General features: G+C 33.5%; 14 protein-coding genes, 1 long non-coding RNA gene and 2 pseudogenes across 25 annotated transcripts; 9 read left to right on the forward strand and 8 right to left on the reverse strand.

Moving 5' to 3' along the window:
- Positions 1-1,400: 1,400 nt before the first annotated feature.
- On the forward strand, positions 1,401-5,397 carry LOC129903018 (lysine histidine transporter-like 8). Its single transcript, XM_055978494.1, has 5 exons — positions 1,401-1,738; positions 3,231-3,364; positions 3,499-3,926; positions 4,015-4,146; positions 4,785-5,397. Exons 1-5 carry the CDS (start codon positions 1,410-1,412, stop codon positions 5,268-5,270), a joined length of 1,509 nt encoding a protein of 502 aa, XP_055834469.1. The 5' UTR covers positions 1,401-1,409; the 3' UTR covers positions 5,271-5,397.
- Positions 5,398-5,490: 93 nt separating this feature from the next.
- LOC129903019 (uncharacterized) lies at positions 5,491-7,617 on the reverse strand. The gene is made up of 2 exons (XM_055978495.1): positions 7,230-7,617; positions 5,491-6,100 (listed from the first exon to the last, which is right to left on the reverse strand). Exons 1-2 carry the CDS (start codon positions 7,346-7,348, stop codon positions 5,893-5,895), a joined length of 327 nt encoding a protein of 108 aa, XP_055834470.1. The 5' UTR covers positions 7,349-7,617; the 3' UTR covers positions 5,491-5,892.
- Positions 7,618-12,404: 4,787 nt separating this feature from the next.
- LOC129902264 (phosphoprotein ECPP44) lies at positions 12,405-14,123 on the forward strand. The gene is made up of 2 exons (XM_055977417.1): positions 12,405-12,822; positions 13,474-14,123. The coding sequence occupies exons 1-2, from the start codon at positions 12,571-12,573 to the stop codon at positions 13,870-13,872; spliced, it is 651 nt and encodes a 216-aa protein (XP_055833392.1). The 5' UTR covers positions 12,405-12,570; the 3' UTR covers positions 13,873-14,123.
- A 685-nt stretch (positions 14,124-14,808) lies between these two features.
- LOC129902265 (neutral ceramidase 2-like) lies at positions 14,809-20,591 on the forward strand (annotated as a pseudogene).
- LOC129902266 (alcohol dehydrogenase-like 7) lies at positions 20,530-23,601 on the reverse strand (annotated as a pseudogene).
- A 2,167-nt stretch (positions 23,602-25,768) lies between these two features.
- Positions 25,769-37,760, reverse strand: LOC129902262 (ubiquitin-like domain-containing protein CIP73). Of its 3 annotated transcripts, none has more exons than XM_055977414.1 (18): positions 37,656-37,760; positions 34,433-34,584; positions 34,000-34,117; positions 32,859-32,963; positions 32,633-32,760; positions 32,478-32,546; positions 32,086-32,235; positions 31,926-31,995; positions 31,694-31,848; positions 29,056-29,220; positions 28,902-28,973; positions 28,667-28,790; positions 28,368-28,541; positions 28,071-28,225; positions 27,837-27,986; positions 26,399-26,983; positions 26,147-26,302; positions 25,769-26,070 (listed from the first exon to the last, which is right to left on the reverse strand). In XM_055977414.1, the coding sequence occupies exons 2-18, from the start codon at positions 34,559-34,561 to the stop codon at positions 26,008-26,010; spliced, it is 2,568 nt and encodes an 855-aa protein (XP_055833389.1). In that variant the 5' UTR covers positions 34,562-34,584; positions 37,656-37,760; the 3' UTR covers positions 25,769-26,007. The 3 variants fall into 3 exon arrangements, with proteins under 3 accessions (XP_055833389.1, XP_055833391.1, XP_055833390.1); XM_055977416.1 differs by having other exon boundaries at positions 28,368-28,523; positions 37,656-37,759; XM_055977415.1 differs by having other exon boundaries at positions 34,433-34,598; positions 37,656-37,749.
- A 2,721-nt stretch (positions 37,761-40,481) lies between these two features.
- Positions 40,482-45,571, forward strand: LOC129904155 (uncharacterized). Of its 4 annotated transcripts, none has more exons than XM_055979700.1 (2): positions 40,482-40,933; positions 45,265-45,571. In XM_055979700.1, the coding sequence occupies exon 1, from the start codon at positions 40,594-40,596 to the stop codon at positions 40,927-40,929; it is 336 nt and encodes a 111-aa protein (XP_055835675.1). In that variant the 5' UTR covers positions 40,482-40,593; the 3' UTR covers positions 40,930-40,933; positions 45,265-45,571. The 4 variants fall into 4 exon arrangements, with proteins under 4 accessions (XP_055835675.1, XP_055835673.1, XP_055835674.1 ...); XM_055979698.1 differs by lacking the exon at positions 45,265-45,571 and adding an exon at positions 42,119-43,345; XM_055979699.1 differs by lacking the exon at positions 45,265-45,571 and adding an exon at positions 42,137-43,345.
- Positions 45,572-50,466: 4,895 nt separating this feature from the next.
- Positions 50,467-55,696, forward strand: LOC129902610 (L-ascorbate oxidase homolog). Its single transcript, XM_055977940.1, has 8 exons — positions 50,467-50,708; positions 50,801-50,910; positions 53,192-53,462; positions 54,014-54,116; positions 54,216-54,561; positions 54,645-55,007; positions 55,107-55,185; positions 55,263-55,696. Exons 1-8 carry the CDS (start codon positions 50,574-50,576, stop codon positions 55,473-55,475), a joined length of 1,620 nt encoding a protein of 539 aa, XP_055833915.1. The 5' UTR covers positions 50,467-50,573; the 3' UTR covers positions 55,476-55,696.
- A 1,226-nt stretch (positions 55,697-56,922) lies between these two features.
- On the forward strand, positions 56,923-67,558 carry LOC129903040 (uncharacterized). The gene is made up of 15 exons (XM_055978518.1): positions 56,923-57,181; positions 57,890-58,248; positions 58,448-58,568; positions 58,827-58,941; positions 59,676-59,830; positions 59,965-60,036; positions 61,144-61,212; positions 61,302-61,382; positions 61,463-61,582; positions 61,693-61,767; positions 61,883-61,963; positions 62,818-62,891; positions 62,974-63,034; positions 64,814-64,869; positions 67,284-67,558. The coding sequence occupies exons 1-15, from the start codon at positions 57,023-57,025 to the stop codon at positions 67,369-67,371; spliced, it is 1,686 nt and encodes a 561-aa protein (XP_055834493.1). The 5' UTR covers positions 56,923-57,022; the 3' UTR covers positions 67,372-67,558.
- An 819-nt stretch (positions 67,559-68,377) lies between these two features.
- On the reverse strand, positions 68,378-75,053 carry LOC129904226 (uncharacterized). Of its 2 annotated transcripts, none has more exons than XM_055979767.1 (12): positions 74,800-75,053; positions 74,102-74,321; positions 73,380-73,580; positions 73,206-73,276; positions 72,828-72,987; positions 71,182-71,778; positions 70,209-70,589; positions 69,528-69,603; positions 69,392-69,455; positions 69,127-69,265; positions 68,923-69,036; positions 68,378-68,769 (listed from the first exon to the last, which is right to left on the reverse strand). In XM_055979767.1, the coding sequence occupies exons 1-12, from the start codon at positions 74,910-74,912 to the stop codon at positions 68,704-68,706; spliced, it is 2,202 nt and encodes a 733-aa protein (XP_055835742.1). In that variant the 5' UTR covers positions 74,913-75,053; the 3' UTR covers positions 68,378-68,703. The 2 variants fall into 2 exon arrangements, with proteins under 2 accessions (XP_055835742.1, XP_055835741.1); XM_055979766.1 differs by having other exon boundaries at positions 72,828-72,990; positions 74,800-75,051.
- A 4,342-nt stretch (positions 75,054-79,395) lies between these two features.
- LOC129902822 (rop guanine nucleotide exchange factor 1-like) lies at positions 79,396-83,904 on the forward strand. Its single transcript, XM_055978235.1, has 5 exons — positions 79,396-79,890; positions 80,540-80,656; positions 80,744-81,282; positions 82,272-82,625; positions 83,283-83,904. The coding sequence occupies exons 1-5, from the start codon at positions 79,599-79,601 to the stop codon at positions 83,631-83,633; spliced, it is 1,653 nt and encodes a 550-aa protein (XP_055834210.1). The 5' UTR covers positions 79,396-79,598; the 3' UTR covers positions 83,634-83,904.
- A 6,517-nt stretch (positions 83,905-90,421) lies between these two features.
- On the reverse strand, positions 90,422-93,143 carry LOC129902824 (uncharacterized). Its single transcript, XR_008770159.1, has 2 exons — positions 92,567-93,143; positions 90,422-90,765 (listed from the first exon to the last, which is right to left on the reverse strand). It is a non-coding gene; the product is annotated as an uncharacterized LOC129902824 (long non-coding RNA).
- Positions 93,144-99,403: 6,260 nt separating this feature from the next.
- Positions 99,404-104,801, reverse strand: LOC129903838 (probable alpha-amylase 2). Of its 5 annotated transcripts, none has more exons than XM_055979354.1 (12): positions 104,671-104,801; positions 103,827-103,893; positions 103,498-103,535; positions 103,158-103,284; positions 102,828-103,054; positions 101,898-102,043; positions 101,659-101,771; positions 100,892-100,980; positions 100,497-100,619; positions 100,214-100,249; positions 99,903-100,001; positions 99,404-99,818 (listed from the first exon to the last, which is right to left on the reverse strand). In XM_055979354.1, the coding sequence occupies exons 2-12, from the start codon at positions 103,858-103,860 to the stop codon at positions 99,627-99,629; spliced, it is 1,224 nt and encodes a 407-aa protein (XP_055835329.1). In that variant the 5' UTR covers positions 103,861-103,893; positions 104,671-104,801; the 3' UTR covers positions 99,404-99,626. The 5 variants fall into 5 exon arrangements, with proteins under 5 accessions (XP_055835329.1, XP_055835327.1, XP_055835326.1 ...); XM_055979352.1 differs by having other exon boundaries at positions 104,625-104,801; XM_055979351.1 differs by lacking the exon at positions 104,671-104,801 and adding an exon at positions 104,586-104,664.
- Positions 104,802-113,476: 8,675 nt separating this feature from the next.
- Positions 113,477-115,851, forward strand: LOC129903959 (uncharacterized). The gene is made up of 2 exons (XM_055979481.1): positions 113,477-114,757; positions 114,834-115,851. The coding sequence occupies exons 1-2, from the start codon at positions 113,622-113,624 to the stop codon at positions 115,501-115,503; spliced, it is 1,806 nt and encodes a 601-aa protein (XP_055835456.1). The 5' UTR covers positions 113,477-113,621; the 3' UTR covers positions 115,504-115,851.
- Positions 115,852-116,552: 701 nt separating this feature from the next.
- Positions 116,553-119,128, forward strand: LOC129902567 (F-box protein SKIP23-like). Its single transcript, XM_055977884.1, has 2 exons — positions 116,553-117,807; positions 118,782-119,128. The coding sequence occupies exon 1, from the start codon at positions 116,619-116,621 to the stop codon at positions 117,801-117,803; it is 1,185 nt and encodes a 394-aa protein (XP_055833859.1). The 5' UTR covers positions 116,553-116,618; the 3' UTR covers positions 117,804-117,807; positions 118,782-119,128.
- Positions 119,129-119,906: 778 nt separating this feature from the next.
- Positions 119,907-121,511, reverse strand: LOC129902568 (uncharacterized). The gene is made up of 3 exons (XM_055977885.1): positions 121,244-121,511; positions 120,764-121,028; positions 119,907-120,339 (listed from the first exon to the last, which is right to left on the reverse strand). Exons 1-3 carry the CDS (start codon positions 121,380-121,382, stop codon positions 120,117-120,119), a joined length of 627 nt encoding a protein of 208 aa, XP_055833860.1. The 5' UTR covers positions 121,383-121,511; the 3' UTR covers positions 119,907-120,116.
- A 2,934-nt stretch (positions 121,512-124,445) lies between these two features.
- LOC129903101 (mechanosensitive ion channel protein 8-like) lies at positions 124,446-129,666 on the reverse strand. Its single transcript, XM_055978589.1, has 5 exons — positions 127,563-129,666; positions 126,566-126,689; positions 125,821-126,114; positions 125,531-125,733; positions 124,446-124,992 (listed from the first exon to the last, which is right to left on the reverse strand). The coding sequence occupies exons 1-5, from the start codon at positions 129,287-129,289 to the stop codon at positions 124,707-124,709; spliced, it is 2,634 nt and encodes an 877-aa protein (XP_055834564.1). The 5' UTR covers positions 129,290-129,666; the 3' UTR covers positions 124,446-124,706.
- Positions 129,667-130,086: the final 420 nt, after the last annotated feature.

A 130,086-nucleotide genomic window follows, 5' to 3' on the forward strand; every position in this document is an offset into this window, starting at 1 on the left:
TCTTCAAATTTGGATTTGAATTATTCGTCACGAACACTTGTACGGTTATGAAGAATAATAAATATGAACAAGTAACTTGATTTCGAACTTTTTGATATTTGCCTTCGTTCTTGAACTTGAATTTGATTACTTGAACTTTGTAGCTTTGTAAAGAATTTGTGGCCTTTAATCCACGAGCTCTCTTTTTGTTTCTTATTCTTCAAAAACTCCTCCTCTGAGAATAACAAGGACCTCTATTTATAGTTGTAGGGAGTGGTATGCTTGTGTGATTTGATTGGTCCGTTTGAACTGACTAATCAGTTGTCTTGAGTGAAAAGCTTCAATTTGATTGGTCATAACATGTCACATATACACGTGGTATTATTCTAGTAGCTCATTTAATTTGACTTGGGTTGCCGCATAACTTTGACATGTAGCATGATTTTAGTGGTTTATTTAATTTGACTTGGATTACCACATAACTTTGACATGTGGCTTATTTAATTTGACTTGGATTGTCACCTAACTTTGGTACATGGCATGATTCTAGTGGCTTATTTAATTTGACTTGAATTACCAAATAACTTTGACATGTGGCTTATTTAATTTGACTTGAATTGCCACCTAACTTTGGCACATATCATGATTCTAGTGGCTTATTTAATTTGACTTGGATTGACACATAACTTTGACACGTGGCACGATTTTAGTGGCTTATTTAATTTCACTTGGATTGTCACATAACTTCGACACGTGACGTGATTTTAGTGGCTCATTTATTTGACTTGAATTGCCACATTATTTGGACTATTTTCTTAAATTTAATATAGTCCAAATTAATTTATGAATTTAAATCCAATATAATTTTAATGTTTACACATATATGTGCTGAGTTTTTTTATTTCGTTTATTCAATGTAAGACAATATTATATGATAATATAACTCAACAATATAATAACCATCAAGATTGTGTGGTGTGATGAATAACTAGTATTTCTTTATTTTTAATTAGATAATTTGAGTTAAGGTCCTACATATAAAAAACTTAAACTCTCGGTGGAAAATGCGATGTGAATTCTAATAAACGAGGACTTGAGTGTAGATACGAACACCGGGTGAAACAACAACAACAACCCAATAAAATCTCACGCCGTGGGGTCTGGGGAGGATAAAATGTACGCAGACCTGACTCCTACCAATGTAGGACCGGGTGAAACAACAACCAAAAAATAATAATACTAACAAGTGTGTGAATCAAACAAATCTTGAATGTACTCATCACCAAAGATTGGCTTACTCCTTGTAAATTACTAGGTATGAGACAAAATGTGGGGTATGGTCAAATTTCAAAAATGCCACTTTATTTCTCTTTATAAAAAAGAAACATAGTGTAGAAGAAAATCATCCAGTTACTACAAGAAAATATATCATGGAAAGGGAATTAGTAGTAGAAGAAATGAAAAATATTAGTACTTCAAATTCTTTAACACAATCTCCTCATGATTCTAATAGAACACCAAAAAGTCCATTTTCTACAAAAATATTAACGAGTCCTTTAGCAAGTCCAATGAAGAAAGCTTTAACATATATGGAAGAAATTGGTCATCTCACAAAGCTTCATGATCCTGATCAAGATGATTGGCTTCCAATTACTGAATCAAGAAGTGGGAATGTATATTATGCTGCATTTCATACACTTTCTTCTGGGATTGGTGTCCAAGCTCTACTTCTTCCTCTTGCTTTTATTACACTTGGATGGTATGTCTAATAACCATCAAAACTTGTTTATTAATTTACTCTTGTATGAAAAATGGTTTTTCTTGAGTCGAAGGGGAAAACGAACTTCTCTACCCCGTAAGGTAGGGGTAAGGTATGTCTCCAAACCTCTCTAGATATGTTATTGTTGTTGTTTTCATAAAACTCGTATGTTTCTTTCATTCCTCGCTAAAGGGAAAAGAAATAAGGCCCCGTTTGGCTCCAAGTTCCCAAATATTCTTGACAAGTTATTTTTTAGAGAAATTTTAGTGAAATTGCACCATGCGTTTGGTCCCAAGTTTTGGTGAAATTTCAAAAAATATTATTTTATAACTGTAAGATCTAAAAATTATTTAAAATACTCATAAGTTTGTGTTATCATTTTATAATGAACATGTTCCGTTAAAAAAAAAACTTTATAACATAATTGATAACAATCAACAACAACAAAATAGCATCATATACAATACATTAATCGTTTCATTTAACATATACTTAATGATCAAGAATTAAGAGGGTCGATGGATATTTTTATGGATAAGTTTTATTTAAGAGGGATAAATGGTATTGGTTGATCATATTAATTGAGTAAATTGATAGATAAATATTTAGTTGGAATTAATAAATAATTGGCATTTTTATAAAATATAAAAGTTTGAGGTTATTTTTAAATTTTAAAACTTTCCAAGTTCCCAAGTTCTACTTATTTTTAGAACTTGAGGATTTTGCCAAAAATATTTGCCAAGTAATGAAAAATTATATGGACAAACACAAATTCTCAAATATTTTTTAAGTTTTTCCCAAAAACTACTTGGGGCCAAACGCAACCAAAGAGTGTATTTGTTTGGTATGCTAGATGTTGTTTTTCGAAAAAGAAGACTTATTTTTTAAGATTTTCTTTTGGTTTTGGTGAAGAGAATGGAAAGTCAGTTGTTAACTGATAATAGATTCGAATATCATTCGGGGAGATTAGATTGATTTTGAATAATCATAATGATATTAGTAAACGGGAAATGTTTTTTTATGAAAATTTTCCATACTAAAAAGTGATATAATAGTATCTATATAAGTGTTTGTCAAAGCAGCGATATGAAGTTAAAAGAAAATCCCTGAAATACTCTGATGCTGGGATTCTGTCTAAAAACTGCGTATACGACAATGAAACAAGCGATAATCTTATGCAATACAAAAGACAACTTTCGAGATAATTAGGACGGAAAATGACATCCTCCCAATAGTTAGGAAGTTATTTCTCCTTTTTGGAAAATGACTTATTATTTTCTGAAAAAACATTTTTTATTATAGCTGTTTACTCTTGTATTTTTTTCAAATCTGTTCTGAAAAAATAATTTTCCTGAGTCGAAAGTATCAGAAATAATCACTAATCTACCCCTTAAAGGTAGAGTAAAGTTTGCTTACACCTTATCCTCCCTCGACTCCACTTGTGAAATTATATTGATTATATTATGCTAAGATTTTGTTACATTATTTGTAGGATATTGGGGATAATAAGTCTATCACTAGTATTTATGTGGCAATTATACACACTTTGGTTACTCATCCAACTTCATGAATCTGCCCCTGGCATGCGCTATAGCCGCTATCTTCGTCTCTCAATAGCTGCCTTTGGTAAGCATAATAATTATTCCATCTTTCATTAATCACAGATTTGTTCCTCTGGCTACAGTATAGATCGAATCCAAAAACACACGTAGCATGTGAACTCGTACTATGCCTTAAAGAGTTTGTTAAATGTTGTGTAGGTGAAAAACTGGGGAAGATTTTGGCCCTATTTCCAACAATGTACCTATCAGGTGGTACTTGTGTTACACTTATTATGATTGGAGGAAGCACTATGAAGATTTTCTTCCAAACTGTTTGTGCTTCTAATAGACATATTACCACTCTAAGTACCATAGAGTGGTACATTGTGTTCACTGTTTCAGCCATAGTTCTTGCTCAGCTCCCTAATTTGAATTCCATTGCTGGAATTTCTTTCATTGGTTCGATCTCCGCTGTGACCTATTGTACCTTGACATGGGTTATTTCTGTCATCAAAGAAAGGCCACAAGGTGTTTCATTTGAACCTGTTGAGAATAAATCTGATGTTGCAAGAATTTGTAGCATCTTGAATGCTCTTGGAATGATAGCTTTTGCATTCAGGGGCCATAATCTTGTTCTTGAGATTCAGGTTTGTTAATTAACTAGCCAATTTTACAGTTTCAAATTGTTATATGTTATAAAAGTGTTGTTTTTTAAACACTGGTTGGTTGTCACAGGGTACAATGCCTTCTAGCTTAAAGAATCCATCTCATGTGCCAATGTGGAAAGGAGTCAAGTTCTCATATTCTATCATTGCTTTGTGTTTGTTTCCACTGGCAATTGGAGGTTACTGGGCCTATGGAAACCTGGTAAGATATTTCACAATTTGGATTGTTTACACAATATAGCCAATTTTGTAGCCTTGTATTTACAATTTGGCCACTTTTTCAAACTCAAAACCCAAGGTCTGAATACTAGTTTTGATCTGTGATTACCTTGATGGTTTCCTCTCTTTAAATATACATAGAGTCCAATAGGAATATCATGGGATCGATGGTACAAAAATGAGATCCCAATAGTTCCAATTTTCTGGTCTAATTTTGAAAGGGCAACCAACTTCTAAACACAAGGCTACAAAAGTGGTTATTTGTGTAAATCAGCCTTAAAATTTTACTGTTTTAGACATTTCATCAACCTTAGAAAGAAGGAAGAAAAGTTGAACACTAAGAGCTTGTTTAGACTTATTTTAAGTAACTTATAAGTTGAAAACTACTTATAAGTTAAAAAAAAAAAATAGGTGCAGCCCAACTTATTTTTTTTGACTTATAAGTTGTTCTCAACTAATAAGCTGCTTAAAATAAGTCCATCCAAACAAAACCAATTATTTATTGGGGCTTATTTTAAGCACAAGATGACTTTAAATTATTCAGTAAAAAAGTTGAAAACAACTTATAAGTAACTTATAAGTCAATCCAAACAGGCTCTAACAACTTTTATTTCATGGCAGATGCCAAATGGAGGGATATTGACTGCATTGGACAAGTACCATGGTGAAGACACTTCAAAAGCAATTCTAGGGATAACAGGTTTACTAGTGGTAGTCCATTGCCTTACCTCATTCCAAATCTATGCAATGCCAGTTTTTGACAATTGGGAGTCTAGGTACACCAGCAACAAGAAGAAACCATGTCCATGGTGGCTTAGAACAGGATTGAGGGTATTCTTTGGATGCCTAGCATTTTTCATATCAGTGGCACTCCCCTTTTTGCCAAGTTTGGCGGGGCTCATTGGTGGCATTGCGCTGCCTGTTACCTTGGCATATCCTTGTCTAATGTGGATAATGATCAAGAAACCTAAGAGATATAGTCCAAGTTGGTTTGTTAACTGGTCACTTGGACTTTTGAGCTTGGTTCTAAGTGTTCTTTTGGTATTTGGTGCAATATGGACAATAGCAACTCAAGGTATGGAAGTCCATTTTTTCAAGACTCAGTGAAGACCAAAAAGGTTCAGGCAATCGATAAAATCTAACTAGGAATTTTATTGGTCAAAACTGAGGAGAAAAAGAACCTTAACAGCAGCCAGCCAACAAGATGTCCAAGTTGAAGCCTCTTCATGCGCTCTGTAAATATAAAAGCACACAAGCACTTATATCTTGTTGTCAATTTCAATGATGTAGTATGTAAAAATCCTAATGCTTGTTAAGGAAAACAAAGTGCAGACATCAAAGATCAATATTCTTCATAATATGGGAACAATATGTTCTTGTGGTTACCACCCAATGTTGACAGAACAAATGCCTTCCATTGTGATGATAAAATTTGAGATTGAATAGAGATTTAAGTATGAAGGTACAGGAAAATAACATTCTAGGACTGAGGCTAAACTTACATGAAGCTTTATCAACAAGCCCAAACACCCACAAAGTATACTACCAAAATAGCAGCACTGATATCAAACAATCTCAAAATCAGCACCATTTAATCAGCTTGGCTCTATTTCAATTACTTGTGCCGAAAGGAATTCAGAAAAGGAAAAAAAAAAGACAGAATTATAAGCTGAGATTTCACATTTAAAAATTGATTGGGCGTAACAAAAAGATTCCCCATCGAGCACTTCTACATTGACAATGGAAGAAGCATTCTTCGCTTCTTCTTCCTGGCTTCTGTAACTTGCTTTGCAATTGTCACACATACAAGCAATAGCAAGCTAACACTTACTAGGATAAATGCAAGCTTTAGATGCGTGAAGTACAATGAAACTACAGAGAAAACCAGGAGTGCCAAAATAACCAGTTCACATATTACAAACATGACGACATCCGCCCTGCATCAAGGAAAGAGAAGAAGGAAATAAGAGAATAGAACGCTCAGAACAACAAATGGTCAGAAGTTGCAATGATATTATGCGCTAAACTGTTAAGGAAAGGATAAAATCAGCTAGCATGCTGCTAGTTCTTCCACAAAAGTAAGTTACAGAAGAAATTGCCCAGGAAAATCTAGCAGCTCTAGGACCAAGCGCAACGATGCAATTCAATAATTCTTCATCCAGTCTACTCTCAATGAAATACAACATTGTAAAAAAGATCGGAGCTGATCATTTCTCCATTCTACCATTTGTTTTCTTCACATTAATCCCAAAGTGTTACGTTGATATAAAGATTCAACTGTAATTGTTTCAGAGTTGGGGATTTCACCTTCCTCTTTTTATTGGTCATGCACTAATTTACTCGCTTCAAAACTTTACTAGGTGCAGAGAAGTGAGGTGAAAAGGCAGAGTAAGAATTAACGATTCCCACATCTCATTTTGAGCTGACATATAAAGTCCATATGTAACATTCAATCAACTAATCTGCTAGTAAGAATTAAGAATTCCTATGTCTCATTTCAAGCTAACCTATACGTTCATACTAAAAATCAATCACATAATCTTTTCATAGTGAATTTTGAAACTAAATGACTAATTTTGCTGAAACTTTGTCAACATAAGTATTTCCAATCCAGCCAGATGAAACTTCTCCAACAAATAAAATTTCCATTATATCTGATAAATTCATCATTACTTCAATATTTTAACCAAAACTCTGACAAACAAAAAATTTCTAATAACACCAACAACAACAAAGATAGACATTCATAAGCACAGATTGATTTGATAACAGGAACATCCCGAAATGACAAAAAAAAAAAATTGATAACCGTGATGTCCAAGCCAGATATAGTGCACCTCTACAATTCCACGAGTAAGAACTAATGATAATTTAAACATGAGCCCTCAGGGTTCTCAACTCGAAATGATAAATTTTCCTAAACCAAATCCACATTTATCCTTAGAAGTGCATTAATTCACTGATTAAAATCCTGGATCTGGCTCTGAAATTACTAAATGTAGGTGTAGAAAATCGCAGGTTTTCAATAAAATCATTGCAGAAGAGAGAAATGAATTGATAGAATACCTTGTAGATGTAGATGTGAGATTAGAGGTGGAGGAGAAAAAAGAGACGGAAGCCCAATCGTGCTTTGATCGAATCTGATACTCTCTCAGCTGCTCAGCCAAATTCGATCGCGTTATCATGATTCCGATTTGCTGCTTTCTCTCCTCCCCTTCCTTTCCCGCTTTGGATCTATCAAATGCAAATATGCAATTCTGTCTGAAATTTGTGTATCGGCAGATCCTTGTACTCGATTACGGCGGAGATTTTGTGATCGCCGTTCCTTCCGGCGACGGGAGGACGGCCGCCGACGGAAGGAATTTTGACTTACTAGGAAGACGGAATCCGAGACCAGTTAATTTCCTTTGATATTGTGAATTTCGTATTTTCCTCGCTAAACTATTTTTGAGATATTACTATTTTTTTATATTTTTTGGGGGGAAATATGTTTGTGTGATCTTTTTTTTTCACAATTTTTTATTTACGAAACAAAATAAGTCCTTTCAAAAAAATCAAAAACAAACTTAAAGATTAGTTTTGATAAAAAAAAAAAGATATTCATTGTGGATGTTAAATTTATAATTTACACATATATTTGTCTTTTAGGAATACTGTTTAAAATAAATGAATTGTGAAATGACCTTTTGCTACAATAATTATTAAAAACAAATTAAACACATATTTGTAATCACTTACTTAATTTACTGGTGAACTTATCCGTGTTTCGCACGGAGTAAAAGAACTATATCACCTGTTTGGTCATAAAAAATTATAAATTAATGTTCTTTCTGGAATATTTTTTACTTTATTTAAAAATTAATTTTGACCAAGAAAATTTTAAATTAAACTTGAAGTTGAAATATAAATTTGAAAAACTTCTCAACCACTCCATATTCAGAATTACAAATAAAATACTATTTTCTATCATTTGTGAAAAAGCATAACCAACCACAACTCTAATTTTAAAAAAATCTTGTAAAGTGAAAAATATTTGATTTCTAATTATATATGAACAAATGCTCATCAAATTCACGATTTATTTTTTTCTTCTAATAATCGTATATTAAAATTATCAAAAAAAAATTATCAAAATTAATTTATTTTAAATATTTTTTTCAAACATGTTATCTAAACAAAAGAAATCATAACATCCACCAAACGTCTTTTTCGAACCTTAAGTTTTCAAATATCAAACCAATAGTTACATAAAAACATTATCTATATTTTATTTTAAGCAAATATGAAATAATATGTATAAAAATAACTTGTTGGCAAATCTATGACTATATATTTGTCCACTCAAGTTGCATGTTTATTTAGTCTTTGCTACTCAAGAAATAATTGAATGAAAACATGATATCAAAAATTTCTCAAAAAACACACCCCATTGTATCACCCAAAATATATATATATATAAACACAACAAATTTTTATTAGTTTTCTACTCATAGTCATCAGTCTAATGTTATGAATTCATGACATAAATAGATAAAATGAAGATGTTTTGTTAAATGTGGATATTCATTTAGTGCATATGTGTAAATATATCGGTGTTCAAATTTTTTGATCAACTTATGAATTTTTTTTAAATTTTAAAGATTCAAAAATGCACAAAGTAATACTATAACAAAAATAATATGTTTAATCTATTTGAGAAAATTTAGAAAAGACAACGGGCAAGATATATATGCTTAATTAACTCGGTATTTAAGCTATTAACCCAAATTTACAGAAGAAATTTATGGCGTATTAATAAAATAAATTAAATTAAACCTTCTATTATAAAAATATTAAGTACCAATTTATTTCACAATTATAGTGTTAAGTGGACGGATGGTGTAATGATATTTTAATTTATAGAGAGGTATCATATCATTTTGTCTATGCCTATATATATATATAAGATTATGCATTAACTTTAAAATATCTGGAAATTGTCAATGCATATATTTAGCTTATTGAATAGGAATGTATTGACATAATCTTTCTAATGCAAGTCAAGTTCTAAGATGACGGTGATCTGAATGTTGATGAAATTGTCATTATTCATATCTTGACATATTTTTTCTCCCTGAAAGCATTCGTCTTTTGATCTTTTCTGTATTTTTAAGTTTCTTCCTTCCTCTTTTTGAAAATCGAATGAAAAAATTTAAGTTTTTTTCATTGAAAAAATAAATTGTTAAGTATTATGAATGAAAAGATGAAAAGAACTAAGAATTTTGAGGAAAAAATGGTTTGAGATTAATATAATATAAATTTACCTCATTTATTTGATGAAAAATTTATAAATTCAGAAGAGTTGATAGAAAAATAATTATAAACACGAAAAATTACAAAGAATTTATTTAAGAAGAAAAATAAAGGTAAAGCAAGAGCATATAAACTTTTTCACTATACAAAAATGATAAATATATGACGAAAATGCACATACATTAGAGTCTCAATTCAACATAGAAAACAATCACTACTCAAAGTTATTACAAAAATACAAATACATATTGAAATTTTAAACCAAAAGTAAAAAATATTAACAATATCCAACAGTTATGAGAAATGTATCATAGGTAATACAAGTATACAAAAAATGAAGAGAGACAAGAGAGAAAAGTTTTCTTATTCTTCCAGATGTATTCAAGTGTTTCCCAAATCTTCAAGTGTATAACAAAATCTTCAAGACCTCTATTTATATTGTTACATAGAAGAATACAAAGAGATAACAATAAACATGGCATTAATCCTTGAGAATGTGGGAAAGATCAAGGGGTGTATATAGAAAATAAATAAGGAGGTGGTGGAGGTGTGGGTATTATTACACATAATAAAAGAATTACACCTTGAAGTTATGAATATCAACATTAATATAATATATTTACAACAAAACATTAATTTTCAATAATTATATAAATAATAACTACATTAAAATGAGGAGAAAACTAACAAATGTTAAAAAAAAAGGAGAAAAAAGATATATAGGTGCCACATCACTTTGTCTATAGCTAGCTTTATCATATATATATATATATATATATATATATATATATATAGATTGTTTAAATCACTAAGATGTATAGTTAAGAATTTTCACTAAAAGTGACCGTTCACCAATTTCATTCATTCACACTATTGACATCACACACCCTTATCAATTAATATCGCACTGCCCCGTCATTATCTATTACCTACCCCACAAAATTATAACCTCTGAGAATCACTACAATCAGTCATTTCTATCAACAACATCTCTACTAACTCTTTTCCACAACACTATTAGTAATTAACCTAACACCATCGTCAATTGACACCCACAAGTCCACAACCATCATTGCTATTTATCGCCTCAATTAATATATATATTTTTAATTTTATGATCTTAAATTTAAAATATATCAAACATATAATATCCTTTAATTTTATAAGAATTTAAATTCAACTGCTGCTGAGAAGATATTATTTTCCTTCTAATCAGAGAGTAGTGGTTGATTATGACCATGGAATGGAATCTTATGAAAGACATTTTTGTACCAAAAATAGCAAATCAAACAATTAAAAGTATCAATCTTGATAACAAAGTTTCTGAGTTGTCGACAACATTCTTTGGGTATTTACTATTTTACCACAAGTAATCATTTACTATTTCCTACAAAAATTGCTTGAATATTGAGGCTAATTACTTTTTACTTTGATTGTAGTTCATTATAAATATTAATTTAATTGAATAATGTTTTGATTATTTGATAAAAATAAAAAAAATCCAGAAGTAAATTGATAAAGTTTCCTACAAAATTCTTGTACACTTAGAATAAAGTTTTTTAAATTTTATTTTTAAATTGAGATTGCAGAAATTTCATCAATTTATAATTCTGAATCCGCTTTTATTAATAGACAATCCTGTGGTAAATATCTGATGCTTTTCCACATAATATTTCGTTGATTTTATGGGACGACAAAATAAAAGAATAAATTAAAGCAAGAAAAAAAGGAACGCCATTATTGGAACCTGAGCAAAGCGTTACCGAAAGCAAAGTGAAGGCCAATCAAACATAATTAAATTGTTACGTTTCACCTCAAAATTCAAAAAGTTTTTTGTAACCTTCTTTCCTTTCAAAAGACATTATACGAAACGTTAAGCCGACCACCTGTCCTTTTTTTTTGGGACCCACGTTAAATTAAATATCTTATATATTTCCTCATTTTAGTACACTCAAACTTAAATATCTTATATATTTTCTCATTTTAGTCCTCCGATTTCGAATTTTAAATTTAAAATTATTTTTGTTTATAAAAATTTATATTATAAAATATTTTTATATAAATTTAAATTTAATTAAATTTTAATATAAATATAATATTAAATATCGAATTAAAATAACCTCCGTAAGCATATGGACAAAGGATCCATTAATGGAGATCGGAGCCCCACATGAAATTGAAAATATCAACTCAATTTTGGGATCTCGAAGTTCTCCTAGCCCCTATTATTGCGCCACGGGTCGTATTAGGTACCCCTACAATACCGACACAATCTGATCCCACAAGGACTACCTCACACGTTATTATCTTACGTGTCAGAATTTCATTGGATGTCTTTCACTGTCAAGAGTACAGCGTGTCTGTCTCTACATTATTCTAATTTCTTCTTTCAATGTACATATCCTTTTTCATCACGTCTGTCGTGTGATGGAGTAAGCAAACTTAGTCGCGTTATACCGTGAGAATGGTCACATCATAATTTATTGCATTTCATCGAGCTAGAAAAAAAAATAAACAATTAATATAAGATTAAGAGTAATATTTCTTGGATCAAAATGAATATTTATAACTAAATCTATGAAGAATTATAAGAGAAATTTGCACATTTTATTCGTTTACATGCAATAATACACAAATCATATAGGAGAAGTGAACTATATTAACAAATTTGGTGCAATAAATTTTACTGAGAAGATGCTGACAGAGAGAATTAATCTTCCAATCTTTTCTTATGCGATATCAACTCAGTAATGCCTACATATAATGAAAGATTAAATTTAACACTCTTAGAATTTAGTATTATTTGTCCACTTTTCGCGTTAACATGGCGAGTATACAAAATTGATATACACTCGGAAGCGTGAAGAACAAAAAAAGCCACGTCGACGTCGGTTTAACTTGGTGTACTTGTGAGACCATTGAACTCCTTTTTTTATTATATCGAAAAAATAATAATCTTAATCAGCGTAACGTCCGCGTTTGTAATTGCTATAAAAAGAGCACCAAGTCTAGTCTATCCACCAAATCAAATTAAAATCTCATTTCAATATCCAAACATCACTTTACCTCAAAGCGTTCAACAATTATCTCTTTGTTTTTTGATTGAAAAAAAAGAATGGCTGATCAGTACGAACACAACAAGCCATCAGTTGAAGAGCCTGTTGGTGCCAATGTGGAGTCTACAGATCGTGGTTTGTTTGATTTTATTGGAAAAAAGAAAGAGGAAAAGCCAACTCATGCTCATGAAGAACAAGCAATTTCATCTGAGTTTGGTGAGAAAGTTAAAGTAAGTGAAGAGGAACACAAGGAGAAGGAAAAGAAAGAAGAGAAGAAACTACATCGATCAAGTAGCAGCTCTAGCAGCTCGGTAAGTCTCTCTTTGTTCGCTGACTATTTCCAATTTAAGCAATTGAGTGGATGATCACTATTTTGATTAAATTTTTACTTTACAATTATTAAGAATTAAATTAGTTGATTTGACCATTTGATGAACAATCAGTGGGAGATCTTTGATTATCTTATAATATTCCTGTAATTCTCTACAACTATTAATAAGTAGTTTGGATATTCTTTTTTATGTGACATGAACACGAGGCTTTCCTATAAATTTGCATATAAAATTTTGAAGATATACTTAGAAAGTTTCATAAATATATAATGGAAGTCACAGTAGTTACTTTTAGTAATTTGACTTATTGTAGCAGTTTATTCTTCTATTTTTTCGTATTAGTACCATATTAGGCTTGATGCAAAAAATTACGATATGCTATTAATGGTCAGTTTAACTTGATAATATAAAGAATTCTTTATATTATTTGTGTTGAGATCTTTACATGAATAATCGAACAGATATATTATTTACTTTTTCAGATGGTATACATAGATTATACGCATATTGTACATAAACATACATATATTATAGTTGGGCAGACGGCTATTTAAGTTAATTCTTCAGTATAAAACTATAAATTTTGTTTTCAATTGGATTGAACTTATGTTGATGGTGATGATTTTGCAGAGTGATGAGGAGGAAGTAATAGGAGAGGATGGACAGAAGATCAAGAAGAAGAAAACGAAGGGCTTGAAAGAGAAGATCAAGGAAAAAATACCTGGTGGTCACAAGGAAGCAGAGAAAACAGAGGACACGTCAGTTCCAGTGGAGAAATACGAGGAAACAGAAGAGAAAAAAGGATTTCTAGACAAAATTAAAGAGAAGATGCCAGGTGGAGGACAGAAGAAGACAGAGGAAGTGGCGGCGGTGCCGCCACCACCACCACCGGTTGTGGCGGAGCATGAGATTGAGGGTAAGGAGAAGAAGGGATTTTTGGAAAAGATTAAGGAGAAATTACCAGGATACCACTCAAAGACTGAAGAGGAAAAGGAGAAGGAAAAAGAAAAAGAAGCAGCATCTTACTAAATTAAAGTTGAAAGAATGCAAATTAAATAAATGTTTATTTTGTTACTTTCTTTTACTTTTGGGATGTTATGATTGTTTTGCCATGATGTCTTTGGTTTTAAGTGTTTTCATTTCCTTTACATTGTTTTTTGGATTTTGAAGGATAAGTAATGTATTTGATATTTCTGACACATATAGTTTTATATGTGCCTGCTTATATATGAAGTTTGTTGATATGGATTTGTAAAATGCAGTTGATTTTGTCTTTTTGATTCGTGTTTTATGGATTAGTTGTATCATTTCCAATTATGTTAATTATATGAAAGCATATGATATAGTTCCACTAGCTTCTTTTCCCCTTCAACTATCCCCACAGTTGGTCTTAACCATCGACATTAATGATTGTATAGTAGATATATTGAATTATTGTTGCAAACCTCGAGATATTATTAGGACAACACTTTTTTAGTGTTCTTGTTAGCATACCTTTAATGGATAGACAAGCTTGCAATTCAAGCTATAAGTCTTTGAAGAAACATGGACCATCAGCCATGTGGCATGAGCTGTAAGAGTAAAGTTGAGGAAATCAATGAAGTGTAAAGTGCATATTCTATGAAATGGAATTAGTAGCATAATGGTGGGGGAAAGGGAGGAATAATGAGTTAGATTGATCCATTCCATCTTAATCTAAATAAAGAGTTCGGATTTACAAACGCTTAGTGTGTGTTAGTACAGTCTAGAGAAGGGCTGAGGGCGATTTAGTGCTCAAGGTTAGGAAATAAGCATAAACAAGTAAAGATTTCGGATTCACAAAAGACTAAAATTCTAAACTTAAATTCATAAAATTGAAATTTTGAATCCGCTTATACATGCATAGCTGATACCATTTGAAATTTAAAAAAACAAACTACTAAAATAGGTGCCACAAAATTACATACAATTCCAACATATAACAAACAAGACATAGCTTTCCCAAAATTGCACGTTCGGAGCAGCCTAAGCAGAAATGCATTAAAAATAAAACATCTAAGTGCTATGTCACTTCATTTCGACAGCTCCTTAGGAATCCCCAATTTGTTCACTAACATATATATAACCCGACGTGTGCATATACATTTCTCAAATCTATCCACACAATTTCTTTCATAGAACAAAATGAAAAGAAAAACAGAGACCTTGTTAACTATTTTCCTGTTTTTACTTTGTCTAATAATATCAAGTGTCAATGGAGAATACTTGATAGGATTAGGAAGTTATGACATGACAGGCCCAGCTGCACAAGTGAACATGATGGGTTATGGTAATTTTGATCAAGTTACTGGTGGTATACATTTTCGATTGAGAGCAAGGGCATTCATCGTTGCTCAAAGTTCCAATGGTCCGAGGTTTGTTTTTGTTAACCTTGATGCTGGTATGGCTTCGCAACTTGTCACAATCAAAGTACTTGAGCGACTAAAGTCAAGGTACAAGGCATAGTTTCTAGTCACGTTTAATTTTATTTGACGATATTTGATTAGACATGAAGCTTATAAATTATTATTTTTTGGTGTATATACTTTCTTTGTATATATGTGAAGGTATGGAAATATATATGGTGAAGATAATGTTGCAATAAGTGGGACACACACTCATGCTGGTCCAGGAGGTTACTTGCAATATGTGACATATAGTGTAACTTCATTGGGCTTTGTTCCACAATCATTTGAGGCCATTGTTACTGCCATTGAGCTCAGCATTGTCCAGGCCCATGATAACTTAAAGCCTGGTTCCATCTTTATCAATAAAGGTTAGAAATTAATCATCATGAATATAACATTTTATAATAAGTATTCTCGAGCTCGTTGTTTACTTGATATAATGAATTGAACTCAAAATGATCCATGAAATTATTGGGTTGAAATACAAATGAAAAATTAACCTAGACCAATTTTTACAAAAATCAAATTTGGAGACTGAGAATTATGTAAAATTAAAAGGACTTGAACTAATAATTTTCGAAAAATACATTAGTTTTCATGCTCTGAGCAAAATTTCTTGGACAAAATTATCCCGAGATAATTTATCCCACCTACTAGGTGGGATAAAATAATTCTTAGTTTGGTGGGATATGATAAATTTATACTATCAACTAAACATAATATAAATTTATACCCAGCTTAATTCTGAGATATTCCACCTCATTCCGTGTACTAATCTATTCCTAAATGTCTTAAATCAACCTATTTTGGAGCAATTTGGAATGATTGTTTCATTTGGAAATAACTGTTTGATCAATGACTATCTTTTTATTTCTCTTACAACTTATGAACCTTTTAGATTACGATCTTAAGATCCTTTTTTTAGCAAACTAAAACCTTCTTAAAAAATGTTGCATTCTATGATTTAAATTTTTGCAAGTTATTGCGAAGATGACAATCTAATGTTGTTTGTAAGGTTGAGCAATATATATACAAATATTAGATCCGAATATAACGTTGTTTGAAAGAGTGATTTTTTGAGGGCTATATTAATCTACTTGCTTTATAAGTTAAATATTTCTTCTTTTTTTAAAAAAATGATTATGTAGGAGATCTAGAGAATGCAGGCATAAACAGGAGTCCAAGTGCATATTTATTCAACCCTCAAGAAGAGAGATCTAAATATCATACCAATGTTGATACCCTAATGACCCTTTTGAAGTTTGTGGATGGAGGCACTGGAAAAAATATAGGTGCATTTAGCTGGTTTGCAACACATGGCACTTCAATGAGCAGAAATAATAAGCTAATCAGTGGAGATAATAAGGGTGCAGCTGCAAGGTTCTTTGAGGATTGGTTCATCAAAAAATCCTCTACAAATTCTACTAAGGTGTTAGGTAGGTAAACTATTAATTTTGGTTGTGATTAACTCAAGACCACAATGGTTTTTTATTTTATGAGTTTTATGTACCAACTGTGTAAAAGACATTTTACATAATTATAACCGTTATGAAAAGCTTTTTTAGGGCCGAGGGTGTATTGAAAATAATCTTTTTACCTTACATAAGGTAGAAGTAAGATCTGTATATACCTCACTTTCTTCATATTCCACTTATGGAATCACACTGAGTACGTTGTCGTTGTTGTTGGTGATGGTGTAAAAACAATTTGCATAATTAGATCTTTTTAGGCAAGGGTTTAGGTTTATACAGAGTCATTTTAAAGGATTATTTTTATACATTAAATTATATTTATCTATTGTAACAGTTAAAACTAATTTCGTATTTTCAATATTATACAAATTTCACTTTTATATGTTGTGGGTACTAATTTATTTTATTTTGAAGATTACAAACTTACCTGTAGAATGGGAGATTATAATCCCGGGGTATCCCTGTTTCGAATACACCTATAACTTTAAGAATTTTTTGACATTGTTATTATGTTATATAACTTGTAACTCTTTTGCTTTTTTGGATTAGGTAGCAATCAAGATTTATTCAATAAAACATCTAAAATCAAGCCCACAGGAGGACAAACTTGTATAAATACAACAAGCCAAGGATTTAAGGTGAGGAAAAACAAAGAAATGAATTTTGTTGGAGCATTTTGCCAATCAAATGTTGGAGATGTCAGCCCAAATGTTGTTGGAGCATTTTGCATTGACAGTGGGTTGCCTTGTGATTTTAATCACTCTTCTTGTCATGGCAATGACCAACTCTGTATGGGCCGTGGGCCTGGGTAAGACCAAAGATATAAGTTTTCGCGAGTTGTCCCTTTTTGGAATAACTATTTAGTAAATGAATTTCTTTTTCTTACGATAACGACTCATGGATCTTTAAGATCACAATCTAATGTGTGTGCAGATATCCAGATGAAATATTGAGTACAAAGATTATTGGAGAAAGACAGTTTCAAAAGGCTGTTGATCTCTTCAGTAGTGCTAAACAAGAATTGACAGGGAGAATTGATTATCGGCATGTTTATATTAATTTTACAAATATTGAAGTTCAATTAGAAGATAATAAGGTTGTCCAAACATGCCCTGCGGCATTGGGCCCAGGATTTGCTGCTGGAACTACTGATGGGCCTGGTGTTTTTGGTTTCCAACAGGGTGATACTCAGGTCAGAAAATTCTGTTAATTAATGGAAAAATTACGTGAATTGGCAAACATTACTAGTGTATTATTTAATATAGCTATAGTTTTAGCTAATTATAAATTGGGGATAAGATTTAATGAAATTTGCTATTATACTAATCTGGAAGCGAATTTAGGGACTTATATACAAATCTCTAAAGCAAATTTGTATATTTTTTTTGTATTTGTATATTTTGTGGCTCATATACAAATCTGTGGAGGTTCACATAAACATCTCTAAAGGTTTATATTTGTATACAAAGTGAATTTAGGGGCTCATATACAAATCTCTAAAGCGAATTTATATTTGTATATACAATCTCTGTGAAAGCCTAATTTGTATAATGTAACGAGATATACAAACAGGAAAACCCAATTTGTATAGTGCAGCGAGAAATACAAATGGAAATTGACATAACAACTAAAACTATAGTCATGGAACGTAATTATCCAACTGTAGCTAAGGAGCCTAATTATGTTTCAAATCTTTGCTATTTTTAAAAGTTCCTCTTAATTAATTCTCTATAATCATGAAAAAAAAAGTTAAAATTAATCTATTATTACTATGTTTTAAGGATGAAAATTTGATTTTCTTTCCAGATAAATCCATTTTGGAAGAAGTTAAGAGATGTGTTAAGAGAACCAAGCCCATATCAAGTGGACTGTCAAAAGCCCAAGAACGTTTTGCTGGACACTGGAGAGATGTTTTGGCCATATCCCTGGGCGGTAAGGCCCAACAACAAAATTAAAAGTGGTGTATACTTTTTTGGAAAAATTCCCAAATTTCCTACCATTTGTAAAATTTCAAAAATTCCTCTTCTGATAAATAGGAATAATGCTGATACATCGCGATTTGAGATACATAAGTCATTTTCATGATACATCGCTAGTTGATACAACCAAACACAAAATGTATCAGTAAAACATAAGTTTTACTGCTATTTTTGTTGTGTTCATGATATATTAGGTGTTATAAGTTGATTCATAAGTTTTATTGATATTACAATGTTTGATTTGTATCAACTAGTGATGTATCATGAAAAAGACTTATGTATCAAATTGCGATGTATCAGAGTCATTCGTATGTATCAGAAATTTGAAAAAAAGAGGGAATTCGAATAGTTACCAAAAAATCGGGATAAATTGTAATTGGGCTTTTCACTATGGGATTTAAGTAAAATACCCTACTTTTTTTTTCTCTTTAATTTCCCATTCGTTGTCCAATATCCATTTTGGAGCTGGACTAATTTAAATTCACGCTTAGAACTCCCATTTTAAGAGGTCAAGCACTCCTACCAAATGCAGTTCCATACCCAAGATCTCTAGTTAAGGATGAAGAAGGTATTGCCAGTGTATAACAAGTACACCGATTATATTGGCTAAATATAAACAAAAAGAAAATTTCTTGATTTCTCTCAATGTGTCATATACTAGTCTTAGTGGTGTTATTTTTTTTATTTTTTTTTCCAGCCAGCAATTCTTCCAATTCAAATTTTCAGGCTAGGAAGTCTCATCATTCTGTCTGTGCCAGGAGGTACGTTTTTAAAGAATATTTTTTGTGACGTAAACTAATATAGTACTCATTGTTTTGTGTAAATTTTAATTTCGAAATAATTAAGAAAGCATGTACAAATTCATGTGTGGTACAGAATTTACAACAATGGCTGGACGTAGGTTAAGAGAGGCAGTGAAGGAGACACTAATAAGCAGTGGAAATGGCGAATTTGACGACGAAACTCATGTTGTCATAGCTGGCCTTACCAATGCTTACTCACAGTACATAGCCACTTTTGAAGAGTACGAGCAACAACGATATGAGGTACTAATGTATAACTTGTTTTCAACTCGAGTTATATATATCATTTATAATAGAATTGTCTATCCGGTTTTGTTCTTTACATTGTCAGTGCATATAACTTAAATATTTGGGCAGGCTGCGTCTACGTTGTACGGTCCACACACACTATCAGCATATATCCAAGAATTCAAGAAGTTAGCTGAATCAATGGCCAAAGGAGAAAACATTACCACAAAAGGACCTTCACCACCAGACCTTTTTTCAATTCAACTTAGTCTCTTACCAGATCCTACTGGTGACTCACCTCCACCGGGCATAAATTTTGGCGACATTAAACAAGACATAATTGTACCAAAATCAGGAACATTTAGAAAAGGAGACCGAGCAATTGCCATATTTTGGAGTGCAAATCCAAGATATGACTTACTTACTGAAGGCACATTTGCTGTTGTGGAAATGCTTCAAGGTGAAAGTTGGTTACATGAATATGATGACGATGATTTTTGTTTGTTCTTTAAATGGAAAGCAGAAAATATTACTGGTATTGCTCTTGCTAATGTGAATAGTTATGGTTATGCTACACTTGAATGGGAAGTACCAGAAGAGGCTAGTCCTGGCGTTTATCGCTTAAGGCATTTTGGATCAACGAAGGAAACGAATGAATCATCAAACTCGTATTATACTGGTGCGTCTAGTGCTTTTACTGTGTCATAGGATAGTCGAAGATCCTAATGTGATTTCCTCGATATACAAATCTCCAACAAATAAATCTCTGAGGAAGATGTAGAGATAACAATGTGTTCAATTACTTATCTATTTCTGAGAGAACATTTTCAAAATCTACAATAGTATGTTTGCTGTAATAATCTGTCATACTCATGATCATGATCAGAGAAATTGTCTAGAAATGTCAAAGTTTGACTCGAACTCGAGACCAAATGAACTGAAATGAAAGGTTTTTGAGAGTTGAAGTACAATTATTGAAAACAATGCGCAGACTGAAGACAGACAAATCACTTGTCCATCCAAATAACACAGCGTAGGCTCTTTCATTGAATGAGTAAATCAAACGCCTTATTGATCTCTTCAAAATTCACTTCATGTGTGACAAACTTGTCCAACTCCAATTCCTGATATAAATGTGGTACTAAGGGTTAATTTCATGTATGGTCACTGAATTTTCTAGCAGATTGATTTAGTACCTTGTCAAGGTAACGTTTAACGAGGATAGGAACATCTGATTTGGGTTTGAGACCGCCAAAGAGTGCTCCTGTGAGAGTTTTCTGACTCTGAAGAACCTCATAAGAGTTAAGATTCAGCTGTGCATCTGGCTTATCAACTCCTAAAACAACTGTTTTACCCCAACCCTGCATATTACAGCCAAGGGGTTGTGAAAAAAAAAAGTGACAAGTTGTTTATTGTTGATTAGTAAGAGAGTTATGTGGGGAAACCTTTCTGCAGCAGGCAAATGCTTCCTGCACAAGTGTTGCTAGACCAACACATTCAAAGCAATAGTCAGCACCTCCATCAGTCATCTCAATTATTACCTGCTCAAGTAAAAGGGGGAAAAAAAACTATGAGAGTTTTGGCGTGGGATAAGAATCATGTCATATTTATGTTATATACATCGTTAGTGTAAGAAATTTTTACACCATCGGGCCACCTTTAAACAATTTAACCAATAAAAAGACTCACCTGACTAATAGGTTTATCGCCGCAGCTTTAGGAATTGACAAAATCAGTAACTCCAAATTACTTCCCTGTCTCAAATGAGAAAGATTAAAATAACAAAAAAAGAGAAGAATATTACTATTACTTGATTCTACAGAGTGCTTACCTATTTCAAGCTTGTCAGAGTTTATATCAACACCGATAATTCTGGTAGCTCCACATAGCCTTGCTCCCTCTGCAACCTAAAAAATTATCTCCGAGCTTACATGATACCTACGTATATAAGCAAGAAGAAGTCGGAGGAGAAACTTACTGCTAATCCAATTGATCCTAAACCAAAGATTACTACCGTTGAACCTGGTTCCACATTTGCTGTTTTCCAGGCAGCACCAACTCCTGAAACAAACAACATTAATATGATGACTTGGAGCAGTTGAATTACAACATGTAAACATTACATAATGAGGAAATTACCTGTTGATACTCCACAACTCAAAAGGCATGCCCTGTTAGGTGGGATTTCAGGATCAATCTTTGTTACGTTAACAAAATCAACGACCGTGTACTCAGAAAAACTTGATATATACAGGAAATGATGTAAAGCTTCTCCTTCAGCATTAGTGAATCTGCTTGTATCATCTCTATGAAGGATTGAAGAGGGTTGAAATGGGAATTTGGAACAAAGGTTGTTTTTCTTGGATTTACAGTCTACACAGTCCATACAGTCAGGCAAAACAATCGGTACAACTGAATCTCCTCCTTTTAACTCATCAACATCTTCTCCAACACTCTCCACAACCCTTAAATTCAGTAAAAGTTAGTAAAGTCGATCAGAATGTCATATTTTGTTGGTGCATATATAAGAATCAACGCCTTAATTTTGTATATATTCCTTTTTAATATGCCCCAAAGAACGATACCTTTCTATATTTGGAAACTTTTACCCATAATGCCAAAAGTCTTTCATTATTTCTTAAATTTTATGTCCAGTCAAACAAGTTCATACAAAATGAAACGGAAGGAGAAAAATTTACCCGAAAGCTTCATGGCCTAAGATTCTTGGAAAGCATCCAGGAAATTCCTTACAAGAACAAAAAAAAGAGTTGATACAAAAGTTAATAAACAAGCAATTCTAGAGGGAAGATAGCTAAACTAGGAAAGACGCATAAAAGTTCCATACTTTCATCCTCCATACGATAATGTCAGTATAACAGAGAGAAGTAAAAATGATTTTAAGTCGAACTTCACGTGCTTTAGGAGGAGATACAATCACTTCCTCTATCACCAGTGGTTCTCCTGCTTTTCTTGCCACCGCAGCTGCAGCATGTACAACTCACAAGTCTGTATATCTAATGTGTTGAGACATAATATAATAAAGTAATTAAAAGTGCACTCTTTCTACATGTCACACAATTTAAGATAACCATTGAAATGGTACACAATTCAACACAGAAAGCAGCAATTTTTATCAACAAAAATCCTCCTATTTGTTTCAAGTTTCTTTATCAATCTACAAATGCTAATTAAGAACCCCCTTTTACATGCAAGGTGAGGATCAGTATATGAACACCACTTCTTGTTCATATTCAATGTAGGACCCATATGATATCATGAGATCTATGACAGAGGCAAAATTTTCACTAAAGGTTCATCATCTACTATATATACGGTATAATTTTTGGAAGAAGGATCAACTTTATGCATACAGTATTTTAGGACGAAGGGGGGTTCAGATAAACCCGTTCTGCCCCTTCATGACACTCATTGTTATGAATTAGTCCACAAAATATCTGGATTCATCATAATTAGACTATTTATACACTTGTGTCAATCTACCATAACCATCTTCCTTTGTCCGAATTTGGAACAGACTATGCTTTTTAAAATTTCACATAGACAGAGTTGTTTCAATAGCAGAAACATTATAGATTTTTGTGAAGAGTATATACAATACCTCTGCAACGAATAGGTTTGCCAGCAGTTTTGCTAAGCTTGTATTGTTTTGTGGACTCCATTTTCAAAATGATGGGAAAAAAAATAGAGTTTTTAAAGTCACATTCACTCTGATGAATTATGATATACCAAATCCGATTGAGTTGTCAGACAATATATATTTTTTCTTCCATTTATCATGGTGACGTGTTTCATGCTATAAATAAACTCCAACACTCAAGAGATTTATTATATATATACAAATAATGTACTATATAAAAATAATTTATCAGCATATCCCTTTCCACAGTAAAGCACTTTAGTAGGCAAGTCATGTAATTAGGCAGCCTTATGCCTTCACACAACCTGTTATATCTACTTCTATTTAGTTTGTAATTCCAAAAACAAATAAAAATAAAAATCCATTTTTTCATGAATATGGCCTATTTCCAGTAACCGGTAAAGTTGCTGTCATGTGACTAGGAGGTCAAGGGTTCAAGTTTTTGAAATAGCCTTTGACAGAAATGCAAGGTAAGGCTAGACCCTTGTGGTCGAGCCCTTCCCCGGACCCTGCGCATAGCGGGAGCTTTAGTGCATCGGACTGCTCCTTTATGGCCTATTTCCAACTATTATTTAAAAAGATAAAAGCTAAACGAAAAAAATATAAATCCTCCAAATATTAGCGTTTAATCTTCTGCTCAGACCATTACTTGTGTATTTGTTATCTCCTTTAACTATAGACTATAGTAACTGAATAAATCGTCACTATAGTAGTTGTGAAAAACTGAATGATTAAAATGCCATGGTTCAAACTAATAGTAGTTGCAATGGAGTGAATATTATAGGATGGTTCTTCGATTTCTAACATTTTAAATCGTATTTTTTTAGTTAAATGTTATCAAGTGCATCTGTGGTAAGTTATATAGTCAACCCATTTTAACGAGGTCGGGTCAAGAATTGGGTTAAATTTAGGATAAGTTGCATCCTAAATAAATCTAAATATCGGAGTCGAGAATCAGGCAAAACGTTTTCTGAGATTTGGCTATAATATTATTTTCTCGGGAGGGTTTGATTTTGGGTCCCCTTTTTTTTTCCCTGTTATTATTTCTTTTATGCTATATAATGAGGTAGAGGTCTACGTCAAATTCTTCGTCACCATGAAAGGTGAAAGCCTAGACAGGGTGTCGGAGGACCTTTGTATTTCGATCATTCGATCTATTCTATGATAAATCATTGTCAGATATCCAATTAATTTACAAGATTTTCCCTTTAAATTAGTGATCTTTAATTTTGAACTTCTAAATTAACATCTACTAAGCAATTTGACATTAACAATTTTATTATTTGATCATCTAAATCTACGTTTCTTTAAATCACGTTTACAAATTTAATTGTATTGATTTAAGAATAAATAAGGTGAACCAACCTATCTTAGCTGGACTAACTTTTGAATAGGGTTAGGTCAATGATCCTTTTAATGATTGCTACAAGTCTACAACAAACCTATCATTAAGTTAAAAAGATTAGAAGCCAGACACTGAATATAGTTTATATCGTAGAGAAATTATCGTATTGTCCGTGACTATGATCAGCTGCAGAGTTGTAAAGCTATGATTTTTACTTAGGGGTTCAAAGTATTAATAAGTAAACACATGAATAAAACGAAGGGAGATAAACATCTATTATATATATACATAAAAAATAATTTTAACTACATATAAACAACATAAATTTTTTCTGAGTGAAAAACTTTAGTTGCTCCCTTTGTTTCGATTTGTTTCCTTCTTTTTTAATTCGTTTCAACTTGTCCAACTCCAATTCCTGATATAAATGTGATACTAAGGGTTAATTTCATGTATGGTCACTGAATTTAAATTTTAGCAGATTGATTAACCTTGTCAAGGTAAGGTTTAACAAGGATGGGAACATCTGATTTGGGTTTAAGACCACCAAAGAGTGCTCCCGTGAGAGTTTTCCGACTCTGAAGAACCTCATAAGAGTTAAGATTCAGCTGTGCCACTGGCTTATCAATTCCTAACATAACTGTTTTTCCTCAACCCTGCCTATTATACAGCCAAAGGGTTGTGTAAGAACATTTATCGTATGTAGTAGACAGTTTGTGGAATTACACTTCTGTCACAAACTTCGTTTCTCCACAACATTGACAACCAGACGCCAAATCTGCAGAAATCCACTTGAATTGGACAATGATGGAGGAGAGAACCAATCATGGACGCAAGCACCACAATAATAGAGTAAGAGAACCAATTGACTGCTGCATGCTTTTATAAGTTACCAGCCTCTCTACCTTCTCAGGGTAAGAGTAAGATTTGTATAAACTCTATGCTCCCATAACCCACCTATAGGATTACACTGAGCTTCTTCTTCTTGTTGCTTTATAAGTTGGTAACCAAAACACATTCATGGAATAAAATACCATTGCTAAACTGAGAAAATACAGTTCCCATCCGCTGGATGAACTATCCCATAGGTATACACACGGGAATAGTATAATGTGTTTTCCCCCTCCATGACATCCAAAAAAGAGGAGAGGGCGTAATCAGCAGTTTGCCTACTTGAGAACTCATAATGTTCGGCAACTTGACATTCTTTAGAAACAAATCAGAAAATGAGAAGGAAAAAAGAAAGAGTATATTCCCTATTGCCCCTGTTTATCCTGGAATCGCTTAGAAACATCATTACGCAGCATCTGCATGAACTCCTGCAGGAATGAGAATGAAACATAAGACCATGCCCTTAACAAACATCAAACTCAAATCCCAAATCTAGCTACTTACGTTGGTTAGGTCCTCTTCACTGGACAGTTCATCAGCTAGACTTTGATCAGTACTTCCATTGTGATGCAAAGATTCTGTACTTTGGATCAAAGAACGAAGAATCTCTACAGGTGGACTATTGTTCTCGATTCCCTGAGCAACCTCATGAAGATCAATCTGAAAAGATTGCAATTGATACATAAAACTTAATTTGCAAATTGATCAAAACAGAATAGATCATTCTAACAAAATAATTAGCTAACAGGAGCAAACCTGAACATTTTCACCGGTTGGTGTTGCCCCTCTTACCGCGGCATTCTCACCAGGCCTCTGTGCATTATTAGGAATTTGTTGAGGTACAGCTGAAATGCCACCAAGAGCTTGAGAGACAATTGGCATCATTTGCTGAAACATCCTAGACAAGTCCATACCACCACCTTGCCCGGAAAACATGCTTCCAAGATCCTGGGTGTCAATTTGCTGGGCAATCTGACTAACAGTGTTCATCATCGCTGGACTTTGAGTGAGTTGCTGCATCATATTCCTCAAGAGATCCGGAGAGCCAGCCCCAGTTTGTTGTGAAACCCCACTCAACAAACCATTTAAAGCAGGACTCTGAAGGATACCAGACATTGCATCCGCTGTCTCTGATTGGCCATCAACATTTCGGTTTCCTGTGCCAATAGTCCCCATAACTCTCCTATCTGAGTGTGTCCCTGAGGGCATAGCAGTCTCATTTCCCCTGGCTGCAAGAGACTGCAAAAATTGATGCTCATCTCCTTTAGGTAGTTCATTTGGATTGTTGCTAGTTGAACCATCAGCATTAATTCCATGAGCAACAGATTGCTTAGTTCGTCTCTGATTTGCAGATCCACCAAAAGAAAAAAGAATGTCAAGTTCAGGACCAAATGTTGGAAAAGCAGTACAAGGAACAGAGTTCACTACGTGAAAAGTTAAAACAATTCCAGAAAACATTCACAAATCTGACTTTTTCTTCAGTTATGAGATCCACGATAAAATTGCATCAAACTGACAAACCACCGTAGACACTAATTCAACATAGTAGTTTAAAATTTAGGGAAAATCATTATAAGGGCAGCACAAGCTCTCAATTTCTTTTGATACTGTAAAGCAAAATAATAAACAAAGCAGCAGAAGAAACTAAAAATTCACTAACCCATGCCTGAGAAATCCCAAGGGCCATTAGTGCACTGTTTGAAACTCAATGGATAAAGGGCCCATCCCTCTACCCTTCTCCACTTAATTACCAGGCTATTGTCGAACATGTTACATGCGCTTGAACCCACACATCACATGTTGCGCTCTAACCACTAAACTACAAGTCTCGTGGGGAGGGGCGAGTTTATTACTACCTATAAAATATCAACTTCCAAAAACTTGAGAGGCATGAATGCTAATGCAAGGTGAAGGAGCAATTGGCAAAACAAAAGAAAATACAAATTTAGGACTCGAGAAAATAAAACAACAAAAATTGACCTAGCCTTTAATGGTAAATAAGCACTAAAAAAACTCAGCAGACAAAATATTCATTTAGTACCAACGGAAAATGACTCCGTATCACATGTCCTTTAAAAAAAGCCTACTAGATTTGGAAATAAAAAAGAAAGGTACTCTATTATCACTCCATCTTTCAGCCAAATCAAATAATCAAAGATATATCTGGAAAGCAGCAGCAAAACGGCTTGCTTACCTTCGGCTGCAAACCCCCGAGCCCTAATCCAAGGGGCACAGATGACGATTCATCAGGACTACATAACTCCTGACCAGACCTTTGAGCTCCTCCTGCACTGGCTGAAGCTTCTGGCTTAGTATGAGACATTTTGCTTGATTGACCTTGACTCTGGCATTAACAGGTTTAATTAGGTCTAGAATGTCATACTGGGGAAATAAAGACAGGTCATGGAATCATTTTATTGGCACTGACCATTTTATCCTCTTTTCCGGGAACACTGTGCGCCAGTAGAGGCTCAGGCATAGTCATCCCACTTGCAGATGTCTCATCTAGTTGAGTGGTAACAGTATCATTCTCAGCACCAGACACAGTAGAGCGCTCTTGGCCACTTGGGCTGTCTGATTGGCCTTCATGATACAGAAAAGCACTTCAGAAAGTATTCCGTCATAATTAATCATTATCAGCCAATTAAAACAAGAAGCTCTCAGTCTGCAAAAAGTTCAGACATGATAATAGATTATTTTAGGACATAAATCTGCAACGCTATACCAGGCTGTGGCATACTAGAGACTGAGATAACAGCAGGCTGTGGTGGCACAGCTGTAGCCATTATATTTCCAACAGGCAAAACCCTTGATTGGCCAGAATCAGTTCCATTACCACGCTCACCATGTGCTCCATCTCCATTAGTCGCCCTAGTACCAACTGCAGAAATAATAGGCGCTAAAAGCACCCATTGTTAGAAAGGTTACAACATTTCCTCCCAATTTTTGCTATGCTCAACAAGAAAATAAGGAAAAAACAATAAGTGAAATACAGAAAATTTTCTACTACCATATTTTTCATACCTGCATGTATATGAATATTAACATGCCTTGGGGCATTACCAATCCCAAGAGCGCCAAAGGTACCAGGGTTAGGTGGAACAGCAGCTGAGTTACCGAAGAGTGAACTGGTTTGAAGGGGGAAAGGCTACATCAAGGAAGAGCAACAAGTCATGAGGAAAAAAAGAAGAAGCAAGCATCTACCTATTTTTCAGATTGCAAACCTAGCTAATCCCTCTACTTTATTTGTCTAACAAACCTGAACCATTATGGGGTTTGGCCCTGTGGAAGATATGTAAACAGCAGGACCAGAATTTACTGAAGATTCAGCCTGCAAAGAGCAGCTTAATAACTGTAAGAGAAGCACTTATAGAAAATGCTTAACCACCAATAAGAGAAGGGAAAAGTCATACAGGTGATTGTCCCATTCTGAGAGTCAATATCGTCCTTCCAAGCTCTAATAGAAGGGCACCTAAATGTTGCATAGCTTGACCAATTAGCACCGACTCTGTCTGCACCTGTCCCCTTAATGCAGGATCACTGGAGACCCCTTCTCGTTCCAACCGTCCTGCAAAGTGCTACAAAGTGGCAGAAAATTAGCAAACAAATCAGAGAACAAAAGAGAGGGGAAAACTTTGCCAAAAGAAAGGGCATGTAACTAGCTTTTTGGACGGATGGATAAGAGCAAGTTGACAACACAAAAGAAAGCAAAAAGTTTGACAATCATCAAGGAACTAAAGCAGAAAAAGAGTATTGTATCAATTCTAGGAACCATATGTTTATCAATGATCATTTATGATATCTTATTAGCGATACTTAATGTGACTGTAGGGAGTTCATCAGAGCCAGAAGGTAAAGGAAATCTCCTAAGCAATGCAGGAGTAAGGATGCACACGCATTGCATCTAATGCTATAAGATTTCACAGTTTGGTGTCGCAAGTAGACCAATGTTGTTTTGCGCTGTCAAGTTCATTGTTTTAGAGAATAAGAGCTATATATATGGTCCCATATCTTATTAGCGATACTTAATGTGACTGTAGGGAGTTCATCACAGCCAGAAGGTAAAGGAAATCTCCTAAGCAATGCAGGAGTAAGGATGCACACGCATTGCATCTAGTGCTATAAGATTTCACAGTTTGGTGTCGCAAGTAGACCAATGTTGTTTTGCGCTGTCAAGTTCATTGTTTTAGAGAATAAGAACTAAATATATGGTCCCATGCATGAATGCTGTTGCAGTGGAAGACTGGCGAACATCATACAACACACAACTTGTACAGTTGTACAAGGGGTGAGCACAAGAGAGCTGCTGTACTTCTCTCTAAAGATATGTCAGAGCACTGTATGATATATCCTTGAAATATATCAAGTAAATCATTTATTGAGCCCAGACATGGTGACAACCTATCATCATTAAAGCTACGATATGTTGAGAGTCAAGAAGTGATTCAACAGGCACGGAGCATAGCAGTTCCATTTCACAGGAAAAGAACAAACATAGAAGATGGATCCATACCATCAAAACCACAAAGGAATGATATTTTACTATGACATCAAGAATAGGCAAACACAATGCAAGTTCAGTCTCAGTATGATAGCTTAGCCAACTTGAAAGCAGCTTGAGTGAGGCTTGGCAGCTTAGCAGATCTTGAGCAGAGTTCAACCTCCCAAAGCTGAGGAAGTTTGTATGCATGCATGGATAGGATTGACCCTTCTATTCTTTCTGTATAAAAAAGAGTCTAACCGGATTGAGATAGGATTGATCCTTCTATTCCTTCTGTATAAAAAAGAGTCTAACCGGAAGATCTGGAAAACCAGCAACACACTCTTCTAAACCTACTGATACCCTCTTCTCCTAATTGTCCCTCTTCTATATTAAGGGGTTCCTCGTGACAACTTGACAACTAGTCTTCCACCTATGATTTATCAAAGGGGAATTCACAAACATCAAGAAGGCCATTCTCTGGGGCCTTGCAGAACTTATCCTAAATGAACACATTTTCCTTAAATGAAATATATTAACACTGAAAAAGCAGAGGAGGTTGCCTCAGAACAAGGTTCTATATCTCTCTCCCTACCAAGACTCCACTCATCTCTATAATTTCTCTCCATCTTCCCAATTGATTTTAACTAATCAAACATTTACCTCCCATCTATATCCATATAATTAGACAAGATTTATTGTTATTTATGGACTTTCCTTCAAGGGTCATTTGTCTTCAGTGATTCCTATACCCATGTGTTAGGACTTCTAATCACAATTTCAAGAAGATCTTTAAGGGGATGATAACAGGTAGGGTATCTTGTGAGACAGTTGAGGAAGCTAGAAATCAAGATATTGCACTTTATCTCCCATCCCACCCCCTTTCTTTCACTGATAAAGATTTAAGATGTTTTGCACTTTGGTCCTTCCATGCGACTTTGATTTTAACAAAATATAACCGCTCTCCAGTAAAACTGATCAAGCTCTGAGCAAAATTGCAAGACTGAAAAGCTCAAGCTAGGAACTTGGACAAGATACGGTGTACCCGGATCAGCTAAAATATGTGCATTACACAGTACATGTTGCTATCAATCATAGTCAAAGACGCTTCTTGCAAGTTGATTTCTTAACAAGTAACACTAAAACCCTGCAGATACTACAAGGAAAGGAAACAAGAATGGAGCAGAACCTTCATAATAAAAAGAGAGCATTTTATGGATCTAGGGAAGGCACTGTAAACTTCTGCTATATGAAGAGCAATGATCTATTACACATGGCAAGCAAGAAACTGGAAGCTGTTGAAGAAAGCAATTGCAAATACTACTTTTGCCATCGCACAGAAAGAGATTAGGAGGAGGATAGGATTGTTACAATGTCCAAGGAGAGCTCATAGATGTCAAATTTTGATTCAAGGATTATGTAACTAGTTTGTTTTCCTTGTGATTGGAGATCTAGCTGTCTTAACACCCCCTTCTTAGAAGATGGTTAAGGCTCTAGAGGCTCTTTAGGTGTACTAAATATTTGTTTTCAATGGTAGTATTTCACAGTTTATTAATGGTCATGGTACATACAGATAATGCCGCAATGACTTGACCCCCAAAGAGGCGCTCTGCCTGACGCAGCGCAAGGCTCAACGCCTCTGGACTCGATAAGCCACGATTATGTGTAGGCAACTGTACTGCAGGTGGATCTCCCGCATTATTGGGTGACTGGTTCGGTGGGTAACCTGAGGTAAGAAGATGCAAAATCATTCAGAGATCCATTCACCACAAGAGAAGAAGCAAAAATGATAAAAATCCCCACCGTTCTGTGAGAATACAAGCTCCAGCCGATCCATGAATTCAGAAAGCGTGATCAAGGAATCAAAAAGGGGCTTCAACATGCAAAAAAGAAAAAATAAATGTGTCAAACATGGCCATGAAAAACATGACACAAAAAACATAATATCTGAAAGACATTCTACCAAATTAATCGAGGGGACAGCTATTGCTGCCCCCAATGGGATTTGTACTACTTGCGGTAAAGATTGACCAGAAAATGCCTGCCCAGATTGCTGACTTCCTGACTGACTTAGACTCTCATTTGCTTGAGATTGAGGAACTGGAACACTGACCTGTTCACAAACCAACCCACCAAGCAAAGATGAGGGAGGAAGCAATGAACAATGCAAATGTAATTATTCAGCACCTTGCTAGGTGAACATAAGTGAAATTAAAGGTCGCATATAAATGAGAGTCCAGTAACTTGAAACTTGAAAGGGCTCATCACACAATAGAGAAAAATCCCAGTAAAATATAAAAGCAGCGGGTGAATCTAAGAGATCTGAAACATAAGAGCAAAAGGTGGGAGAAAAACCTGCACACCAGGAAGCTGGCCACCAGTCATGTTCCCAATCCCTACAGTGTTTAAAACTGCCCCAATAACCTATAAAGTTGGACTTTTTCTGTTATAAGATTCTCCCAAATCAACTCAAAGTACAGAGATAAAAAAATCTTGCAAATGCAACCCACCCGATTAAGATCAGGCACAACAAGTCCTTCCCCCTGATCTCCAACATTAAAAGTTCCAAGGACAACACTGTGTGAAATCTGCCCGACACGATTCCGTGAGCCTCCAGCAGTGGGCTGAGGCTCTTGTCCTGTGATACTCAGAGATAATAAGATTGATTGTCACCCCTCTGACTAACAAATCAGCCAATGACCTGAGAGTCTAAATTTCAGACCACGAAACCTTTACCTCTGTTAACATTGTTAATAGTAGCTTCTCCAGTGCTGCTACCTGATGGAGCTTGTGATTGAGACTGCCTCAGTACTAAATGTAGTGTGTCCCCATTTTCCACATCTGGAAAGAGTTAAGGTTGGGCAAGAAACCCAAAAGTTGTAGATGAAACTTGAAAAAGGCCCCACTTTTTGCAAAACTATTACATCTAATCATGTGAATTTGTTAAATCTATGTAAACAAAACATTGAAGTTTCAACTAATATGCTGGTCAAAGATAACTCTCTAAAATTACTCATAGACATGATAGGACTTAATAGGTGAGAAACCAATCAATTTGTTAGTTGAAAACAACTCACTAAGCTTAATTACCAACATGGACACCCTTCTAGATGACCAAGGGAAAGGATCAGTAAAGATATGATATCTAGAGGTATTTAGGTTTGTTGCATATGATATCTCGAGGTATGTAGGTTTGTGGCATAACCAAATGTCAACTAGAATTACCCTCTTGAAATTAATATTCCAAGCAGACAGAAGTTACCTTAATCAAATAAAAATTTCAAGCAGACAGAGACCTAATTTTCCATTAGACAAAGACCTATTCTAAGTAGAATTGTATATACTATTCTTGTTCATATTCCTATTCTAACAAGGCGCACATCATGAGCTTGAGCCCTACCACAGACAATAAGCCTAATATTTAAGTGGAGAGTAGAGGGAAAGCTCATTATCCACCGAGTTTCAAACTATGCCCCGGTTCAGGTTAGTGGCAGTTGCATAATCTCACTTGAAGGGGTTTTCAGTTTAAAGAATAACTACTTCAAATTATGTTCAAGCCTAATATGTTTTCATTAGCATACTTCACCCTCAATGACCACAAGTTAGAGCTTCTTTCTGAATCAGTTTGGAAAATTTTAAAGCATTTAACAATTAGCTATGAGTTTTAAAACAGAAAAGGTAGGACAGCCTTATGTGAAATGGTGAAATCCTGGAAATTACCTCAAGAGAGATGTAAGGAGCTAAATGCACATATACAAACATCTAACAGAAAATCCTGTCCAACAAATTTAAGGAGAAGAAAAATTTCCAGCAAAGACTGCTCAAATTGCAGACACAAAATGAGGGGGGAATTTGAAATTCTCAGTTGATAGGATACGATATTCAGAAAGAAGGTGATTATCCTTCAAGACCTTGCCCCTAAAAATTAGTCTTTGCTGCTCAACAGGTACACCAATCTGACTTGCTAGTTTGTCCTTCAAGGCTGAAACTTGCAACTGAGATTGAAATGATAGAGAAGTAAAGTAGACAATGAGTGACAAATAAGACATGTATCAGAGAAGTACAGTGCACGTGATTGATAAAAGATTTCAAATGCTAAAATCCACATTTAACTTCAAAGCATAAGTCTTTATTTGAGAAAAGGTTTCACATTTCAATATATTATTTCTGACAAGCATAAAGTAGAAAAACTCACTTTTCAAAAGCAACATAAATTTAAGAAAGCTCCACATGTAACTAAATAAGCATGGTAGTAAATACTCTTTTTCAGCATAATTCGCAACAGAAACAGAGTAAGTAACAAAATTTACATTCTTATCCACATTAAAGGTATACGTCTGGGAATCTAAGGTCTTGATGTTGAGCATCACGGTTGATTCAGAACTTCCACCAGAATCATTACTTGTGCTTGACCCTTCAACTGCTTGCTGATCAGCCATGAGACTTCAGAAACAACTACTACCTGAACAGAAAACTCTGATGGACGGTAAGCATTTATAGAACACCATGCAAAATAGTTGAGACAAACTATCACTAAGGAGCAACTGCAAAACCAAAACTCCTTTGCAGGAAAGTACACCATCCACCCACAGATTTAAATGAAGGCCTACCAGCCAGTATGCAAATCATACATTTTTTTTTGGGAAGGTAACAATATGCAAAACACACATACAGATTCATGAGCAGCAAAGAAATAATAATTCAACAAAGCATAATTAGCAGCAAATAAAACCTTACCTCCCCAACCCACCCCAAAAGAAGCAAAATCAACTAAAACTCAAATAATTTAGAAGTGAATCCATTCGGAACAATATAGAAATGACCAAGGATGGAAAAATCATGAATGAATCAGATACAAAAGTTAAATTGTAATTCCGTACGTTGAGCTGTCCACTTCATAAAAGCTCTATGCAATTCCAGAAAATGAATACATTGCAAAAACTTATTTCGCAGGCAGGAAAAAGCAAAGAAGAATATGTTTGCACATCCTTTTACACCAAGTTGAAGCCCCAATCTTTTTTTATAGGTACTGTAAGAATATCATTAATGTAAAACCAGCAACAACGGAATGTTGAAGCCCAGAAAAGCTTAACCTGAGATGCACATCAATCACCAACCTACGCGAAATTATGTGGAAAAAAAAAGAAAAATCCACTGACCAACTTTTCTCTCAGCCCCGCCCCCTCATATTCCCTCCTGCGGGATTTATTTCCATTCAAATTCCACTCTGTCTTTGATTGCAGAAGACACTTGAATTTTTAAGATGCATTCTCGTTTCACTCATGTCAGGTTAATGATGACGTTGCAGCAAGAAAATATGTAGATTTGGACAGGACCACAAGCAAAGGATTAATGAAATAAATATAGTGGCATGGTCTGTGGACTCTATTGTCCAAAAAAAATTATGACCAAGAAAATGTGGTGATAATGGGCTTGTACATCTGCTCTTCTCCACTTCTAAACAAATCTGTGGGGGAGGCAGTGGAGGAATTAGAGGATTGGTTCCAGAAATCGTAAACAAGTTGGCTGGAGTCTGCCATTAATTAATTAGTTTTCTCAGGGAGAAGGAAAGAGAACTTTGACTAACAGCCAAGCTTCAAATTTTTGATGTGCACCTGGCACATTTTGAGTTCCACAACCTTTGTTGTTCAACCAAACCCATAGGAGATGGGGATTCTCCTGGCATTCACCAATAGCTTCTTAAGAGAACAAACTGATTGTTGGTAACTTCATAGACACACTTCTATAGCTCAACTGTTCGTACTTGGTTTTGGACTTCAGTGAAGGCCAGGCAATCCCTTGAACGCAACTTTCACTCTCACAGGTCAAGAGAAAAAGCAGCAGATAAGATATTAGACAGTAGTTTATTCAGGTCATAAGACAGTAAGACTTTATCTAACATGTCAACTGTGTTTGAAAACTAGGGTGCACCAGATGATGTGCCCATACAGCTTAAGTTTGCAATTTATAACCAAGGCGGACAATTTTTTTTTTGAGAAAGAAATTATGCCGCTTCTTTAGTTATGCTTCCCTTTACAATATTGTAGCGCTTGTTTCCTTTAATCTTGTTCTTTTTGCTTCTCAAGAATCAAAACAATGGATCTTTAATCAAGATTAGTAAATTCATAATACAATCATTCGAAATGTTACTTTCTAAATAATCCTTAAATGTTCAACTTTTATCTTTTTATAAGTAAATGTTCAACTTTTATGTCTCAGCTGGGACTTCATTTATGAGTTATTGACATATTTAAACAATGGTTTACAGCCTAAGTAGCCTAACCTGTAAATGGACCTTTGTGAACTCCTAGAATATCTTTTAGTCCATGGCACTTGCCCTGTTGGTCTTATACATGCTGAAATTGCAATATCTAAATGGTGAAGAGACGGCAGTTCCCAGAATCAAGCCTAAAACCAAGTGATAAATGTGAATACAGCTTCCATCGTCTAGGTCGATGTTCATATGAGATTCCAGTGACTCAAACCCAAAAGTGGAATCAAAGTGACTCAAACCCAAAAGTGGAATCAAAGTTCTAATCATCAATGATACATCACATAAGGTCAAACAGCAGCTAAAGCTTTAAGTTCAGCAAAAAATGCCTCACACAGGATAATCTCTCCAAAAAGAAAACCAGCTTGTCAACCGATGCCACTTCTACCACAAGCACACAGAAAGTGTCAACCACTTGCTACTGCACTGCCCAGCTGCCTCAGGCTTTTGGAATATGTTTTGCTGTTTTTTTGGTCTTTCCTGGGTCATGCCTTTCTCTGTTAAGGCTGCTCTTAAAGTTGGAGCTCACGGGAAGTTGACAAAGCCATCAAGAGTATCTGGTTGATGATCCCAGGTGCTATCTTTTGCTGTTTATGGACAGAAAGGAACAATAGAAGTTCTAATCGAATTTCAACTTCTAGAAATCTTTTGCGAGGCAGATATCTAGTTAGCCTTTTTAGCTGGTCCAAATACCCCTGTAAATAATTTAGAACTCTTCTTGGATTTTGTTAGCTCTATAGTTTAGGAAGAAGCTACAAATCCTTATGTCTGTGAGATTAACTGAGCTATCCTTGTAAATCTTGCATCTTCTTGATGCCTTTAAATGAATCTACTTACTTCATCAAAAACAGAGAAAAACAGTTCAGCAAAAATATTTTTTCATTTTCAAAACTGACAGCAAATACTGACTAGTAACCATCCACGCAAACATCAGCGCACATATGAGATTCCAGAAACTCAAATCCAAAAGTGGAATCAAACTTCAAATCCTCAATGATACTAAACATAAGGTCAAACAGTAGCCAGAGCTTTAAGTTCAGCCAAAATCTGAACGATGATTGATATGTACAAGGGCGGCTCAACCCTAAAGCCACTAAAGCAGTGACTTTAGGCCCCAAAAAATAAGGAGGCCAAAAATCCCCCAAAATTCAGTTCGCTCAAATACGAAAACATACCAAAGATGCACAAAAAAGAAATAAATTCGACCGATTAAACGAAGAAGCAAATGCACTGAGCAGAGAAGAGATGAAGGAGATACATACATGTGTTAAAATGCTAATATTAACGGAAGCACCACCAATAGCACCGCCAATTGTGAAGCACCGCCAATTGTGAAGCACACTTGGAAGAAACCCTAAGCAGAATATAAAAAAATTATGTATTTATTGTTATAGGTTGTTGCTAACCTTTTAGTAATTATCATGCACATATTTTTAAAATTTTATTATTGATATAATTATAATAAAAACTCGTAAACAGTTAAATTTGTAGTTATTTTTTATTTTTTAATTTGTCTAATTCACTTCAATTTGAATCAATCATGTTTTAAGGTTGACTTTGTACAATTGTCTTTAATTCTTGGAGATGTTTTATTAAACATTTCAAACTCAAACTAATTAGATTATCAAATAATTAAATTTAAATGTCTTAACTTTGAATGCTTCTAAAGGTAACAATCACTATAATATTGGTTCTTCTAATTTAAAGTATTACGAAATATTATATAAGAAATGATACTCTAATTGGCATATTTAATGAAATGAAGTCTTAATTGTATTTTTAAACATTTTTAGAATAATTTTGATAATTCATGTAACATTTCATTCCATTAAAAAAAAATCCAAACTATAATTAGTAAGAGAGATTTAAACATTTGTGTTGTTATATAACATACAATAATTTATATATATTTATTCTTGGTATACTATCAATTAAAAAAAAAAATTATAATATATTACAGTATATTTTTTAGAATTTATGAGAATAAAATATATTAAAAAAGAATTAAAGAAGTGTAACTCATGTTTCTAAATTTTGACTTTAGGCCACTCGTTTTATTGAGCCGTCCTTAGATATGTATTGCCTTAATCTTTAACTTTTATTCGTTTTCGTGGATAAAATGTTGAGGAAACTGAGACTAGTAACCAACAAATATTTGTAGACATCGCGCACATTAGCTTGTAAAGCAATAAAAGCAAGAAATGAAATACACATAATTGATATTGGAACATTCATACGAATGAAACTATACAAAGCATTTTAACCTAATTTATGATTGATTTATAATATAACATAATTTTGCCGGAGACAACTTACAAGAAGGATTTCGCCGGAGATTGAGATCGGATGGAGCAAAGCTCGCGAAGGAAGAAGAGTGAGTGGTGTCAACTTTGGCCAGAGATTTAGCTAATGAAGAAATGTGAATCGGAGGGGGAATCGGGGTTCTTGTGTAACGGATCGAATCTAAAATTTGTCAGCTCGTTATAATGTTCCAGAAGGATCTAAAATCTTTTATCCTATTTGTATTCTTATAATCGCGACCCCACCAGAGCTCCAGCTAAAATGGTTTAATGGGCATTCGAGTCACCACGTCCACTTTAAAGTCTATATTGACGTTCTTGACGGTTTTCTTTTTTCTTTTTCTTTTAATTAATAATTCGAGGTGATGTTTGTTTTGAGAAATTTAAAATATTATTAACAAAAAGGTGTATCATTCCATATAATGATTGAGTTTTAACCTTCTACTTTTTGATTTGATAAATAAATTTAAGTATCGCATTTTATATAGTATATAATTTTTAAATTATTTAACCTAACATAATTACCGTCATCTTTGAATGACACAAAATTATGCTTGTCAAATTATACCTAAAGCAAACTCCATATGATAATATTTAATGCTCATAAATATAGAAAAAGATATGTTACTATTGAAAATTAAATTTTTGATTTCGTCAAAAACGTATCAATCCAACGAATTAAATTTCGTCAAATTTTCAATGGAATATCTGTGGAATTTTGTTTTATAGTATTAAAATTACAATAGAATATTTGTGGATTTTTTTAATCTTAAAATGATTAAGAAATGTTATATGTAATAACAACTAATGTTATTGAATTGACACATTTAATACTTTCTTTTATTGTATGTTATATTTATTTATATAAATTATTGCGATTTTGTGGCTTCATTGAACAAATTCTAATAACATTTTATATGTCACTTAACATGCATGTAAAGTTAGAGTATATGAGTTGGCATTGAGCATTATAGATAAAATATTTATTTTGTCATTGATGAAAATCTTGATAATGTAATAGCTAATGAAAGAAATATAGACGATGCATTTGGGTTAATTGGTGTTTACAATAAGAAAATAAATTTAAATAAAAAAGATTTTTTAATAGAAGTGTACGAGTTCATCATTAGCATACTTTTAGGGTAGTTTAAAATCTTTTGAAAAAAAAAGTTTCTAGTTTACTAATAATGGGTTATCGATTTTGTGATTTTGATAATAATTTTAATTTTTTTATATCGAATTATCGATTCTTAACAATTTAAATTTATTTCTTAATGGATTAATCGATAATTCAATAATAAAATAATAAATGATATCTATATTATTTGGCATATAAAGTCTTCAACCAAGGATTTAGTTACATACCTTTTCATTTCTGATTGTCTTAAACTTCTAATTTATCTTACAAAATGCCGGTGTTTGTTTTTGAGTAATATGTAATCTGTCAAGATCATGTGCATGATTCATTTGATCTTGTCACTTTGTTTCTAAGTGATTTTTTAAAAATGTGATAATCCAGTCAATAATGATCAATAATAGATAAATCTATAATCGATATTTTATATCTTATTGATTTTATAATAATTTAGCATATTTACAAATCAATAACTGATAAACTTCAAAATTAAATTGAATCGAACCGAATCAAACCAACCGATAGGGAAAGAAAAAGTTCTCCTTCCATTTTTGACATCATTTTCCTAGTTTGAGACTGAAGTGGCACAAAACTTCACCCTAGGGGCCAACTGCTTTATATGTTTTACTTAAGTGACTAGTAATAATTAATAAATTCCATTTTATCCCAGTACAGTCAATAACCACTAGCACAGAAGACCGGCGGCATTTGGTGGACCGGAGTCGCATTTTTAAACCGGCAGAAGTCCAGTACCCGTGAATCGTGATGGCTATCCCTACACCACCGTCGAGCTCCGCCGCTTCCGGCAGTTATCAGAACCGTAAGAGGTCATTAGGTTTCTTTGCAAACGCAATGAAGAGGAAAGATAGCTTTATACAATTCTTGGCCATGACTGGAATCCTTCTTCTGAGTGTGAGATCGCTTGGGCAGAAGTACCGCATAAATGATCTCATGGAGGATAACGTTGCCCTCAAGGAAGAACAAGAAGGCCTTGTTCACCGAATGAACCATATCAAGCAAAGTCTACTTGCTGAAGCTGCTGTTGAGCCTACCGGTGCCTTTGCTTCCCGCCTTCGCCGCCTCTTTGGTGATGACAGCTGAAACAGTTGAGTTTTTTGTTCTGTCGAGTTTATATTTCATATATATCTGATATAGAATGTCCAATATTAGCAGAATTTATGAAAGTTGGAGTTTAGGATTTTGTAGATTCATCTTGACATAGAGTGTTAAAATTTGGAGCCTTTATCTTCAAATATCTTAATTTGTCATTTCTAAGGTCTTTTAGTTTACTGTTTCTTTTTTGAAACTTTGTCATATGGTATGAATTGTTCAAAAAATTTGCTAAAGGGAACACTTACGCCTAATTCTATCAATGGAGAGTAAGAATTGTGTAGCGTCTACAGAATGCCAACCTTTGGATCTGTTACTCGGCTAATCAAACTGTGCACCACTTTTTATCCATTCCGTCTGTCAAGGTCCATTTAAAGGCAATCCAGGAGTTCTCTAAACAATGAGATTCCCTGAGACCTAATATTGTATCCATATAGATATTACAAGTCTCTAACTAGTATAAAACGGATCCTAATACAAACAACGAAATCTCCATGCTAGTAAAAATCATTGAGATGTTTGAAATGACAAATGTAGCATGCTTTGGAAATCACAACTTCTTTTCCCATAGACTTTCACGGGGATAAATGTTGGTCTGATGCCAACAAGGTTTAATAGGTCTGATGTATTCAAGGTGATAGTTCAGCTGAGTGAAGAAACTCTAATAATATACCTAAAAAGGTAAAGCCTTTATTTGCTGGAGTATTTTGCATGACTGCAACATTTCTAAAATGATTATCAGGTTGACTATCCCTCTTCTATTTCAACTAGGATATCCTTCCATGTCATTTCAATTAGTGATTGTCGTCTTTTTTATATTAGTATTCCATGGCGCTTTGGTTGGTTGAGATATTGGGATACATAGAGGACACTAGGTGACTTCCTCCCATCTGCCTAAGTCTTGGGCAGATTGAGCTACTTGGTAAGTGTGGTGGGAGAGGTAGCATGTGTGTAGTGAATTAGTTAAGGTGTGCATCAACCTAACCCGAACACCACCTTTGTTTGAAAAATAATTATTGCATAAATATGTTTTTCTTTTATAAGCCTCCAACATCAACTGGCTCATCGTAGATGATGATTATGTTTTGTTGTAAGATCAACACCCTTTCCATGTTGAATTCATTATGCAGTTGAATTTTCAAAATTATGCACAATTAGCTAAGTTTTGGTTGTGTAACAGCATGGGTTCACCCTATAGATATGCAGACTCCTCCCTATCTATCTGCTTTGGCTGGGGCTTCTTGCATGCTGATGCTTTTGGTTCTGGTGGAAATTAATCTCCTGTATCCAAGTTCGAGGTTAACACGAAAGTTGGATAAGATGTTGCCAAAAAACTTTTCTAACACTAGGCTTCACTAGTTTTGAATTGATCATGGAGAGTGGCAACATTTGTAGGGCTATTATGAATTCCACTTAATTTAATATGTGGAAGAAGTTGGGAATAGCATGACTGAATTAAAGGAGGTGGAGCATTTGTCAATGAAACAGGTTTATTTGAAGCTTAGGGGTGACTTTCAGAAGGTTGAATGGAGAAGTTTGGTGTGTAAAAACTTGGGTTCACCTCGATGGATATTCACCTTGAGATTGGCTTCGTACAAATTATACACCAGGGATCGATTTCTAAAATGGGCAATGGTTGTGGATCCTAGCTGCCCTTTGTGTACTATGGCTGATGAAATCCACTCTCACCTCTTCTTTGCTTGCTCAGTATCTGCTCATGTGTGGCAAAAACTTCTCAACTGGTTTGTAAAATCTCGGGTTCCTGGAGAGTGGGACTTTGAACTACCATGGGCTACAACATATGCTAAGTATAAGAGTAGTCGAGCTGAAGTTTACAGGATGCTACTTGCTGCTGCAATTTACCACCTGTGGAGGGAAAGGAACAGGGGTGAATTTAGAGGTAAATTACGGGGCACGTGAACCCGTGTTCTCTCTGTAAAATTAGGTATTTATGTATATATTTTCTAAAATTGGTATAATATTAGCTCTGGGCGCCCATGCTTCAAGAAGTCTAAATAGTGCACTTGGTTGAATGTTAAGTTATTTACCTAGAGGTCTAGCTATCAATTTTCACTTGATACAATTTTCTTCTTTTTTTAATGGTACACCCATGCTCTAGAAATCCTAGATTCGCCTCTAGAAAGGAGCATTAAAGTCTTCCAGCAACAACAAATAACAGTGGAGCAACTCACAAAGCTAATTATTCTGGAGGTCCATACTAGAGGTAGATGTCATGCTAAGGTAGCTAGTTGGTTAGAGAATCGTAATTTTTATCGTACTTAGGAGGGCAAGAAGTTCATGAAAATGTTTGTGTGTTTGAGGTAGTTGTCTTTGTTGCTCTGGGGCTAGAAAGGGTTGCGTAGCTTACTGAAGTGCTGGGGCTTACTGTCCAGTACTCAGTTTTTTTCTTCTTGTACTTCAAAGTTCACATTGGTTAATAAAATTGTTTAATTACAAAAAAGATATACATTATCAAAGTGTAATTACAGGTAGAAAACTTAATTACAAATCTCTAGGAAGTCCTCTATCTATATTTCATCCTCTATGCATTGTTCTTTGCACCAAAAACAGAGAGATAATACAATTCCATTTGATTTTCTGATTGTAGTTAGATCTGCTTTCAAAAATCCTTTCATTTCTTTCCTTTCAATATGCTCCACCAAATGCAGGCTGGTACAGTTCTCCACCACCACAGATTGTCCTGCATCTTATTCATATTCAATAAGTCTTTTCATTTCCCATTTCAGCTTCCCCCTATATGGTACTATCCAATTTTATGTGCTTCCCACCTCAGTTCTTACTGGCCCTTTTAAATGACGCAGTTTAGTTAGTACTAGTCTAGTTGTTTTGTCAAGATGTTTAATATTTTATAAAATATCCCAAGGAAGAGTATATTACTGCCTCCTAATAAATTGTGAATTCTTCCACTTTCGGTCATTTCAAAATAATCAATTAACTTATAGAATTACTATTCTGCTATGCAGCTTGACAAGTTTCAAGAACTAAACTTCTAGAAGCTTATACCTTTTTTACTCCTTATGCATCTTCTTGATGCCTTTTTAATGATAACACCCTACTTCATACATAAATAAACATCTTTTTAAAAACTTAAACCATTTTCTTCCGTCCTTTATACTAGCAATTACTTAGTACTTAGCAATAAACATGGATAGAGATGCAAAAGATTTAGAAAAGCTTTTCTGAGAGCTCTTACTGCCGACTACTGTTGTGCTATGACAGTTTGAGTTGGTTTTTGTATTGTTTAAGCTTATTAAATGTGCTAGTAATTTATAATCCTCCTTCCAGACTTCGTAGTCTATGGTCCCTTCTCTTTCTCTTTCTCGCTTGCTCACTCCTTTCTTTTTTCCTCCCTTTGTATAGTGTTGGTTTGCTTCCATGATTTAGATCCATCAAATTTTGTTTTATACCTCCATCATGAGGACCTTAAGTAACAGAGCTCCTGGCTCAATTGTTTCTAGCTGTATGACTATTGCAATGCCCACTCTCTTTCCTTACATTAGTTGATGTTAAATTGCTGTTATCTTTTGGGTTATCTTTGACACATGCAATTTGTTGTTTCTGCTCGTTTGAGTAGATGAGAAAGAGTAAGGAACTATGTGAGATTAGGTTTAAGAATTTGCTATGATATATTAGTTATATTTGGTTTAAAACATAGTTCAGTCGAATTTGACTTCAAAAGAGCATGATCTTAACTTACTCTGGGGAACTAGATTAAACTTCAATTGTTTGAAGGCATCTTTTCCTTTTGATGGGCTGAAGGGTAGCAGAGATCCATTCCACTTGTGCCTCTTAAGGACTAAGAACCATTTGAGGGAGTACAGTTGGCCTTTTTGCATGAAAATCCAGAATTTGTCATGAAAAAATGATGTGGTATTCCCAAGGAATGTGAATTCTGGGGATGTCGTTCTAGAAATGGAGTTGTTCTCGCGTCTGCCAAATAGGCATGCTTGATGTTGCAACTCGGTTGATGATTGCTGACACAACTAACTTTCGTTTTCAAATCAAAAGGACATTGATTCAGATTTTTTGTTGGTAGAAGCTGGAAATATTTTTGCAGTTGATTGAGCTTAAGATTATGTGGTTTCCCAAATAATGTTATAATCAACCTTCTAGGTACCTTCAGAATTGAAGTTTTCATCATCTTGCAAATTATTTTCACTCAAAGGAGTAAAGTTAATGAACTAGCAGTTGTAATTTTGACACATCTGGTGCAAGTAGTGGTGACAAATGGGCGGGTTGAAAACGGGTTGGGTTTCAACCCATTCATATTTTGTGCAGTTTTCATATCCAGTCTTTACCTTTCAGGCTCTCAAGCATGTACATGCTAACAAGTTATTTCATCCTCATGGCACGGTTTGAGCTTTTCAATCAAAGCGAATTATTGAACACGATAAACTGTTGAAGGACTATTGCATTTGAACAAAGGAATATAACCCATTTTTTGGGTCATTTTGTTGTAAAATGAAACTCCATGGGGTTAGCATGTGCAATTTGGATGTTGATCTTGGGGCAGAATTCCCCAGTACTTGTATAACTTTTTGTTTTTTTAACTGTATCATTATCCAGAAATCCTTTCGTTTTCATGTTCCTTTAAATACAATAACAGCCACACGACATGAAATTTGTTAAAACGTTGTGTTCAAGTTTAGGAATAGACCTTTGCGCGTTATGTGGGTTAGGCCCATGTCCATATTTGAAGACATTTTATTAAATCAAATACAATCATCAACATGTCAATTCTGATGTTGATCTTACTCACTTTTACATTTCTTTCAAATCATTTTCTGAAAAACGACTTGAGTTGAGGGTTATCGAAAAAAACTCCTCTACTCCAAAAAGGTAATGACAAGATTTATATACACACCATTCCTCATTTGTGGACTATACCGAGCATTTAATATATATTTTTCTCTTAATAATGGCTGTCTAAACATTACGCCAAAGTTCTTTAATTTTCATAATGGCACGTTAGTTTTTCATAGTCAAGGACACGAACATGGCCACTGATTGCGGCAAGTTGGGTCCTTGTATTATCTAAACATTGGACTAGTGCTAATGTGTATCTCTGTTTCCCAGTTCCTACCTTTGCCGTTACAGCAAAGCAAACATGTGTATTATTTCTTTCAAGTTTCAACTTCCTTTTTTCTTTAATTGATATTGTCAAGACTCTAATTTTTCTGGTTTTGCCTGTATCGCCCTTTTCCCCCCTTAAAATTAAGTGAAAGTTTAATTTTGATACCATGATAAGTTTTAAGCTGAACTTAACCCCGAAATAGCTTATGTGGTGAGAATTTCCCAAATCCTTACTATTCCAATGGTGCGGAACTCAAAGTTTAACCTTTGGTGTTTATAGTACTTTTAAACTTATGGAATTCAAATTTTATATTATTGAAATTTTAATGATATTCACATATAAATTTATATTCCGTAAGAAAAATATTAGATTCAGTCAATTCATAATACATAAGTTGCATCCACCATTATGAAAGTTAATATCTAGATAGTTCCACTTGAAATTAGATTAAAATTTAAAGTCTAATTGACTTTTTCGGACAACTTGTGTATTTTCCGTTTCTATAAAAGCAGGAGCTAAAAACTCATTATGATGATGATTGCAATTATGGCACATGGGATTTGGTGGCATTTGTAAAATTTGGTCAATTTATTTTATAGTGGGACACTGCAATACATTACGTAATTAAGTTTCTTGGTTATTGCCTTACCTTGAAAGTCTCCACAAAATCAATGCCCCGTGGCCCACTGTTTGTAAATTAAAATCACTGTACAAACTCATTTTTTTTAAAAAGAATATATATATATATATATTCCTTTTACTTTTTGCAATTAAAAGAAGCTAAGGGCATTCTTTTCTTTTTATGCTTAGATAGTTCAACAAGAATGTTTCTTATATATGATGCATTTTCATAGTATTCAAGTTTTCGATATACTACGGTGTTAAATAAGTTAAGTTTAACTGAATTTAAATAACTTGAGATGAATTATTAATCCGTTCAAAAGTTAATTGAATTGAAATGAGATTGATAAGATAGGTTAAATCAACGAGTCATAAGACTCAATTTTTATTTTTATTTTAAATTTTATTATTCCACATGTAGGGTATGGAAAATGTGGTGCATAGACAGTGTTACTTTATTGTACCATACGAAAGTAAAAAAAAACTGTTTTGATTGACTTTCAATTCAAGAAAAACAAATAAAAATCTCATGGATCAAATTTTAGCTAAATATTTAGTCCAAATCAATTTAACTTTTAGATAAGCTTAATTAAACTTATGAAATAGATTAAGTTAATAAATAAAGAGATAATTTTTTATAGATTAATTTAACCACTCAGTCATACAAATATTCCTATTCCATTTATGCTAGTATTGGTATATTGAAACTTGGTTTAAAGAAAATATTTGTCCATAGTGCCATTACGTGCACTTTAAGTTCAACTTTTTGAAATAATATATTAACTGTATTTGTTTCTTTACCTATCATGTGAACATATACAGATTCGTTTCATTATTTTTTTCCCGCCAGCATTTGTCCAAATAGAAAGACAATTAATTATGTTCCCTGTATCTTTCCAATAAATCCACATGTGATTAGAATAAGGTTACTATCTCTTTCTTTTTGGGAATTTTTAGTATTTTTCTAACAGTAACATGGTATGCCAAATGCGGGAAACTTTATTACATGTACAATGTTCTAACATTTTACCTTTTTCTTACGATTGTCTATAGTCGATTTGGTTTGATTTCGAAGTTTATTAAATTGATTTATTGATTTATAGGGTTGCGTATTAATTGATGCGATTTGATTTTGAAGTTTATTTGTTCGACTTATTGGTTATTATTTTGTAGTAGGGCTACATATTGGTCAATTTGATTTGGTTTTGAAGTTTATCGATTTGACTTATTGATTCTTAATTTGTAGACATGTTAAATCATTATAAAATCATTAAGCTATCAACTTATCGGTTATCGATTTATTGGTCATTGATCGTTAAGATTTGACACAAAAAAATGAATGAAATCACATAGAAAAAAAGGTACAAATCAAAAGAACCATGTACATGAGTTGAAATATTGCTTCTTGCTCAAAACAAATACTAACACTTTGTAGAATAATAGAGAGTCTGAAATAGTCATAAATAAAAGTATAAAACTAAAACTTAAATCAAAAACTTTATTTACCGAATGATATAAATATAATTTATTAATTTTCTATCATTCGAATTTGAACAACCCTGCCTTTATACCAATTATAAAAGTCTTAATATAATTGGTCTCAAATTCTTCACACGTATTCACTCTATGGCATGTGAGCAATAACAAAACCGAAAGGATTTTAATTTTATTATCAATTCACATATAAACGAGGGGCAGCAAATGGGTAGCTCGAAGCGATTTAATCGTTAAAATTTTACATTGGCAAAATCTATATATTTGAAGATTTTGATAAATATGTTGAATATGGCTAAAATTTTTATAGGTATAACTGGTCAATAACAATTTAAATTTTGAATTTATTTTTATTATAAATTCTAAATCTCGATCACGAATTAAAAAATATATAACCTTCGTAAAAATGATCAATACACCAAACGTATAAACAAAATGTACAATGTGAAGACGTAAAATTTAGATCCACGGGTCTCTCATCGCTTAGCCAAAAACTTTTAGTCTAATTAATTAGGTCAGTAAATTTTAAATATTAGCACCAAATAATTTGACCAATGATATTACAAATTCATGTTTAATTTGTAATTGGACCGCAGAGTATTAGTTGGAGAATGATTTTAATTTTCTTGAGATGTTTACTTATACCAATAAAACTACTCACAGTAAACTTGGCATTTTAATAATTGCTTGACTTGAATGATGTGATCTGTGAATATTATTTATTTGAGAGAAAAATGGCAGCTGGAAGCGGCTGGCCTATATTTGAGTTAAATGAAGTGTGTTAAGGAAGTGGGCGTCGAAAGGAAATGAGTAAATGTGCAAAAGTCACTTAGGACGTGAATTGTTAATTGTCATATAGAATATTACGTATAATATATGTATCTATTTATTTAATTTTATATAAATTTAAATATTTATTTATATATATTTAAAATTAAAAGATACAAATATTAGATGAGATTAAATTAAAAACACATATAAATATTATTTCTTAAATAATGTAATAGCACCTAATACAAATAAATTTGAAAAAATAAGATCATTTGTCCTTTCACAAAATAAATAGAAGAAAGTAATTTTTTCCAAATCTCTTGCGTGTAAGAATAAAGATTTCTTATAAATTTTTAAAATAAAAGATTAGAATATTATTTCTCCCATTATCTTTTTAAATTCATTCGTCTTATTTTTAATTTTAGCTTGTTTAAAAAAAGTATCTTTTTTTCTTTTTGATAATGTTTTAATTTTAATTTTCCTTATAACATATTTAAAACTATAAAATTTAAAAGTAATTTGATATATTTAATATTTAAAATCATAATTTTTTATTTTTTTTATATTTTTAAATTTCATACCAAATTAAAAAAAGACGAAAAAATAGAATAATATTTTAGTTCGTCTCATCAATCATGAAAAAGTGAGATATGGATTGTTATGTTGAAAGGACGTGGGAAATGAAGGTGGGACCCACAACTTTTAACGCATCACATGCACTTTCTGAAGGCTCGACCCATCGCACTATAGAAAATATTCAAATTAATTAAGCATTAATTGTAATTTAATTTGAACTGTCATACTTAAAACTACAAAAATGTATACTTACTTATGTTAGTAATCTTTAATAATCTAAGATAGCAAGTAGTATCGAGTCAATTTACCTACACATTGATTATTATTAATGAATTAAGTGCATATTATTCTTTGTGGTATTGTCAAGATTTAGATAAATAAAATTAGAAAGTAAATCATCTTCAACATTCTCGTGCAATAATAATAATGATTTCATATAATAAAGTTTTTATAAACTTCCTACTACTGTTTAAGTGCTGTGTGGACCCCAGCACCGACACATCAAACTTTTCATATATTTATTGGTTTCCCCAGTTACAGACTTGCAGTTGTTAATTTCAAAAAAATTTCCACTAATATTTCCCTCTTTTTTTTATACGGCTACTATTTACGGGTCACATTCCCTATCTCAACTTAACTTTTAGTCTAATTAATTAATAATTAATACTATAGAGAATAGTCTTTGCCGACCTGACCGAATGAGATATATCACTTTATTGATAATTTTGGTTTTAAACATGGGTAATGTTTAATGCAATTTGATAAGTGTAGTTTGGAGAAGATGAAGATTTTATTTGTATCTTATAAACATAGAAAAAACATTTAAAAAGATTTTCGAGTAAAGCAATTCAAAAGAGTTTTGAAAAGGAAATAATGAATTAATTGAAACAAATGGATAATTATATGAAAACAAAAATGATTAAATCTGTACCGCACTATTAAATAAGACATGCCCTTCACTTTAATTCTTGCCTCCTACCCCATCTCTAGCCCACTCTTTCTTCTTTTAAAATCCTATTTCCACTCTGTTTTCTTATTATAGCAAATTTCAGTGCAACATAAAGTAAAGCAGAAAAAAATGGTGCCGCTTCAACTCGCGGTAGCCGTGTTTTTAGTTGTAATCGGGAATACGGTAGTAGCAGAGGATCCTTACAGATACTTCGATTGGAATGTTACTTATGGAACTATTTATCCTCTTGGAGTTCCTCAACAGGTTCATTTCTCTGCGTTTTTTTTTTCTGGATCTGCATTTTTTTCGACCAATATGCTCATGTAAGGGTGATTTTTTTTATTTTTTGTATGTAGGGAATTCTAATTAATGGCCAATTTCCTGGTCCTGATATCAACTCAGTCACCAATGACAATCTCGTGATCAATGTCTACAACAGCTTGAATGAACCTTTTCTACTTTCCTGGTAATTCACTAAACTTCCATTTTTCTATTCACAATTAATACGTTGAAGATCATGTATTACAGTTAACGGGCATTGTTTATCCGGTAATCGTAAGTTAAATTGGTCTACGTGTTTTTGACCTCGTGATAAATTCAACCGTACAAATTTTCGAACAAATAGGAATAACTACATAGGAATAAATTTTGGGTAATTTCCAATTTGGCTCGGGTTATATTTAAGTATCTGTCTAGTTAATATGGTTCTGCAGTCAGATCTCACTATAATAAGTGACTTAAGGCGAGTTCTGTGCTCTGAACCAATTATAATAAGCGGATTTAAGGTGAGTTTTGTGAGTTAAACTGAACTGATAGCTTTTCGCTTGAATTAATTATACATATAAGTGAAAAAAGTTTAAAATGTATGCATTTAATAAGATAAACATATATTAAAATAAACTAGCTCTAGATCCTGAATTCATCTTTATTTGTCACCCTTTTAGTACAAGCGGCAGATTTTAGATTTCGAGATCAGTGGACATAAAATGTTATGTAGCTACTGCTAGTTTGTGATATTTGTATAGTTCTACACTTTTAAACAGAAAAGGGTTAAAAAGGGCATATGAAATTGAATTAAAATGTTCTTAGTTAATATTTTGATCTAAAAATATCTTTATTTATACGTGATGTGAAGGACATTTTTGTTCAAAGAGCAAATAGACAGAGTATAGTTTGATATATACAGGGGTCCCTTTTTTCTTTTTCTTTTTTTGATTCCTTCTCATTTTAGCTGATTCTTGCGTCATTTCAAATAAAAAACAATTTGATTCGGATAATTTCATCTTGGAATAGTAATACTAGTGAATAAGTTTAAAATAGATGAAGTGAGAGTTGTAGATTTGATCTTAAAATTGAATGATTCGGTGATTATGAACTTCTTCGGTGCGCACAAACTAGTACTCAACACAACAACAACAAATTCCGATATAATTTTATAAACGGAGTCTTGAAAATATAGCATATAAGTGAAGAGGCAATTTCTGAAAAATCTTGAAAGTGCACAAAAACTAGTATTGGAATTATTGATTATGTGGCTTAGGTAGGGATTATTGATTTTGTGGCTTAGGTAAGATTTGGACGCCAAGTTGACAAGTTCCACTTGCTTAGTGCTGGCTTCTACTAACAAAATAGGAAGGTCACCACATGGGCTTTGACATCAACATTTTGCAAGTGTCGTCGGAATCTTCGTGCTTTTTCCTTTATTCATACGCCACGAATCAAATTTTAGCTATTTTTGGGCAGCAGCTTAATAAGTTAGTTATCCAGCTGTATAATTATTAGAAAGTTGTTTTCCAATTAATCATTCCAGACAACGATGTATAAGCAACAATAATCCGGTCCCGTTAGGGGATAATGAAATGTGGTAAGACGTTTGAGATTAATCAAAAGTTCTCATTTTAATAAGAATTCCATACGTTTAGATTTGGTAATTGAACTGTAGATAATATAATATGGAATCGGACTCAGATTTGGAATGGATATAGCCTGATAACATGATAAAAGAATTGACTTAATTTTGACGTAACACAACTTTAAAAAATAGTTCATGATCCTAAGAAGAGAAGAATATTTTACACCCAATACAATGTCTGAACTCTAAATTTAGTCCTTAAAATGATAAAAATTATTGGTAAAAAGCGTTATACCATTTATTAGTATGTTTACCCGTTAAATCAATAAATTTCGAGGGAAAAAATAAATATAATGTGAATTGTTTCTCCATGATATATGCAAAATCACATGGTTCCATGGGACGTGCTGAACAAATGATCGAATATTGAAAATATTAGATTGAATATAACTAGTCGGTGAGTCATGTGAAATGCATGTGAAAAGTAGCTGCAAATTCTCTGTTCCCTTTGAGGATCGTGCTTTGTCCATTGAATTAGATAAATAGTCGAAAGCGACGTTCGCTTTTACTTCTTCATATGGATTTGCCACCTTCCTTTCATAATATTTATATTAATATGAGTATTTTATTATAATATTTATATTAATTGATATATAATTTTAAATTTTGAAAAATAAATAGTTAGTGTTGAGGATAAAATATGTAAAAATAATTGTGTTTTCTTTAATATGTTAAAACTTAAAAGTGACAAATAAAAATAATATTCTTGTTAAGTTCTAAAATATTAGGTAAATCAATGTCTCTATGTTCTTGTTCATATATTATAGTCCATTTCGTGAATTATCTCATTTAAAAATTTAAATTAACATCTTATTATCTCGAAATATACATGTAGGAACGGAGTACAGAACAGGAGAAACTCATTTGTAGACGGAGTATATGGAACAACATGCCCAATACCCCCAGGGAGAAATAACACATTCAATCTACAAGTGAAGGATCAAATAGGGAGTTTTTACTACTTTCCATCTCTTGCATTCCACAAAGCTGCTGGTGGTTTTGGAGGGATTAGGATTCTTAGCAGGCCTAGAATTCCCGTCCCTTTTCCGGAACCCGCAAACGATTACACCATCCTCATTGGAGATTGGTACAAAAAGAATCACACGGTATTAATTTTTTTTACGCTATTCGTATATTAAAGTTAAATTCGAAGCATAAGGGACACTTGCATGTATTAAATGGTCAAAAGAACCGTGGATTGTCTAATCACTTATGTCTTAAGAGTGTCGGTAAGGTAAAGTGGCCAGTTTTGTTTGCATTTTTTGGAATTTAGTGTGCTTTTTCTCATGGGCCCATTGTTTGTTTGGTCTGTCCTTGACCCAAATATGGACCCATTAGGACACCACAACTGGAAAGTGCACCTTTTTTTATTTTTTTTTTTTATTTTTTTTTTAGAATCTCACATGGCTGAGGACCACAATCATCAATAACAAAAGCTTTCTTTATTCTGAGTTAGCATGATTGAGCAGAGTCATGTGATTTCTAGATTTGTCAACCAAGTTGTATTAACTTTCAGTACTGAAGGACCATGATTATTGTTTTGAAAAGAAAATGTGGATTTATAAGTTTTAAGAGTTAAATGATATAAGTAAGTTTTAGCCATTGTTCAGTGACAGAAACTCAAGTTTGTTTATCATTTGAATTTCGTCGTATACAGGCGTTGAAAACAATTCTTGATGGAGGCAAGAAGTTACCTTTTCCTGATGGCATTCTTATCAACGGTCGTGGTCCTAATGGTGTTACATTCACAGTTGAGCAAGGTAAAAAGAACGACGAATATTGGCATTAAGGACATGTCGTAGCCTAATGTCATGACATTTCTGAAAATCTAACATATTGAGTTTTTTTCTTGTTAACAGGGAAAACTTATAGACTGAGGATATCAAATGTTGGATTGCAAAATTCGTTGAATTTCCGTGTAGAAGGACACAAAATGACATTAGTTGAAGTAGAAGGAACACACACATTGCAAACAACTTATTCCTCACTTGATGTTCATGTTGGGCAATCCTACTCTGTCCTCATTACAGCTAATCAAGAAGCAAAAGACCACTACATTGTTGTTTCATCTCGTTTCACGACTCCAGTCCTTACCACCACCGCTGTACTTCACTATAGCAGCTCTAACACCCCCGTGTCCGGTCCTCCTCCTGGTGGACCTACCATCCAAGTCGACTGGTCCCTTAATCAGGCCCGCTCTATCAGGTATGGACATTTTCCATCAAGCTCATATGTGGATCACGTTATCTGATTCAAAGTAGCTGATAAACATTGATTGTGTATTATAGGACAAACTTGTCAGCAAGTGGACCAAGGCCAAATCCACAAGGTTCATACCATTATGGTATGATCAACACAACTAGAACCATCAGACTTGCTAGCTCTGCTGGTCAAGTGAATGGCAAACAGAGATATGCAGTCAACAGCGTGTCGTTTGTGCCACTTGATACTCCTCTCAAACTTCTCGACTACTTCAAAGTTGGTGGATTCAAAGTTGGAAGCATATCTGATGCCCCAACTGGTGGAGGAATTTACCAAGACACGTCTGTCCTAGGCGTCGATTACAGAAAATTCATTGAGATTATATTCGAGAACAATGAGGACATCGTCCAGAGCTGGCATCTTGATGGCTACTCTTTTTGGGTTGTAGGGTATGTTAGAACAAAATTCACTACTCGTGCCCTGTGATTTTCTAACATATACATCTTATTTTCATTCTTGATTTTGATTTTGTCCTATGTTAAATGCAGGATGGATGGAGGGCAGTGGACTCAAGCTAGTAGGAACGGATACAATCTTCGCGATGCAGTTTCACGTTGCACAACTCAGGTAACAACGAAACAGAGGAAACAGAATTTGAAATCTATTGAGAAGGTAAACTAACGCGATAAAATGTTAAAATGTAGGTCTATCCCAAGTCATGGACCGCGATATACATTGCATTGGACAATGTTGGAATGTGGAACCTAAGGACTGAATTTTGGGCACGACAGTACCTCGGACAACAACTTTACATGAGAGTTTACACAGACTCTACCTCATTGAGAGACGAATATCCCATTCCAAAGGGAGCTCGTCTTTGTGGCAAGGTGGCTGGCCGGCACACACGACCACTTTAAGCAAATTCTTGTAGAGGAGAATTTTATTTTATACAATCCTTGTATTATTGCGAGTTTAGAAGTAATGCCTTATTACTACTATTACTACTACTAGCTGCTAATTTGAATGACCTTAGCTCAAGGTCGCATTCTTTCTTTAATTCCACGAAACATTATATTTTGTTATTTCCTCATTGTTGTAGTTGCCTTAAATTATGATAAATGAAGTGGTTTTTTAATTACTGTATGCACATTGCCAGATTCCATGTTTTTTCATTCTTTTGGGTTTCTAATACTCCGACTAATTTTGATTTGCATTGGAAAGTTCCATTGCAAAGACGATTCTATTTCTGTTACACCATAACCTTTATGACTCTATTTCCGTTCCACCATAACCTTTGGTGGTATTATCAACCTGATTCACTCGTTAACATATCCTCTTCACTTTTTATTTGGTAAATTCAGATAGTTTCAATCTAGCTTAAAGAGATTGAATATGTGACAAAATCTTTCTGTAGGTCACAACTCACAAGCTAATCAATATGCATAGTAAATGCATTTAAAAATTATGTGAAGGGTTATTGAAACTCAACTATATTGGTTCCAAATTTGATGAGCATTTACGCTTATTTATGTTCAAAAGAACCGACATTTCAATTGTGTGGGTGAATGCAGGTTTCTCTTGTCATCATTTTTTTTTTTACACTTTAAGTCCTTTAGGCCTTAAGCTTTAATGGTTGGGAAATAATAACCCTTTCATCTTTTGAATGAAACGGTAGCCTCTTAAATAACTTATAGAGTGATGTAAGTTTCTTATAAACTTTTATCATGACGTTACAACTTATAACTATTGCAGGTTGAATTTATGTTACACTTTTAGTTGGCCAAAATGACATTACGAACGGTATAAGGAGTCCTCTATTTCTTCTTTCTTCCATTTGCTCAGAAGTTGCTCGATCAAAAGAGATATGTCCTCTGCCATGAGTGCATTTCAATCTTGTGGTGTATTCATTTGTAGTGAGTAGGGCCGTCCTATGAGTAACTCTCTCCAATGAAGAAGCTAGCACAAGAATGAGACAGGGCATTGAAAAGTTAAAGAGAAGGGACTGTCGTTGGTGCATAACCAAGCTTCTCTGCTCGACATCTTTTTCCGTGCATAAACTAATCTTAGCCTTCGAACCGTATAAACAAGAAAGCCAATATAGTTTAGATATTCAAAAGGTACATGAAAACTATTATATCAATTGTAAATTTTCCTATATAACAAATAATCTTAAATTATTGATTAAAGTTCAATTTTTTTTTTAAAAAAATGGGGCAGGTAAAAAACAACGGAGGAGGAAGTATTTTTCTAACTAATATTAAAAGTTAGGAGGATTAAGTGAAATTTTAAATTATAGTTAAAAAAAAGGATTCATTAAATCAAAAGATTAAGAAGAATGTCAAAATACAAGTTCTTTTTTGATAATATGCCCAAATTTAAAGCATTATTAAAAAATTAGAAAAAGGGGGAGAAAGTGCGATTTATTTGGTTCAAAAGTAGTGCCGCCAGTCGCCAAATTTACCTGATGCCGGAGATGGCCAGTGAAGTTGCGGCGGCGAAGGTAACCGGCGTCAAGAACTTGAGTTCGGCTGAAGCTGCGGCGGCGGAGGAGAAGCTACGGCTTCTCCGCGAAGCCGTCCAAGCTCTGCCGGTGAACGCCGTCAAAGATTTATGGTCCATTGGGGTATGTTTGTTCTTTATTGATATTCTTATAAAACGATTAATTTTGTTTCTTAGAAAAGTGTTGAACTTTCTTTTGTATGTTTTTGAGTTAGAATTTGTTATCAATCAACTTGATTGCTAGTTTTTTTTTTTTTTTTTTTTTTTAATGTTTAGTTTATTGCTCTGAAATAAAAACTTAAACTTTCTTGTAGTATCACATAGATATTTCCTATATTAGTACATTAGTGTAGTTCATTGAAACTATGTATTATTTGGAGAAGGGAAAGAAAAGGGTCTTAAAAGTTTTAGCTTTAGAGTTAATTCGAGCTAGAAGTCGTTCTACAAGTTTCTTCGAGATTTAATTAGATCATATAAGATAGAAAGCTAAATCACTAGTCAAGAAATTGGGGTGGTGGTGGTGGTGGGGGGGTTGGCATGTATAAACAGAGCGCGAAGTTTTGCAGTGAATCTTCATTTTCATAGAGTAGGTTGGGACGTTGGGTATGAAATGTACATTTCTTGAATTGGGAGATACAGATTGTTTTAAACATGTCTTTTGATAAAATCCACATAATCCCCCTCCGTTTATTATTGGTGAAGGTAATTTGATTATTCACTATGGTCGGTCATCCATCTGTAATTAGTTTTTCTTGTCATTGGAGTAGAAGATGTTTTCTATTAATTCTTAATCTAGCGACTCATAAATCTCCTTTTTTATTTTTTTATTTAGGCATGTGTTCGATGCATTTTTCGACTATTTGGACTTCACGAACTCATGTGTGCACATCCTTCACTCTCTATATCAAAGTGGTGTGATATTTTAGAAGATGTAATGAGAAAGAAAGATGGGGAATTTAATGAGCAATCACATCAAGAACGATCAAGGGAGACAAACTTTTGCAAAATTTGCTTAGGCATTTTGCAATTTCTCTATTATGATGATACTGGAACTTTATTGAAAAAGTATAGTGCCGATGACTTTGCCGTAGTAATTTCTGAACTTATAATACAACATTATCAACAAATTGATAGTTTTTCTCTTGAAGTCTCATTACCTTCGGCAGTAGCAGAAAATGATCAAGCAGTCTGGTAAGATTTTAGAGTCTCATGAATTTCTTTATCAATTTCATTCACGTTGGGTCAAAATCTTTATGCTAAGAGATATGACTGCATATTATTTTCTTTCTTTGATCTGAAACTAATACTTGGATTTTGTTGGTTTTCACCATTAACTTCCATATATATTCCTATGTAATTTGAATAACTTCCAACATATTTTGGTTTTCAGGTTGTATATGAAAAATAAGTACCGCCATGAACTTTGGTTCCAAGAGAAGGCTGAATGCCAATTCATTTCTACAAAAGACATCTTGAAATTGTTAGTGATAAATCCATTACAAAGATTGTTGGTAATGAAATCTTCTTTTTCTGATCTCTTTTGCACCTCTTCAGTAATGTCAATATTTTGAAACTTTATGGATTAGAATTATGTTGGTAATAATTGTTATTTATCATTTTGGTGTGAACATATATGGCATAATCTACCTTGAAATTGAGAACATACATTGGGGACAAACGTTCTAACTGAAATGCACTGTGCTGGTTGCTCAATATATAAACCTGTAAAATAGAGGATATAAATGTAATGGTTTGTTCATGTTCTGCAGGGTGTAAAGTCTAGTCAAAGTTCTTTTCGTGTTCGCTTAACATACTCACATTCTGATGCATTAACAAGAGATGACTTTCAGGAAGGGAATGGAGGAAATAAGAGGAGGAAAACAGGCATGCTATCTTATCAAAATGCTTCTCTTTTTCCCATTTGAGATTTAAGTTTCTAATACTTGTACCTTACCTGCTGTCTTCTCATTACTCTGTCTCAAAGGGTTGAATTACTATCGGAGGTGATAGTTGCCTTCTTCATTTTTCTTTTGTTTTGACTTTTGAACGATATTTAGTTTTCATGTATTCCTCTTGTTAGTAAATCTCATGGCCTAGAATCATATGCTAGAATGACGTAAATAGATGATACTTCTGATGTTATGATTGTTTACTCTACGGAGCTTACGTCAAAAAATCTTCTGCTTTAGGTTCTTCCAATTGTTTCCCTTACCTATATTTAGTACCTCCAGCAGTATCATCTTTCATACTAATATTTTCTTTCATATGCTGTCTGGAGCAGACTGGTTGTAAAAATTTTGTTCCAAATGCGATATTGTAGTTAAATTGAAATTTAAGGATCCTGCTCGATTCAATATTAGGAGATTATGACTCTAATATCAATGTTCAAAGGAATTAGTTTTAAAACAAAAGGAAAATAGAGATGCATGAATTGTGACTTCTATGCTCCTGCATTGATTATTGGATCTAAAAGCTAAAGCGGAACAAGTATTCTCTCAGTTGTCTTCTCATTGCCTGTGCTAACAAAGTTCCATTCTGTGCTCCATAATATTTGCTGGATTAAATGTTGCTTGGTTGAGCAATAGAATGTATCAACTGATTGTTGACAGACAAAGCAGGTTTCATTGGTGACCTCAAGATAACTGGGGAATCTGTTACTCCCCATGTTGAGTCTTTTGATAATCATATTGGTGATGGAGATGGACTGACAAAAGTTTCTCCCAAAGAGTCCCAAGATCTCAGTCGTAGTTACTTAATGACTCAGTTAGATAAGGTAATGAGGACTTCCATTTCATTTTCTGCACTTCATATGATGGAACTCCTGTCTAAGCAGTGTAACTATTCAATCGATTTGAAGTATATTCAATGTGCATATTTCTATATCATATATAGTGAGATTTTCTGCAGGTCGGTAAGCCTTGTTGTCTGACCATTCATTGCTGTAGAAGCTCTCTATATATTGGAGGGAGATATCTTAAGGTATAGCTAATTCAACCTGAAAAGCTTTGTTGTAAATATATTTCTCTGCAAAACCCCATGAATAAGCACCAATGGCTGTTTGTCAATGATTCTGAGCTCTGCATCCAATTTAGTTTCTTTGTCTCCAAAACATCATCGTCAGTATTTATGCTGCTTTCTGTACTTCAAAAAGGAGTAACAAGACAGAAGCTTTAGACCAAATATACGGAAAACCTCTATGCTACTGTAATACACTAGAGCTCTCTAGACTGCAGTTACCTTTTGCTTTGGGTAATAAATGACTTCAGAAACATCTGGTGAGCTTTGGCTCTTGTGCTGTTTTCTCTCACCGGAAAACTACTACTGTATTACCTATGGAGTACTATATACTAGTATTTCCTTTGCTTTCCCCAATTTTCATATTCAAAGTTACAAGGTGAAGGATGCAAAATGTCGTGGAGAAGTTAAATCATCTTATGTGAAGGACTTTTATAGGATGTATGTAGATTGGGGATTGTTGCTTGAGGAAATCTTAGTTGTCGGTGAAACGCACTGTCATTTGACTATTAGGTATAATTTTTCATTTTTGTTGGCTAAACATTGTAAACCAATAGCTTGCACATGTAGCCGACACCTTAAGGCAAAGTAGAGTAACTCACGACTTTTGAAAACCCCTGCAAATCGGGTGGCTCTGGTAATATGTAAAAGAATGTAATCATCCAACCCAAAATCTGGGAATAAGTAGAGTGATTAACAACATTTATTATCCCTTTGGAAGCCATTATATATCTGATGTAGGACATTATACATCTGTTAAGAATTTGAAATTGTGGAAGGTGGCTTATTCTTCAAACATAACTTACTAAATTACCATTGGAGATATAGGTTATAATTAGTCAGCTAAGCTCAATCTTGGTCTTCCCACTATTATAGGACATGTGAAGTAAGCAAGCCCATGTGCTATTGTCATGTCTGTTTCTGAGAAGGTTTATTTCTATATTTGTAAATTCGGCTTCTTGCTCATTATCATCAAACTTTATCTTCGATCAATCCTTCTTAGTCTCATAGTCCATTTAAAAAGTTGCTTTCATGGAGTATTGACCAACTGATAATGTGCCTTAACTGCAGTATTCAAGAAATGTCAGCCAGACACGCTGGGTTATTGATGATGAACGAATGGGAGAAGCATCCGTTGAGGTATCGCCCTATTCTTCATAGAAGTAATTCCTATTGTTGGTAGTTACTGCGATTATAAATGTTAACCCTTCTTTTGAATGTTCTCTTAGGAAATAATAGGTGGGGCTATCCTTCCTATCTTCCAGGGCGACAATTATAAGTTTCATGCTGCCGGTAGGGAGGACATTGATGTAAGAAAGATCTGTTTTCTGACAGACCCATAAGTGTTGGATGATTATTGATCCTCTAGTCTCAACACTACCTTTCTCAGGTTCGGATGCTGGGTACAGGCCGTCCTTTTCTGGTAGAGATACAAAATGCACACCAAGTCCCTTCTGAAGCGCTCATTAAAGAAATGGAGAGTAAAATTAATAGTCTAGAAAGTCAATATGTGAGTTAATATTTCTAAGCTGTCTTTGCTAACTTAAATGAGTGTGGAGCACATTGCACCACATCATTTGCAAAATATATATGCAACAGTCTTTACATATTTTGAATCAGGTCCGGGTTAAATATCTTAGAGCTGTAGGTAGTCAAGGGTGGGATCTCATGCGTGAAGGAGAGGCAGAGAAGCAGGTAAACCTCTGGCTATTTAAGCTAGTATTAGCTTATTTACTAGCAGATCTCTGCTTAAAAGAATACTTTTTCTCCATCTATTTTTTCATAAGAAGTTTCTTTCCATCCAATACAGAAGCAGTACGCTGCATTGGTGTGGATTTCTTGTCCTGTCAGTGATGAAGATTTGCAAACTATATCATCACTAAAGGAATTGGTGAGTGGTTCTCTATTTGCATCTACTGGAAAGAGTTTGAAGAATTCCTAATCGTTTGTGAATTTTGCGATAAACATATCACAAATATATTCTTACATATATTAATTAAGGGTGTGTTCGGTAGGATTGAAAATGTTTTTAAGGAAAACAAATGGGTTTCTTACTTATTTTCTTGTGTTCGGTACGTAAACCAAAAATATTATCCTAAGAGTATTTGTATATAATCTAGACAAATACTACTAGAGATGAGGGTGTGGGATGGTTGGACATGGGGGCTATGGGGGTAGGGGAGAAGATGAGGTGTGTTGGAGAGTGGGGAGGCCACAATCAATGTGGAATGCTACTTGTGGAACTTGTTTTCCTTACTTTCAATAGGGAAGTCATTTTCCTCATTTTTAAGGAATTTTTTTCTAGAGAAAATGTTTTTCAAAAATTTTGATCAACCTAACATGAGAAAATTAGAGAACATGTTCTAAAAAATATTTTCATCCGTACCGAACACACCCTAAAAGAATTTATTAGAAATATATTGTAATAAACAACTAAGACCAATATTACCTTTAGCATATCATAATTGGAAACGAAGTGTGCATTCTTTTTGCTTTCAAAAGAATACATTTTAAATTTTCATAGAGCACTAACTTTAATTAACTGTTGGAGCGCCTGGCATGATTGTTCATTTACCATATCGCCTTCTTCTAATTATAAGCTTTAAACTACTACTAAACATGGGTCTAGCATCAAATGTAATTGTGTGTGTAATCTGATAATTTGTTAAAGTGCTGATCCACCACCATCTTATCTAATAATATGTTTCATTTTCTCTCCGTTTTTTTTGTTTCTCTGGGCTTCAGAAAGTTACTCAAAAAACGCCTATAAGGGTTCTTCATCGCCGAAGTCCATTGGAGAGAGAGAAAATTATACATTGGTATGAAGAATTTCTAGCAACAGACTAACAACTATGGGTTTACTTCTATATCAATCATGACTAGTGTTGTTTCTTGTGACAGGATGCAAGTGGAGAGGATATCTGGAAGCTCACAATATCTTCTACTGCATCTGTGTACCCAGGTTACTGTCTACAGTTGACATTACTTTGTTTTTATCTAACTGTTTTTTCTTGAGAAAGAGAATACAACAACAACAACAAGCCCAGTATAGTCCCACCATGTGGGGTCTGGGGAGGGTAGAGTGTACGCAGACCTAACCCCGACCTTGAAAGGTAGGGCGGCTGTTTCCGAAAGACCCTCGGCTTAAGAGAGAAGAACAAGAGAGGAGAAACAAGGAAAACAAGACATAGGTCAGTAGAGCCAAGCATATCGAAAACAATATAAAAATATGAGAAATGAGAGCGAGAAAGTCAGGGCAGGAAAGACCGGAAAGAAAGGAGTATTAACTACTATAGATAAATAGGATACCCAAAGTAAACCGGACCAACAAATATAAGCAGTAATCAAATGCAAAAATCAAATGTTAATAAACAAATGAGCAAAACTACGACTACTATGGAGCAAAGATAAGCCACCTAGCCCACTATCTTAGTCTGAGTCCTCCACAGCCTCCTATCTAAGGCCATGTCCTCGGTGAGCTGCAACTGTGCCATATCATGTCTAATCACCTCTTCCCAATACTTCTTCGGCCTCCCTTTGCCCCTCCTGAAACCGTCCATAGCCAACCTCTCGCACCTCCGCATCTGTGTCTCTCCTCTTCACATGCCCAAACCATCTCAGTCTCGCTTCCCGCATCTTGTCCTTCACCGATGCCACTCCCACCTTGTCTCGGATATCTTCATTCCTAATTCTATCCATCCTAGTGTGCCCACACATCCACCGCAGCATTCGCATTTCCGCTACTTTCATCTTCTGGACATGAAGTTTCTTGATTGGCCAACACTCCGCCCCGTACAATAGAGTCGGTCTAACTACCACTTTGTAGAACTTGCTTTTGAGTTTTGATGGCACTTTCTTGTCACACAGCACTCCGGAGGCGAGCCTCCATTTCATCAAATTTCTTTTTAGTTGTCAAATTGGTTTTCTTTTGATATTGGAAAGATAAGCCTAATAGTCTGTCAAGACATCAGTTAGTAGATCTTTTAGGTTCTTTGTAAGTAGTCTAGGCTGTTCTTAACAACTTTTTGAAGGTCTCCAACATGTCCTTAATGCCGAGGAATACAATATTACCAGTTTCCAAAAAAAAAAATAGATATCAAAGAAAGATGTCATAGAAAGAGGGGAATTGTCACTGCTTCTGTTTCATATTGGAACTGTTGTTTCACTTCGTCTAATAGTTTAGAATTTTAAGATTATGTAAACTGGTCCACTCTTTGTTGGCTTTAAATGTTAAGTTGTATAAATTTGGATTCTGGAAGCATGTAGGTGGTGTTAGATATTGTTGTTTCTAAATAAGAATAAGGAAATAGTAAAAAAAAAATGTTCAGAATATTCAAAACTATTTGATTCTCCAAGAAGAGTTAGGATGATGTTCAATCTAAAGTAGAAGTGAATGTTAGTATTTTCCAAAAATAAGGCATAATCTAAATACTTTTGTCTTTACAAAAGCTCTTCTTGCTTTCTTGTTTCTTTCTGTGGGTGTGGTGAGGGTATGGAAACCTCTTCTTTTACTATCAAATTTCTCGTGTATGCGTATATGTGTATCAGTATATGTATGTACTTATTTTATGTCTCCTTTGACCTTCAAATGTAGGTTGTTCTAAGTCTTGAGGGTCCTTAACCCATTGTATGAATCTTTTTACAGTGTCTTTTCTGTAATGCATGGTTTTGTCCAAGGGCTAAAGAGTTCTTTCAAAATTGTTGTGAAAGCGCATAATGCAGTGTCAGCTGTCTTTTACAGGCTGGGACATATATCAAGGAATTTGTTCATGGAGATTTTGGTCGCACTCAACCCAGGTATAAAGTGGTTATGTATCGTCTTATCTATTTAGTTTAGCATTGGGCTTCTCTCTTTGTCATTATATGGTTTCTATTAGCTCCATTACTTTATTATCATCGTTGAATGCTTCCCCAATAATACTTCTTAAAAAGACATTCCCTAGAAATGTTGTACTCTGAGGGGCCGTAGTGCAACCATTGAGAGGATTATGATCTGCTGAATAGTGAGGAAATTACCAGGGAGACCAAATGGCAGATTTATGCTTGTGTTCTGCATTTGATTAGAGGTTTTATAGGTTAACTGGAGTAGGAATAATAACAACAACAATATACCCAGTGAAATCCCACACGTGGGGTTTGGGCAGGGTAGGATGTACGTAGACCTTACCACTACCTCATGGAGATAGAGAGACTGTTTCCGAAAGACCCTCGGCTCAAAAGTCACAGTCACAAATAACAGAAAAAAAAATATATATAGCATAAAGGCAAAAAAACGAATAACAAGAATAATAACGATAGCAAAGTAATGTGATAATCAAAGACAATAACAAGAACAATAACGATAGCGATGCAAATTTTACAGAACAAGAACAATAGCAAGAACAATAACGATAGCAAAGTAATGTGATAAAGTGATAATCAAAGGCAGTAAAATGAATAACAAGAATAATAACGATAGCAAAGTAATGTGATAATCAAAGGCAATAACAAGAACAATAATGATAGCGATGCAAATTTTACAGAACAAGAACAATAGCAAGAACAATAACGATAGCAAAGTAATGTGATAAAGTGATAATCAAAGGCAGTAACAACACAACTATAAAGGCACACCTAGACCTACGACCATCCTAAATCGGCACACGACCAGACATCATTCTACTCCTACTAGCCTTCTACCCTAATCTGCGACCTCCACTCCTTTCTATCTAAGGTCATGTCTTCGGTGATATGGAGTAGCGCCCTATCTTGTCTAATCACCTCTCTCTAATACTTTTTCGGTCTACCCCTACCCCTCCGCATGACCCCCAAATCCAACCGCTTGCATCTCTTAACTGGGGCGTCGACACCCCTCCTCTGCACATGCTCAAACCATCTCAGTCTCGCTTCTCTCATCTTGTCTGTCACAGATGCCACTCCCACCTTCTCCCGAACAACCTCATTCCTGATCTTATCACTTCTAGTGTGTCCATACATCTATCTCAGCATCCTCATCTCTGCCACATGCATCTTCTGAACATGAGAGTTCTTTACTGGCCAACACTCCACTCTATATAACAATGTTGGTCTAACCACCGTTTTGTAGAACTTACGTATAAGTTTAGGTGGTACTTTCTTATCACATAGGACTCCAGAGGCAAGCCTCCATTTCATCCACGCTGCCCCAATGCGATGCGTGACATCATCATCGATGTCCCCACTATTCTGGATAATGGATTCAAGATATTTAAAGCTTTCTGTCTTGAAGATAGGTTGAGTGGCAAGCCTCACTTCCATGCCCTCTTCCTCCATCGCAACACTAAATTTGCATTCCAAGTATTCTATTTTGGTCCTGCTCAATCTGAACTCTTTGGACTCCAGTGTTTGTCTCCAAACCTCCAGCCTATCGTTAACTCTATCTCGAGTCTCATCAATCAAAACTATGTCATCCGCAAATAGCATACACCATGGAACCTCCTCCTGAATAGACCTTGTCAGCTCATCCATCACAATGGCAAAAAGGAAAGGATTTAGCACAGATCCCTGATGTAGTCCTATCTCAACAGGAAAATACTCTGAGTCACCTATTAGGAATAATAGTAATTAATTTTCTTTGGCAAAAAAGTTAGTACTTTGGTCCTCATTTAGCAAGTACTCCTATTAGGAACTCTTTATGCATTGGTAGTATGGTCAAACTCAATAATTTTTTTACTACACACTTATCCCAAAAAAGAAAGGTTTGGTTACTATATAGGAGACTGACCCTCTTCCCTTTGGGAGGGGGATAAGTTCCTGTAAAATTGAGATGGACCCTTGGAGAAATTATATCTTTCCACTACCCAATGATGAAATGACCACGTCTGTTTGACAGTAGCAGCATATATTAACCATGGCAGCTCAGTAGAAGCTGGAATAGTTCACCATCTAACAATAATATTCTACTTTATGACTTATCAGAAAAAAACTACTTTATGTGCATCATCTAGTGTTATAGTTACAGGGCCGTGGTATTAATCACTGCAAGGAAAAACTCGAGGACCTTTTAAATTTATGTTCTATAGCTGATATTTGTATTGTTGTACGGATTTGGATGAAGAGCCTGTCCCTGTTTGTGTCAACAATAAGAGGACATAATTTAGTATGTGATACTTATTGTATCCAATTATTGAGCTCTGTCGATCTACTTGTCACATCTTCAACTATAAATTTACAAACTTTCTTGTCTGCTGCAGTATCGGTTCAATTCTTGGTTGCAGAACAGAGATACTGCAACTCGATGTTACGGATGTGAAAATGGATTGCTTTCAGGCAGAAGAATGAAAGTACTATAGTATTCTTGGATCCAGGAATTTGCATTTGAAAATTAGTTTTACATCCCTCTTTTGGTGCGACATGTTGTATGCATCATAAGATGAGATCTTCTACTATTTAATATGTATGATGAAACACCTGCAAAATCAGTTGATCATAGATGCAGTCTTTCCAATTCCTAGCGGCAGAAGCAGAACGTAGATGCCATAGCCTTTGTATGACTATAAATGCTTCTCGTTAAGGATAAAATGAAACGTGTAAAGTCAATTATTCTAAGAGCCCGTTTGGATGAGCTTAAAAAAAGTAACTTTTATGTATGAATTGTTTTTAGAACTTTAAAGTGCTGAAAGTTATTTTTATAAATAAGCAGTTGAGTGTTTGGATAAAAGTACTTAAATGAGGAAAATTATGTGAATTTTAGGGTTAAAAGAATAAAAAGGGTAGTTTGGGAATTTAGTTAAAATATAAGGGATATAAAAGTAATTTTCATGGTCAAAGAAAATGACTTTAAACACTTGGAAAAAAAAAGTTAAGGAATTCTAACTTTTCATTTTTGATTGACTTTAAGAACTTTCTGGCTTAAAGTTAGCATTAGGCAAACACGTTCAAAAGCTGAAAAGGGGCTTTAAGTTGGTTTTGACCAACTTAAAGCCAATACAAACGGACTCTAAATATAGAAATTATGTCATTCTCTGAACAGACTAATGAAGAAATAGTGTTAGATAAACTGGAACATTGGACTAATATTTAATAATTTTTTGTTACAAAAAGAGGAAAAGGTAATATCCAAATATAGCAATTTCCCTTTCATAGGAGTATTATGTACACATCGTTGTTCAGAGACGCATCATCAACCAAAAAACTTTGCTTTTTCCCCCAAATTTTTGACTTGGAAGACAAAGAAGTGTAATAAAGATGAGACCGTATAAAATGAATATTCATCAAATTGACTATTTTTCGATTTGTTCTTTTGTCGATGGGGCTCATCAGGAGGATTTATCCTCCAGTGTGACTCGAACCCTCTAAAAAAGATTTATTGTGTTTGCCAGCTTTATTCACTCAGGATAAGGTGCATGGAAAACAATAAAAACAAAGAAACTACATCAGTGGTTATACTATATGAGAAGTTGATCTAGTTAAAATTCTTTCCCGTGCATTCTTCATGCCAAATAGTTGACCCATACTTGTTTGGAACTGAGCCATAGTTATTGCACCCTTCCGCAAAAGGAACCCCGAATGATGCTAAAACGGTGGGAGCCTCACCAACTATGGGGACATCAAAATCAACCCACCTTATTGTGTTCCACTATTTTCCTTATTATTACCTGTACAAACATCATTTTACTCAACCCAAGCAGCACCCAACTCTTTAGCCATGAATGCATATCTGTCTGCAGCTTCATCAATCTGCAATGCACGTTAATAAAGATTCAATAATCCGACTTTCCTAATCGACACCTCGGGTCATTAGTTGAGCTCACCGGGGCATTACTACCACGGCTACTATCAACCCCGAGCCCTCGAGGTTGCTAAAGAAATGGTTATTGGTAAGAAGCTTACAAGTTTTTGTGTTGGGCGTCCACATCCATGACCAGCCTTACATTCGATCCTACCAATGATAGGGTTGGTCTGCGGACTTTTCTTCTCACTCGTGCACAGGACATATTGCATAGTCTGAAGAACATGTCGCAATGGAGTTTAGGTTATATGTACTGACAATGTAAAATTATTATTTTAACATGATTTGGCTAATAAGTAACTTACAGCCAATAGTTTTAATGAGTGCAATGGAACCACCCTATCATCATGATCTGCAGTCAATAGCATGATGGAAGGGTATTGAACAAATGCTAAATTGTCAAATTGTTCCCATGGCCTCCTCACATTATGCAGTGGTGAATACCTGAAGAGAAAAATAGATGAGTATCTTCTTGTACGTGATGAATCCGATACGTACCTAACAACATTTTTGAAGAGTCATAGTTTTTTAAGTGAGGTTAGTGTAAAAGAATTGAATTCATGAACTCACTTGATTAGCCACTGAAACTCTTCCTCCTTATCAGAACAACCAAAATCAGAGGTCCATGCATGGCCTAATGAGAAATGGAAAATAAATTGTAACATACAGAAGCAACAACCAAAATAGTAGCAAAAAAAAAACTGACCTATAGTGAATTTGTGAAATCTAAGCATATCCATAACACCAACATGAGCAAGAGCACAGCCAAAAAGATCAGGTCTCTGCAATAATGAAGATCCCAGAGTTAATAAGCACTAGAATCAGGGGCGGAGCTACCCTTCTCCGAGGGATTTCATTGTTCCTTCACCAGAAAAATACATTATGTATATACGTCTTTTTAATTATTTTCTTTAATGTATAAATACTATATTTGATACCCCTTGGCTTCTTTGTAAGATAACTGTGATGTTGGGGTACCTCGACTAATTTCTATTTGTTATCTTCCACCAGCATAGGTATAGGGTTTGTCTGATCACCTAGTATTTTTGCCTTGACTGAAATTTGAACTTGACACATCATAATTTTCAACCTACTAGGCCACAATCTTGGGTGCATTTACTTTCTTAAAATTTTGAATCCATTTAGTGAAAATCCTGACTTTGCCAGTTAACTAGAATATAACAAAACTAAAAGTCGACATATTGAGCTAAGAGCTTTACTAATATACACCGACAACCGAAATGTTTCTTACACAATTAGGTCACCTAAAAGTTTATAGCAAACATGAACTCGTAACCTGCAAAACGTTGTATGTTACCTATTACAACAGGTAAAACAACACTATTGGCATATATATAACTTAAACACGAACTAATATCTGAAGTACCTGATTGACACAGGCTCCAACAAGAAGGCCACCATTGCTTCCACCTTCAATACACAACTTATGTGGCTGTGTATAACCAGCAGTTACAAGATACTCAGCAGCAGAAATAAAGTCATCAAAACAATTTTGCTTTTTGTTAAGAGCACCAGCTTTGTACCACTCTTCTCCATATTCTCCGCCACCACGAATATTTGCTATACAAAATACTACACCTAAATGCTTCGCGAGCACAACGCGAGCAGCAGAAAAATGTGGTGTAATACTAACATTGAATCCTCCGTATCCGAATAATAAACAAGGGTTGCATCCATCCAGAGAAATACCCTTTCTAGACACTATGAACATAGGTATCTTCACACCATCTTTACTTGGCACGAATACCTGCAAATGAAGTCACGTTCACAAGAAGAATCGGTAAAAAAAAGCAATTTTTTTTATCCGTATATATAAATTGTTGAATCTAGTTGACACATGGGAAGCTTCTATCCTATGTTGCCAAAGGTGGTTTAAAAAACTGTTTTAGTTCTCAACATTCTTGCATTTCGGAATTCTGTTGTTAGAATTTCTGGTTCTGCCACTGAGTTACAAAGTTGTAAAATTGGTTGGATTTAACAACACGAAAAGAGAGATGCAAGAACCTACAAGGCAATCACTATTTCAGACATGTTTAAGACAACAAGAGGCATTTTGTTACATAATAATGTCAGTTTACGACCACAAGATTCAAAAGTCTCATTTACTTTCTTATACTTCGAAACTCCGTGTCAGGTCAAAATCAGACAAATAAATTGAAACGAAGGGGGTAAATGATTTATTTTGCGGAAACTAATTGAATGCACACACAAATGCAACATCTTCAAGTATAGATTTTAATACTCCATCATGATTTAATTATGTTTATAAAATCTTATGTAATTTTTCTTACTCATAAGTATCATCACAAAAATTGTCTAAAGTGCAAAAGTTCGTTCACCTGATTAACTTGGAACTCTGTCCGATCAAATCCAGGCACGACGATTTCTCGAAAAACTTTAAGATCGGGAACTTCACCTTTAAGATTACACTCATATATCAATTCAGGGATCAGGAAGTTCATAAATCCAATAAAAACAGAATCATCTTTTCGACGAGCTGAAATTCCCGATACTCTGCCAATATCAATAGGTAAATGATGCAGCAACGCCCCTGTTTCTAAATCTCTCAACTGCAGAACATTCTTCACATCTCTCAAATAACTCACAACAAGTTGATTGTCGTTAACAGCAACAGCTGATTGTAGCACATCCTTTTCGTCCTCTTCAATTATGTCAAACCAAAAATCAGGATTTTCGATGTCTACTCTGATTAATTTGTACTTTGGAGCATCCTTGTTAGTTTGAAAAGTGAAAATAGTGCCGTTATGTGCAACATAATCGTACGAGGCATCAAATTTATCGACAAGCTTGTTAAAGGGAAGCACGTCATCGCGTCTACCTTTGTAACCTTCAATGCCATTAGGCAGTGAAGATAAATCACAGTAGTATAATTTGTTGACAGTATCACAGTTCCTGAAAATGTATAAGAGAACATACTGCAAAACAAAACAGAAATTTTTTATTTAGACAAAACGAATATTTTTGAGCAGTTATCATTGTACCATTCAGGGGTGTCAAAATGGGAGTATTGGGCTGAATTTGGGCATGTGAAAATGGACTGAGACATTGAGTTGATAAATGAACCGCCTAAAAGTGACTTGGGTTGAAATGCCTTGGACTGAAATGGGCTAAAAAGCTTGTTGAAACTCAGCCTAACCTGTTCAATTTTTATTAAGTTTTAACCGTAAATATCACTATATTTATTGAAGCAAGAGTTTTTCTTAATTGTTATTATTTGACCTTTTCTTCAGATTTCAGGTTGTTTTGTTGAAGGAGTTATCTTAGGAAGTTTGTTTCACTTGGACTTGTATTTAAATGTAAATTACATCTAATACATTCAACATTTTTGTGGCACTAATTTCTATGGCAGTAAAATCCTTATTTTTTGTTCGCTCTCACCGTCCACAAACACTACAGTTGTCAATGTCAACAACACTACGGGCACAACTACATGGTATTCCAGTTCAATCTTGTTTCACAACTTCCTATTAAACTCAATGGAAGTCACAACTTCGTTACCTGGAAGGGGCAATTATCTGTGCTTATGCATGAACAACCACCTTTATGGTCTCCTTTGAATGGAGTAGATCCGTTCATATGACTGTAGAGGTAGTGACATGTATGACCATAGAGAATTGCGCCTTCCATGTTGCAAAGTTGTGGCTTCCGCTAGTTTTAACAGGAAGTTGTGAAGCAGGATTGAATTGGATTAACATAGTTGTGCCGGTTAGTGTTGTCAAGATCGATAACTCTAGTGTAGGGTGCCATTTGTGGAAGGTGGGAGGGAAAAAAGAAGTTGTATTTCCATTTATTAATATAACATATTGTATCAATTAGCATAATCATCCTTATTATGTATTTCCTCTTCTTGTATTTTGAATCAATATCTAACCAGTACAAGTCCGAATTAATTTTTAAAAAATTTATCTTGAAAAGTATTTATTTTAAGATTAAGGTAGATTTAGAATTAACAAGTACTAATTACCTTTCCATCTTCAGTCACTGAAACTATATGTCTATGCATTGGATTTTCTGGATCTTTCCAACATAATATATCATCAGATTGATCAGTACCCAAACTATGATAATAAACTTGCTGGTGAAAATTTGCATTTGTCTCTCTTCCAACGTCCAAATTTTCGCCGCTTCTGAGTAGAAAAATCTCAAGATTTTAGAATTAAATCATACCAAAATAGTGGAAATTATCTTCTTACATTATCAGGTCATTTAAAAGGTACATAATAAACAATAACCATCCATAATAAGCAGGGGCAGATTTAGGGTATATGATAGGGGTTCATTATATTATCGATGCATACAAGTTAAATTAAATAGAAAAAAGTACAACTTTATCAATGCTTACTTGGGAGCTGGATAACGGCTGTAGAAAAATCCTTTACTATCACGGGTCCAGCTAACATTTGAGAACTTAACCTAAAGAGAACAAAACTACAATCACAACAATATAGCAGTACAATATATTTTTTTTATACTGTCAGCATATATAACGACATATTATACGTTTTCAAGAACGTACCCACAAAATTGTATCAGGCTCGTCGCGTTTATCTTCCACCCTCACAACTTTGATAGTCACCCAATCACTTCCACTTGAACTGATACCATATGCCAAATATTTAGCATCCTCACTAATTGCACATAAACTCAAAGCCACTGTTCCATCTTCACTAAGTGTGTTTGGATCAAGCAAAACCTCTGGTTTTCCATCCAAATTATCCTAAATAACAAAAAACAATCCATACAAATAAGATTAGTCATTAAATAAAGGAAAAGATTCAAATTTATATATCCCTCTAGAGTTTATTACTATGAAATATCTTGATTTTACGCTAGATCATTCATAACATTGTTATTAGTAAATGGTCTCTTATTTGTCCTAGATTCTAACATAGAAATATAGTGCTTACTGGCAACTTTTCAGCCTTGTCTTTGAAAAATAGTCATTATAACATGGAAAATAACGCTGAAATGTATGGCTATTTGTGAATTTTACCTGATTTTAAACGAATTCCAACATGCACGTGGTGTAATATAATTAATATTCATGTCAAAATAACTTTGAGAAAAAGGACCAAATTTACCCCTTGTTATTTTGGCTAAGTTTCCCTCAGTTATACTTCAAGTTGGAGGTCTGTTACATTAAATTTAGAGACAAATACAAAATGACTTGTTAATTAGCAATTATGAACGACCTTAGAGTATAATGGTGGGTAAAATTAAACTATTATTGTGAATTACCTGAACGTAAAGGACTTTTTGAGGTTGAAGACCCGTGTTATGGAAGTAGAAGTACTTATCACCAGCCCTAAATGGAACATCATACTTGGGAAAATCGAATAATTTTGTGAGTTTTATCCTTAGCTTTTCTCTTGTCTCACAAGTCTTGAGCATCGAGTCAGTCAAAATCATTTGTTTCTCGACAAACTCTTTTGTCTCCTCTGAGTCTGGATCCTCAAGCCTAAAGAGACAACGTTAAAAAACACAAAATAAATTTAAAAACTCAAAAGTTATACCCACTATATTTCATTTTATACGACAGTATTCAACGAACAATAATGTTGAACAATTAGAAATATGAACAAGGGATTCACAAATATTAAAATGTCATACCTAAAATTTGAACCTAGCCTAAAGTAATTTTTGAACCTCCTCTCCTACTAAACTAGAATCTTTCTCTATATACAATTCAATTGAAATCTCTTGCCACAAGTTATGCCTTGAGTTATTAATTTAAGAAGGAAAAACTTATAACTTGTGGTTTTAAGCATGGCATGCCTCCATAATATTTGTATAGCTACAACAACATGTCATTAATTCAAGATAAGATATTATATCGTAAAAATTTAAAGTTAAAGTAATCATGTGTCATTCTATTTCAATCAGACTAAGTTTAAAAGAATATCATATAAAATAAAACAGAAGAAGTACATACGTACCATCTATAAGGATCAGGAACGTCCACGCTATGGTAGTTATCAACAACAGATTCATCACGGCGAGCAAACGGGTATGTCCAGCTGGTCTCATCCGTGGCCGGAAGCGAACCCATTCTTATCGGAGAGTTTATTTCGATCAACGTTGAAATTAACAATGTAGCGTTGCTTAACGTGAATTAAAGGGGTGTTTTTCGGAGTCTTTGAAGTAGGAAAAACGTTGCTTATTCAACCAGTAAATATATATAAGATGAATTTTGGAGAAAATTGAGATGACGTGAGTTGATGAACAAATGAGAACATTTTTGGGAAGATGTCTAAGTTTGAATGGTTTATTTGGGGGAATCTTGGCGCGAAAAGTAATAAAGAAGTTGATAAAGTGTTGTCATTTTGTGAATTATGTCGCCATATATTTTGGGACACTCATTTTCATCAGATCCTTCGACAATATCGTAACGAGATCCCCTATTTCATGGGAGAAAAAAAAATAACGTACGGATACATTTTTGGCACCCACTCTTTTGGCAGTTCGTTAGAGTTACGTAGATACTTAATCCCATATTATTTGTCAACGTTATTTAAAAAGTTATTCCAAATTAGTACTTATCAATTTTCTTATAAAATCAAGATAGAATTGATCAAATTTTTTCTATTTTATCCGTACAATTAATTCTTTTTGAAAATATAAACAAATTTGTAAAGTTCGAAAAAAGTTTCTTAAGGGGTAAATTGGTAAAATCACCCTTTTAATAATGATTTTTTTAAGGGGTGCGTAAAGGGAGAAAATGGACAACTAATATAAAACGACGAGAGCTAGTATGAATTAATAGTAGAGAGAGTGGATCTATTTATTATTTTATGCAGTGATTAATTATGCAAGGTTTAATTATTCATATATTAGTCATTTCATCTTTTATCTTACATAAAATAATATATAGATTTCCTCCTAACATATATATGTATTAGTTATACAGGTTTCTATAAATTACAAATCAAACATCGTATTAGGAGTGTTGAATTTTATAAAAATATTGCCAAAACATGATATTAATTATATAAAAGTTAATTCATGAATAACTAACTCCTTAACCAGCTATCAAATGACTCCAAAATACATAAGTTATGTCACTTATTATGATTTATTAAATGTATTTTGTGTCAGGCCCTACTTGTGAGTTGTGAGATAATATGTTATTGTAATTAATGTGTAATTTATCCTTAATTTGTGTCAAATGCTTTTATTGAGTCAACATTACTTGATTTGGTGCAAACATATCACATGAATTAAAAAAAATTCATATCAATACTTAAGTGATGCAATGTGAAATCACAAAACCATATGATGCACGTTGCTCCTGTACGTGAAACATGTTCTGCTAATTTTTGTCTATAGTTAACATGTTTTGTACTTTTTTTGCCTTCTTAATTACTAAACGAAAAAAGAAGAAGAAATTGCCTCAAGAAGGAATTTCATAGAATAATCTTTTAATGTTTTAAGAAATCTAATAGTCAAACTCAACGGAATATTATCAAGTGAAAAAAATGAAGATATTATCAAACCGTCCATTACCACAAAAACATCAGAAAATTTCCATAATTGAACATATCAATCTCTTCACTAAGTACTCTAGCGCTTCATAATATATTTACGAACATGTGATTCTAAATGATTTGTTCGTAATAACAAGCACTATCTTTAGGCAAGTTAGGTATCAGATCAAAAATATCGTCAACCCAACTTCTCAAATGTCGAACAATATTTTTCTTAACCAACTCGAGAAATCCTTCACATGAAACCTTTTCCTTGGAATCGACTTCTTTTTTTTCTTTCTTGCGTTGAGATGTTGTCTTCAACTTCCAATACATCCTAACGCCATTAGTTGAACTTGTTTCGTTGTTAGACATCTTCTTCGTAAAAGATTATCAAAATTTAACTTCAAACAGTTTGATGCAATGCAAATTTTGGGGAATTACAATTCTTATTTATAAACAACAATTAGTAATCCTAAATGATTTCAATATAGGATATGCCTAGATATTAGTCTACTCGATAACTTACATAGATTGGGAAAAAAGGTTATTCTAGTAGGTTTAGGATAATCTTACATCCCACGTATTTTGTAGAAACTATATTCCTAATTCGAACAGTTTTTTAATTAGATTTTTTCTTTAATCTTTCCATAAACAAAAAGTGGGTTCTTTCGACAATGTTCACTTTATTTTTGTAAATTAAAATATTAAAAATAAACAACTGCCGCAACATATTCAACATTTCAATCTAATTTCATAAATGAAATCTGAAAAAATGATACATGCATAATCTTATCTTTATATTCTGAAGATCAAAAAGATATTTTTTTAAAATTACTTTTATTGTACTAAAATAAATCAACTACTCTATCCATTTTAATTTGATTAATAAATATATATTTTCACTTAATTTATTAATTTTTATAATTAATTATTTAGTTAGATATAATTATCCGGGTTATAGTTACCTCTATCTCTCTGTGCCTTTGGACAGCATTGTAATACCATGTCAGTAAGTTTGCTGGATAGTTAAAATGCATTCGTATCATATCATAAGTTTGCATACAAATTAAATTGTACATGTGACAATCACATGCACCCAATAAATATTTCTCCGTTTTATTTTACTGGACTTTTATAATAAAAATATTATTTTTTACTTGTTTATTTTAATAAATTAAGAGAGTTTTTTATATTATCTTTCACTTTTACTTGTTACTTTTAACATATCAAAAGAAAAAGAAATGATTATTTTACATGTTTTATCCTTAATATTAATTGCTTATTCCTCAAACTATTTTCAAAGACCTGAGATTATACATCAATTAATATGAGTATCGTGGTAAAATACATATATTAATCATTATTTCTCGAGCGTCGTGCAAAGTCTAAATTAGACAAGTAAAAACGAACAAAGGAAGTAGTAGTACTCAAGGATAGAATACCAAAGTATTATTAATAAGATTAATTTAGTATAATACATCTCTAATAAAAGCTTTTAAAAATCATATCAAATTAACACGAGTCAAGTAATATAAAATAAAGAGAATAATTGAATACTCCTACAGTTGAAGGGGGTGTACTTTATTGTGCAAATTAAATTTATGTATAAAGAAGAAATAATAATTCATCATCATCAATATAATCTTGTTGGTGTAGGTTGCACACATTGATGACACTATAAATTAGCCTTGGCAACTATTTTGGCATATACCAATAGGATTTACTGTCTGAGTCTCCAGAAGGGAAAGGACAAGCACCAAACTAAATTAAATATAGCAACACATACTCTGGCAAGCCCTTGGCATTTAGGTCAAAACCTTTAATAACGCATGCACTCCCGCGGCGGAGACAAAATTTTCATCAAAAATTTCTAAAATAAATTCTCAAATTATGTCAAGAAAGTTTAATATGCAATATATACACATAAATATTAAATTTGATTTTACATATATAATATATTTTTTTGATAAACCCCTTCCACCAATTTGACTCCGCAGGTAGACTCTTTTGTAAAGACTACAGTGATTGACATATCTTACATATATTATATACTTTCTTAATGAACCTCTTCCCCCGCTCTGACTCCGCAGCTAGACTGTATTGCAAAGACTCTGGTGATTGACATATATTATGCTCATTTTCCCCCATGAATTAATAGAATAAGCAATTCCAATTAATATGGATTAATATGTCATTATAAAGTTGATCAAAAATCCCTCCTCGAATTAAACAAAAAGGTGTCTAATGCCATGTGATCGTAGGGTCTCCATGCTTTCCGCAAAACCAAACTTCTCCATTTTGAGAATGAAAAAGCGTGATGCAAATTGAAAAGGAGATATGAAGTAGTGATCACTTTCATTACAACAACTAATTAACACCCCACGAATTGCGATTGAATGATTCCAAATTTCTTTATTTTGAATTTGAGTTTATAAAAATAAATAAAATCTTATTGAAGCATTAGAGTAATACAAAAATTCTAATTTAATCAAACTCAAACAACCTATAATTTTAGAAATGGTATTATATTACCGGGTACCGTTCACCTCGCGTGAAGGCTCGCTCAGAACACGTACCAAGCTTTTCTTAGAAAGGAACATAACAAAGAGGAATGCGAGACGTCTAGTAGTCTCTGACTTGGTCTTCGAATCCTAAGTCTCAATGTGTTTGGATCATTTGTTACCTATTACTCTCTCTATTTCATATTAATTGAATTTGTGAGGCAATGCACACATATTAAAAAAAATATTTAAGGACATAATTTGAATCATATTTTTCACTATTGTCTTTTGTAAAATTATAAATATAACTTTCTAAATAGTGTGATTTATCTCCTAAAAAATATAAAATTTTAATAAATAAAAGGACAAATATAAAAAAAATTCAAACATTCATCTTAAATTTTGAATAATTTAATTATTTTAAATAATAATAAATTTCTCAAATTGATATGAAATAGAAGAAGTATATTATATTGTGTTAGCTTAAATACTAATATTGGTGTGATGCGACGTTGGCTTGCCCCTCCCTCATTTTTATTCTTACTTATCTACCAACTATCCAAGGAGAGTGTGAGTGCGCACAGTGAAAAAAAAATTGTCAGCTGCTTTTATAACAAACGCTTTTGCTTTTCTCTCACTTTCCTCAACAAGTCTTCCCTCACAATCATATCAAACTCCATAATTCTCAATTATATAATTCGCCTTTACCACACGAATCACATTTTCCCGTTGTAAGCACAACTCACTTCTAATCGCCGGTGCCGGAAAATGGAGAGTTCACCTTCGACCGACGATGACTTCGATTTGCAGAGTGAGCGTTTTGACGACAGTTACAGTCTCAGTGCTGACGTAAGCGAATCGGAAACTTGTAGTAGCACGAGTACTTTCTCTTGCCGTCGTCAACAGGACGCTTCCACTTCTCTGTCCTCTTCCTCTACACTTCATTTCAACTCCAATTCCGCTTTCGCTGAACTGCCTACTGTTATGTTACCGGTCGTCGGAGATAGACACGTCATCATTCCGGGTGAGAAACCGGATAAGTCTGAGACTGAGTTATCAGGTGCGTAATTTGCTGGATCGTTTATGTTCTGTGTGATTTTGTAACTTCTTTGCTGCAGTTTTTTGTACGGTCTGGTTGAAGTAGGCAATTATGCATACTAAACAAGTTAAAATGCTACTCATAGTGATAGTTTTTAGCTTGTTAGTGTATATAAGTTGAAGTGCATCTTTCTTTGTTAACTAGAGCATGAAATTCAACACTAATTTACGGCTTGTTTGTCTTCCTTCTGTGATTTCAATGGCACGTTTTTCATCATTCCATAATTTTCGTCTGGTAGCTTGCTTAGAAAAGTCTCGCTATATGTTAAAGGCATTGAAGTAAATCATGGAGAAGAATTGAGTTATTCAAGATAAACTTTTATATACGTTGAGCCTAGAGAGTCTTCCCCTCTCTGTTATTTTAATAGAAGTTATCTTAGAAAGAGATCCACATCGTTTCCCTTGTTAAGATAGCTGTCGATGTTATTGACATTTATTGTGATTTAGCATAGTCTTTTGGATAGTTCTTTTAGGCTGAAAATGGATGAGAAAGGATGCCAGTTGTGCCAGTTATGTCTAATTTAACTCTTGTCAATAAGTTGTTTGTTTATGTAGTAGTATAATTTTACCTGATTTCATCAGGCACTGAATGATGTTTTTTGTGATTACAGAAGTTGAATTGATGAAAGAGCGGTTTGCTAAGCTACTGCTTGGAGAAGATATGTCTGGAGGAGGAAAAGGGGTCTGTACTGCTTTCGCCATCTCCAATGCCATCACTAATCTAGCTGGTATGTCACTTCACTTCACATTTTAATGAGATTCGGGCAAATTCCACTTGGATTAACATTGCGTGTATTCTCTCATTCCACTTGCAGCCACTGTCTTCGGGGAACTCTGGAAGTTGGAGTCATTAGCGCCACAAAAGAAATCGATGTGGTGTCGAGAGATGGATTGGCTTCTCTCTGTGAGTGACTCAATAGTAGAACTTGTACCTTCTGTGCAAGAGTTTCCTGGTGGTGGGACTTTTGAGGTTATGGTCACTCAACCACGGTCAGACCTCTATGTAAATCTTCCAGCACTCAAGAAGCTAGATGCAATGCTAATTGGCATGTTGGATGCCTTTTCTGGCTGTGAATTTTATTATGTTGACCGAGGGATACTTGTCGCTGATGGAGAAGATGTTGAAGCATATCCTTGTTCCCCGTCCTCTCATAGACCTTCCACTAGGCTTGAAGAGAAGTGGTGGCTACCATTCCCAAAGGTCCCATCTAAAGGTTTGTCAGAAGACACAAGGAAACGATTGCGGCAGTGTAGGGAATGCACAAATCAAATTTTCAAGGCAGCTCAGGCGATCAATGCCAGCACACTATCTGAAATGGAAGTACCAAAAGATTACCTGGAGGGCTTGCCAAAGGTAAGTGTGCTCACAACTGAAATGGTCAATCTCAATTAATAAGCTGTTTTTTCTACCTGGACTCACATGTACATTTTTATTCATCTGCAAGAAAGACCAGTGACTCGTTAGTTTCTAGTCACACCGTATGTTAATCAAAGGTTATTATGTACAATCTCCTATTTCCTGCCATTTCTTTTCCATTTTTAGTGTCCACCCTGCTTCATGTCGTCCGTGGCATAATAATCTTCTCCACTGATGCAGTGGGTGCAATTGAGTTTCTTCTCTGCCACTTCTTTTATATAGTTCTTGGTCATAGTAAAGCATGCCTTCAGTTTCTGATTTTTGCATTGTCAGACAAACCAATAACTTGGACTGCTTGATGAGCATACAGATAGCTAATTCCATTGTTTCTGTTCTTCTTGGATTTGTGTCTTTGATGAATATCAGCTCCTAGTGTATTTGTCCAGGCTATGGCACTCTGGTACAATGCAATTTCATAAAGACTGCCTGCTAGCAAATTTTGTTTGGAGCTGAATCAGCATAATATCACGCTTTATCTTTTCTCGATTACCTTTCAGCTCTTTAGACTACGTTTTGGAACACTGATTACATAATGAAATAATGTAAACTACTTCTCTCTATGATTTAGCTAGGTCATTGTTCTAGCGTTGTCACTGGCTGTATATACCATTTACTCTTTTTCTTCATCTTTTGACATTTGGTTACTTGGTCATGTAACTAAGTACTTCTTGGTTATAAACAGAAATAGAGTATCTTGATGTGGAACTTCCCTGATATATGCTTCATCTAACATCAGAAAGAGTCTTCCAACATGATCTTTATAGTCTCTTGCTTTTATTTGTTGTGTGCTCACCCCTTTGGGTTTTTGAAAAACCTTGTTATTGAATCCCCCCCCCCCCCCAAATATCTTGTTACTTCCATAGTTCTCTAATAACTTTAAGACATGCTGCTTTTGTTTAATTCATCATTGGCCTGTAATTTCTCAGAGTGGGAAGGCATCCTTAGGGGAAATTCTCCACCGATATATTACTGCTGATCAGTTCTCTCCAGAGTGCCTCCTTGATTACTTGGATCTCTCATCAGAGTATATGACTTTGGAGATAGCAAACAGGATTGAAGCTGCTATGCACATATGGAGGCAAAAATGTGAAAAGAAGAACTTCAACCGGTCAAAATCTGGAAAATCATCATGGGGTGGGACGGTAAAGGGACTTGTTGGTCTTGTGGAAAGATATCGACTCTTGTCACATCGAGCTGAGAACCTGCTGAGGAACTTAAAGCTAAATTTCCCCGGCCTTCGACAAACTACATTGGACATGAACAAGATTCAGTATAACAAGGTATACTCATGAGCCTCTTCTTTATTGCTCTGCTTCTGTGACCACTGCCATCATGTCCAGCTTTTCAAGTCGCTTTTTGCTTATTAACGGCTGAAAGCTAAGTTAAGGGAGCTGATCACCAAACTTGGTTGAACAGCCTGGTTAAGTTGCTTATTCAATGTAATCAGAAGATGATCACTGCAGACACCAAAAGTTCTGAAGCTATTATTCGAGTTGGCAAGCATATGGCCTGATGGAGCTTAGAAGCCTTCTAAGTATAACCTGAAAAGAGATCACAAAAAATTAACCTTTGGAGGTTGATGCCACAGTTTTATGAAAAATTAAAAAGAAGGGTACAATTTTCTTATTTGATATTTGCATGAAGCCTCAAAAGCTTATCTCATGTCTGCAATATGATTAACATCACTACTTCAATCAAAATGAAAGCTGATATATATGCAACAATTGCTACCTAAAGTAGTTAATATGATCATCTTTTGTTTGATATAGAAGGTCACTAGAAGGACAAACATAAAACTGTTTACCATTACTAACATAGGTTAATGTGCTGCATGAATACACTTTAATTTATCATGTCTAGTTCATGTGTTCCAAAAAGTTCCCAATTACATCAGGATTAAAGAAACTGACCTGCAACTTTCATGTTCATGTATGCAGGATGTGGGACATTCGATCCTTGAGAGCTACTCTAGAGTGTTGGAGAGTTTGGCCTTTAACTTGATGGCAAGAATTGAAGATCTACTATATGTAGATGATGCCTCAAGGCAGCGTGCAGCTGAAGAGTCAACAGCAATGCTCGACCAGCAAAGATTCTTTAACGCTCAGTCCCTACAGAATCATGTTCCTTGTGCTTCCAATTTTGCCCGAAATAAGTCTCTCCCCTTTTTCTCAAAAGCCTTCAGTTCCTTGGATATAGTAGCTGAAAGTCCCGAGAGAACAGCTCAGTCAATTGGGCATACTGTTCTTAGCAGCCCACGAGCTGAGAAACACAAAGCACAAAGTTTTTGAGGACTCCGAAGGGTGGTAGTGCCTAGTAGGTATAGAACACAATGACAATTGACTGTGATTTTGATGCTCATCAGTTCTAGAAATTTAGGGGTCAGTCTAATTCTTTGGGTAGTTAGCTGGAAATTAAAGTTTCTAGATAATGCAGAAATCCAAACATCCAAGATGCGGTATTGTGATAATTTCTTGAAGGTATATGCTGGATTTGGACAACTATATGTATATATTGTTAGAAAGAGCTTGTATGATATTCATATAAACTTGGACCTTCTAATCCAATAAGCGCAACTATTAGGGTACTTTTTTTTTTAATACTATCCATAGCATAATTATCTTTAATTTTTAAATTATCAAATTGCTCTCCTCATCTCTCTACTTTTTCTTCTCTGTCCAGCCTCTCCTTCTCCATCCAACCTCGTCGGAGATGGTTTCTCCGGTGAAACAAAACAACAACCAATCATCACCCCAACTCCCATTTTCTTTTCTCACCTCCACGACACCACCAAATAGACCCAACAACAACCAACAACATGGGAATCAAATCGGAAACCCATCAAACTCCAATAAAAAATTACGAGCTCCGGCGAGCTCTATGAAAATCAGTGTTGGTCCCTATTCCTCTTTTTTTAATATTCAAATTTAATATTAAAAATTATAATGAATTTGATTATTGTTATTCCAACAAATATAATATATTTTTAATAATATAAATTAATTTAAATTATACTGAAATATTTGAAATTCACGAAATATTCCTATAATATGTATAATATATTGAATCAAAATGTATTATAATTTTTTTTATTTTTTTCTCTTATTAACGGTGCTAAAATGTATTATTGTATTAAAAATGTTTTGGTTATATATTCACCATGTGCATCAAAACATGTCTATATACCTAAATTTCAAAATGTATTACAATTGTCGTTTATATTTATTTCTTTTATTAATGATGTCAAAAAATATTATACCTGAATTTCAAATATTTAACCATTATTTAAATTAGTTTATATGTTAATATATTAAAATTGTGTTAGAAATGCATTATATATGGGTTTATATAAAAACAAACTTTTAGTGTAAAGAGTAGTAAAAATATTTTTTGCAATAATACCCAATCCAAAATCAAGTATAATTGAATCTAAACTATATTAAAAGCACGAAAATTTTTAAAATGTTGATTGAACTTTTTGCCTTTCATTAAAAGATTCCGCTTTAGACAAAATCGTTTTTTCACCGTTTTCCTCAAATTGTTATTTAATTTATCTTTATTATATTATATATTAAATATATGAAAAGACTCCTAAAACATATTGAAATGAAAATTAATGTTGGTAAATATATATGAGGTTTTATGAAATTGCAAATATAAAGTTTTTCCTTTTTGAAAGAAAGTCCGAATGTAATATCTTAATAATTTACCTTCTATTTTAATAATGGAATTATATAAAAATTCTATTATAATTGAAAGTCATCCAAAAAAAAAAACTAATCCAAATGTTCAAGTAGTTGAACTCAAATATTGTATCACCTAATATTACTAGCGAATAATTTTTAGTTAGTAATATTAAAAATATGTTCGTTGAACTTTTTATTCTTTATTAAAAGATTATACATAAATAAAATTATCATTTGTTATTTTTTGAAAATTAATATTTAATCAATTCTTCACTTATTAAAATAAAATTAGCTATATATTTGGATTCCAATATTTACATGGTAACTAGAAGAAAGATTCATAAAAGAAAAAGAAATGCTATGATAACTCGGATTTTCCCCCCTAAAACTTAGGACTTTAGTTTTTGTTTTATACAACACTTGTATTTTCCTTTTACTAATTAGTCAACAATTAAGCCAGAATAAGTCTGATCGAAATGGTTTTTTAAGCGCAGGATCTTGAATAATTGCCATTAAAAATGTGTGATCATATTGAATATTATTATTTTAGATTGTATCGTATATTATTTTTGGTGTTTAATCTATAAGGAAAATTATTTATACAATAGCCGTTCAGGAAAGTAATAAAAGAAAGAAAAAATTGTCAAATTACACACTTTATATTCCTATATTTTCAATTATTTTCTACCGTTTGTAAAAATTTCAAAAATTATTCTTCTGATACATAGGAATGATGTTGATACATCGCGATTTGTTACATAAGTCTTTTTCATGATGCATCGCTAGTTGATACAAACCAAACACAAAATGTATCAGTAAAACATAAGTTTTATTGATATTTTTATTGTGTTCATGATATATTATGTGTTATAAGCTGATTCATAAGTTTTATTGATATTACATTTTCAAGACATTGTGTTTATTATATTCAATTGGTGATATGGTAAAAAATTCCTTTTAGTTATAGTTACTTAAGAAATATGCAAAGTCAATAGTGGACAAATATTGTTGGACAGAAGAAGAATAATAAGAGTAAAATACATAGTAAGTATTAGTAGAACTATTGTAGACTCTTAAAATATATGGAAAGAATAATTAGAAAAAGACTCCTAAACTAAAGTATATGAAACGGAGAATTAATATTTAGGTGAATATTTTAATTTAATTTTTTTTCTTAAAATAAGGATACCAAGCAAACTTATCTTACGTGCATTACTTGCAGGGGTGGGGATGGCGGTGGGGTGGGGGATATTATCTTATTTAATATTATTTTTTAAAAGTGAATAAATAATTAATGACTCTAAGTTAGAAATTACATTGCCATATTTAGAGTTCTAAAATATATAATAAAAATATTAGTAGAATTAATGTAGACTCTTAAAATATTTTAAAGTAAGAATTAGAAAAAGAATCTTAAAATAAAATATATGGAAAAAAAATTAATGTTTAAGTGAATGTTTTAATTTAATTTAATTTATTTTTTCTTAAAATAAGGATATCAAGTAAACTTGGATCTTACGTGCATTGTGGGGTGGAGGATACTGCCTTAAATAATTTTATTTCTTTTTAAATTAAAAGTGAATAAATATTTAAAGACTCCAAGTTAGAATCTACTTTTGTCATATTTAGAATCTTCTTAAATTATTTAATTTTAATTTGCAAAACACAAATTGTCATGTAAACTTCTAATTATTGTTATATATGTCAACTCTTGTGAATTTCTTTTCATGTATTTTCATCAAAGTTTTTTTGAATTTTTTTGTCCTTATTGTGATCGATTTAATCTATTTTCTATTATTTGTTTATTTAATTAAAATTGTCGTTCAACATACTTTTTTCATGTCATGTACTTTTTATCTTGAGATCTTATTTTCTCAAGAAAGGAAACAAAATTGATACATTTTTGATATTGTGTATTGTTTAATATGGAGGAGATAATAATTTTATCATGAAAAAAATTGTGTTATTTTTTTTCAATCAGCATTTGTGAGATCTACTTCTTTCAAATAGAAAATAATGAAAATTATTACAGATGTGATGCAATAACATAGTATATAAAACTTTTTGAGAACTATAGAAAAGAAAAAGGAAATTAGATTTAACCTATTTTGGTGCATTGATGTCAAATAACATTTAAAGCGAACAAATCCTTTGAGAATTATTATCCTAATATTTAGAAATTTGAATTAATTAAACTTCTAATTATTAAAAATATTTACTTATAAAATATTTTTCTTCTTAAATATTTTTTTTAATTATGTTAAAAATACTATACTAATATTTAAGCAAAAAGAAAAGAAAAGGTCAAAAAAGCCGAAAGAATATAAGAGGAGAATAAAAAAAAGGGCATTGTCGACGAAATTGCCAGAAGAGAGTATTGGAATGAAGAAGAGAAGTTTTCAAATGGCAAACTCGACGTTCACTTGACGTTGGATCAAACTCAAGAAAATAAAATTAAGTTATTACTTATGATTTCAATGATATTCATATTTTTAATATAATGCTTCACTTACAATACAATCAAAAGGCCTACCACGTAAGTTGCAAGGGTGCGCGATCAATGCGTCGGTCCAAGAAAACTTTCAATTTTAGCTAGAAAAATTTACTTAAATATTTAAGGTTAAGTTTGGTGCGACATCATGCATGTGCAATGGCACTTGTGGAGATCATATAATACAAAATAGAAACAAGTAAATTGTATTGATTTTGCTTTTTAATTGGCAGATGTGATATCATGTGGACAATTTTTATCTTAAACATAACGTACACACAATAATTTAAATTATATGTATATATATAAATATATATATAACGCAATACACATCTGCAAAGCACGTACACTTAACTAGTTTTTTTAAAAAAAAGAGAGTGAGAGAAAGGAAGGGGAAGTGGGAGAGAGAGACATATTATTAAAAAAGTTATGCTATAGATCGTAAAATATATGGTATAAATGGTAATTATAAAGCTAAAATACATTGTTTACGTAAAAAAGACCTTTTTTTTACCCTATGTAAAAACATACTGAATTTGTTTTATTGAAGCATAACCAATTAGGTCGTTCTTTCAGATTTTCTTGTATTGGTTTCATGATATGGTATTGGGTCCTCACCACCCTAGCCGGGGCTTAAAATTTTGTATCTTAAGAAAAAAATGTGTGTATTTTTGCAAATATAATGGTCTTCTCCTAGTCAATTTATGCTTTAAGGTTCGTTTGGTTTCGACACAAATTATGCAGGAATTAGTAACGCAGAAGTCTAATATTTAAATTCCAACTTTGCCTATAATGAGATGCTCTTCCAATGCCTAGAGGTTCAAGTGATCTCTATGAACTCCACAGCAAGGGTACATTTATTCATAAAGTTGTGCTAAAAACCTGCAAGGGTGGCTAAGTTGATTGAGCAAGGCATGTCCCAAATGGGAAGTCTCAGGTTTGAAATTCTCTACATGCTTTCTTGATCGAGTTCATTGCACAGGGCTTGTCTAGTGCATTTATCTCTTCTATGTGATTTGTGGGTTATTACACATCGAAGCAGGATTTACTCTGTGCGCACCCGAAAAATAGCGATTGCAGGTTCCCTTGTCATAAAAAAAGTTATGCTAAAAAGTCTATTAGTTTTCAAAAACATCCTAATAGTTGAACGATGTCAAACAAATTGGGACGCCAAGAGATCAATTCTAAAATTCAAACTTCTATGATCACAATTGACATTTCGAGTTTTAACAGCACATTTTATTCTGAATGGGCAAAAAGAAAATGGGTTGGTGATATTTCAATTATGAATTGTTCAACTGAACTCTCGAACATTAAGATAGATATTTAAAATACAATATATCCAGTGCAATCCTATAAAGTAAGGTATGAAGAGAGTAGGATGTACGCAGATCGTACTCCTACTTCAGAGCTAAAGAGATTATTTTCAAAAGACACTTGGCCTACGATAGATATTTAAAATTTCAGTAAAAATTAGTTGGTGTTTTCCCAGTCATGAGAAAACAAAAGAGATAATTATCTCTACAATCTTACATCAAAATGGATTGCATATATTTTTGCTTGGGACCCAAATAGGCTTTGAGAAATGGGAGATTTTAAGCATCATTGAATATCTATTGGGCAGTGTAAAATTCTTCTCATTTGGAGTAAAAGATAACACAAACATCATTTGACTGAGTGGGATGTCATTTGACTGACGGAATCTGAGATTTTTGATTAAGGGTGGAAAAAATCCATCTATTTCACCACACCCTTGGGGCCTTGGCGGTTCTTGGAAAAAAAATATTGAAAAATGATTCAATACTTCTAAGATAAATTTCAATATTTTTTTTCCAAGAACCGCCAAGGCCCCAAGGGTGTGGTGAAATAGATGGATTTTTTCCACCCTTAATCAAAAATCTCAAATTCCGTTCCTGAAAATTAAAAAGTCCATGAGCATTTATCGAATATTGAAATTTCATTTTATCTTCCCACCAAAATTGACACTATTATTATGCTACTCATTAATTATACCCAAATGAGTTGCTAGAAATTAGTTGATGCACCAAATATGCCGTAGGGAAGAAGGTAACATTACTACAATGAGAACAGAAATTATTCATTGCAGTTTCGTCTTGCAGTACTACTGGTAATTAATGGACTTAGTAGTAGGCAACCTTATGGGACAATAATAACTGACAAAGTCCATGAACATGGAAAAGAGACTCAGTTAACTATAAGTTTTGAGTAAACAAACAATGAATACAAAACAACCCGCAAAGATAATTAACAGCCCGTTTGCATGGGATTAAAAAATGACTTTTATGTATGAAGTGTTTTTAGAATTTTTAAGTGCTGAAAATTGTTTTTATAAATAAGCAGTTGAGTGTTTGGATAAAAGTGTTTATGCTGAAAATAAGTTGTTGATGTGTTCGGCAAATAAGTGCTGTTAAGCACTTATTTTCTGTCAAAATGACCGAAATACCCTTAAAGCTGTTAACACCCATAATAAGTTGATTTAAAAGATTTTTAAACTCCAAAGTTGATTTAAATCAAAAGTAATTTATATTGTAAAATCACTTTCACTATAAATGTTTATTTATGAGAATATTAATTAAACCATTCTTCTTCCTCCAACAGATATATCTTATGTTAACGGTGATTAAGATCTCAGATTTGCTACATTTCTTAACAAAGCAAAAGGGAAAAGCGACGCCGCCATGGCTGCAAACATCAGTTTGCTATTCAAAGCCTTAACCGGGTCGCCCTGCCAAGATACGGGTCGAATTTTTCTCAATGTCGTAATTGAACATAGCCCAGAAAGGAAGCAAATAATCACCATAGCCCCTTTACAACATCAGCAACACAAAGAAAGGAGAAAGAAAAAGAGAAAAAGCAAGAGCAAGAAGAGTGTTAACGTGTGTTTGGATGAAGGTATAATGTTTGTTTTTCTTGTATATTTCAAAGGGTTGTTGGTTTTTTGTTCCATTAATGAAAAAATCACTGGCAAAGCAGAGATGGGAAACCACCCTTTTACAGGAAATCCTATTTTTCTCTGTCGCCTCGTTCTTCTTCCTTTCTTGGCTATGCTCGAATTTCTTGGCTAATCACCAAGATTGAAAGTCTGTTTAGCAGCCCAGGCAGAGTAATCAGATGAAGCCTTTCTATTAGTGGCAACGTTGTAGAACCAACCAGCTGGACCACTGGGTTTGAAAACTGCGCTGTTGTAGAAGATAATGAACAGAGATCGTGGAGGTTGCGTTGTTGCTGAAGAAATGAGGAACAAATGTGAATTTTAGGGCTTTAGCTGAGAGGGTACTTTGGGAATTAAAATAAAATATAAGAGATATAAAAGTAATTTTCATGGTCAATGAAAATGCCTTTAAGCCCTCCAAAAAAAAATAGAATTTCCAACTTTTCATTTTTGGGTGAGTTTAAGAATTTTCTAGCTTAATTTAGCATTTTAAGTTGGTACCCAAACACTATAATAAGCTAAAACCAACTTATAAGCCCATCTAAATGGGCTCTAAATTGGTTGAGCAGATAATCTCGATCTCAAATTCAAAATTCCCTGCATGCTTTCTCGGTCAAGTTCATTACAAAGACTTGTTTAATATGATTTACCTCCCACGTATAATATGGGGTGAACCTTAAACTTTTTTATGTTTTTACACACTATTTTTACACTATATATGAAGGTCTATTACCTTGTAGCAAAAGGTAGGTCCGTTCCTATTAATTAATACAAGAGAGTATTAATTCATTAGGTCCGCTTTAATAGGAGCGTAGAAAAAGGAACTTTATGTTGCCATAATTTATTGGCAAAATGTCAGACATCAATCATGAGCCTAGCTATTTCCCTCTCCCTCTCCCTCTTCATCAATCCACTGTACATGCTCATTGCAGTTTCTATTCAAATCTCAAAGTTTATAGATTTTGAGTATACGTATATATTCCATGAATTTTTCAGTAAATATATCAAGTTTGAACTAGAATTACTGAACAATGTGTTATCAATGTTATCTCCGACCAACACAGGAGGCTACCGATAATCCAACCAAGCCCGGGACATAATTCCGGTCTCGATCTCTATCTTTTTCGTTCAAAAATCGAGAAATTATCGTCGTATATATCTTCACTTAAAAATCTAACTTATAGCAAACGACAGCGTTGCACTTTTATTATTGAATCCAAAGTCAAAACCTAGCTAGTACTATTAGTAGTACTATTTTCATGTTTATTTTTTCATCCATCATATTTACACTAAGCTGACAAATGCCGATTCTAACTACCGTCATGATCCCCCTTACTAGATGTCTTGCTAGTATTATGTTATTACCTCATGAATGGATGGATAACAATAAACATAACTCTAAAACATGATACTAGCAACAATTCTATAAACATTAACTAATGAGTATAGTAGCTACTAGTTATACATTAGAACATATACCAAAAAGAAATGACACAACAAAGGGCCAACATACATATTTCATAAATACAATCTTTCACATCAATGTTTGACACAAATAGTAACGGAATAAGTAAACTGTTTTCTAAGTTCTAACTAAATGGGAGACATCCTCCATTTTTCTGGATCCCCTTCACAACAACATACCTACAGACTTACCTAATGCAATCCCACAAGTGAGGTCTGAAAGGATGGCATGTAGGAGACCTTGTATATAACTTAGGATATAGAGCGGTTGTTTCTGATGAACTGACAACTCAAGGATAGTCCAAACAAGTGCTAAATTGATCATTTTTAGAAAGGAACAAAGATACATAGAAAAAGTTCTAGGTATATAAATATATGGTAAGTAACAAAGATTAGAAATTAAAGTAACAAAATGAAGAACTGAAGTTGAAAAAAATAGGGTTTTTGAGCTCCAAGTAGAATTTGATTGTTTTTTTTTTCAATTTCATTGCAAGAAAGGAGTTTGAACTTTTAAGATACTAAATAAATATGGATCAAGACATCTTATTTGAGGATTGAAATAAAATAAAATAAATCAAAGTGAAGAAAACTGATAAATCCAAACAATATAAAGATTTGTCTTTTTATTACCTTTTTGGAATTTCCAAAAAAAGCCTAGTCATCATCATCATCATTCATCAGCACAAAATCTGTGGTTTAATTAACAACAACAAAACAACGTGTGAGGTGAAACATCACGAAGATTTCACAAAGAGAAACCAACACAAATCTGTTGACAGTATGCCCACCTCCATTCTTTCTTCTTCTTTTTTTCCTTCTAAATAATAAAAAATAATTTTCTAAAAAAACAGAAAATTATATATAAGGGAGGTGGACAGAATGCCAAAGAACTATGTAAGGAACCCTTTGAGAAATCTCCATGAAAAATCAAGATTGTAGTGATCTCTCAATCTGCACTACTCACTATTTAATTTTTGTACTCATAATAATAATATAGTTTCAAAAGAGGGACAGTTGAGCACTATTTAAGATGGTGGAGCTTTTATTGTCAAATGTGTATTGTTGTTGTTGGCTGTAAAAATAATTAATAGAGAGAGAGTTTTTTGAGAATAGGAAAGGAAGAGATCATAAATCAGATTGGATGTTTCATTCTTCTCTTTCTTTCTGGAGAAAAGAATCATCATACTTATTCTGAATTTTGCCCCCTCCTTTCAACACACCTAACTTGATCTGACGTTGATTTGAAATTGAAATTTTTATTTCATACGTGAAAAATTGATATTAATTATGACTAATTCGCTTTAATAATGATTTGAAATCAAAATTTTATTTTAATACATAAAAGATTAATATTGATTATATCTAATTTGCTATGAGACGTTGATTTAAAATTGAAATTTTATTTGAAAACGTGAGAAATTGACATTGATTTGAACTTAAAATTTTATTAAAATACATATAAAAAAATTGATGTTTATTTGAAGATGCATATGATATTTTATTGGAATACGTAAGAATCTCATTATTTGTGAAAATGAATAAAAAGATACAAATTTTATGAAGTATAATATTTATTGATAGAATGTTCATACTGTAATTCATAAATAAGATATGAAAATATTCTAAAAAGTCGTATTATAAAATGTATATATTTATATTTTTTTATAAATAAATATTTATGATATTATGTTATTACATACTTTTTATTTTTTAAATACATATAATTTTACAATGGTTATCTAATAAATCAATCATAGAGGAATTTACTATTTTTTAATATAATTCTCTCGTATGGTACAAAAAATCTATTCTTATCAAACATGAATCTTTTTTTATATAATCTAAATTTATGAATCAAATTTTAAATTTTAAAAAAATTAAAATCACAACCTTTTATTATTACAAATCAAATTAAAGTTGAAATTTTATTCAATTTTATAAATAAATATAGCTTCAGAAAAAGGAGTTCGTTGTTAGTACTACAAAATGGCATCAATGTTCCAAGAGATAATAATAATAATAATAATAATAATAATAATAATAATAATAATAATAATAATAATAATAATAATAATAATAATAATAATAATAATAATAATAATAATAATAATAATAATAATAATAATAGATTAGTAAAAAACTTCTTAGTTACGAACCTAAAAATATGCTCCAATAATGAGTAGGCACATTAATTAGAGATTATTTTGTCCCCAAATTGGATATTATACTCAAAGGCCAAAGATCGATATATGTTTTTTGAGGTATAAGAAAAAAAACACAAGCTTCATTATTAATTAATGCATAATAAGTTTTTATTATTAATCACCCACCACATGATTAATCATTCGATCGGTTAACTTTTGATAGGATTGTTTGTACTTAGTCCATATAAAAATTGTGATAAAGTAATAAATATTTTATTATTTTTAATTATTAGTTTATCATGCAGATATCCTAGATATTAATCTTTTTGATAAGGAACTAGCATTTTATTTTAAATAATATAAATTTAAATTATTCAAATCGTAAAATAAATATAAAATATTGAGCGAGAACCAACAACAAAAAAAAAGATGATTATAGCATATATTTTTTTACTCCTCTCTAAAAGCTCGTACGATTATAGCATTTATTATTTATTTAAGAGATTTTGTTTGTGGGGCGTGTAGTCGGCCACTAGAGGTAGCATCCTAGGTATATATACGCTGCTGCTGAATCAAATATTCTTTATTTTTATTTGTTTATTTTATATTTTATATATTTAAAATATAATAATTAATATAAATATTTTATTATTATATTTATATTAATTAATATATAATTTTAAATTTAAAAATAAAAATAAAATTTATTTTTAAAATACAGAACAAGTAAAGTGAATAGAAAGTGTAGTAGTAAGAAGAAGCTTCAAAAATCAAATGATAAAGTTTTGACCAATTTTGAGAAGAGAGCCAATAAATGGTCAATGACTTCAATTATATTGCTTCACACCTTACTGCAGTGTTCTCTCTTGTCAATTTACTATATTGTAAAAAAAATAATTAAGAAAATTTAGAGAAAGAGTAATAATCCTTTCCACCCTTTTGTCGAGTGATACGTCGCACTCATTATGCCAACTCTCTCTTCATAGTTCGAATTTCACTATTTACTTCTAAATTTTTTTATTTTATCTTTAGTGATAATGATTATATTTTTGTATAAATATATTAAAATACTTAGATTATGACTTTCAAAATTTATTTCAGTAAATTTAATGTCCTATAAATTAAGTTTGAGACTAAAATGAATATAGTATATGTCATTGTGTATCGAGTTATTTTTTAATTATTAAATATTTTTTTCATCCATATTTGACTTGAAAACATTTTTTAAGAAGTAATAAATAAAATAGTACTTTATTATATGATTACTCCTAATTATTATATGTTTAAAATGTATTAGAAATAATTTGTACTTAATAATAAGAACAACATAGATATATATAATAGTAAATTATTTTTTTATTTTTTTTAAAGATATTTTTGTCTTTTAAGCTTTACTTTTTCCATCCACTATTATTTTTCTAAAAACAAAAGGGACTTCTGGATTTAAACAAATAAAAATAAATATTAATTTTTAATATAGTAAATAAATAAAAATTTAATATAGTGAATAAATAAAAATAAATAAAAGGGCGATGGGGTAGTACATACCATCCCATTAACACCTAATTTATTGCTTGAAAAGAGCAGCCTACCAAACTCTCATTTTATTTAGGTGCACTATTTATTGCAAAACATGAAGCACAAAAGAGGGAAATTATAGAATCACATGTATTCAAAATTGAAATTTATAAGTTTTTTTTTTAATAAGTTTAGATTAATATTCTATATGATTATAATTGATTACAATTAAATTTCTTTAAATATTCAATCAACAAGGGTACTCGGCTGAGACATGTTGAAAAAAGTATTCGTGATAAAGTGTTAATACTTTATAATAGAGTATTTTTCATAAAATTTCCAATAAGATATGCATTCAAATTAATTAAATTTCTAATATGAATATTGAACACCGATGAAAAATCGGATTAGATGAGCTTCTACAGACTTGTATTAGTAGCTAGGAATAGTAAAGTATCAAGGCAACAACTGAAATTGACATATTTGTTTCTTCTTCTTTAATTCTCTTTTCTTTCTTTTTTACTTTCTGTAATACTAAATCCATTTAAGTGTTCTTGGAGGTCTACATGACCAGTTGGCATTTGTCAGATGGAGCATGATTGAATCATTGGGATAATACACATGTAATACACATTTGTAGTCATTTTAAATTTTTAACTCCAAAATAATACTAAAAAAAAAATCAAAAGAATGTACAATCGAATTTTTTTATGATCGTGTTGTTTGTGTCGATATTTTTTTTTCTATTATAGAAAAGTCTAATCATATAAATAGTTATTTTTCTACTTCCTTATCTTATGTCTTTAATATACCCCAAAAATTGATCACAAACAGGGTTGGAGTTAGCGTTCAAGCTACCAAATTGATAAAATTCAATAATTTTAATCAAAGTATTATATTTATATTAGTAAAATTTTATCTGAAATACAAAAATATTTAGTCAAAACTTGATAAATTATTATTTTTAAAATTTTTAGAATTCATAAACTTAAATTTTAGATCCGCGCCCTCTCTGGCCTGAAAAATATTCAAATGTCATCAATTCCTTGTATAATTGTATCTGATGATATCCTAGCATCATGCTTACCACAATTTAAAAAAAGGTATCCATTTGGAGAAAAAAAATTTGACCTTTTGAAAATAATCAGTACTAGTTTTTTGAGCAGGCAATTTTGGTGACAAGTGAAACTTTAGTAACTTTCTAGACATGAATTTTCTTCCTAGTATAATAATTAATTTATGGTTGTTGTCCATTAATTCTCCACTCTATGATATTATGAAGTGTCTCCACTTTAGTTCAGCATGCAATATTGCCTTTTTCCTGTATTAATTGTAGCCTCTAATTTCACATCATTAGGCCTTATAAATTTACCTCTTAAGCTACGTTTTCATCTAATTTATGTTATGTCTTATAAAGTAATTTCAATATAGAATGTATAAATTGATGTGTTACGTTCCTTCTTCAAAAATTTGTCAACTACAACAAATTACTTTGCAATGTAGGCCTAATTTAGTAATCTAGGAAACAAAATAAATAATATAGTTTTTCTTGAAAGATATCTTATGATTTTCATAATTATGAAGTACCCACTCTACAGTTTGCTGGGGTTCTTGCAGGGCCCAGGTGCTATAATTTCTTTTGATTAATCAATAACTTCTATCCAAAAGGTTCTCCAAGTTAAAATTAAAGTAGTACTACAGTTTTGACACAGTCATTGTGAAATTAATACTAATATAGTTGTAGTTTAGACTTCAGAACTATCATACTATTGCATTAACAAAAAAAAATATATGCATTAGTGAAAATAGTTATTAATTATTATTGGTAATAAAGAGACTCTTTTTGTTCTAATTACACCAATATGCACCTTGTTTAACTAATCAATGTTTTCAAAGACGTTTTCTGGATGTATGAATCCTAGCTAGGGCAAAACGAATTAAAAATGCATCGAGACAGACATGCAAAATATATATAGTTAAATTTAAAACGGACATGGAAGAAATAAAGACGGATTAAAGATTTAAAATTTGTGAATTCTCTTACAACAATTCTCAATTTTATATAATAAATAATTAAATTTTCGGTCAAACATATATCGATTTTTGATAAAAGTTCATTAATTTGTTGTGAATCCATGTATTAAATTATAGTTAGTCTTTGACAAGAGGAGACAAAGAGTATTATACAAGAGCTACCAGCTCAATTTGCTTATGTATTTTTTTGCTATAAAATAATCATATGTATCAAAGAAGTGGTTTAGATCATCTTACCAATTTAGTGCACATAATGATTAGTAGTTTGCCAAAAAGCGGTGCCTTAATTTAAAGAAACCATGCATGCAGTGGAAATAATGAATTACGTTTAATTTTTCTATATAATAATTGAATAATATTATGGATTAATTTAATTAGGAGCATCTTCTTCAACTTCAAGGCACAACATGATCATCTAACTAAAATATTTGTTTATGCATGTGGATTATTATTATTATTAACGGTGTGTTACTCGAAAAATTATTGGTTGACTAAAATTCGAATTTGTATGCTTTACATGACCGCTTGGTAGTCGATCAGAGTTAATTGTTGGAAAAACTTGAGACGTTGAGGTTATTTAATTTCTTGTTTTTGGAATATATTGAGTTGAAATTTTGAAATATTCCATAACCAAAAGTAGACAGTTTTCAACCCTACGTTCTATATTTTTGACTTTTAACCCTAGGTCAATTATGCTTAAGGTGAATATAGTTCTTCCTAAATAAAGTTGAGTTTTCCAATAGGTAAATTGGTAAAAAGACATTGGGAATAGAAGCTAGAGGAGATGATTATGAACTTAAAAAAAAGATCCACTTTAATTAATTAAATGATGGATGATATTTTTTTCAGACAGTGTGCATCACGTGATAGAGAGATGTGGAAGAAATATATGATAATAATGATAGTTTTGGGTTATTTATTTTGTGATAGAAGAGATTTTAAAAAAAAATTATTTGGAGATGTTGATAGGGACTTTAAGTTTTCAAGACATAAATCATGAGATGTATGACGATTGCTATGATGATGATGTGAGGAATCTCTCTGTTTTCGACACAACTCCATGTGATCCCTTCATTTCAATTAAACAGTCATTACATGATTTCTTCATTTAAATTTGATGAAAAATAGGAGGTACCTAGATATACATCATTTTATGAAGCAGAATATGGACTAATTAAGAATGTTCACATTTAGAAGATAAATATAGCGAAAATAAAGATGCTCAGATTGATTGATGCGTGGATATATATATAATAGGAGATATATGATTAGGAGCAAAGTATGCGGAGTAGGAAGGAGTGATATCTGCGACAAATAAAATAAGAGAAGCGAAATTAATATAGTTCGAACATATGAAGAAAAGGTGAATAAATGCACCAATAAGAAGGTGTGTGTGATTGACCGTAGCAGAAGTTAGGAGAGGTAGACCAAAGAAAAACTAAAAAATGTGCTTAAACAGGACATGACACAGTTTCAACTTACTGAAAACATACTACTATATGTAATTTTTGAGTAGAAGATTAGTATATAGCAAAGTATCGTCGCACTTAAGGTAGGAGAAACTGGGGCTAACCTCATCTGCAACCAAGTGCAAAGATTGTAGAACGAGACATCTTTTAATGTTTTGTTCTCTCAGATTCAAACCAAACAACTTTTGATTATCATCTTAAAATGTATTGTTTTGATACGAGAAAAATTACAACTTATAATTTCTTATTATCGTAAGAAGAAGATAACCCTTTGATCTCGTGAGTCGTGACATGAAAATGGCTTTTTCCCTCTTACAAAACGATGATTATATTAGTAAACCTCCATTGCGTTCAAGAACACTTATATTACCAAAACTACATCCATGCTGCAACGTCTAATGAATGGAAAAAACACTCATCTCTCCATCCAAGCCTATAGAGGCATATCTAGTATTAGAAGTAGGTGCTCGGGTTTGAAATATACATATTTCGACTAATATTCTGAGTTGGGGAATAGCTGTAAGATTACTTCTGCCAGACTGCATAGCGATGACCACTGGTCGCGAGAATCCACTCTTTCCCAGCAGGGCACCATGATCCATCCCCAATCTTCACGCTAACCTTTTCATCAATGGTTGCAGCGTATAAGTTTGGCTGTGCCTCGAGAATCCTTATAGATGAACGGCTGTGTATGCCTTGATTCCTCCGGATATCAATCTAAAGCGTACATTTTAAACATTAGGATCGTCCAACTTTGACTGTTCACTCAATTTGTGTCGATAGTTAATAGATTTGACATACCAGCTTTACAATTAGGTCATGCATGGAATTATCCCAATCGTAGAAATGGTCGTAGAAAACTGATGGTATCCCTGGGTGTGTTAGAATGTATGCATAGCCCTGGAGTGATAAGCAGGGATAAGAACAGATGCCACAAAGATGATCAGGAAAAATAAGATCTGAACATTTGTATTGTATACTTCTGAAGACAAAAACATCACTTACAGCCTAGGAGAAATGAGTAAACTACAAGAACTTGAGGAAAACAATATAGAAGTAAAAATAAGCTCGCAAGTAGACCATTTAAATGTAAAGGATAGATGTTGAAATACCTCCATAACATGACGTGAAGGGAAAGGCCAATGAGCCTGCAAGGTGAGATCATTAAGTTAGTTGAGTAATCAAGGGAATATATTTCAGTTTCCGTGATAAGAAAAATATCAAAGAGAGTAAATGATCCAAGATGCTAAATTCAAAAACAGATCAAATGAGTGAATTGCATTAACCTATGCGACTGCACTAATGAAATTATAAGGTAGAATGGTCATGTAGCATCGAAACTAAAGCAGAGATCACTAATAATCAGCTAGATGCAAATCAGACAACATCAAGAACCTGAGTTGATCCAGTGTCATGATTATCAATAAAAGTGACAGCCCTTGAAGGCCACCATCCTAAAACTCCTGGTGGCTTCCCCTTGGAGTCACGCAAACGCCAGAATTCTCCTTTGACTGCTTCCTGCCAATGCATATACATAATATAGTTTAGCACTAATTTATGGTATATCCTCACTGAATCACAGATAAATCCCCGAATAAATTACTTGAACAAGAAATACAAATATGTCATCAAAATTCATTTGGATTTGCTACCATTACTAAATCTGAGCTGAAAATGTGGTCTTAGATACTGAAAGTATCGGATGAAAAGGGCCACCTTTTTCTATTAGAATCTTAAGTTTAATAGTCAATAAACCAACTATGACTCAGTGTCCTGTTTTAAATGGATACCTGAAGGATTGCTTTTGTTGTAAAATCGAATGCAGTTGAAAGTTGTCCTGCGCCATCAATCCAATTGATGATTCTTTGCCTGTGACTATCTGCATATAACAAATAAAGCTAACTGAATATATAGACAGAACAAAGATACCTATAGAAGGGGGAAACCACGGTACGGCTATCATCTGTCTCCACATTGTGTTACTGGATACATGGCAGTTGGCAACTAATTGGATTACGATATGTAGCTCAACACTGATGATTTAATAAGATTGTAAAACTTGAATTATGATATGTAGCTTCCTGTTAACTCAGAAGTTGACTTTGTTGAGGCACTTCATATGATCTGCAGATGTTTCATTTGTCCTTCAATTTCTCTCGTTTTTTTTGTAATGGAACATACATGGTTAAGAATTTAAAGACCTTTAATTATGACACAGCATAAGCCAGCATTTTCACATCAATAAGTTCTCTTGTTTCGAAAGGACATTCCTAAAACTTGCTCCTCTCCCCTTGCCTAAAGAAATTCAACATCGATGACGCCAACTGTTAGAAAGGTGAATATATCTAAGTCACATTGGAAGTGGAAGATATCAAACACAGAGTCCAATATACGTTGGATCTCTGTAAAGTTTAGGGTACCACTCATTCTCTCACCAGAGAATAAACGAGGGCTCAACAGCAACATGAATGACTACAAGTGCCAGCTACGTGGAGAGAATGCTTTTTAAGTTGCAAAGAAATGTTGATTGTATGCATTTATTGTATAAGCATAATACCTTGGTTGTAATCCAAATAGCTGCCCTTGTAATTGCAAGTGTCCCAGTATTCTCCAACTGCAAATATTGGCTTAGCTCCGTCGATATATTCCTTTACATACTTCGAAGCATAACTAAAGTTGAGAGAAAGGAAAACTTAGCTCTTTGCAAATGGAAAGACATCAAACAAAAGAAAATGGAATCTTGCCTTGGAGGGGAAGGGGTACAAAGAAAACATCAGAAAGCAAATGCACATTTACCCTTTGGCAAAATCAAAACGAAAATCTTGGAAGCCAACAGAGGATCTTAGCCACCGCATCCAGTAAATGAGATCTTTCCGGACAAAGGATTGTGTATGATCAATATTTGGAACTCCATTAAAGTTGTCTCCAGTGCTTTTGTTACCCTGGAAGATATCCTTAAAAGTATGAGAGTATACTCCGAAGGTGTTTTACTTGGAAATTGAAAATACGTAAGGAAAAAAAATCATTTATCCATTATATCTATTTTCAGACATCACTTACAATTGATTCCCTGAAAGTTTATTCGCTACAGAGATAAGCTAAAACTACAGAACACCAATTATTAGATTGATGAGTATAAGCCACTCAAAATACTAGACACTAAATTCCAGAAGTTAAAAGAACTAATGGTGAAGGTAGCCTGAAACTGAAGCCACACGAATTCAAGATATTAACTCAAGTTTGTAGTCTTCGATATTCGATAATATGTAAAAATAGGCAGCAAATTTTGCAGAAGGGGACAACTCTTCTAAATTTTAATACTGAAAATTTATCAAAATGAGTCTAATTTAAATAGTAAGAGAAAAAATCTGACATATAGAACTCAAGGCAGCAACCAAGCATTGGACTAACATAAACCTTAGGCCAAGACCCGGTTTCATATCTTTTTAAGTAAGGCTACCTAGCACTAAACCAAGCTTAATATGTTCAGATACAATTCATTCTTTAGTTAATGTTAGCATCAGAGCTTCTTGATCTTTTCCAGGAGAGGAATCTATCATCTATGCCACTCTAGCAAAAATGAAAGAGTCTACAAAAAAATAAACATAATATATTAGCGAAAATTGTATTCATTAATTCTATGATCAAGTAGATGCAGATGAAAGGATAAATAAATGTCTAAAGTTGCAGATCCTTGAAGCAAGATTTCAGTTACAGCATCCTTACCCATCCACCAGTGCAAGATGTAACAGCATGTTCATCCCAAGACAAAGAAATTCCATCATAGCGGTTGTACATTCCACCATGCCCTTGGGTAGTCCCAACACGATGGTTAATGACTATGTCCGCCATCCCTCTAACTTTGTACTGCTTCATCTTATTAAGTAAAGCTTTTAAGAGATGCTCAGAACCATATGAAGAAGTGAGAGAATAAAGGTTCTGTGGAAGGTAACCTATCATGAAAGAAAACAACACAAAAGATAATTAATAACTATCAAATGAGAATCTGAAAGAGAGGAGAGACATTAACTCAAATGACAAACATTTACTTTCAACCTTCAGGAGACAATGACTGACATGCCGGAGGCAGCCAAGCAGTTGTGAAGCCAGACTTGGCAATATCAGGAACTTTCTTATCTAAATTGCTCCACCATTCATGTTTTTGAGATTCCCAGTTGAAGGCCTGCATGGAAAATAGTTGGACTTTTCTACTTATGAACAGAACTTATGACACAGATCAATGTTTACTTCTCAATTGTATTTTGCATTTCTTTATGTTGGAAACAACCTTTTCTACGGGTAAAGCGTCAACATTCAGCCTTCAACAATTGTTATATGAACTAATAATTCTTTGAAATCTCTTCCAAGTTAATTGGTAAAATAAAGATAATATCACCTGTAATATGATCTCCTTTCCATTGCGTATCACAACCACTACAAGCACATGAAAATAATAATTCAGTTAGCATTTATCAGTATACTCCTCCTTCAAAAAGCTAGTCATATGAAATCCAGTGATTGCTTGAGCTCGGAATGTAAGGAATAAACAATCAAAAAAAGTAGTCTACCAGAAAATAGGGCATGCACATGCCAATCATTTACTCTTATAACGGCTAACATTTTAAATGAAATGAGAAAACATTATGTTCAAATCGTTGCCTTTATTCAGTTCAAATCTCCTTCCTCCTCAGTTATCAAGCATATATAAAGGAAAGAGAGACTTACATGGGTCAGACTTCTGACTTTCACCAAACTCCATAATGGATTGAGGTTGAGATTACAAAGTAAGCCCCTAATAAGCAAAAAGGTAGATTTGAGACGACAACAACCTGAAGCCATTTATATATATATACACACACACACACCACTATGCCTACGTAATTGAGTCATATATGTAGCTCATTAAAGAATCTAGATGAATCATCCACTTCTTTCAAAGTAAAAGCAAGTATTAACTGATGAGTGATAACCTCTTGTGCTCACCTGATATATTTTACTTACTAGCAGAGCTGATGCAACTAATTCTATTACACAAAGCAACCAAACAAATATTCGAGATAGAATAAGAATGAATATTACTACTGTTTACAGGGATCACAAATACAATTGGATTACCACTCTATGTTATAGACTCACTTACAGGTGTGTAAAGATCTTTTTTTCTACCTCTTCCCACTTTCTTTGCTCCTTAAGAGAGTCGAACCCACGACTCTACTCTTGTCTAGGTGTGTAAAGATCCAATACAGGTAGTGAAGCTTTTTACTAATAATTCTCCATATTGAACCCATTTGATACGCATACTAGAAGCATAAACTTAATATAGCTGCCCCAAAAAGTTTCACTAGAATCAACTTGAAAAATCCAAAGAATGACATGCACATGTATGAATATCGGATCATGTACTCATAAAATATTAGTGTACTAGGATGGTGTGTTACTCCTAATTTATCATGTACTTGTAAAATAAAAATCAAAATTGCATGCCTAATAGAGTTTCATATCCAACAAGGTGATGAAACAAACCACGCTTGCTCGCTCAGGAAAAAAGCCGATCGCAGTTTGAAATTACCTAGCTACTCGGGTATTTATACAGAGACGAAATGGGAAATTAGTCAAATCGGATCGATTCCTCTGATTAGGAATCATAAATTCTCAACCGTGAGAAAGTAGTCCATTTTCCGGGTTCGATCCGTTCCGAAATCGTTCGTCGGTAGTATTCGTATTAGACGGTAATCAGGTCTGACACGTGGCGACTGGAATTGACCGCTGCTGGTGGAATAAACATGACGATTATTAGACAAATAAAAATCAAAATTATGTCACACCAGATTAATTAATTTGTCGATTAAGAGGCTCACTCCAAAAAATGAAATAGTGTATGTGATTCTTTCGATAAAAGACGCGTTAATTTATTTTGTTTGGACCTCTATTTTTATTATATCGGTGGAAAGTCTTTTTTAATTATTCTCTAAATCGATCAAAAATTTAACTGAGATAGGCAAAGCTTTCGAAATAGGATGAGTAGAAGAAGCAAAAACAACTAATTATTAAATAACGACAAAGAAAATCATTATATTAATCTACCTTAACTAGAATGAATCTTATAAAAAAATAGTATCTTCTGTTCGGACATCCTACTGTTCAGCTTCAACAATTTGAGTGTTTGGAACCTCCTTGTGTTCAGCTTCAGCAATTGAAATGCTTTTCTAAATATAATTTTTTTATCTTCCACCTTATCTCCACAGTTTTGGGCGACCCTTCCCTTTCCTTTACCTCTTCTTGTTCAAATTCAGCATTTGAAGTGCTTGGAACCTCCTTTTGTTCAGACAATTTGAGTGACTGGTACCTCCACTTATTCAGCGTCAACAATTGAAATGTTTGGAACCTCCTCTTGCTCAGGTTCAGATCGAATCGGGCCTCGTTTGTTTTATTTTATTCTATTTTCAAATTTTATTTGGTGATCCATGTTTTTAATTAACTTGGTAATGTTCTACCTAAAGCATGTACTATAAAATATATTTTATACAAGTAATTTTTATTTAAGGTCATCTTTTTATATTCAATTTGTAAAATGACAAGAGATTTGATTTCCCCATTTAACTCCACTAAAATATGTATAGTTATTAATGTACTCTAATAATTCTTTTTTAAAATAGTTTATAAATCAAATTTTTATAAGCTCCTTGACTCGACGCTTAGGCCTTAACAGTAAAAAAAATAAAAATGTATAATAATTAACAATTTTATCAAAGGAAAATTGAATTTCAACAAATGTATTCTATTTTCATTAACTTACTGCAGAAATTAAAGTAAGCAACAAAGACCAGAATTGAACCTTAAATCTCCATATGTATCACGGTCAATCAAAATATTTGACAGTAATTTTTTAAGGATAATGCTGAATTTTAATTGCAAAATAATGTTCAAACAATCGATGACGGATTGGTGAGATGCATAGAAGCAACTCGTTAGAGTCCTCATAAAATCCTTCTTCATAAATGTATGGGTATTCTGAGTTTTAACCTTCAAAATTTCTTTTGCTCCCACAATAATATTCAATCTCCTCACATTAAAATCATTTAACATAGAGTCGAGCCTTCCCGATTTTATGATCATAGCAATAAAAGAGAGTGTTATGATTAAAATAAACATGACGATTATTAGATAAATAAAAATCAAAATTACACCAAACGAGATCAATGAGTTGTCAATTAAGAGGCTCGCCCCAGAAAATGAAATGGTGTATTTGATTCCTCCGATAAAAGACACGGTAATTTATTTGGATTGGGCCTCTACCTTCATTATATTGGTGGAAAGCCTCCTTTGATCATTCTCCAACTCAATCAAGGATTTGACCGGGTTAGGTAAAGCTTTCCAAGTAGGATGAGTAGAAGGAGCAACAAGAACAACTAATTATTAAAACAACGACAAAGAAAATCATTATATTAATCTACCTTAACTAGAATGAATCTTATAAAAAATAGTATCTTCTGTTTGGACGTTCAACTTCAACAATTTGAGTGTGTGAAACCTCTTTGTATTCAGCGTCAGTAATTGAAATGCTTAATACCTCTTCTTGTTCCGATTCGGCAATTGGAATGCTTGGAACCTCCTTTTGTTTAGACAATTTGAGTGCATGGAACCTCCACTTGTTTAGTGTCAACAATTGAAATGCTTGGAACCTCCTCTTGTTCAGGTTCAGATCGGAATGAGCCTCGTTTGTTTTATTTTATTTTAATTTTTAATTTTATTTGGTGATCCATGTTTTTAATTAACTTGGCCTTGTTCTTCCTAAAGCATGCACTATAAAGTATTTTCTATACAAGTAATTTTCGTTTGAGGCCATCATTTTATATTCAATTTGTAAAAAGACAAGAGAATTGATTTCCCCATTTATCTCCACTAAAATATGTATAGTTATAAATGTACTCTAATAAAAAAAATTAAAATAATTTATTAATCAAACTATAAAAGTTCGATTAAGCTACTTGCCTCGACGCTTGGGCATTGACAGTAAAAATAAATAAAAATATATAATAATTAACAATTTTATCAAAGGAAAATTGAATTTCAACAAATGTATTCTATTTTCATTAACTTACTGCAGAAAGTATAGTAAGCAACAAAGACCAGAATTGAACCTTAAATCTCCACATATATCATGGTCTACCAAAATATTTGACTGTAATTTTTTTAAGGGTACTGTTGAATTTTGATTGCAAAATGATGTTCAAACAATCGATGACGGATTGGTGAGACATCGTAGAAGCAATTCGTTAGAGTCCTCATAAAATCATTCTTCATAAATGTATGGGTATTCTGAGTTTTAACATTCAAAGTTTCTTTTGCTCCCTCAAAATATTCAATCTCTTCATATTGAAATCATTCAACATAGAGTCGAGCCTTCTCGATTTTATGATCATAGCAATAAAAGAGAGTGTTATGATTAAAATAAACATGATGATTATTAGACAATGAAAATTAAAATAACACCACACGAGATCAATGAGATGTTGATTAGGAGGCTCACCCCAGAAAATGAAATGGTGTATGTGATTCCTCCGATAAAAGACGCGGTAATTTATTTTGCTTGGGCCTCTACCTTCATTATATCGGTGGAAAGCCTCTTTTGATCATTCTTCAAATCGATCAAGGATTTGACCGAGTTAGACAAAGCTTTTCAAGGAGGATGAGTAGAAGAAGCAACAACAACCGATTATTAATACAACGACAAAGAAAATCATTATATTAATCTACCTTAACTAGAATGAATTCTATATAAAAATATTATCTTTTGTTCGGATATCTTGCTGTTCAGCCTCAATAATTTGAGTGCTTGGAACCTCCTCGTGTTCAGCGTCAGCAATTAAAATGCTTAATACCTCTTTTTGTTCAGATTCAGCAATTGGAATGCTTGTAACCTCCTCGTGTTCAGTGTCAACAATTAAAATGCTTAATACCTCTTCTTGTTCAGATTCAGCAATTGAAATGCTTGGAACCTCCTTTTATTCAGACAATTTGAGTGCCTGGAACTTCCACTTGTTCAGCGTCAACAATTAAAATGTTTGGAACCTTCTTTTGTTCAAGTTCAGATCGGACCGGGCCTCGTTAGTTTTATTTTATTCTATTTTCTAATTTTATTTGGTGATCCATGTTTTTAATTAACTTGGTAATGTTGTACTTAAAGCATGTACTATAAAGTATTTTCTATACAAGTAATTTTCGTTTGAGGCCATCATTTTATATTCAATTTGTAAAAAGACAAAAGAATTGATTTCACCACTTAACTCCACTAAAATATGTATAGTTATTAATGTACTCTAATAGTTTGATTAAGCTCCTTGACTCAACGCTTAGGCCTTGATAGTAAAAAGAAACAAATATATATAATAATTAACAATTTTATCAAAAAAAAAATCAAGTTTCAATAAATGTATTCTATTTTCATTAACTTATTACAGAAACTATGGTAAGCAACAAAGACCAAAATTGAACCTTAAATCTCCACATATATCATAGTCAATCAAAATATTTGATAGTAATTTTTTTAAGGGTAATGCTGAATTTTGATTGTAAAATAATGTTCAAACAATCGATGACGGATTAGTGAGACATCGTAGGAGCAACTCTTTAAGAGTCCTCAAAATCCTTTTTCGTGAATGTGTGGGTATTCTGAGTTTTAACATTCAAAGTTTCTTTTGGTCCCTCAATAATATTCAATCTCTTCACATTGAAATCATTCAGCAAAGAGTCGAGCCTTCTCAATTTTATGATCATAATAATAAAAGAGAGTGCTACGATTAAAATAAACATGATGATTATTAGACAACTAAAAATAAAAATTAGACCACACGAGATTAATAGATTGTCGATTAAAAGGCTCGCCCGAAAAAATGAAACGGTGTATGTGATTCCTCCGATTAAATTCTCCTTTGATCATTCTCCAAATCGATCAAGCATTTGACCGAGCTAGGCAAAGCTTTCCAAGTAGGATGAGTAGAAGGAGCAATAACAACAACTGATTATTAAAATAACAACAAAGAAAATCATTATATTAATCTACCTTAACTAGAATGAATCTTACAAAAAAATATTATCTTCTGTTCGGACGTCTTGTTGTTCAGCTTCAATAATTTGAGTGCTTGGATCTTACTCGTGTTCAGCGTCAGCAATTGAAATGCTTAATACCTCTTATTGTTCAGATTCAACAATCGAAATGCTTGGAACCTCTTTTTGTTCAGACAATTTGAGTGCTTGAAACCTCTACTTGTTCAGCGTTAACAATTGAAATGCTTGGAACCCCCTCTTGTTCAATTTCATATCGGACCGGGCATTGTTTGTTTTATTCTATTTGGTGATTCATGTTTTTAATTGACTTGGTAATGTTCTACCTAAAAAAAAATGCACTATAAAGTATATTCTATACTCGTAATTTTTATTTAAGGCATCTTTTTATATTCAGTTTATAAAAAGACAAGAGATTTGATTTCCCCATTTAACTCTACTAAAATATGCATAGTTCTTAATGTACTCTAATAAGCTCCTTGACTCGACGCTTAGGCCTTGATCATGTGTTATGACATTGATACCACTTACATTTAATCTGTTCATTTCCCATTAGAAATTCCATCTATTGATATAAAAATATCTTTAATTTATTTTTTTGGCTCACAAATATTTTTAAAATTGACACCCTAAATTATTGATCATCTCATTTTTTGTTATTGTCACGATCGAATTCGGGCCATTATGGCATCAACTATAACTCATGAGTAGGCAAGTTTAAAATCTAAAGACAAAACTTACGGAAGGTAACCGTTTAAATAACAATAACTAAGAGTAAGCAGAAACATGAATAAAATATAGGAAACATGCCATAGTATAGATCTGTAAGTATGATACAAAATATGCAAAAGAGGCCCAAAAATGGCTCAAAAATGACCAAGATAACAAACTAACAGAAGACCAAATCTCTGAACCCGAATACATGAGCTACTAATTACAGGAAAGCCATATATACAAGAGAACTGACTAATCAAAATACAAGAATACAAATTAGTACAAAAAAGGGAAAGCAGTAAGTTTTTGAACGGCAGAAACTCACCACAATCCAAAATTAGCAGCAACCGAAGATCTAGTGCTCACAAGGTTGCTCGTACTAGAAGTTGTATCAGAAAAAGATGCAAAAGTATAGTATGAGTATCAAACACAAGGTATCCATTAGGTATCATAGGCCGACCGAATTCAGAAAGAAAAGAGTATGATAATGCTAAATTTGCAAGATAATCGGTCAAATGTTATAAACAAACATACACCGAGAACAACATCAAGTCACTAATAATCAAGCACCAACCAAACACAAATCACTGATAAAAATGAGATAAATACAATGTAAGAGTGACCAATACATAAAAGTAGAAGCTTAGTAAAACCCTCGAGCCGTCCGAAATGATTACTCGGACTCATCAAGAAATATAACCCGAAATTTAGTCTACGAATTATCTAAAATGTCTCTTTGAGCATATCAAGTAGGTAAAGTATAGTAATTTTTGGAAAATGTAGCCTAGAAGTTAATCCGCAAGCTGCCCGGTATATGCCCTCAAGCTTATCAATAAGAGAAAACTCTTTTTTCAAAACCATATTTCCATCAAATAACTGCCACAAAACTTGATTTTCAAATCATAAAAAGAACCAACCGAATTAAAATCAACATTCTTTTTAATACTCGAAAGTCTCATTACTTCTAAATTTAGTATAACTCCCTTCAAAAATAAGTTCCTTAAGTTAAAAATAGTAACTCATTCTCGCAGCCCAACAAGTAGAAATTATAGTGAAACCATTTGAAAAGCCTTAAAACTCTGATTTTTCTCTTTTCTACTAACATCGAACAGTGCCAAAAGTCGATGTAACATGCATGAACGCAACCCCATCAATAACAGATAATTCTCACACCAAATCACATCACATATCAATCGGGTAAACACCTGTCACCAAGCAATAGTATTAACCTGGAACTCTAGCCAGTCCAAAGCCAATGCATCAAATCCAACAAACAATGTTAAAACGACAAAAACCTGAGTAGCAAACATAAAAGCATCCTAATATTTCAAAACAGTCAAACACGCATAAAACCAAGTTCCATATCACCTAAAAGTATTCTAAGGATCTAGAAACAACAACCAAGTCTAAGAATCAACCTAAGCTAAGGCTTATCGACTAAAAGCTAAGCTAAAACACCTAAAATGATTGATTTATCAACTGAGGATCATGCAAGCCCTATATTATTATCCTAAGCCTTTTTAACGATCATACTATTTTACATATATACAAACTAACCAAGCCGAAGGGGAGACTTGGAGTAATTGATAAAGTTGTTGTCATGTGATCAGGATATCACGGGTTCAAGCCTTGGAAACAGCCTCTGGCAGAAATGCAAGGTAAGGCTATGTACAATAGACCCTTGTGGTCGGGCCCTTCCCCGGATCCTGCGCATAGCGGGAGCTTAAGTACACCGAGCTGCCCTTTTTTTACAAACTAACCAAGCCAAGTAAAAAAATGGAAGCTTTAACATGCCTCAAAGTTGAAACGGCACTCGAACCCTACTCGGGTGATTTTTCTTTCGAGCAGCCTCCGAACGGTGCCACACTATCAATTAGTGAAGAGAACATCAAATCAATTTCAACGATACCCATATTGCATTAACAAAAATAAAAACAAAATTGGATCAAAATAGGATATTGGGACCCGTACATGAAATAACAAAATCAACTCCATCACAAAGTTCTAATTAGCTCAAGAAACTTGTGTTCTGAAAATGGGCAAAATTCGATCACCGAAAGAGCCAAAACATCCCTTCCAATATTTAGCTCAACAAGAATAAAAAAATGGTGAAATAAGGAGAAATTGATGGAAATTATTAAGGTTATGCCAATACAAATTTTCGACACAACCCAACAAAAATCGCTCAAAACCACCAAGAAATACTCTAAAAATGGCCCAAAAATTGAGTCGTGAAATGAAAGTTGCATGCTGAAATGAGGCTTTTAAAACTTATAACCGCCAGGTAGTTCGTTCTTCGCAAACGCGAAGCCTTGTCCACGAATGCAAAGGTCAGCTTTATTGACCCTTGCAAGAAGTTTGCGAACGCGGAGGTTTTGACAACGCCACTGCGAGAATGTGGAGCTCCTCACGTGAACACGGAGGGTAAATCAACCACCACTACATGAACACGGTCAAGAGCCTGTAATCACGAAGAAGAAAATGGTGTTGCACCAGCAACACTTCATCCGTAACACCAAAAGGAGGAAAACACCCAATAGAGGCTCAAAATTTATTCGGAACTCCATTGGCTCAAAAAAACTATGCTACCGAATCGAAAACGACATTTCGGACTCAACAGAATCGACGAAACAACCAATGGAGGTCGTCTCGTCAAAATGTTAGACCCAAGTCAACACTTACAAAGAAATATCAAACAAAATGCCAAAAGCCACAAACTCATTTCGAACATCTCGGGAATCGAACCAAAGGTTGTTTGAGATAAAACTTGACATTCTAGAATTAACCGTGCTGATGAAATTTTCATCCGAGCGTGTTTAGCGAGAATGTTGATAGAAGTCAAACTTTGACCAAAACTTCAAAGTTAAAAAGCCTAAACTCAGAACAAAGGCCCCGAAATCCGAGTCAACCATCCTACTAGACCAAAAACACCCTTCCAGAGTTGACGGAATACTCATGAAACATCAAAATTTCTAGAAGATTATTCTTTCCTCCTCGGCGAAAGAGGGCAAAAAAGGTGTGTGGGAGAAAGAATTCAAAAAGGAGAGAAGATTTCGTCCACCAAGCGGGATTCTTAGCTAGAGAAAGGTTCTGTGACATGGACGCCCAGCCCAACTCGGTCGGTCGGTTGGCCCACCTAACAGATGATGATATTCTCGATCGATTTGATCGAATTTCATTCTTTCTCATGAAACATCAGAATTTTTAGATGTTGACTAAATTAAAGTCAATTCTTTCACTTTAAAACCTTCAAAAAGAAAAAAAAAAATGCACCAAACTCTCTCAACCACCTCGTACTTGATTAAATTATGACTTCTTCTCTAGATAAATTTTAAGTTTGAAAAGTAGTTTTGATCAATAATTTTTAGTGAATTTTTTCGCTACTTTTACTTTTTTTAAAAAAAAAATTCAGTAAACGTAATTTTGACTTTCAAATATAATTTTTTTTCTAAAGTTTGTTTAAAATAGCAAAATAAAATTATGCTCAAAATGTCTAGCATCACCCCTTTCTTTTTTAATTTTTTTTTTCCTTTTATTTCCATAATCCTTCAAGTACTATAGTCCATTCAAATGGTACAATCAGGAGCAGCATACCATTTGGAGATCCACCGTGGCGCCGGGCAGTTGGTCTTAGGGTTTTATCAGGGTTTGATAAAGTTCCCAATCAACAAATCGTTATGTAATGGCACCATCTCTATCATTCCCAGAATTTCCAATTCCCTCTGATTATTGAAATCAAACATGGAGAAAGAACCAGTTCCTTCATCAACTATCGAAGAACCACAACCCAAAAAGCTGAAAATGTCCAGCACCACTACTTCCGACGACGAAGAATGCGCCGCCGGCGCCGGAGATGTTTCTGCTCCGGAGAGGAAACCTAGATACAAGCGCCGGAAAATAGCAATATTCTTTGCTTACTGTGGTGTAGGCTATCAGGGTATGCAGAAGAATCCTGGAGCAAAAACAATCGAAGGCGATTTAGAAGAAGCACTTTATCAAGCAGGTGGTGTGCCTGACCATGACAAGTGTCAACCCAGAAAGTACGAGTGGGCTCGTTCTGCTCGTACTGATAAGGGTGTTAGCGCCGTGGGTCAAGTTGTCTCCGGTCGGTTTTACGTCGACCCGCCTGGTTTTATTGATCGGCTTAACTCCATTCTCGTTCCACAAATCCGGATCTTTGGGTTTAAACGGGTAACGAATGCGTTTAGTGCTAAGAAGTTTTGTGATCGGCGTAGGTATGTGTATTTGGTTCCTGTTTTTGCTCTTGATCCATATGCACACCGTGATAGAGAGAGCGTGTTTGCTAGTTTAGGATCTGGGAAAGAGCTTGTTAAGTGTTTAAACTGTTCAGAAAGGGGTCGTAAAGTTGTTGGAGTAATGGGTAGACGCGTTTTCGATCCTAAAACTCAGTCAGTAATTGTTGTTGATGCACCAGCAGTTAATGCAAATGATCTGACTACTGATACTAATATGGTAATTGAAAATGAAGCTTCTTTAAGTGAAAAAGTTGAAGAAAGGAATGATCAGGTTGAAGCAAGCAACGAAAATGGTAAAAAGGAAGAACCGGTGGAAGAGAGTTTGTTTTGCTATGGAGAGAAAGAAAAAGAGAGATTTAACAGAATTTTGAAGTACTATGAAGGAACTCATAATTTTCACAATTTCACGACTAGAACAAAAGCTGATGACCCTGCTGCGAAGAGATATATCATTTCCTTTACTGCAAATACTATAGTTAGTGTTGATGGCATTGATTTTGTGAAGTGTGAGGTTGTTGGTCAGAGTTTCATGCTTCATCAAATCCGTAAAATGATCGGTCTTGCTGTAGCTATCATGAGAAACTGTGCTCCTGAATCGTTAATTGTAACTGCTTTCCGAAGGTATGTGTTACTATTTGTTAGTTATTCTGTTTTGAGTAGGTAAATTTTTTAATCTGATACAATATGATATTATCAGGGATGTCAACATCAATGTCCCCATGGCGCCTGAGGTTGGATTGTATTTGGATGAATGCTTTTTCACCTCATATAACAGTAAGTGGAAGGACACTCATGAAGAAGTGTCTCTGAAAGCTTATTTAGAGGAGGCAGAAGAATTCAAAATGAAGTATATCTATAGTCATATTGCATCGACAGAACAGAAGGAAGGGACAATGGCTGTATGGCTGCATTCCCTGAACCATCGTAATTACCCTGATCTGCGTGCCATGGATATTGTTAAACCTGCTGGCGATGGTCCTGAAGTTGTTGAAACTGCTGTTGAGGCTGGTTTAGGCGCTGTCAACAGTGGTGAGACCACTGATAATGTTAATTCTGCTGGTGCTGGTCCAGAAGTTATTGAAACTGTTGTTGAGGCTGGTTTAGGCGCTGTCAACAATGGTGAGAGTACCAATAACGTTAATTCTGCTGGTGCTGGTCCAGAAGTTGTTAAAACTGTTGTTGAGGCTGGTTTAGGTGTTGTCAACAATGGTGAGAGCACTGATAATGCTAATTCTTGTGGTGATGGTGATGGCTCAGAAGTTGTTGAAACGGTTGATGAGGCTGATGTAGTTGTTGTCAACAATGGTGTGAGCACAGATGCAAAATATGTTGAGACAGGGCGTGATGCTGATTTGGTCAACTCATAGGCTATGCTCTATCAAACAACTCTCCGCATCTCGTGCACCAATATCATGTAAACTTTTTACCTATGTGTTCTATCATTTATGGTGTTCTATTCTTTCGAGGGAACTCCACGGAGCAAAGACAGAGAAAGCTCTTGATCCTATTTCTAGGATATGTCAAATTAAGTCTTGAAACTTTGTTAATTTTGTTGGAGTGCTTCAAATGTTCTGGTCGAAGTGAAGCAAGATTCTTTAGTCTTTTGTTGAAGTGGACAAACTGTAATTTAACAAATTGCATGTTCTTCTTTAACATTGATAATTTGACATGGCAAGCTGAACTTTTGAAGTAACTATTAGCAATGGTTGTTCAAACTATCAATTTGGTTAAGATATAACTTTATAGTTGTATGTTCCTCTCTGTGTTGTTATGTTGTGGTTAATATTCCCTGTTACTTTGTTTTCTTCACTATTGTTTTTCCCTTTTTCATACCTACTTTCATTATGTCGTATTCGAGCCAAGGTCATTTAAAAACAGCAGCCTCTCGGAGAGCTAGAGGTAAGATATATGCGTTCACTATCCTCCCATGCCATTGTATAAATGAAGCTGCATGGAACTTTTGGAGTGAATAGATGAAACAAGCTCTTTTCTTCGACATTTTTAGGCTTACCAAATGAAATAAAAAAGTGTAGTATATCATTTCTCGTTGACATTGACTGCCGGTATTTTCGGGATCAAAATTACACTTAGCTCCTTTTATTTATTTTTGAGAAAATACCTATTTTATCGGTTGTCAAACGTATTTATATTGGCTTAGCTAATATACAACAACAATCATTCAGTGAAATTCTACAACGTGGGGTCTAAGGAGGATAAAGTGTACACAGATCTTACTCCTACCAAGGTAGAATGACTGTTTTCGAGAGACTTCGACTCAAAAGAAGCATATAAAGAGGTCAGATAAGGCTAAGAAGTTCAAAGCGTTATGAAAAAGCAAATAAAATATTTATGCGTACATCAAATGCTTGCCGGGTATTTTTGTCAATTTCCTTCTTCTTTTTTTTCAAAAGCTTAATATCAAGTCTTTTTTTTTTCTTTTTTGGAATATCACTATTGTATTTCACAAGTATTATCTAAAACCATGTCTTTTGACCATGACTGGTCGGAACTTCCACCGGAGCTCCTGGACACGATCGTGAATAAGCTAATTAACCTCCGTGACTACCTCCATTTCCGGGCGGTTTGTTCCAACTGGCGTTCCTCAACGCCGGCGACTCCTAAAAACCTACCATGTCAGCTCCCATGGTTAATGCTCCCAAAAAACCGGTCTAACCGGCGCGGCTTTTTCAACTTCGTTGACAACAAGCTTCACTTCCTCGACCTGCCTGAGGCTTCAAACAGCCGCCGTCGCTGCGGCTCTTCCCATGGCTGGCTCATCATCGTTGACGAATCGCCGTCAATTTTCATTATTAATCCACTCACAAAAGTATCCTTTAATCTTCCGCCGATTTCTCAATTTCCTAATGTGGTGAATTTCGACTTTTACAGCGTCGGTCGGGAATATACCCTCCGATCTCCCGACGGCGAGGTTTACGCTCGTAATTTGAAAGAAATGCGTGATTCGTTTATTAGGAAGGCTATTATTTCTAGTAGTCCTTCGCTTGATCCGAATTTTATTGCGATGGTGATCCTTAATGAAACAGGTGAGCTTGCTTACTGCAAAAATAGAGAAAATTCATGGAAATTTATTGACGATGCACAGTTTTACGCTGAGGATGTTATCTATTTTGAAGGATTGTTCTATGCTGTTCATAAATCTGGAGAAATTGCAGTTTGTGATGTTAGTGGTGATTCTCCTAGTGTTTCGTTTATTGGAACCCCTAGGCTAATTGGCGGTGATATGCAGTATTTGGTCAAAACAAATGATGAACTTTTACTGGTGACTAGATTTTTGGAGCTTGATATTGATGCCGCGTATCATCAGCTTGATGTTGTGTATAAGACAGTTGAATTTTGTGTCTTTAAATTGGTTTTAGAAGGACCAAGATGGGAGAAGATTAACAGTTTGGGTGAGACAATGTTGTTTTTAGGAGAAAATTCTTCGTTGGCGTTGTTGGCTTTTGATTTTCCTGGATGTGAAGGAAACAGGATTTACTTTACTGATGATTATTGTGAGGCTAATTATGATGGTGTCAATGGGAATCATGATTTAGGGTATTACAATTTAGAGGATGGTAGTATTGAAGCGTTGTCCTGCTATCCTCGCAATTCACATTCTATGCTTCGTTGGCCTCCTCCAATTTGGTTCACTCCAAATCCATGTTGATAATGTAAGTTTGCCTCTCCTATTTTGTGTATGTTAGGTTGTTTCACTTTGTGAACTGTATTTCTAGTCTGGTCACTGATGTGATATATTGTCCAACTCTAGAGAGATCAACAAACAACTTTTGAATTTCACCAGAAGCTAGATTGAATAGATTGTAAGATATTTGAAGTTATAGATGAAGCACACAACTCAATAGTGTAAATTCACTGCGCACAACTAACTTTTTAAAACTTGCATTGAGATATTTGTACCTCCAATACAACTGAAATCTGACCCTATAGTGCCAATAATAAGAATGCAGTTAGGAGAGTCTTTAGGGACAAGACATCGATGAGCATTAGTTATTTCCCAACGAAACCCAACATTTTGACTATTTCACGGCAAAGAAATTGCTTCCTTTGGCCTAGAATATTAACGTGTGTTGATGTTGTGAATATGCTAGATATAGGGAGTCTTCTGTTAAGATGAAGTAATACCAGTTGCAGTAGTCCTATAAGAAAAATATAAGTTTTGCTATATTTTGCATAAAGAACTGAGTAGATAGCATTTTATTCAGTAGTAATTGTGAGTCCTGATACTCATCCATCTGAATTAAGTTAATTTACATGTCAAAAGGGCTTAGATATTGAGTTACTCCAACTTCTTGGGAAACCGTTACCTGATGTTTCATATGTCTATTTTTCTTTGAATAGGCAATTCATGTGATTTCCAAAAGTTTTCCCCACCAATTACCGGGCAAACTTAATGGAAATCTCTAGCTCTACCATGAGCATGTAATTTTGAGATCTGCATAAATGCATATGTTTTTAAAATTATTTGTTTTGAGAAAGGTTCTTTTACTGTTTGGATACGGAAAAGTTGATTTAGGAAAATAGGCAAAAGATAGAACTATTTGATAGACCTATTCATCCATCCGCTATTTTGATCTCTCCTTACCGTGTATACTACCTTTTGAATCGTGCTGTTATCTTGTTGCAGTGGACCTTGGTGAATTCCTTCATTGAGGTTGTTTTTTGGATATGCTTTTCTGGCCAGAGTTCAATTTGATGGATGGAATTACTTTGTATATGAGATGCAAATTATCAAATAGTGGTGTGCTGTAAGCAAACATGTACCTACATTTTCTTGATGCAATCTGTGTGACTGCAACATTCCTAGTAATCAAATATTCATCTGCTGTAAATAAACTTGTACCAACATGTATTTATTTATGCCTGCAACATTCCCATGTAATTATTATCTTGCTACGTCTGCTTAATGTTTCTGTAAATACCTTCACTTTTATTGTGAACAACTAATTTCCTGGAACGGAATATTAGCTAGAATTCAGGGTCTGGAGGTCTACTCTTGTAGTACCATTTAGATGAGTAAACTAACCAGAAAGCTAAGCACCGTATAGGTGACTTATTTTAACTTGTGAAATGTTTGGAATTTTAAAAAATTAGAATGATTGTATGGGAAGCATTGTAGATTAAAAATGTTTCTACATCATAGTTTACATCAACAAGAATATTTCTCTGCAATTTAAATCAGTCACTGGAGAGAACGATGGAATTAAGGACCACCTCGAACTTGACTTTGTTTATTTGGGAGTGGGTTTCAATACGATGCCAAATGACTTTAACTATATGGAATCACCTGAGATATTATAGAAATCGTGTGTTTCCAGTTGAAAATTCATTTTAAGTTATTGCAAGTGAACCTATTGCCCTTTTGGAATTTCGTTCTGAATTTAATGTGTATTGAAATTTTAGTAATTCTTACATATAGATATATACTGTGTCTCAAAAATGTTGGGTTCGGTTGAACCTAGCGAACATGCTACATCTGCCTCTGACTGCCTTGCGCTCCAATTTGATTCTCATGTCTCCTGGAATCCAAGCATATGAAAAGTGATGCCTTTTCGCGAGAGCTCTCTAAGCTATGCCTCCAATGTTCAGTATATGTGCATATAACCACTTCCTAACTTGTGCATCTTAAAAATCTATTGCTGGTTTTAGAGAAGAAATGAGGAAACAAAACTTTGTCCATTGGAAGTGATAGGAAGAGTTGTTGCTACCAGCCGGATTATTAAATCTCTAGCTGTTTTGCTGGAAAAAAAACTATCTATTGCTGGTCATTTGGTTTTTTGTTTTACAGTCTAAACAAAACCTAGATTTGGGAATGACACACACAATCACTAAACATTTTGCAGCTCATCTAACAGTAATACTAATAATCCTTGAAGATAAAACTTAGTAGCCTATGAGGCCGGCAAACATTATCAGTTCAGCACATCTAAGACCACCTTAAAACAGTTGTCCTCTTTTGTAACTAAGCAATACACCTCATTGAGTACATAGAAACTGCAGGTTCAATAGTAGAGTCAATATAAACCCTTGGATGATCTCCCTCCATTCCATAGTCCATCATTGGACGGTAGTCATCCAGCTCCTCTTCGTGATCATACACGAACTCGGGTATTTCTATCTCCTTTCTCTTTACATGTTCCCACAAGAACTCTAGCCTGGTCACGTAATTCATCTTCCAATACACCCTGCAATTAAGTTTTTGCTCATAAAGTCAGCTAAATCAAAAAATATTGCAGTAATACTATTGGTCCGATTTGTATAGTCTGCTAGTTTCAGAACCTTCTATTATCTAGTATGGGGTATTCCTTTAAGAATAAAAGGGGATTTCACCAATTCAGTATTTTAAGTTTGCAGGTCTTCAAAGACCATTGGATATATTATACTACTTTTATGGCAGTAGGTGAAACTCTTCAGTACTACTATAAAAAGTTGTTCAATTATACATGTGGATCAAAATGGTAGGCGTGATTAGTGCTGAAAAATGGGCGGGTCGGAATTTTATCATTTTCAATACCCGAATGAGACCTCTGATCAAGAGCAGAAAGATCTACCAGAAGCTTGACCGTAAATCTATGATTTTTGTAAGAAAGTGAAATGAATAGTAATTACCCTCCGGTGAAGATGAGACGGCCGAAAAGTGCAAGGAAAAGTCGTGACTGTAGGCTTGGATGAAGGAAATAAACAGCATTCAGATGATTTTTCACGTTTTCCGGCATAGCATCACAGATCGACCGGAGAGCAGCTAGTCCAGGGAAATTTTCAGCTCTGTTAACCCCTGTATGCAGGTACACTATTGAGAATTGTCTCTTCTCTAAACTTGGATATATCTTTTCGTGTAGATACTTGTTCACTGCCTCCACACTTACAATCCTTGCTGATAAATCAACCAGTACAATATAAAAAATATCAGAATTAGGATAACAAAGATATGATGGATGTACGAACAAAGTAGCAACACTCTTAATGGTATGATAAATATCCATTTTTTTGGTGAAACTTGTAGTATCACATCATGTTAAAGAGTATTTTTGGGTTGATTTAGCCAGACAGAAACACATACACACAATAAAAAAAAAAGATAAAACTAACCAGGTAAAAGTTTGCCGATGACGCGAAGGATGGAGCATCCACGTTTATCTTTACCTTGAATCTTGAAGATTTGGAGTTTGTGTATGAGTTTTTCTTGTTCTGGTAGGGAGATGGTCATCAAAGAAGCTGGAGAATTCATGGTGTTCTTTTTGCAGACCACTGACTTAGGCAAGAAAGTTGATAGAAAACAGTATTTGGTACTACAGGACCCTTTTTTAAAAAGAGACTATGGGGTCTGTACGGTAGTTGAGAATTAGATTTCATTCGGATATGGATGTTTTCTTGCCAAGTTTGTATAGGAACAGGTACAGGTGATAACGGGCTCATTAACTTAATCCTTCTTAAAATTTTATTCTTTTTTTTTTTGGAAAAAAAAAGTACTTTTCTTAATTATTAGTTTAAAATTCATCCAAATTTACCTTTTTCTAAATCTCCAAGTCTGATTTTGTGCGTTAGACTTGGGTTGCATTTTAACTATTGGATTACACTATTTAATTCGTTTTGACTCAATAGTTTAATGAGTCAGTTTGAGTGATAATCCATGAATTCAAGGCTAAAAAAGAGCAATTCGATGCCTTTTTTATAAATATAATTATTGAGTTCGATCGAAATGATAAGGTGCTTTTTAGGTTTTGTGCGCCGTGCATGGGGTCTTATCTGTTTATGGCTAGAGCCAAAGCGATTGATGAGGGGATGGTATATTCTAAGGCATCTTCCTTTTTCTGGGAGTTGAGGCATCTGACAATGGCTTACTATATTTGCCACGTCTCACGCTAGATTTTTGATGATCTAAGAAGAGATTACTTGGATTTTTTCTATATAATAATAATAATATGGGAAAGATAGAAGCTGAAAAGATCCTCTGTATTCTGTGTCTTTGCCCATTCCTCCACAGCTTTATAACTTGTAAGCATTGAAGTACTTTAAACGTAAAGAGTTATACAAATTAAAGAGAGAATGTAAATTACACTTAAACTAAATATAGAACTGAATAAGCTTATTTTAAGTACTAAAATAATTTTAAAGCTTTTTTATGATATTTGGGTAATTAAAGAAAGTGTTTTTGAACACTTAAAGCAAGACAATTTTAAAAAAATTAAAACTGAAAAACTGAAATCTTCAACTTAAAAAAAAAAAAACTTATCCAAACAGGCTCATAATTAAATGACAAAAAAAAATCCTATTTTAAGTGATATGTATCTTGCATTCAGTGCTTTGGCGTAATCATTTGTCTCAGATAAATTATTAGCAACAACGTACATATAGTTATGCATATTCTTAGATGGTGTGTATGTATTTATCGTCTGATTAAAAATAAAAGAGAAAAGCCACGGAGTTTGATTTGTCTTGATCCTTTTTCATAATAGTTTGAGAAAGGCGTAATACTTATCGATTATCTTTATTTTATTTGAGAAAGGGTCCTCTGACGTTTGAAGGGGTCATTTTTTATTTTTATTTTATTGAAACTAATGGACCCTCGGGAAATAATTATAACTTAAAACTTTTCTATCGATAGAATGATAGGTATATGTATACACTTATAAATTGCAGCCTCGAAAAAAAGGTGGTAATATTTTATTATAATAAATTTAATCTAAATTGGAAGTGTTCATATTTTTAAGTCTTCATAGGCTCTTTCTTTAACCATGAAATAAGCGCTATAGTATTATTATTTTTTCCTGTGTATTTTCTTAGTCTTCTGGCACAGTTTTTACTATTCATTTTAAAGTTTGATTAATTCACCTTTTAATGAAAAGTTTCATTTAGAAAATAAAATACTTTATATAAAAGACAACTTCATTTTCAAAATTATTAAAGTCGAAAGAGTACATGTCGTTCCCCTACATTATCCATCTATTTTGCATTATTGTTGGAATGGGCCGAATGTCGTGATTTTGAAGATAAACGTGGGCCATAATGTATAACATATTCATTATAATTTTCGCAAAAATACAAAAATAAATTAAAATATCCAGAAGACGGGTGAAAGGTGATGTAATCATGAAGCCTTAGTAATACCTAACACATATTAGTATCTTATTTGTTTTGTATTTAGCAAATTATCAAGAGTTGACTAAAACTTTGAGTCAAATAAAAACAAAAAATTTAACATAATTAATTAAAATTCACTTAATTTTTAATTTAAAGAAACAATAGCCATCCAAAGATGCACAAGAAAAGGGAAAAGAAAAAGGAATTAAATAAAATATTAGAAATAACATAAGACACAAGATTTTTGGTTTGATTAGTTAAGTGGGTCCACCGACCTTGTATCTCATCTTATCTTGATATCAAATATATTATAAAAAAAGATATGAAAATATAAAATTTATGGATACCATTCTTATTTTAAAAAGCAAAAGTAAAAGTGATTCTCAAATTAAATTCGAACACCTATATATTATGTCAAGAAAATGAAAATATGAATTACTTTCATTTGTAATTTGAAGTTGTATTTAGACATAAATTTCACTTGATGATTTTTGAAGTTTTGTAATTAAAAGTTCCCGAAACCTAAAACCTGATTTGAGTCAATTTTTGAGCCCCTAAAAATATTTGAAGACCTTTAAAATTAAAATTTGATCAAATAGATATTTAAAATAAATTATCAAAATTTACCCCAAATTCTATGATCAAACACTATCTCAGAGTGGTTTTTTAATATAAAACCTACTTTTCCTTGTTGATGTTAACATTTTAGGGTCTCCCCCATCATGCATGAACACTTTTTCCAGCTAGCCCAAATCCATTGGATTGGGCCTCTTGCCATTCCCAATCCATTTAATGGATGCTGCTGGTCTTTAATTAACTGCCCTCATGGTAAATAAATCTATGGGATAATTATAGTAGATGATTATTAGTTTATTTTAATTATCAAAAAAATGATCATTCAATGTATATTCATGTATAATTAGTGTACAACTCATGTATAAGTAATCTATGTTATATAATCAAAGTATACTTTATATGACTTTTGCAAGCTGTATTGTATAGTCACTATATATTTCTTATGATTTTTGGCTATTTTTTATATAAATAAAACATGACTATATTTATTATAAACTCATTAGTTTATTGTATATATTTGAAATTGTCCCTAATTATTTTTTCATTATTATAATATCTCACAAATTACGCCCCATTGGTAAGGGCGATAATCATAAAACTTAAAAAGATAGCACTTCTCAGGAGAATTATAAGATTTAAGATTAGGTACTAAAAAGTAATTAAGATACTCATAATTACATAATTGTCGCATTTTCTATGGAATTTCAGAGCCAACTAAAAAAGAGACCAGCTCATTATGTACATAACTCCCCAAATATTGACAGATCAAAACTGCTTTACCATCTGTTATCATAGGCAATATTCAAGATTAAAATGCTTCATTAACAAACTCACCTTTGTTTACTGGTCTCTGGTTCTGAGAATATCAGATGAGTAAACCGGTTTCAATCATCGATCACGCACAAAGAGACCAGTTAGAAGGGACTCTGCTTGATGACAACTGTGGCATATTACGAACATTGATATCGAGAGGGAGCATACGATATTCGATATCTAGCTCTCTGAATATCTTAACCATTTCCTCAACTAAAAGAGCTCTCCTTGCCCATCTCTCTCCCATGTCTTGGAAATTCATTGTGTGTGAAATCCATACTGACCACTTTATCCTGTTTAAGTCTTCAACATCCCTCATCACAACTGAGGGATCTGGATACCAATGATCACTTTTGTTCTGAATATACCTGACATTACAGAAGCCATAACATAAATAATTTGAAACCGAAAGAATATTTACTCCCTTCGTTTCAATTTGTTTGTTTTGTTTTGACTTGGCATGGAGTTTAGGAAGTAAAGAAAACTATTGAATCTTGTGGTCTTCAATTTAAGATATGTCGAATATATACCAAAATGGTCCTTTAATTTTGTGGTCTTATACATGACACATGAAAAGTTGAAATTAAAAAGTTGCAAAAAAGACATTCTTTTTGAAAAGGACTAAAAAGGAAAGTAGGACAAACAAACTAAAAATGGAGGGAGTAATTGGTTTCTTGCTTAAGCTGAGAGGAAAGTCAAAAGGGCATTCTGTTTCGTCTATTTTACCGAGAGTAATATTTCCATGAAAGAGAAAGGATAGCCGATTCGTGTGTAGACAGACTACTAAGATGAGTGTATTATTATGTTGAGCATCATAATAGAGCAAGTCAACAACTATATAACTGAAGAGATCCAAAAAGGAAATGGGCTAAAATTTATCAGCGGAAGACGAATAGTTGTATATACCTTGTTATTTTCTCTTTCATCAATGCGATTTTTTCCATAGGAGTTGAGATATGAATGCAGAATTCAATTGCATCTCCCATGTCTGGACTGCGATAGTAGTTACTTATGGGCTTTGTAGATAAGACACTGTTGGGATATATGATCTTCAAGTTATCAAATCTCAGGAGAACCGTAGTCAATATATTCATCTCTTCTACAATCATCTGAAACCCAAACATCAGAAAAGGTCCTTTAATATACAAATCAGAATGTTATCCAAAGATCTATATTAGAGTGGAAGAATTTCTTACATGAACTCCGTCAATTTCAACACGATCGCCTACATCAAATGGGTGCATCACAAATAAGAATATGATTGCCTCGAATGTCGTCTTGGCAGTGTTTCCAAACATGAATACGACCAGAAGAACCTGAGAGCTCATAAAGACCAGGAAATGTGTAGTGGCAACTTTGAGTATAAGAAGCCAGACGACCAGTATGATAACACCTACTAAGACGTTCAACATGTGATGTAGTTTGTTCACAGCAGTCTTTGTGTCGTTCAAAGACAAAGCAAGAGCTCTCCGTTCTCTAAACGCATTCACCTGAAAGGAGTAAAGATCAAAGTTAGGAATCTCCTAGAAATAGAAATATTTAAGTCTAGATCCTCATTTCACAATGTAACTTTATGCAATAGTGATTTCCCTTTCTGACAGGCTGCTAAAACTCGCAACTGTTATATCATATTTGTTTTAACGAATTGAGCAACGATCAGCCAGAGGCAATTTATTGGGGAGACACAACATCTCCAAAATGAACAGTAAAAGTAAATAACCTGTGCATATGCCTGAAAATGAATTCCAAAACCGTCTTTTGGTTTCACTTTTGAGTTGCATTCATATTGTTGGAATTTGGATATAAGAGAAAAATAAGCTTCTGAAAACTCCATGGATAATTTATAACAAACATTATGCTCCAGAAGTAGAAGTAGGAAAAAGAAAAAGGACTATATGGGGAAAGAGAATATCAAAAAAAAAAAATTGGCCATATACCCACCACCCAATTTTTCAACGCGCGTTTACTAATTCCTTTGGCTTCAGTTCCACCTTCAAAGAGCTGCATTGTTTTCAAAGCTTCATCTTCGCTCATAAAACGCATTATATCCTCCAGATAGATAAACCTGATAGCAGTCAAACAACAAAATAAGTGAATCAATTAGATCCAAAAATTAGATGCCACGGAAAAGGACATACAAGGTAAAAGTAAAAGGGAATTGTTGGGAATAAGCATGAACTCTTATAAAAGTAAACACTTAAAAGGGAAGCAAGTTGATGCAACCACACAACAAAATTAGAAGGAAACATCTAGCCAAACATCTAAACTGCACTTCCACATTTACTTTATGCTACTTGAAGATTGACAACAAAACAATTAAGCTATGATTTACCTCGTTAAATCAGAAAACAAAATGATAAATAAGTTACAAGAAGGAACTTAACTCATAAACCCTAAGGGGTCATTTGGTTGATGGTTAGAATTATGCAAGTATTAGTAAAGCATGGTCTAGCTATTCATGTATTAGTTATGCAGGGTTCAATTATTCATGTATTAGTTATTCCATCTTCTTACTTGCATAAAATAATACTCCCTCTGTCCCGACTTATATGAGTTAGTTTCATTTTTAGTCAGTCCCAAAAAAAGACATATTTCTATATTTAGCTTTAAAATGCTCATGTTACCCTTCTACTCACATAAACATGTATGACTTATTTTAGACTACAGCTTTCAAAAGTCTTTCTTTCTTTTTTAAACTTCGTGTCAAATCAAACTAACTCATATAAATTGGGACGGAGGCAGTAGATAGATTCTCTTATAACTTATGTATTACTCATGCAAGAGTGTAAATTGGTAACTAAACACCATACTTGGTGTGCTAAATTTTATATATAGCAACTAAAATGCTATCAAACATGGTATTAGTTATACTGATTTTAATACATGAATCAATCACTTCCTAACCAACAACCAGACGACCCCTTAACAGGATACTTACTTTGAGTCAGGCTTCGCCACATTAATAAAAACCTTCTTGGCAGCAATTTTTGCCTGTTTCTCACTTGTGATTTGCACTGCAGCTTCATCATCGCCATTTGACTGCTGAAGCTTCTCATCCAAAGTTGAAAGCACACCTTTACGGACAATATTTATCAACCTTTTCATATTCCAAGCTGAAATGTTCTTCTGATTCAGCCTATGTAGATGATCTATAGTTATGCCTCCCTCTTGTTCTTTTTCCTTTCTTGATGCAGCTCTCGAAAAAACAGGACTCCTCGGAGTAGCAGCAGCGGTGGACTTCCTTGGTGTCCCAATTGGTCTCTTTGGAAATATACTGGCCTTGAGATCAGGAGGCAATGTAGCCCCAGCACTCTGAAGCTTCTGCACTTCAGCCATAACCTTCTCCTCCTCTTCTTGCTCCATCCTAATCTCAACCAATGGCGGTCCAGACAATGTCTCAATCACATACTGAGTAAACAAAGCTTCTTGAATCCGATCAAAGAATGCAGTAACATGAAAGGACGTAGCCAAAACCTTCACCAACAATGTCTTCAGCAGCCAAATGAATGTTCCCAACAAGAGACACACCCAAATCCGAGACACATACCTCAATACCTTCGTATTAGTAATACTCTCAACTTTCTTATCAAAAATACATTGCCAAGCAATCAAAACAAGACTCAACCAAATGCAATTCTGCACTGAGTTCCTCAATCCATACACAAAATACAACACCCTTTTACGCAACACAAAATTCCTCTCAATAAAGAACACAGCCAATCTAATCCCCCAGCCCGAAACCAATCTTCCACAAATCAACACTAAAACCATTAACTCCCACTTCCACAATGCAAGACCAAAAATACTCCTCCCCTTAAATTTTCTAATAGTAAGACTACAAACAAAAAGTGCAATTATCAAAATCAAACTCACCATCTGAAGAACAGAGAAAATATTAAACTTCATTTTCTTGTACTCTTCTGGTAAATCCTCATCTGAAAAAGGGTCATCATCATCAAATTCACAACTTCTCCCTAAAACCCCAGATTTCATAGTAATCTTTTGTGACCTTTGATCTTGCTCAGGTGGGTCCATTAACCTCGACTTTGTTCTAGCAGCAGCTAAAAGATTCGATTTTCTCTTAAACGATGAGCTGGAACTGCAAAGAACAACCTCATCTTGTAAACCCGGTCCAGTACTCAAATTGGACCGGCGGCGAAGCGATCCGTTACCGGCACGGTTATCGTTAAAAGAAACCCGAACTTCTCTCGGCGTAAGTACGCCGTGGTTGGGGCTTTCTTCAACCCTAGATAACGGCGACGGCTGTGAGAATGGCGATTCCGTTACGAAATCGAAATCTTTGCTGTTATCCCTCATGCGTTTCATTGCTGCATCGTTAGAGAAATCGTAACTCGAATCTCTGTATACCTTATTCTGTGCATTCTCATCTGTACTGGCATTGTAACTCAACTGGGTTTTTGAAGAAGATGAAGAAGAAGAGAGCTCAGTTTCTTTATGGGTTTTCGGGATTTCTCTGATGTTTGTTTTGACGACTACTTCTTTAGCATCAGTTGTATCCATAGCTGGAGAACCCATAGGAGAAACACTGGGCATTGGGGTTTCTTTCAACAGATTTTGACGTTCTTCTATTGGGTGTGAAGGAGAGTTGGCACGATGAAGATGATGAACTGGAGACAGAGATTTGAAAGACCTCAACTTTTCCATTTAAACAAGAGAGAAAAAGAAAAAGAAAAGGGAAAGTACAAAATGGAGTCAGAAACAAATGGATATTTTAATACGGCAATGGCGGTGAGATTAACAGAGAGACAGAGAGAGAAAGTTGTTGATGGAACAGTTTAGTGAATGTTGAATTTTTATTTGTGTGTGAATAAAAAAAAGTGAGCTTTTTGGTAGAGACAGGAGAGAAAAAGTTGGAACTTTGAAAATTGGAAAAAAAGGGAAAGGGAATGGAGCTTGGGCTCCATTAATGGAGGAATCAGGCCGGTGAATCGAGACCGTACAGTTGCGTGAGTGACGATGCGTGTGGATGCTCGCTATTGAGATTTTTATTACTATTATCAAAGTATAAATTACGAGTTCCAACCACGAGAATAGCATTTATGTTTTTTATTATTGTTTATAAGTTAAAAGAAAAGAAAAAAAAGTAGATGTACGCTAATTTTTATTTTTTATTTTATTTATAAGCTATTCTTAAATTATAAACTGTTTAAAATAAGTTTATCCAAATAAATTCAACTATTTATTAGGCTTATTTTAAGCATAAAATAACTTTAAGTTAGCAAGTCAAACACTCAAAAAAAACTGAAAGCAGTTTATAACTCAATTCAAATGGCATCTAGGTTAGATTATGTATATCTTTTTTGAACCTTACATGAACACAAAGATATTTGTATCTTTTTTATTTTTTATGACATGAATTGAATTTCGAAAATCAAATAATTATATTTTGATCATGAAATTTTTAAATATTTTGAAATAAAATTTATAAAAATGTCACATAA

This window comes from Solanum dulcamara, chromosome 9 (genome assembly GCF_947179165.1).
Source record: "Solanum dulcamara chromosome 9, daSolDulc1.2, whole genome shotgun sequence".
Taxonomy (NCBI): domain Eukaryota; kingdom Viridiplantae; phylum Streptophyta; class Magnoliopsida; order Solanales; family Solanaceae; genus Solanum; species Solanum dulcamara.

Bases quoted from the DNA above. Each gene is read 5' to 3' on its own strand.
- LOC129903018 (XM_055978494.1), top strand. From the start codon at position 1,410: ATGGAAAGGGAATTAGTAGTAGAAGAAATGAAAAATATTAGTACTTCA. The intron at 3,927-4,014 runs GTTTGTTAATTA...TGGTTGTCACAG, and splicing joins ATCTTGTTCTTGAGATTCAG to GGTACAATGCCTTCTAGCTT. The intron at 4,147-4,784 runs GTAAGATATTTC...ATTTCATGGCAG, and splicing joins ACTGGGCCTATGGAAACCTG to ATGCCAAATGGAGGGATATT.
- LOC129903019 (XM_055978495.1), bottom strand. From the start codon at position 7,348: ATGATAACGCGATCGAATTTGGCTGAGCAGCTGAGAGAGTATCAGATT. The intron at 6,101-7,229 runs GTATTCTATCAA...TCCTTGATGCAG, and splicing joins CTCACATCTACATCTACAAG to GGCGGATGTCGTCATGTTTG.
- LOC129902264 (XM_055977417.1), top strand. From the start codon at position 12,571: ATGGCTGATCAGTACGAACACAACAAGCCATCAGTTGAAGAGCCTGTT. The intron at 12,823-13,473 runs GTAAGTCTCTCT...ATGATTTTGCAG, and splicing joins GTAGCAGCTCTAGCAGCTCG to AGTGATGAGGAGGAAGTAAT.
- LOC129902262 (XM_055977414.1), bottom strand. From the start codon at position 34,561: ATGGCTGATCAGCAAGCAGTTGAAGGGTCAAGCACAAGTAATGATTCT. The intron at 27,987-28,070 runs GTCAGTGCCAAT...TGTTAATGCCAG, and splicing joins CCGGAAAAGAGGATAAAATG to AGTCAAGGTCAATCAAGCAA. The intron at 26,071-26,146 runs GTAAGTAGCTAG...TCATTCCTGCAG, and splicing joins GTGAAGAGGACCTAACCAAC to GAGTTCATGCAGATGCTGCG.
- LOC129904155 (XM_055979697.1), top strand. From the start codon at position 42,385: ATGACTGAATTAAAGGAGGTGGAGCATTTGTCAATGAAACAGGTTTAT. The intron at 42,839-45,264 runs GTAAATTACGGG...TTTACCTTTCAG, and splicing joins GAACAGGGGTGAATTTAGAG to GCTCTCAAGCATGTACATGC.
- LOC129902610 (XM_055977940.1), top strand. From the start codon at position 50,574: ATGGTGCCGCTTCAACTCGCGGTAGCCGTGTTTTTAGTTGTAATCGGG. The intron at 50,911-53,191 runs GTAATTCACTAA...ATATACATGTAG, and splicing joins GAACCTTTTCTACTTTCCTG to GAACGGAGTACAGAACAGGA. The intron at 54,117-54,215 runs GTAAAAAGAACG...TCTTGTTAACAG, and splicing joins TACATTCACAGTTGAGCAAG to GGAAAACTTATAGACTGAGG.
- LOC129903040 (XM_055978518.1), top strand. From the start codon at position 57,023: ATGCCGGAGATGGCCAGTGAAGTTGCGGCGGCGAAGGTAACCGGCGTC. The intron at 61,964-62,817 runs GTGAGTGGTTCT...TCTGGGCTTCAG, and splicing joins TATCATCACTAAAGGAATTG to AAAGTTACTCAAAAAACGCC. The intron at 63,035-64,813 runs GTTACTGTCTAC...TGTCTTTTACAG, and splicing joins TACTGCATCTGTGTACCCAG to GCTGGGACATATATCAAGGA.
- LOC129904226 (XM_055979766.1), bottom strand. From the start codon at position 74,912: ATGGGTTCGCTTCCGGCCACGGATGAGACCAGCTGGACATACCCGTTT. The intron at 74,322-74,799 runs GTACGTATGTAC...TTGTCTCTTTAG, and splicing joins GTTCCTGATCCTTATAGATG to GCTTGAGGATCCAGACTCAG. The intron at 71,779-72,827 runs GTAATTAGTACT...TTTGTTTTGCAG, and splicing joins CAGTGACTGAAGATGGAAAG to TATGTTCTCTTATACATTTT.
- LOC129902822 (XM_055978235.1), top strand. From the start codon at position 79,599: ATGGAGAGTTCACCTTCGACCGACGATGACTTCGATTTGCAGAGTGAG. The intron at 80,657-80,743 runs GTATGTCACTTC...TTCCACTTGCAG, and splicing joins TGCCATCACTAATCTAGCTG to CCACTGTCTTCGGGGAACTC. The intron at 82,626-83,282 runs GTATACTCATGA...TCATGTATGCAG, and splicing joins ACAAGATTCAGTATAACAAG to GATGTGGGACATTCGATCCT.
- LOC129903838 (XM_055979354.1), bottom strand. From the start codon at position 103,860: ATGGAGTTTGGTGAAAGTCAGAAGTCTGACCCAT. The intron at 103,536-103,826 runs GTAAGTCTCTCT...ATGTGCTTGTAG, and splicing joins AAGTCAGAAGTCTGACCCAT to TGGTTGTGATACGCAATGGA. The intron at 103,285-103,497 runs GTGATATTATCT...TTTTCCATGCAG, and splicing joins GAAAGGAGATCATATTACAG to GCCTTCAACTGGGAATCTCA.
- LOC129903959 (XM_055979481.1), top strand. From the start codon at position 113,622: ATGGAGAAAGAACCAGTTCCTTCATCAACTATCGAAGAACCACAACCC. The intron at 114,758-114,833 runs GTATGTGTTACT...TGATATTATCAG, and splicing joins ATTGTAACTGCTTTCCGAAG to GGATGTCAACATCAATGTCC.
- LOC129902567 (XM_055977884.1), top strand. From the start codon at position 116,619: ATGTCTTTTGACCATGACTGGTCGGAACTTCCACCGGAGCTCCTGGAC.
- LOC129902568 (XM_055977885.1), bottom strand. From the start codon at position 121,382: ATGAATTCTCCAGCTTCTTTGATGACCATCTCCCTACCAGAACAAGAA. The intron at 121,029-121,243 runs GTTAGTTTTATC...TTGATTTATCAG, and splicing joins CATCGGCAAACTTTTACCTG to CAAGGATTGTAAGTGTGGAG. The intron at 120,340-120,763 runs GTAATTACTATT...ACTTAATTGCAG, and splicing joins CGTCTCATCTTCACCGGAGG to GGTGTATTGGAAGATGAATT.
- LOC129903101 (XM_055978589.1), bottom strand. From the start codon at position 129,289: ATGGAAAAGTTGAGGTCTTTCAAATCTCTGTCTCCAGTTCATCATCTT. The intron at 126,115-126,565 runs GTGGGTATATGG...TACTCCTTTCAG, and splicing joins GCGCGTTGAAAAATTGGGTG to GTGAATGCGTTTAGAGAACG. The intron at 125,734-125,820 runs GTAAGAAATTCT...TTTGGGTTTCAG, and splicing joins TTGAAATTGACGGAGTTCAT to ATGATTGTAGAAGAGATGAA.